The sequence below is a fragment of the Phascolarctos cinereus genome, unplaced genomic scaffold, assembly GCF_003287225.1.
Source record: "Phascolarctos cinereus isolate Bilbo 61053 unplaced genomic scaffold, phaCin_HiC Scaffold_9;HRSCAF=440, whole genome shotgun sequence".
NCBI lineage: Eukaryota > Metazoa > Chordata > Mammalia > Diprotodontia > Phascolarctidae > Phascolarctos > Phascolarctos cinereus.
This window is the reverse complement of record NW_027556402.1, coordinates 118,019,950-118,141,845: the sequence shown is the minus strand read 5'-3', so window position 1 is coordinate 118,141,845 and position 121,896 is coordinate 118,019,950. Positions and strand designations below refer to the sequence as shown.

The 121,896-nt window shown below is 40.7% G+C and overlaps 1 protein-coding gene across 1 annotated transcript; it reads right to left on the bottom strand.

The window, feature by feature from the left end:
• Positions 1-347: 347 nt before the first annotated feature.
• Positions 348-70,324, bottom strand: SETD7 (SET domain containing 7, histone lysine methyltransferase). Its single transcript, XM_020967478.2, has 8 exons — positions 69,767-70,324; positions 53,945-54,074; positions 40,128-40,329; positions 30,752-30,938; positions 18,680-18,761; positions 17,075-17,192; positions 15,865-16,022; positions 348-8,406 (listed from the first exon to the last, which is right to left on the bottom strand). The coding sequence occupies exons 1-8, from the start codon at positions 69,804-69,806 to the stop codon at positions 8,226-8,228; spliced, it is 1,098 nt and encodes a 365-aa protein (XP_020823137.1). The 5' UTR covers positions 69,807-70,324; the 3' UTR covers positions 348-8,225.
• Positions 70,325-121,896: the final 51,572 nt, after the last annotated feature.

The following is a 121,896-nucleotide window of genomic DNA, read 5'->3' as shown; positions in this document are numbered from 1 at the left end:
ATGGATTTAGAGATGGAGGGGCCTTTTTATGGTGGTGGTTAAAAAAAAAAGACAGGTCCAGAGTCATGCTGCTAGTTAATTTTGGAGATGGAATTTAGACGTAGGTCCTTATTCTCCAAACTGGTCTCTCCATTACTCCATCCCTTGCCTTTCCTTGGTATTGCTGATGATCTCCAGAGCACCTACCCTAACATTTTGTACAAACTAGGGGAATCATGAGTGTTTCACAAAGACTTAATTCAAAATGAGTTCTTGTATACTATTAAGCATTCTACTGGAAAGGATATGGATCCTTTGCACAAGCACCTATGAAGGAGGAAAAAAAAGAGAAGTATGACAAGACAGGATTGTAATTTTTTTGGTTTAATATTTGCATTGCTTCTATAGCGCAATTATAGCAATATTTAAAATTCACTTCTCATTACAAATATTTGTCAAGTTTTATTTCAGAAACATTTTTCCTACTTCCTTATACATGCACCCAGGCACACTATAAAAACTCATTCAAAACTCAGGAAGGGCAAACATCATTCATGTAAACATCTTTCATTAGTTTCCCATAGTTTTAAAAATCACAACTCTACAGATGTTGGATAAGGCTTATCAATTTTGTTTAAATGCTGTAAGAGACCAATCGAGAATGTTTGCATGGTACAGTGGGGTGGGGTTCCTGTTTTGCTGCGGTGTCTTCTGCAAACTCACCCCAGTCTTTCAACCCTTAAACATACCTCACAATCTACTAAGTGACCGCTCAGGTTAGATGAAAAAGTAGAGGAAAAATTATTGAAGCAATTTGCCCAGGTATAGAGCCATAACTAGGAATTTTTGTGCCAGTGGCAAGCTTCACAAAGCATACCCTCAAAGTATTTTTTTTTCAGATATATTCAGTTGAGGGGTGGAGGAAGGCAGAAATCTCAGGACAATGCCCCATAATGGGAAGACAGCTGCCCCCTCCCCAAGACACTGGAACCCTGAAGGTGAATGAGGCCACCACTATGATGGGGTTTCACAATGGAGGGGCTCAATTGCAGTATATTGGTTAGTGTTGGGGGAAAGATGCTGTTGCTACGCTATTCTAATTAATTGTTCTTGTTAATTAAGTGCCAAGCTCAAATTTTGTTGCCCTGGGTCAAAGCCCCTGCCACTCTACCATAGTTATGGCTCTGTGCTTGGGAATTTTCTTATGTTACAATCAAAATTATAGTAGCAAAAAATTGAATCACCTAAATCTGTATTAGGATGTGTGCACATACATTGAAAATTAATCATAACAAAATTATTCATTTTATTTTGTCCAAGAGGCACCATTAAGAAAACTCAAGTCTTGATAATCCATGGTAACAAAATTGTTCTGTCTCATTTTTGAGGGATAATTGAGAGGTATGTCCTAGAAATGCGACTGGTCTTAATATGAAAATGACTTCAAACAACTGTGAGTGCATAATGTTCCATACAGAAGGGGCAAGATTCTCCTCCTGTCTAAATAGATGTCTCTCTGGTAGTAAGTTAGGAGTTCAGGAAAATGCATTCACTCCAGAACTGAGATTAGGTTATTCGCCACTCTGTAAAATGCTGGTTGATGCTCTCTGCTTTTTCTCCAGCCCCTCCTTCTGGAGGGTGAAGATGTGTATGCAGGAGCTATCGACAGAACTTTGGGGATCTCCCCACCCTGAGAATGAGGCTTAACCTGATCTTCACTAAGAGCAACCTAACTGGGTCTGTGCCTGGGCAGTAGGGATGGAGGTTAATAGCAGCTGGAAAATGCGTCTCCAGGCTTCCAACACCCACTTGTGGATTTCAGTGATGCTGCCCCAAGAAAATGCGGCCACATTGGGTAATCACACTATTTGCACTAATGGCTCTGATTGAGTTTTAGGACCCTGTAGTGACTGAAGAGTGACTATGACTCCATCAGCCCCTAATTTACTACCCAGAGGGGACTCAGGCACTGGGGGAAATGGAGCCTTATTAGCTTCTTCAGTAGCAGATGTAACAATTGAGGAGAAGTCGCTGCTACTTAGAATATTTTTTAGGCTACTGACATCTATAAAATTGTTCTGTATTTTTTGCTAATGCACTCAGAAAATCCTCACAAAACTTTGTCTTTTTTTTTAATAGCACTGGAATAAATCAATTTCATTTAAATATATTCATTCTACCATGAAAATATCTCATACAAACATCTATTTACATACAAATGCATTAAAATTTGTGGAAAGTGTTCCCCACACCTGTGGATGTATGGCTTCAATATTTTAATTGCTTTTAATGTGTATCCTTATGTTCGGCAAAATAAAATGTGCATTAAATTTAATAATTTTCTAAAAATAAAACAAAAAAGCGAAACAGGAGATTCAAATTTATAACAGGGAAAAAGCAAGAAAGAATCTTACTGGGGAGCTTCAAATGGAAATCTTTAAAATATTGCATACCTTTGATCTGTGGAAGGTAAATATACAATTAATAGATCCTGTGACACCAGCTTTCTGTTGGTTGGTTAGCTGGCTTGTTTACTTTTGAATCATTTACTATAGAAAAAAGAAATGCCTTGGTTTGAAATCATCCCTACTTTTCAGACTGAATCTTGGGTGAATGACTGGCTTTCTAAAAACAAATGCCTACCATTTCTACCTGAATATTTTCAATATCTTCTCCCAGGGGAGTTTTAAACCTTTTCTTGGACTGGATCATCAGCACAGGAAACACCCAGTGTGCTAACTCCCTCCACCCATGCAGATCAGCAAGTTAAGGGGTTACCTGAGGTTCAAAGAGGTCAAGAGACGTAGTATAGTCATACAGCATGGCCTAGTGGGTAGAGATATGACCTTGGAGTCAGGAAGACTAGGCAGCACTTGAACCCAGGTCTTCCTGATTGCAAGGCTGTATCTCTATTCACTAGGCCATGCCATCTTTCTTTTAAAAATATTACATACTTATATATGTGAAGATACATATTTCTATATATATGAAACGTTAACTGTTACCATGTTCAACAACCTGAACAATTATAGTGAAATTAGCCTTGGTGGTATTTTCAGGTTGTTAACATTACAAAGATAAGAGTTTTTCCCTATTTCAGGTGTCTCAGAATACATCTCTGGTCCTGAACTGATTCCTAGAGGGGCTTTTAAAAACTGATTTTCTTCTTAAGTTTCTTGGTAGACCAGGGTGAAGCAAGTCACAGAGCAAGCAAACAAACATAGAAAAAAAACCCCAAAAAACAAAACAAAACAAACAAAACTCAAGTCTTAATCTGTTTCTTTCATCTGGGATCTTTCTATGAATAAAGCTCTTCCTTCCCAAATTAGCCAACTCAAATGCCATTTAGGGATAAGTTTCTATGGATTAGTTCTGACTAAATGCTTATGCAAAGCTACTGCTTCACCGAGATTTGAGAAGATGCTGAGAAAAGAGAGAAGCATGCGAAAGAGTCAGGCTGAGACCCATAGTGATAAAAGCTGCTTGAGGCTAGTCCACAACTGCGTACATACAAGCTCTCAAGTTGTTTTTGTCAACATGAAGATGTCCCTTTGGGCCTTCACCTTTAATCTTCTAAATCCTTGCCTCGATGATGCTAGGGAAGGAAGCTGATCCAGCTTTCTACCTTATCCAATCTCTTCCATGTCATCCTCACACATTCCAAGGTTCAGGCCAAGTTCTTCCCTTGCTCTCCTCCCCACCCCTCACCACATACATGCATGTGTGCCCAGATTCAGTGAGGGCATACATGGAGATGAGATAACTAAAGGAAGAAGCGAGACCTAGAACACTCATTCTTTCCTGGGAACCTCTACACCCTCCACTTCTTCACCTACATACAGAAAGCATGAAATCCAATCCAGATTGGGGCAAAAACCTACACTTTTACAGAGGCCTAGTCTCCAAGTCTAATAATGACTTAAAGAGTCCAAGTTCCTTGGATTAAAGAGCCCCAAAAGAATGTAAAAATTATATTGGAAGACAGGGAACCAGAGCTAGGCCTTGTTTGCAGAGTTTTTGCCTCCAAGGAAGACTTCACAAAAACCTCAAAAACCATTGCTTAAAATGTAAGACCATCCATGCTTACTACTAGGCTGTTGTTGAAGTTGTTTTTCTTCTGTGAGGTCCAGCCTCTAAACCAAATCCCATAGAATAGACAGGGTGCTGGGGAACCAGATCAGAAAAACAAGGCAAGAAGCTCCATCTCCTGCAACACTGAAAGAAATAGCAGGGTGAAGAGTCAGTATGGACAGACTCATCTTTAGGTAGCCATTCCACATTTGCCAATAATCAGCACCAAATGCCTTTAGCAGCAGAATGAGCAAAGCTGCTGAGATATATCAATGACATAGCCTGGCTAAAATAAAGGTCAGGAACCCCTTACATTCTATATGGCACCATCAAGACTTTGACCCCAAACATCTGTCCATTAGAAACTAGACTCATATTCTTCCAGAGTGCCCTCAGAAGGGGCCTGCTCACACAATAAATAGGGATACAGATGAACACATTTCACATAAACTTAGGTGAGGGCTGGGGGCATCTTCCTCTCTCTCCCTTCACCCACAAGGGCCACCAAAAAGCCTCCCACAGCTTATCCAAAGCAACAAAATACAATTATTGACTCACTTGTCTTAAAGAGGAAAAACAAGGAATATAAAATAGTATCCAGTAAGTCCAGGTTAGTGGAAGAGGCAACAAGGGAGAGAGAGAAAGGGAAAGGGAGACGAAAGGAAGGAAAGACATAGCAGAAAGGAATGAGGAAGCAGAGGGAAACTGATGGATGTATACTGCATGCACATACACAGAGATGGGAGTAAGGGTAGGCAAGTTAGGTGGTCACCCAGGATGTGAACATGTACAGGTTGCAACTAGGGACTTTGGGGATATCATATTTTACAAATGCACATGTGTTTTAATGCCATAAAGTTCCATTCTCCACAGCATGTAGGTTTTTATTTTTTTGGAGTTGTATTTGTTTCTGTGAAAGTTTTCCTGTCCCTTTGCGAGACAGGAAAAGCCAGGGGGGACATCTAATTTTCAGACCCTACCAAGAGCACCTAAATGCCTTGTCCCAGCTTTGTACATGTAGACACATGTAATATGATGCAAAAAAAGAGAGAGAGAATAAAGAAGAGGGGGAAAGGAGAAAGGAAGAGCCAGTGGGAGAGAGAGGCTATGTATGTAGGACAAAGTGTACAGGGGATGGAGAGAGAAGACCAAAGGTCAAAATCCTGCTTCTGCCACTTGTCTCTGGGACCTTGAGCTCTGAGACTTTGAGCAAGTCACTTTGTGTCTTGGTCCTCATCTATAATGAGGTCCTTTCCAAACCTACAAATCTATGTCTCTTAAACTGTCCTGGAAGACAGAGACAGAGGTAAGGAGAGAGAGGTAGAGAGAAGGAGATAGGGCCAGGGAGATGATCAGTTTTCAGGTGAGCATCAGATCACAATGATTGATTCAGGATATTAGCTTTGGAGTGAGGTCACCTATCAGATGTAGAGATGAAAGAGACCTTAGAGAGATCAACTAATTCAACCCCTTCGTTTAACAGATGAGGAAACTGAAGCTCATAAAAATTAAGTACCTTCCTGAGGTCACACAAATAGTAAATAGTAGGGTCAGATTTGAATCCATGTCTCTTGACTCAAGATCCAGCGCTCTTTCCATTATACTTCACACTTTTCACAGCTTGTCACTTACTCTAATGCTTTACCCTTTAGAGGCTCCATTCCAAATGGCTTAACCCAAGCAATCCACTGGGGGAGAAATTATCACTTGCAGTATCAATGACCAAGGCAATATCACCCTGAGGAATGCAACCATCAAATCAATGGCTAGAAGAACTACCCTCCCTGGCTAGAGGTTCCTTTGCCCTGACCTAGATTGTTCATAATTCTGTGATTCAAATGACTGGGATAACTAAATCCATTTTTCTTTTGCTAACTGCCCAGAAAAAAAAGATCACTCACCTTCAGAAACATTCACTGATATAAAAACCTAAGCACCATGAAGACAACCAGTGTGTAAGTCTAAGAAACACTGTCCCCTCTATCACAGTTTATGGAATGGGGTCTTTCCCCAAAGTGGTGGTCATTCTCACCCTGTTCCTTGGTGTTTGTTGATCAGAAAGATATGCAGCTTACTCATTCTTCTTCCTGGCTGATCTATGGCAGTGCAGAGGAGGATTCATTCACTATTGCCAGCTCTCCCCAGTGCAAAAGCATCATATTCACTCTCTCAATAAGTACCGGTTCATGGAACGCTCACCATCTATTAGCAGAATAGTGAGAACCACCTGGGTCTGACTGAGCTCTGGAATCATGGGGTCTTGTGTTAACAGCCCTAGCTCAGGATGAGCACCCTGGGAAGCGTGGTGGCACAGATGGTGGGGAGGGGAAAGGCTGCCTCTGCACAAGCCTTGACAGCAAAACCTGAACAGAGCAAGCTGTGTGGCCAGAGAACTGAACCAAAGGCTCAGGGCCTTCAATCAAGTCCAACAATATGTAGTGGTGTACATGATTATGAGTAACCTAAGATTTGATTTGAAATCACAAATGCTGATTTCACTTCTTTATTCACCACATACCCCTGCTATCTTCCAATCAACAAATAGCTCCCTCTCTGATACAACTCAGAAATCTTTATCTATCTAAACTAGATGCCTAAGCTGACTAGTTGGGTGTCAGTTTCCACCAATGACACTTTGCAAATTAGAAGCACCGCTGCCCTAGAGACCTATGTCAAATGAAATGCTGGCATGGCCCAAGCAGTCTGAAGCAGATATTGCTAAGCTTTAGCTGTGTTTAAGCAGTTGAAAAACAAACCAAAATCCCCCAAACCTATAAATCCATTCAGAGCAATCCAAGTCATAGTATAGACCTAAATAGCTACCTTACACAGAGGTGGTTTTTTTTTGTTTCTTTGTTTCTGCAAATTTTTTTTAGTATATATGGCTTGCAGAGTGGCTGAAATGCTATTTGCTTTGACTATAATGTATTATTTTTGATTCACAACTTGTACAATGCATTGAAACAGGTAAGTAATTTGCAAACACAATGATGAAGAGCTTTTGCCTTAAGATTCCATTCTGATCCTAGAGATCAATGTTTGTGCCATAATTAGTTTCATTAAAGTGCAAATCCTTAACCCTTTTTACATTCTACATGACGACTCAGGGTTGGTTTTTGAACATGGCATTCAATATACTATGCCCCAAACAAGACTGCTCTTTAAATGTCTCATGTTATGTATATCTAAGTTATCCTAGGGCCCATGAGGGAAGACAGCACTGTCATGGCCCCAGGTTGCTGCCCCCAGGTGTTAATTCCTCCCTCCTTTCTTTCTGAATACACATATTACAAATCTTCCATAGCTTGATGCAAGTAAATCCAACCCATTCCTCTTTCTGTCTTAAAGCAAAGAGCTCTTCATTTTCATGCAAGGATATTAATTCTATAAAATACACTGGCTCCTAGAACCAGTTATTTATATCAGGATGTAACAAGGAAACAATGAGAGAGAGAGAGAGAGAGAGAGAGAGAGAGAGAGAGAGAGAGAGAGAGAGAGAGAGAGAGAGAGAGAAATAGAGAGCGCCATAGAGATCTATACACAGCCACTCACACAAAATCCATTAGAAAGGTTTTTCCCTTGCAGGAGAGTTCTAAGAAAGGGGGAAATGACTCAAAAAAACCAGGCTTCTTCTGTACACTAGGAAAAACAAAGTCATTCTGTTGCAAAGATACAGATCAAAGGTTAAAAGGCAAATTATGCTATGTTTAGAGAAATTTAAGCGTAATAATCCTCTAACCTCCACTGTGGCATGTATGCAAAAGTGTAATCACACCATTAACATTAGCCATAGAAATAGCATCATGGAAAACCACTGACTAAAAAAAAAAAGATGAAAATACCCCATTTCCCTTTTTTTCAATCAAATCATTTGGCATCTCTGAATATGGTGCAGACTTAGATTCTAAATACCCAAAGGACATCACGCTGTTTTAGGCAAAATATTAAATAATACCTCCCAATCAGGTGTTGTTGTAACGCTAGCTAATTTTAAACCTAGCATGAGTAATAGAGTCAAAACTAGTTAGTATGCAAGAAACTCATTGCTAACACAGAGTGAGAGGATATGATATAACAGCATGAGCAGTCCCTGGTTATCCAGTTTCAGTATAAACGTAGTGCATAGATCCAAATTTCTACTCCAGGTCAATAAACCAAAGAGCCGAGTTTGTATTTCACTTCTCCTGGGCAGCCTGGAAGACCTTTAGTTCCATCCGATACCATTCTGGAGCTTCGGGCATGCTCTTTCCAGGAGGGTTATGATCATATCCGTAGGCGACAGTGAGCTCCTCATCTCTCTCCACTGCTTGTTTAGTGCGGATACATTTGATGGGCCCAAAACGTGGATGTGCAAACCTAAACACCAAGACATGTCATTGTCACTCATGGCAGTTTTTAGCATCAATAATAAACATTGTCCAAATGTCTAATTGCATTGGCTTCAACCAAGAGTTGAGGACCAAAGGATCTTCACTGGAAGCATCAAGGGTTAACACCTCCTATCAGTATCTTGACTCCTTTTTAGAGCTTGTCTTGTGCTCACTATATATACATATGTGTGTGTATGTATGTCTAAATACATACATACATATACACACACACACTCACACGGACAAACCAGTGAATATATAACCAACGAAGCCACCTTAAAAATCTATCCTGAATGATATCAGTGCTGGGAAAAGGATAGTGGACCTAGGTTCAAATCCTGGCTCTGCTGCTTATTATTTGTGTGACTTCAGGCAAGTCACTTAACTTCTCTGTTTCCTAGTTTTCCTCATTTACAAAATGAGGAGTTTTAACTAAATGATACCTCCGGTTGCTTCCAACTCTAAACCATAATGATATATCATTTTTCAGTGGTTGTGTTTGTTGTTTAGTCACTTTCAGTCATGTCTAACTCTTCTTCACCCCTTTTAGGGTTTTCTTGGCAAAGATGCTAGAATGGTTTGCCATTCCTTCTCCAGTACTTTTTACAGATCAGGAAACTGAGGCCAACAAGGTTAAGTGCTATGTCCAGGGTCACACAGTTAGTAAATGTCTGAAGTTGTATTTGAACTCAGGTCTTTCTGACTCCAGGCCTGGTGTTTTAGCCACTGTACCATCTTGCTACCCATCATAGCTAAACTATGATGATATGTCATCTTGAAGTGGTATAGCTGCATAAAACTTGAGCCCTTGGAGCTGCCACTGAGTTCTATGGAATTTGGCAGGCATTTATTAAGTACTCATCATATTCAAGGCACTGTTCTAGGACTGGGGTTACAGGTCAAAAAATGAAAGAGTTCCTCCCCTCGAGGAGATTACCTTCTGCACAGGGAAAATGACATGTACACAGGTACATATATATACAAAACATATACAGAGTGAAAACTGAGAGGAGGGGGAGGAATTGTCAATTTCCCTGCTCTTAGAGGGAATGTTAAGGAATCTGAGCATCCTGACGTACCACTTGTATTCTCAAAAGCTCAAGATGTGCTGAAGTATTTTACCTTTGTTTGCATAAAAGTAAATACAAGATCTTAGAAAAGGTATATCCCTAAGCTCTCAGATAGCCTGCCTCTCATGTCTTCCTAGACTCATGAAGGCAGCAGCATTTTCACACTATGATGCTCACTAATTAGAAGAGTAATATTGTCTCTATTATCGGGCTTCTTTCCCTTTGCTTGGTGGTACGGTGAATAGGACACCAGGTCTGGAGTCAGGAAGACTCATCTTCATGAGTTCAAATCTGGCCTCAGATTACTAACTGTGACCTTGGGCAAGTCCCTTAACCCTTGTTTGCCTCAGTTTCCTCATCTGTAAAATGAGCTGGAGAGGGAAATGGCACACCACTCCAGTATCTTCACCAAGAAAACCCCAAATGGGGTCATGAAGAGTTGGACATGACTGAAACGATTGACCAACAACTTCCCTTTGCAAAATGGGTTCGTTTCCACAAGTGGCTTATGAAATTAGTCTTTCCTTTATAATTCTACCTGAGAAATAGGATATGGAAAGGGAAACTAGGGATAATTTAGAAAGCCTTCATTTTCTAAGAACAAGATGTGATTGATGAATTGGGAAGTAATGGCTTGGTGAGCCCCCATAGAGAGGGACAGAGAGAAGGGCTGGAATTAGGGTTTCTCTGTAGTTTAATATTATGGAAAGGAGTTTCATCAGCCAACATGTCTCAGGTCATCTTCCATCTTAAAGGGAAAGCTTTCCTTGACACAGGCAAAGAAATTCAAGAATCCCTGATTATTATCTCTTAAATTTTCTCTTTAAATAAAGTTACCCATTGTTAAAATCACATGAAAAGAATGGAGCTCTGGCTGACATTTTGTTCCAAGATCCAGGTCTACAATTTTTATGTTTCCTTTTTGCTTTGTCATTTCCATACTCATTAGCAAAAAGCTTTCAGGGGGTGGGAAGAGAAAAAGGAGAAAAGAACTCCAAATCATTTATTTCAGGTGTTGGTTATTATTAACCTACCTCTCTCTCTCTCTCTCTCTCTCTCTCTCTCTCTCTCTGTGTCTCTCTCTTTCTCTCTCTCTCTCTCTGTGTCTCTCTCTCTCTCTCTCTCTCTCTCTCTCTCTCTCTCTCTCTGTGTGTGTGTGTCTCTCTCTCTCTCTCTTCTCTCTCTCTCTCTCTCTCCCTGCCGTGTTTTAAGCTTTACAAAGCACTTTCTTAACACTAACCCTTCAGGGTAGATAATTGGAATACTAATTAAGTCCATTTTAGAGATAAGGAAACAGAGGGACAGAAAGAATCTAGTATTTGCCCAGAGTCACAGAGCCTGGAAGTTTAAGAGCTAAGGCTTTAATGTGGGCTTTCTAAGTCCAAATTTCATGCTCTTTCTACTATGCCTCACTGCCTCTTCTTACGTCTATATCTCTGCACTGAATGATTTTTTGGGTCTGGACCTGTGATTTCACACGTGTATAAAACTGTCAGCATGAATTCCTCTTCCAGTCCAAGATGGAGCTCATCTCTAAGTTGTAGTCTTCAAGAGTTGCCCATATGTAAACTTAGAGTATGTAAAGGACTCACAAAGCACAGTCTCAGAGGTGGAAGAGACCACAATATTCATCCAGTTCAATCTGTGCCCAAATACCCATCACCTCTAAAAGAGATCCAGTAAGTGGCCATTCAGCCTTGGCTCAAAGATTTCTAGTAAGAGAGAGCATGCTACTTTCCAGTGTAGCCCATTCCACTTCAGGGATTTCTGTGTTAAGTTTTTCTTTCTATCAAACTGAAGATTTTCACTCTTCAATTTCCATCCACTTTTTCTAGTTCTGTCCCCAGGGGCTGAGCAGATCAAGTCAAATTCTTCTTTCACAGAACCCCTCAAATATTTTGAAGAGAACTATCATGCCCTCCTTCCTTCTTCTCTAAGCTAAACATACTTAGTTCCTTTATCCTCACATGGACCACCTTTGATGCTCTCCTGATTATCAGCATCCTTCCTAAAACATGGCAACCCAGAACAAAATAATAACCTAGGGTGGTCTTCCCAGGTTGAAGTATAGCAGCAATTCCATTCTTTCCCCCTCCATCTTCCTTGTCCTAGGCACTATGCCTCTATTTGTATTAACATGCTTGGTTACCAATAACAAACCATTGACTTGCTCTGAGCTTTAGGCAACTCAAAATCCCAGTTGTTTGTTTTTTCAGATGGTCTATCTAGCTGTATCTTCCCCCTCTTGTACTTGTGAAGTTGTTTTTTTTGAACCTGAGTCTCAGATTTCATATTTATTCTAATTAAATTTTATTCTATGACATCTGTCCCAATGTACCAGTCTACTCACTTATATTTGAATCTCGACTTGTTCACCTATCTCTCTTAATTGCTGTCATTTGAAAATTTGATAAGTGTGTGATCTATGCTTTTATTGATGCCATTGACAAAACATGATAAATAATACAGGGCCTAAGATAGATCCCTGGACACCAGAGACTTATTTCCAAATTATTGCATTGAAAGGAAAAGATGGGTTTCATATGGAGCAACAATGAACTCATATAACCTGACTTTTCCTGTGCTACACTCTTCTTCAAAACAAGATATCTATGTAGGATGCTGAGGATTCTGAAATACAATACAGTTTGATGTGGAAAAGGATTTGGGGATTAGGGGTCTCCTTCACAGGAAATTTCAGGAATTTCTCAGTAGAATATTATTAAAATGTATTTTTTCTCTCTATTGCCAATTTCCTTCCTTTCTCAACAGTACAGGATCCCCCAAAGCAATCATTTTCTAATCTTTGTCTCTGATATACTAAACGTCTTAATCTCATGTCACTATCAAAATCTCTTTTTGCAGGAAACATGTTTGCAAAAGTAAACAAAGTATGACTAAAATCAGTGCCCTATGGAAAGCAGAGAAAGAAGTTATGGACTGAGCTGGCAATCTCCAAGCTGGTCTGGACACTTTCTTATTTCTGAATTTCCTTCTTTCTTTCTTTTTTTTTTTGCTTGGCGAGGCAATTGGGGTTAAGTGACTTCCCCAAGGTCACACAGCTATTAAGTGTCAAGTGTTTGATCTGAGATAGGATTTGAATTTGGGTCCTCCTGACTCCAGAGCCAGTGCTTTATCTGTCTACTGAGTATTTCTGAATTTCAGTGTCAGCTGGAGAGATGTTACCATGATATTGGTGGTAGGAGGTGAGAGAGGGACTGGCCTTCAAAGTTTTAAACCTCAGGGGCAGCTAGGTAGTGCAGCGAAAAGAGCATTGGCCCTGGAATCAGGAGGACCTGAGTTCAGATCTGGCCTCAGATACATAACACTTACTAGTTGTGTGACTCTGGGCAAGTCACTTAACCCCAATTGCCTCATTAAAAAAAAAAAAGTTTTAAATCTCACTAATTTTAGCACTGAAATTCACCTGGAGTGAGTGGCTCTCACATCCAAATGTATGTGAGCACAGCATGCTCACAAGATAATCTTATGGCCTCTTTATTAATCTGACAAATTTTTATTCAGTCCTTTTTTCTATTTTAGTTACAGATAGCTTGGGAGACAGGGTGTCGTCAAAGTAAAAACATTGCCCCTGAAATCAGAAGATCTGGGTATAAGCCTGGGTTCTACCACTTTCTAGTGAGGCAACTATGTACTTTTTCCACTTTGGGCCTTGGTCCTCTCATCTGTGAAATGAAGGGGCTGCAATGGATGACCTCCAAGGTCCCTTCCGGCTCTAACATTCTGTAATTCTGTGAAGGAGAAATAGCAAGTCACAGCTAGTACAACATCAGGGGCAGTATTTGAACCTAGGTCTTCCTGACTCCAAAGACAGCCCTGTACCTACTAAACCACCCTCCACCCACTGAATGATTAGGGCACCAAAGCATACATTCTCATATACACACATACCTCCTTCCACCTTAATGAGCATTATGTCCTTTGACAGAGAGGGTCCAAAACACATGTGCACGTGTGTGTCCTCTGTACATGTGTACGTATTTACATATTCACTATACACACAAATCACATGCACACTATATACTCACAAATCACTCTGTGTAAACACAAGACACTATACATCAAACAGACACATAACACATGCACACTATAAACACATAGAACATACTATGCACTTACAATGCACACTGTTTATATTAAAAACATAACTCACATACCACCGTACCTATATTTGAAGTTACAAAAAGAGCTGCTTCCCTTTGCCAATCATATTCAGCTGGAATAATTTTTAAAGTATTTGAAAGAAATATTGATTCATATAATTAAACACTTATATGACAGAACCGGGTATGTTGAGGAAAACTGAGCTAAATGCCACAATGTAGAGGCAGTATGATGTAGTGAACAGAATGCTGGGCTTGAAGTCATGAAGACTTGGGTTTGAATCCCACCTTTGATACTTAACTTACTATCTGGGTGACCCCTCCAAGAGCCTCAGACGACTCCCTAGCCCAAACTTACTAAGTCATTGATGGGGTGTGATTTGCTATCAGTACTGGTGGAAGGAATTCTCAATCTGGGAGTGCCCCCCCCCCCCTTATGCCTCATGCATGCATTTCCCATGATTTTGTATGATTTGTGCAGTGGTAACCCCTTCTAAGGCATTTCCTCTTTATCTTGCATTACTGAGGATCTGACCGGTAGCTATCCTGTGGTATAAGTTGGATATCGGTGAAGAGAAAAATGCTAGCATAATTCACATTGCATTTCCTCCACCTCTGTGGGAAAACAAGTAAACAAACAAACTCTGCCCTTTCAATGGATCCCAGAATTGGTGGACCTTGGAAAGAGCTCACCATCACTAGGTGGCTCAACTTTGTTTTTGGGCTTTGTGTTGCCGGGGACAATGCTGATGCCCACACCATGTTGTATCACACATGTCCTTCACCCTCCTTCGATACTTGTCATCAGCTGCCAGGGGAGAAAGAAGCCTCGTGCCCGAGCAATGTTTATGCCCCCTCTTAGTCCCAAGAGGGACATTTCCAGGAGCTTGAAAAACCCTATTTCAGAACAGACAAGCACATTCGATCTGCCTGGAAGTCTTTTTGTTTCCTGTCTTTTGAAAATATGAATGCACCAAAAGCTTCAAGACTTCTCTGAGCCTCGGTCTCCCCATCTGTAAGATGGGGTTTAATAATAGTTGCAGCATTACAGGGTAGTCATGAGGCTAAAACTAGATATTTGTAAAGCACTTTATAAACTTTAAAGTCCTATATGAAAGCCAGGTGTTCCTATTTTTACTAGAGATGTTAAAATGGACCTCAAAGGAATGGAAACATGCATGACAGGTCCTTGGTTAAGCAGAGATGCAGGAGCAGCTTGTGGTCTGCTTTTCTTCTATTTAACACCTTTTAAAATCACAGGACCATAGATATAGAACTGGAAGATACCTCTAAGGTTACCTAGAGGTCACTCCATCATTTTTCAAAAGAACAGATTGAGGCCCAGAGCAGGCAAAGGATCTGCCCAAGACAGCGTGATGAGGAGGAAATGGAGGATTTAAATATAGCACATCCCAAGCTCTTCATGGAGTCAGAGCTATTAGGGACTTCAAAGGTCATCTAGTACAACTCTCTCATGTTGCAGATGAGAGAAACTGAGGTCTAGAGAAGACTTGCTCAGAGGTCATCACCCAGGTAGTAAGTGGCTGAGCTGGGGATCAAGCCCCAGCCTAACAGCAAAGCCAGCATTCTTTCCAATGTACCATCTCCACATTTTAGTCATCTCTATTACTTCTCAAAAGTAATTTATCACACCGCCATTTGTGTCTAATATCTCAACTCTTGTGGAACAGATAAAGACAGAGAAAATAACAACCACCCACTTCCATTTGATCTCTGACTACCACATTATTTATTTATTTATTTGTTTATTAAAAAAAATTTTTTTTCCCTGACTACCACTTTGACATGTAGTACCTCACCAAGGTCAGAGATTGGCTTGTTTATGTTAAAACAGTCATGAAGTTTAGAGCTGAGAGACCTTAGCATTCTCATCTACTCGAATACTCTCCTTATAGATAAGGATTATAAGATTTTTAAGCTGCAAGAGACCTTAAAAATCATTTAGTTCAACATCCTTCTCCCCCTCCCCCCACCAGTTGGTAAATGAGGAGAATGAAGTCAAGAGCTATAAAGTGACTTAGTCAAAGCAACCTGGGGTGAGGCAGGAGAGCCAGGATTCAAACCCAGGGCTTCTGACTCTAAATCAAGTCTTTCCAGGACCCCAAGCTGCCTGATAGAATTTGTGCTCTGCTAGCGAATGACCTGCGTGCTTCCTTTTCACCGCAAGATCTCTCATGTGATAGGGCCAAGAGGACCAGCATCTCCTCAACACCTCTAGCTTGTACTTACACGTCATAGATGCAGTTTGGAGTAAAGGAGTGATTGGCCTTGTGTCCCAGGGAGGCACAGTACTTGGATGTGTGGTTGTAGGGCTCAGGCACATCGATGACCGTTTCATCATCAAGAGACAGTGTGTTTCCATTAAGGTCCCAGTCTCTGTCATCCACCTTTCAGAAAAGCAATATCATCACCATCACAAAGCTATGACTTTTCTTCCAAGAAATGTAAAGAGCTTTGAGTGGTTTAACATATGTGTCCTTACATTTTTGTTGTGGATGAAGTGACAGAACATCTATCCCTCCACCCTCTCATTCCCAGGGGGCATATAAGTAGGGCCATAACAAGGCCAGAGTGATCATCACTTTGCCCCACGGCTTTGAAATGGAGAGGAGAGTGATAGTCTTTATATGGCTTTAGTAGGTAGAAACAAATGAACTTAACACATAGTCAGCAAAATACCTTAAAATAAGAAGCTAGAAGATAACAGTGGCCACCTTGCCAGTAGCCACCTCAAGATATCTATGTTCAGGGCTCTGGGATCTCTATATCCTCCCTTGTGTCCTGAGAGGTCTGCGGTCTCTCTCCAAGGTCTCCCATCCTTTCTCGATCACCTGCTTTAGATGTGTCTGCCCAGGTGTCAGAATTACTATTTATTTTTAATGGACACAATTTAGAAGAGAAAATAACAACTATCCTTAAAATCCCTTTGGATGGGGCAACTAGATGGTGCAGTGGATAGGGCTCCAGTCTTGGAGTCAAGAGGACCTGAGTTCAAATCCAGCCTCAGACATATAACACTTGCTAGCTGTGTGACTCTAGGCAAGTCACTTAACCCCAATTGTCTCAGCAAAAAAAAAAAAATAAAACCCCTTTGGATACTTCATGTAAATCATTTTACCACCTTGATTCTGAGTCAAGAACTTTCAAGTCAACCTGGGTAAGAGGCAGAAAAGGGGATGGGTTACTGATTTGTTCTCAGCCTAGATCCCAAATTTGGGCATAAGCTCACTTTTGATACGTGCCGACGCTTGTAAAAGAGGCAAGGGCAGGGGATGTGAGCCCATTCTACAGCTGGGAAATGGAGGCCTAGGTTGATGTTCCTTTCCCAAGAGGCGCTCAGCTTTCTTCTCTTTATCTTTTTAATGGCTGTTACTGTTGAGATTCCCAGTGGTGCTCTTGGCCCTCATCAGCTGATTGTCTCTTCCCCAGTGACACTTACTTCTTGGTGTGTGATTCGGATCCCATTATAAAATGACATAACTGTGTTAGGGCCCACTGCTACTTTAGAAAACAGCCCTTCTCCAGCATTGGGAATGTGTGATTCAGCAACATAAACCCTAAAGAGAACCAAAACAAAGGGGAAGAGGTGAGCCTACAGCAAGTTCTAGAGCTCTCTGAAGCACAATTATCCCTCTATCCACAACGTCTGCCTGTGTCATTTACATGACTGGGGCTAAGAAAGGGCCCAATAACTCTCCCCTGGCTCAGAGAGGCAATGAACAATTGAGATACAACGTGTACCCTTTGTCAGACCTGCAGATGGGCTCATTAGAAGGAAAAGTGTTATCAGGGGACAAGTCAAGTGACAAGTCAAGTTATGGGAAAGTGATAGTGATACCAAAAAAAAGGGGGTTTGTTTTTTTTTTAAGTATCAGTAAAACATTAAAGGGCAGCTAGGTGGCCCAGTGGATAGAGTGCTGGGCCTGGAGTTAGGAAGACTCATTTTGTGAGTTCACATGTGGCCTCAGACATTTACTAGCTGTGTGACCCTGAGCAAGTCACTTCACCCTGTTTGCCTTAGTTTCCTCATTTGTAAAATGAGCTGGAGAAGGAAATGGCAAACCATTCCAGTATCTTTGCCAAGAAAACCCCAAATGGGGTCACAAAGAGCTAGACACTGAAATGACTGAAAAAACAAAATTAAAGCCTAATTAAAACCTTTTTTGCCTGGCAATTGGAAAAAGCATAAGATAGGTCTCTTTTGAGAAGGAAGAGATTACCTTTAGAAAGGTCTTACAATACCACGTTGAAGTTTTTAGTTTTTGTGTTTTTTTTTAAGAATGACGTTTTTTGTATTTTTGTAAATGTAAATTTTTCACTAGTTCACTAAAGCAACTTTTCTCTCCATACTTCCCGAGGGAAACCTTTCCCAAAACTTAAGAAAGTCCTATCTTAGCTTATTAATACTTAAAAGTAAAGGTCATTTTAATTGGGAATGAAACTTTTAAATGACAATGTGAAAGGCAGAGCTGATAAAGTCAAATTCAGTAAATACTTCATATTAAAAAAGGTTGAAATAAAGAGGAAACATTTGGTAGGGTATAACCTCTGTTGATTATTTCCAATTTATTTTCTCTATCTTGTTTGTACATAGTAATTTTTAAGCTGACTTCCCCATTAAACTGTGAGCTCCTTTAGGGCAGAGATTGTCTTTTGCCTCTCTTCGTATCCCCAGAGCTCAGCTCAGTGCCTGGCATGTAGTAGGTGCTTCATAAATGATTATTATAGACTGACTGAACAATAATAATATTAAGTCACTTAACTTCTCTGAACCTCAGTTTCCTCATCCATGAAATGGGTTAATAATATTTGCATAATTATCTCCAGGGATTGTTGTGAAGACCAAATGAGATATCATAGATGAAGAACTTTGAAACTTAAAAGTGTTGTGTAAAACGGAGCCATGATTATCATTAAGTGAATAAGTAAGCTCAACCATATAGAATACCACCATATAGCTTTAGTACTAACTCCATAGCTGTTTCATATTAGATAAGTGAAATGAGAGACATTTTAAAATTCTAAAGGAAAAAACACAGCCCACCTCTCTGACTCGTAAGGATCAGGAAGAAGGGGATTTGTAGAAATGCAGGATGGAGTCGACTTATCAAAATGGTAGACAGAACCTAAAAAACAAAATCCAGGCAGAAGCACCATTAGCATACAGTGATTAAAAATACTCATCTCTCTCTCTCTCTCTAACAGTAACAATAAATGGTAAAATGTTTCAAAGAAAATTATACCAAATTATGCCCTAAAATAGAAAAAAATCCTATAAGACAGAAAACACCATAAGGCATTTAGAGACATTATGGGATATCCACTCACTCTCCTTGGGTCATTAGGATCACAGGATCATTGATTCAGAGGTGGATGAGACAAGACTGCAGAGCCTATCTACTACAGGCCCCTTATTTATAGATGAGGGGACTGAGGCCAGGTAGTAAGTGACTAAGCCAGAATTGGAACATAAATCCTCTAGATTCCAAATTGAGGATTCTTTTCAATACACCACATTATCATGTCCCAAAAGTCTTAGTGTAGTTTAAAGCTATTAAATAAGTTCTTTACTAATTTCCATTTACTTGATATTGCTTAGGGGCAGCTAGGTGTCGCAGTGCGTAGAGCACTGGCCCTGGATTCAGAAGGACCTGAGTTCAAATCAGACCAAACACTTGACACTTACTAGCTGTGTGACCCTGGGCAAGTCACTTAACCCCATTGCCTAGCCAAAACAAACAAACAAAATACAAGAATTAAAAAAAAAAGCTTAGACATTATATTTCAAGAAATAATTAAGGGAAACTACCCCAATATCTTAGATCCAGAGAGTAAAATAGAAATGGAAAGAATTCACCAATCACCTCCTGAAAGAGATTTCAAAACTAAATCTCCCAGGAATATAGCCAAATTCCAGAGCTCCCAGGTCAGGGGAAAAAATACTTTAAGCAACCAGAAGGAAACAATTCAAATACTGTAGTGCCACAGTTAGGATCACACAAGATTTAATGGCTTCTATGAGAAAGGAGTAGAGGGCTTGGAATATGATATTCTACAGGGCAAAGGAGCTAGGATTACCACCAAGAATAACCTACCCGGCAAAACTAAGTATTTATAGTATTTGTACTTATACATTTATAATATTTATACTTTGGTGGTGGGAGGGAATGGATATTTAATGAAATAAATGACTTTCAAGCATTCTTCATGACAAGACCAGAGCTGAATAGAAAATTTGACATTCGAACACAAGACTCAAGAGAAGAATAAAAAGGTAAACATGAAAAAGTAATGATAAGGGACTCAATATAGTTAAACTGTTTACATTATTATATAGGAAAATGATACATGCAACTCCTAAGAACTTTGTGATATAATGGCAGGTAAAAGAGCTTACATAGACAGAGGACATGGATGTGAGTCAGTTATGTTGGAATGATCTCAAAAAAAATGAAGAGAGGTGAGAAAGAGGGATTTACTGGGATAAGGAGAAAGAGAGAGGTAGAATGGGGAAATTTTTCTCACATAAAAGAGCGGCACAAGGAAATGCTTTTACAGTACAGGGGGAAATGGAGGGTGGCAGGCAATGCTTGAACCTCATTCTCACAGAGGGAATAGTGTATACTAATACTGAGTTGGGTATAGAAATCTATTTTATCCAATACGGACATAGAAGGGGAAGGGAATAAGAGATATGGGGGAGTGATAAAAAGAGGTACGACAGATTGGGTGAGGCAGTAGTTGGAAGCAAGATAGACTTTTGAGGAGGGGCAGGATAAAAAGAGAGAGAGAGAGAAGGATAAGCGGAGGAAAATGGGGTAGACAAAAATGCACAGTTAGTGATCATAACTGAGAATGTGAATGGGATGAACTAACCCATAGAATGGAAACAAATAACAGAATGGATTAGAAACTAGAATCCAATAATATGTTGTTCACTTGGGACAGAAAGACATACACAGAGTTCAAATGAAGGGCTGGAACAGAATCTATTATGCTTCAGCTGAAGTGAAGAGGCAGGGAGGCAATCATGATCTCAGACAAAGCAAAAGCAAAAATAAACCTAATTGTAAGAGATAATTGGGGAAACTGTATTTTGCTAAAAGGTGCCATAGACAATTAAGTAATATAAAAAAAATTTAGAGCAAATTTCTCTGATAAAGGTCTCATTTCTCAAAAATATAGAGAACTAAGCCAAATTTGTAAAAATAACAACAATTCCCCAATTAATAAATGGTCAAAAAATATGAACAAGCAGTTTTCAGAAGAAGAAATCAAAGCTGTCTATAATCATTTGAAAAAAAAGCTCTAAATCACTACTGATTAGAGAAAGGCAAATTAATATAACTCTGATGTATTACCTCACATCTGTCAGAAATGACAAATGCTGGAGAGGATGAGGGCAAAATAGGTGCATTAATAAACTGTTGGTAGAGTAGTGAATTGGTCCAACATTCTGGAGAACGTTCAGGACCTGTGCCCAATGGGGTATAAAATTGTGCATACCCTTTGATCCAACAATACCACTACTAGGTCTGTGTCCCAAAGAGATCAAAGGGAAAAAAAAGGAAAGGACCTATAGGTACATAAATACTTATAGCAGCTCTTTTTGTGGTGGCAAAGAATTGGAAATTGAGGGAATGCCCATCAATTGAGAAATGGATGAAAAAGTTGTGACATATGATTACGATGGAGTACTATTGTGCTATAAGAAATGACAAGAGGTTTGGTTTCAGAAAAAATATGGCAAGATCTATATGAACTGATACAAGGTGAAGTGAGAAGAACCCAGAGATCATTGTACACAGTAACAGCAATGTTGTAATGATGATCAGCTGTGAAAGACTTGGCTACTCTGATCAATACAGTGATCCAAGATGATTCCAAAAGACTCATAATAAAAAAAAAAATGCTAGCTACCTCCCAGAGAGAGAACTGATAAACTCTGAGTGCAAAATGAAATATAATTGTCTTGCATTATCTATTTTCTTTTGCTTTTTTTTTTTGGCAATGTGGCTAATATAGAAATATGTTTAGCATGATTTCACATGTATAATTGATATCATATTGTTTACTTTCTCAGAGGGGAGGGGAGGGGTGGGAAAGAGGAAGAGAATCTGGCACTAAAAACAAAAAAAAAAAGAAAGAATGTTAAGAATTAACAAATTTTTTAAAAAGTTAAAAAAAAAGACTTTGAGGGCACCTTGTATATATATTGCTGCAGCTGTCAGTTACTCTATCTCTTCTATCATTTTGCCTTTGAATTTGCTTTATTCAAATTATAGAAATGTACAAACGTAACATTTTGTCAAAAAGTTCTTAGTGATGCAATTTTTAGCTACCTCCAGGCCAGATGCTAGCAAGTAATCATTCTCAAACTTTCAGTCCACATACCGCATTACAGATAAAAGAGCTCTAGAGAATTCACTCTGCCAGCCATGCCCCTTTGTCACAAGCAACCAAGATGAGAACTCCACCCTCACCAGCATTAGTGAGAGGAATGGTGCTATTTTTGGCAAGATGTGAATAAGGCCACCTCTTATTGCTCCTGAATACTTCAGAGTGTCAAGGATCTGATTTCACCAGGGTGGTGACTCTGGGTACCTATGTATGCTTGTCATAGTACACCCTCACTTTAGAAAGCCATTTAGAAAGTTAAATATTAAAAGTTAATTATGAACTCATGGCAGAAACAAAAATGGAGGAGGGTTGTCATATTTCAACAATTTAAACGACAATGATCACAGATAGGATCATAGTTTCATCATAGAACATAGATGATCATGGGATCATGGAGCAGGGTGGGATCTTAGAGGCTGCCAAGTCCAACTCCCTCCATTTATAGATGAGGAAACTGAGGCACAGGGAGGGTAAGTAGAAATCAAACCCAGGGCTTTTACTTCCAAATCCAAATTAACAGCGTTTCTCTCTTTCTCTTTCTCTCTCTCCTTTCATCTCCTCTCCTTTTCCCTCCTCAGTCTCCTCTTCTGTCTTCTCCTCTCCTCTCTTTCTCTCACACTCTCTCTTTCTGTCTTTCCACTTACAGAGTTAAAGCTAACTCTACTATTGTGATTTCAAACAATAACAATGCCACCATCACCACTACAGATGTTCCGTCATTCAGTCATGTCTGACTCTTTGTAACCCCATGGACCGTAGCATGCCAGGCCCTTCTATCCTCCACTACCTTTTGAAGTCTGTCCAAGTTCATGTTTGTTGTTTCCATGACACTATCTCTCCATCTCATCCTCCGCTGTCCCCTTTTCCTTTTGCCTTCAATCTTTCCCAACATCAAGGTCTTTTCCAATGAGTCCTCTCTTCTCACTATGTGGCCAAAGTATTTAAGCTTCAGCTTCGGTATCTGACTTTCCAGTGAGTAGTCTGAATTAATTTCTTTAAGTATTGACTGATTTGATCTCCTTGCTGTCCAAGGGACTATTATTCCCATTTTACAGATGAAGGAAATGAGGCCCCAGGTTATACACTTAGTAAGTGTCTCAGGTAGGATTCAAACCTGGTCTTCCTGACTTCCAGTCTATCCCTTTTAAACTCTATCATGCTGCCTCTAGATTTCAAAGGGATCATGATGAAGATTATAGAATACTCATTTTACACTCATTTTACAGGTGAAAAAAGCTGAGCACTGGGCAATAAATAACAGAGCTGGGGTTTGAACCCATTTCCCATGACTCCAAATGCAGTTCCCTTTCCACTATACCACAAAGGGAAGGGATGACAGAATACAATGTAGAACACCCTTTTTCAGAACATTCTTTGAAAACCACTGCTCTTGGGAGACCCACTGGGTGAAACAGTCTCTGAAAGTGCTTATTCATGCAAGGTAAGTTAACTTTTTCAGGACCCTGGGATGCCCCTGAATATCCCACTGGTGCTTAACTCATTTTCCAATTAGGTAGGATATGGACCTAATTCCAAAATCAAAAGCCAGAAAACAATCCATTAAAAACTAATGTAGTTCAGGGAAAAAATAACCACCAGCACCAGCTAAACAGATTATTTCCTGTGGGACTTCTGTTTCCTTTTGACCAAACTCCCATACCTTTTCCCTAGTGGGTTCTTTCCACCTTGCATTTATTAAAACTTTTCTTCTTTCTCCTGACTGTACTTCTCCAATGCAGTGAGCAACTCTTCCCATTTCCTCTGAGGATGAGGGGACAGAGCATTTCCCATTCTGCACTCCCTCCCTCACTGCCACTTCAAGACTAATGTTCTGGGGCAGCTAGGTGGTGCAGTGGATAGAGCACCGGCCCTGAAGTCAGGAGGACCTGAGTTCAAATATGGCCTCAGACCAAACACTTGACACTTACTAGCTGTGTGACCCTGGGCAAATCACTTAACCTCAATTGCCTTAAAAAAAACAACCCTAAAAAAAAAAGAGTGATGTTCTGACATCATCACTTAGTCACTGCACCATCACCCACCTAGACCACTATCTCCCTAGCTCCAGCTATTAATCAGCATCATGGAACAGGTATCCTTTTATTTTCCTCAGTGACCTCAGCATCTAGTTCAAATGTCCTTCTCCACCTTCCCCTTGCCACCTAATATCATGGCCTCAGAGTTCCCCACTTTACCTCTACTCAGAATACCCACCAACACATCCACACCCAGGACCTCATCATCATATGAGACTGTTCCACATCCAAGACTTGGAATGTCATATTTCACTTCTCTGACCACAATCTTGCCCAATTTCTTCAGACCTTTGCCTTCATAATCACTCCATAATCAACTATTCCCAGTGTTCCCAAACTTTAAGACCACTTCTGGCTTCATTTACCAACTTATCCAGAATCCCCAACACCAGGTTAGGTGCTGGGGACATAAAGAAAAAACAAAAACCACTCCCTACCATAAAGGAACTTGCATCTTATGGGGTAGAAACAACATGTATACATGTACACAGATGAATATGAGAGAGACCACTGGCAACTAATGGGGTCAGTTGCTCTTATGATGTCCTCCTCAGAGCCTTCTTGACATTTGGTCTGCCCAGTTTATCCATTCCTAGGTTTAGAAGATCCCCATCACCTGCCTTCATTGCTCACAGTTCAAAGCTACTGAGCATTGCTGGAGAAAGTCGAGACAATTCCTCTATAAATTCCATAGTTCAGCTGTTCAGTTCTCACTGCTCTGAACTTGTTTCCTCCTGCTCTTGTGGATTCCCTCTCACATTTCTCACAGCAGTTGTTCTGGACCTTTTCTGTTCTCCCCAGCTCTCCCATGCCTTCATTGTGCAAATCCCCCTGCTTCCTACCTTGGCTGAGATGACAATCAGGGCCGTCTGACACAAACTCCCTCAACCTCATTTTCTCTGTACCTCATAATATCTCTCTTTATCCATCTTCTTTCCTCTTACTCAAATGAAGAAAGGTCTCTCATCCTTTTAAAGGCTAACTTGTATCTTCAATCCTATCCCTATTCATTCCCTTCAGAACCCTGGCTCATCAGCATGGTATCAGGTATGAAGGTCTGGACTTAAGTCCTGACTCTGCCACTGACTAGCTCAGACTCTGGACAATGACTTTGGAGGTGACCTCTAAAGTCCCTTCTGGCTCTAAATTGGTTATCCCAGGAAATCATTTCACTTCTTCAAACTAAAGTTTCCTCACCAATAAAATGAATGAAGTCAGGTTAGGTCATTTCTAGATCTAGCATTTGGTGAGTCTATGAATTTTTGCTTTTATCACCTGACCTAATTAAAAAAAAATTTCTTGGATCCTGCTACCCCCCTCAAAGTTCCACCACCTTTCATGTCTCCTTCCTTTACTACCATAACCTCAAAAAAAATGCACACTATGCTTGCTGTCTCTAGCTACTTTCTCACTAATGATTCTTTTTTAAAATTCCTTATATTCTGACTTTTATCTCCATCACTTTATTAAAACTGCTCTCTCTGGGGCAGCTAGGTGGCGCAGTGGATAGACCATTGGCCCTGAAGTCAGGAGGACCTGAGTTCTAATATGACCTCAGACCAAACACTTGACACGTACTAGCTGTGTGACCCCAGGCAAGTCACTTAACACCAATTGCAAAAAAATTAAAAAAAAATAAAACTGTTCTCTCCAAGATCACCAATCCTGTCCTAATCACCAGTCCAATGGGCTTTTGCTGGTCCTTATCCTTCTACAACTTTTCCTTCCATCTTTTCTAATGATTTTTGTTTCCTTTTATTTGTGTTCTACTTTCTCCACTCTATCCCTAGGTGATTCCATCCATTCCCTCTGCTTCAAGTACCAGCAAAATAGAGGTGATGCCTAAATCTATATTTCCAGCCATTTTTCTCAAAGCTCCAGACTGACTTTTTAAGGGTCTGATATTACACTAAATATTAGTTATCTGTGCCTGGATGTCTTGTCAGTACCTTAAAATCAACATGTTTAAAGCAGAAACTGTCATCTTGACTGCTCAAATAACTATTCCTCCCAACTTTCCTATTTTTGTTAATGGGAATGATTTTCTCCCTTTTATCTAGGCACACTTCCCTCTCCTTCATCCAATTACCAAGTCTTGCCAATTCTTCCTCTTCAATGTCTTTTACATTCATTCTTTCTGCTCTGTTCACAATGTCATCCCTCCTAGTCTAGCCCCTTATTTCCTCTCCTCTGGACCACTGCAATAGCCTACTAATTGGTCTCCATAACTCTAGTCAACCTCTATTTCAGTCTATCCCTCATTCTGCTACCAGATTAATTTCCTCATGCAAGGTTCTAATGATGTTGCTTCCTGCCACTTTCTCACTGCCTGTCCAATGAAATTCAAACTCTTTAGCCTATCATCTAAGGGCCAATACAATCTGACCTCAATTTACCATCCAGTCTTCTCTCGTCAAACATGCAGAGGTTTCCACCCCTTGGCTCATGTGATTTGTTAGTCCAGAAATGCCTCTTCTTCATTCTTTACTCATCAAAATCATCTTCCCAATCCTTCAAGGTGCAATTCAAATGCTGTGTTCTCTGTTATTCTTCTATTTCACAAGCATGCATCAAAGGATCCTGGGCCCTTTCTCTGCTTTTTGTTTTTCAGTTACTATATTGAGTTTTAAATTTGTATTACTAACCTCCATCTGAACATTAAAGGGGGAAAAGGAATGGGAGAAAACAAGGCTGATGTTGAGCACAGAAGGTTCCTTTTCTTCTGCTTCTACTTCTTATTAGCATTTCACTTAGAAGTGACTTTTTACTTCTAGTATTGATCATCCTGGCCCAACACGGCAAATAGACTAGAGGAGGTTATTTGTCATTCACATGAAAGCAGACCATACTTTTACAGTCAACAATTGATTGGAAGGTGCTCAGGCTTTAAGATCCCAGATGTGCTTAACAGTTTTATTAAAAGTCATTTGGTTGGGAAGAACAAAATGCTACCTTAAAGTCTTTCATTCAACAAAGAACACTTAGGATGCATATGTTAAATCACACAAGATTCCATGAAGGATGTAACAGTTGAGACAATTGTTGAATAACCTTCCGATACTAAGTGAGGCATAAAACGGGATGCTATGTATTGGCCAAAGGTTTTTGCTGCTGTCATAGACACTGTCCAGTGAAAAGTCCAAATGGAAAAGGGATTTTCTATGGAGAGTGAGATACTCCAGATATTTACAACTTCAGATAACATTGTGCTGATTTATCAAGCCTTAAAACAATGCAGAGCCTTTCAGATGAAATCCATGATCATGCTAGAATTTGGTCTAAGTATACATGCAGGAAAAAAGCCAGGAAAAGGCAATTTTAGTAAAGTCACTTTAAAACTCCCATGGTGTCTGTGAAAAGAAAAATTCTGAAGCTGGAAAGGACCTTAAGAGATCATCTCTTCCAGTCCCCTCATTCTACAAAAGAGAAAATTGAGGCCCAGCTAAGTTTAACGATGTCCAAGGTTCACATCTAGCAAGTGGAAGCACATTATGCAGACTGTGGTATACAGTAGGATAGACAACCCAGAGCTGGTTCTCAGTATCTTGGACAAACATACAGATGGTCAAAGGATTGAGGAGGGGACGAGAGGGTTGGACTGTATTTGGGAGATCTGGCATTACTTTAAAATACCATGAATTGAGATATCTGAATAGTTACACTTATGAAATAGCGTTAAGGTTCAAAACTTCTTTCCTTATGTTTTCTTTTGCTATGGTAGTAGCTTCTTGTTTCTAATCTTACAACCTATACCTGGTTGGTGGATATGTAAATAATTTGATCTCAATATACCAGAATGGATCACACAGTCACCACGTAGGGCACAGAAAGGCACTGCTCAAAGGAAACATGTTTTGTCTGGCTATGATGACAAGTGACTATTATTGTCTTTCTCAACACAATTGATAAAGATGATTCAGAGCAAATGTTACAATAGCACCTGTAGGCTCTCAGAAAGCTACCTTCAGATTCTAGGTGGTTTGCGGGTCAGAATCCTCTCTCAACTATACTTCCACATCCCTACCAGTATGTTCACTTTTCTTAGGTGGAGGACACATTTAGTTTAAAGCAAAGGCAAAAATGAAATAGCATAGTAACATAATCAAAACAAACAAAAATGAAATAGCATAGTAACCTAATCCCTTCCTTAAACTTGGAACTCATTCTTCCATAAACATATACAGTCACACTGAGAAGAATGAATGTACATAGGGCTCATACATGGGATACATATACGGAGGAAAACATCCATGGCCACAGCATGCACACAGAAGTGTAATTTATACCAATAAAGCTGTAGAACTACCAAAAGTCTTCCTATAATATCATCACATGTCTACCTACTGAGCTTGCTCCCTGCTAAGTTTTGTTTCCTGTTCTCTCCACTGAATGTCATACCTCCACTCCAGCTAATCTTTTGTTATCCAGTTATCCTCAGAATCACTTAATACTCTGTGGGCCATATAGTCAGGATACTGTGGTTACTAAGACTCTCCCCTGAAGGGGAGGGGTCAGAGTTCTGTCAGTCAGGTCTTTCAGTCTTCTGCTGGTCCTTAACTAATCATCCAGCTAAGTTCTATCTTGAGGTCCACCAGACATTTTGTCCACCATCTACTAAGGAACGTTGTTGCTAGATAATCATCTTTTCTTCAGGAGAGGGCTTCAGTTTTTCCATCTAAGGGCTGTAATGTTCTTCTTCTTAACCATCGTGGTCGCAGAAAGTAGGGGATGCCCAGGACAAGATTATTCATCTTGACTCAAGTCTCCACTCTTTTTTTTCCCTTCTCTTTGACAGCCACTCTCCTATCCCGGATATACTTCGAACCTGAGGCCCCACTCTCCTGACTGGTGATTGCTACTCAGACCATTATTTCAGAAGGAGCCTGAGTAATGCTTCACTTCATTCCCAACTCTCTCTTCCTCTCTACCAGCCAGTTTGCCCCCTGAATTCCACCTCTCCCTCTGCTTTTCAGCTCCCCTACATGTGTGGTCTTCCCTCATTAAGCTCCTTAAAGGTTGCTTTGCTTGCTTTTGTTTCATCAGTACTTAACGTAATGTCTGACATATGAGCACTTAATAAACGCTCACTTGATCTGTCTGTCAATTTATCAATCATCTGTGTATATTCTTTGAACTCCTCCCTCCTCTATCGTCTCCTTAGACTCCTTCAATCACAACTCTTATCCAACTTTTCCAAAATCCATTTAGTTCTTTGCTCTTATCTATACTCATCCCAGTTAGGGCAAGTATCCCCAGGGGCCTATTCTTAAATGAAATTGTGGTGACTGAGAAGTGATTTCCCCCCTATTATATTAATAACCATTTATTAAATTAGGAGTAAGGTTTTTTCCCTTTATTTCCTCATTCAGGGACCAGCCCCCATAGGTCATTTAGCTAGTCTCTGAAGGACAAGGCTGACAGATGAGGTTGCCCAAATCCTTCAGAAACATGCTCCTTAGTCCTGGGCATGACTTCATCCAACCGGAATCTAATTTAGATGCATCCCAGCCCTAAAGCATTAAGCCCCTGGCTTGCACTGTTCCATTGGGGTTTAGGCTAAAAACCAACCAGAGTGGTCTGGGTAGAAATGGATTCCTTTTTCCAGATTGCTGGAGGTGGCTGAGTCTCATGATCAAACCACATTCTTAGCAGTTGGAGCTGAAGACTTTTAGCCCACCTCCTCATTAATATGTCCACACCCATTAATTGTTCACCAATCAGGGCTGATTTTCACTGGTCAGGGGCACTTCCTTTTCCAAAGTGATTTAAGTATTCAGTGGTATCTCTGTGGTTTTGTCTCTGGTTACCCAGAGAGACCACTGACCATCAATTTATTGATTACCAGCTAGCTTAATTGATAAAATTGATTACTAATTACCCAGAATTGGTAATTAATTTTTAACAGTGCTTTCACCTTCTGAGTCCTTGCAATGCCATTGTAAGGACCATTTGCTGTAGTTCAGTCATTTTTCAGTCATGTCTGACTCTGGCCCCATTTGGAATTTTCTTGGCAAAGATACTGGAGTGGTTTGTCATTTCCTTCTCCAGCTCATTTTCCAGATGAGGAAAATGAGGCAAACAGGATTTAGTAATTTGCCCAGGGTCACACAGTTGGGTCTGAGGCTAGATTTAATCTCAGGTCTTCCTGAATGTAGGCTTGGGCTTTTAATTCATCTAATGAGGAAACTATTTTCTACCTTACCCCATAAGACAACCTCCTGGGTTGCAGTGGATGGAGCTCCAGCCTTAGAGTCAGAAGGACCTGAGTTCAAATCCAGCCTCAGACACTTGACACCTACTAGCTGTGTGACCCTGGGCAAGTCTCTTTACCCTGATTGGCTCACTGAAAAAAGTAAAAACCAAACAAACAATAACAACAAAATCTCCTTTATTTTATGCAAATCACAAAGGCTGGGCTGGCTGGAGGAAAGTGAAAAGGCTAGTTCCACTTCTCCCATCCCTCTGCTCTATCACAAACCACAGCTTAATCTCTCTACAATTTCTCCACGCAACTGCAAAAATCAATTAATTTATCCTAAATGTACCCCCTCAACTCTACTGAATTATGAAAAAAAAATTCTTCAGGTGAAATCTGATGAAAAGAAAAAATATTCAAAAAAAACCTTACCACATTGGTTTTAACTCTGAAATTAGAGTAACAAACTCAAAAGTTTACTTACTTCCTGGTACCAGTTCAAAGTAGGGTCTTCCTTCCTCAATCGACATGTTAGCCAATTTTCCTTCTATCAACTCTCCATCTATGAATTTCCCATAAACTGTGGTCCTCCCATCAGGGTAGACATAGGCTATCTTGTCGCCAGTCATTTCCCCTTCTTCATTAACTTCTCCTACCAGAGTACCTCCATCCTGGTGGCAGAAACCAAAAAATGAGAAACGTTATATATAGGCATAATAAGAACAAGATCTTTCTTCACCCGCTCCTCTGCCCAGTTTATTCCTAATTTTAATGAATCATTGTCCTTACAGAGACAGCTAGATGGCACAGTAGATACAGTGCCGGGCCTACATTCAGGAAGACCTGAGTTCAAATCCAGCCTCAGACCCAACTGTGTGATCCTGGGCAAATTACTAAATCCTGTTTGCCTCATTTTCCTCATCTGGAAAATGAGCTGGAGAAGGAAATGACAAACCACTCCAGTATCTTTGCCAAGAAAATTCCAAATGGGGCCACAGAGTCAGACATGACTGAAAAATGACTGAACTACAACAAATGGTCCTTACAATGGCATTGCAAGGAATCAGAAGGTGAAAGCACCTTTAAAAATCAAACAAACAATTCATCATCTGAAGTACATATGAATGGAGAATATTAAGTGTTAGTAGGTATAAGAATACAAGAGGGCAGAGGAATAGAAGAGAAACCTGGCAGAGAGATGGGGAGGCTCAAAGTTCTCAACTGGCTCAGGTAAAAAATTAGCTACAATTTTAGTAAAGTCACTTGCAACCTATTACAGTTTGTCTGTGAACAGGAAAAGGTAAGGTGGGGAACCTGTATGGCCTCGAGACCTAGAGCTGGAAAGGCCCTTAAGAGATCATCTCTTCCAACCCCCTCATTCTACAAAGGAGGAAAACGAAGCCCAGTGAAGTTTAGTGATGTTCAAGGTCATGTATCTATTAAGTGGAAGAGACAAGATTTTAACCCAGGACCTCTGACTCTGAATTTCAGAAGGTGAAAAAGTGACTACAATGAAAAATGTTCCCAAATTAACATATAATGTAGGTCCACAATATATGATGATAGCCATGATTTATTGTTACTTATTTTCCTCTTCTCTCCCACCTACCCCCAGTACCCTCCCCATCCTATATCTATCAAACTTTGGAGTTAAGGGCTGAGAAGATTGTAGGATTGTAGATTTAAAACTTGAAGGGATCTTAGAAGGCCGTCTAGTTCATACTCCTAATTTTACAGATGAAGAAACTAAGGCTCAAGAAGGCTATAAGAGTTGCCTAGGTGAAACAGCTAGTGGCGCAGTGGATAGAGCACAGGCCCTGGAGTCAGGAGGACCTGAGTTCAAATCTGGCCTCAGAAACATAACACTTCCTAGCTGTGTGACTCTGGGCAAGTCACTTAACTCCAATTGCCTCAGCAAAAAAAAAAAAAAAAGGAGTTGCTTGGGGTAACACAGATAGTAACAGAACCAGGATTTAAACCCAGGTCATCTGACCACAAAGTTCCACAAGATCCAACTTATCTCAATCTAATGCCATTTTGCAGAAATGTGGCTGCTTGCTTTTTATAAGGCATCTAGCATAAGAGTTTCTAGACTCATTTTCTATTTTTTTGTGAGAATGCTAACCCATAAGACATAGCCCTATTGGGAGGAAGACAAAAGAAACCCTCCATCTCCTTTTCACTCTCTTCCCTCTTGCTCTCAATTGTCCTGTTTCCTGCTCTCCACTTCTGCCTCTTCCCTCACCCTATTCCAGTGGAGGAGCAGGCTTTGTTTTGGGCCTATTTCACTTGAGTAAATATTTCGCCCCCCCAAAGATAACTGTGGGAAGGATTGGGGGAATAGGTTACTTCCGTATACTCCCTAATGTAAGTATACATACATATGGTGGTGTCCCAGGTGAACTGAGGAGATAAAAAATAAAGAGCAGTCTGGGTCAGAGGTGTCTATATTGTGTGTGTGTTTTAATCCATAATGCTCCTAGAGTGATAGTTTTGGAATAACTGCAGGAATACAGAAAAGAAGATCTTTGAAGTTTTGATATAAACAATAGTTCTGTCATGACGTCTTCCAGAAACTCGGTTATTTCCCCCAACTCAAAGCTTCTGAAAAAAAATTAAAAGGTTCTGCAGCCTGAAGAGCTTTCTGCACAGGGTTACTTTCTGAGTATTCCCACAAGTACTGGTGACGGAAGGGCGGCAAGAAGAAACAAATGGAAGGTCTGAGTTATCTGCTCAGTACCATTCAAACCAAGAGGTCTCCAAATACCCTAGAAAAAACATAACACTTCCTTGAAATGAAATACTTTTTATGTTCTGGAAATGGATCAGAAACATCTTTTATGCTCTTTCCTCCCTGCTAGCTTATTCCTAATTATACTAAAAACATTAGCACAGTACAAAAGGGGATAATAACACCTTTAGCACTGCCTCCCTTCCAGGAGAGCTGTGAGGATTACTGAGACAAGGGTTGGTAAAGTACTCACTCTCCTTAGACAAGAGATTCTCCACAAATGCATGTCATTCATGTGGTTTTTAAAGAGACATCTGCTCATGTTCTGGACATCTTTCATTTTAAACTTTCACCTGCTTCTTGTTTATGCATTTGTCCAGTTGGATGGTATCTGGAAGCTTCTGTTTTTGTGAGGGAAAATGGAAAGTTTTGACTTCTTTCTTTATTGAAAATAAGGGGGCAGCTAGGTGGCGAAGTGGATAGAGCACTGGCCCTGAAGTCAGGAGGACCTGAGTTCAAATCTGGCCTCAGACCGAACACTTGACACTTATTAGCTGCGTGACCTTGGGCAAGTCACTTAACCCCAACAGTCTAAAAAAAAACCCCCAAAACAAAAACAAGGCCAAAACTTGGGGGCAACTAGGTGGTACCGTGGATAGAGCCATCCCTGGAGTCATGAGGATTTGAATTCAAATTCAGCCTCAGACACTTACTAAACTGTGTGACCCTGGGCAAGTCACTTAACCTGACTACCTCCAAACCATGCTCCCCCCTCCAAAAAAAACCCCAAAACAACAAACAACTTGTATGACAGTTCCAAAGTTTATAATATCATCAATTTAGAACAGGAAGGTAATGTCATTAGTCATTTACTCTCTCTGTTTTACAGAAGAGGAGACTGAGGCCCAGAGAGGTTGAGTGACTTGCCTAAGGTCACACCCAAGTGAGAGAATCTAGGCTTTCTAACTCCAAATCCAGCACTCATTCCATGGCACTACATTGTCTCAAGGAAAACCCAGTGGATAAAAAGGATTCTCCAGCTTGGATCTCCTTTAGGTATACTTGGTCCAATCAAGTTGCTTTCTGTCTTTGTTTTCTTTAATGCCCTTTTTACCTTCTTTTTTTTTTTTAAGGCAATTGGGGCTAAGTGACTTGCCCAGGGTCACACAGCTAGTAAGTGTCAAGTGTTTGGTCTGAGCGCAGATTTGAACTCAGGTCCTCCTGACTTCAGGGCCATTGCTCTGTCCACTTCACCATCTAGCTGCCCCCCTTTTTACCTTCTTAACAAATACATCTGTGATGTTGCAGTCCATGTGTTGGGGCTTTATTGTCCTTGGTGGTGAAAAAGTTTCTCCTAAAGCACTTTTGCTGATCTTTCTATTTTTCTTCTTTTCGTCCTTTTAGAATTTCCATCCTTAAATGCCCTCAGGATAGCTTTGCTTAGTTAGGGTCTCACCAAGCTTTCTTTACACTGGTTTTGCTCTCTGCTGCTTCTGTTTTAATAAGTGACTTTGTTGTTGTTGTTGCTGTTATGGAGGCTTGTCTGACTCTTTGTGACCCCCATTTGGGGTTTCCCTGGCAAAGATACCGCAGTGATTTGCCATGTCCTTCTCCAGCTCATTTTACAGATGAAGAAACTGAGGCAAACAGGGTGAAGTGACTTGCCCAGGGTCACACAGCTAGTAAAGCGTCTGAGGCTAGATTTGAACTCATGAAGATGAGTCATCCTGATTCCAAGCCTAGCGCTCTATCCACTCTCTATGCACCACCTAGCTGTCCATGGTAAGTGATACCGTGCATAATTTTCCATCTTCCTCCTCTGTAAGATTTTACAAATGAATTGATATTCTAAACTAGTGTTGATTTTGGTTACTACCTTTCTCCCTTTGCAAGTGTCTGCTAAAGCACTTTTTTGGTCTTCTTGTTATGATGATGATGATGATGATGATAGTTAACATTTATATAGTGCTTATTCTTCCTGACTCCAGGCCCAGTGTCTTATCTACTGTGCCATCTAACTATTATCTATCAATCTATCTGTAATATATATATGTGTGTATACACACACATACACACACACATACTTACATTAGTTAAGCTTCAGTATGGAATTTGGTCCACAGACCATTTTTCTTTATCAATAACTTGGTTGACTACATAAATATTGAATTGTTTCAATTGCACCTGGTGACTTTTTTCTCACTTTCATTCTTTTTCTAGCTGTGTATTCATTTTGATCTTTACTCTAACAAGATGATAGTCTGAAAACATGTCTGATTGAGGAATGACCATAACCTCAAAAATAATTTGTTGCCTATTTATTAAAATACCCATTTAATTTTTTGTAATGTCATTCTGTGTTGGCCCTCACTGATGACCACTGGCTCTTTTCCTGAAGTATTCACAAGCTTAGGCTCGAGACTTCCATGTAATCTTCAAGTCTTTGGGCTCTTTCATTCCTTATTCCTAATCCATGCTTTGCAATCTATTTCTTTCCATACTCATTTAGTCTCAACTTTACATTGAAGTCATTGAGTATTGCACAGTGGAAAAGGCACTGGCTCTGGGTTCAAATTTCACCACTCTTGCTTCCCTATGTGGCCCTGTACAAGTCACTAATACTCTGTGGACCTCAGTTTATTCATCTATAAAATCTCAGTCTTTGACCATAGCAACCATGACATGAAGAAAAGTACAAGATGGCCCCAGACCCATAGGGCTCCTTTCTGTTTTTTTTTTAATTCTTTTTTTTTAGGCGATTGGGGTTAAGTGACTTGCCCAGGGTCACACAGCTAGTAAGTGTCAAGTGTTTGATCTGAGGCTGTATTTGAACTCAGGTACTCCTGAGTTCAGGGCAGGTACTCTATCCACTGCACCACCTAGCTGCCCCTCCTTTGTGTTTCTGCAGGGATGGTGACAGGAGGTGGAAAAGGGGGCAGAGGAGGGGCAGCTAGGTGGCACAGTGGATAGAGCACCGGCCCTGCAGTCAGGAGGACCTGAGTTCAAATCAGACCAAACACTTGACACTTACTAGCTGTGTGACCCTGGGCAAGTCACTTAACCCCAACTGCCTAAAAAGAAAAGAAAAGAAAAGAAAAGGGGGCAGAGGCTTCTAAGAATGATGAAGTTTATAGGCTATTTAAAAACTGTAATTTGGTTGTTGATACTCCAAATGCGAGATCCCTGTCCAATGAACAGTGAATGAATGGAGTGAGTATTGCAGGAACCAAACATATCAAATCAATCTTGACATTCTTGTTATAAATGAAATTAGCAGGAAATTGCAGCTAAATGTAAGGGTGATTGTATTAAATGGCCTCTGGGGTCCCTTCCAGCTCTACATCTGTGATCCTCTCAATAGGATCCTCCCAGGCTAATTTAATTTGGAGGGCATTATCAAGTTCTTCCTAGAATTTCTCTACATCTTCATCCTCTGCAAGAGATGTTAATGCATAAACTACAACTGTTTTCACAATGGTCCTTTTGCAAATCCTTATCACAAGAGCTGGAATATGAGATGGCCAAATGTCTCATGTGATGCTGCTTCTTGTTACCTTCAGATATACGATAAGCCCAACTCCGTGGATTCCTTTATTTACCTCTCAAAGGAGAACCTGTGAATGACCTTCCCATTTGGCTGCAACTTCCTTCTGGTTTCATTTTTATAACAAGCATATCAAGATTGGATTGATTCAGTTCTGTCAGCGTTCTGGTCACTCACTGGTCACTGGACAGGGATCTCAGTATGTTATTGTTCAGTTGTTTCAGTTGTGTCTGAATCTTCATGACCCCATTTGGGGTTTTCTTGGTAAAGATACAGGCATGTTTTGCCATTTCCTTTTCCAGCTCATTTGACAGAACTGAGGCAAACAGGATTAAGTGACTCACCCAGGATCACATAGCTAGTGTTGGAGGCCAGATTTGAACTCATGAAGATGAGTCTTCCTGACTCCAGGCCTGGCACTCTATCCACTGTGCCACCTAACACCCCATATGAAGTTTATAAACTAACTAAAAAGTGTTATTCTCATCATTCCCTGCCCCCTTTTCTATCACTTTGTCACAAAGGGGGAAGAAGAAGGGGGCCATATAGGCCATTTTGTACTTTTCTTCATGACATGGGTTGCCATGGACAAATAATTCGTCTCCAAATGACCTAGTGGGGACCTTCTTTGTACTTAGCAAGGCTGATCTTCAGAAAGCAAACTCAAAACTTTTCCAACATCTCAGAATCTATCAGAGACTACTCTCCACTGACATAACTTTTAGGACCCCAGGGTAATCTCCACCCCATAATGAGGCATCAGTATAGAACTTTGCCGAGCAAATGTGAACTATTATTAAAATGATTAAAATAGTTATTTGTGTGCATTTCTTATCTCCCCTAGCAGACAATAAGTATTATGAGGGCAAGTACTCTATGCCTTATTCTTCTTTGAAACCCCAAAGCACTTAGCTTCCACATGATTGGCTTTAACAACAGAAGGACCAGATGCATCACTGGATGCAAAACATTATAGTTTAACTTTTAAATAAAAATTGTCATCCTATTAGTTCTATTTTCTTTGCCTTAGGGATAAAAAAAATGTACCACATACATGGACATAGCTTGGTCCTTTGAGGTAGTCTTAAATTCTGGTCCTTCTAGTATTAAACAAATGTTTGTTTAATTTTTTTTTTTAAATGAATCTTAGCAGCTCTATTAGCACAATGAGTCATGACTGAGGTGATCAGTCATTGTATACCAGTGAAGATACCTTTCAAGATTTTGGCAAGCATCTCCCACACTAAGGACACTGGGCTAAAGAGTCAGAAGACTTGGATTTCAGTCCTATTTCTGATTAATCATTGTGGGCAATTCATTTAATCACATGGGGCTCAGGCTTTTTCTATCTACAAAATGAACATATAGATAGGACTAGATGAAGGCATTAAGGTGCCTTCAACTGAATCTTATGATTGAACCTATTTAGCTCACCACACATTTATTCAACATCTAATAAGTACCAGCACTGTGGCTAGGTACAGAGAAATTCTTCTCCTCCCCCCCCCCAACCTAGCAACCCACCAAACAAATAATCCAGTCCCTGCTTTGAAAGAGCTTACATTCTATGAGGTGGGATTGGAGAAGAGGAAAGAAGAAATCCCGTAAAAACACAAAATAACTTCCTAGGAGAGGGCATCAGCAATTAGGGGAATCAGGAGAGGCTCTTTTTGGAGAAGGAGGTACCTAAGTTGAGCTCTGAAGGAAGCTGAGAGGTTCTAGAAGGCAACAGTGAAAAGGGAGATCATTCTTGGCCCAGGGGAAGGCCTGTGCGCAGGCAGGGACATCAGAGGCAGGATATCGTGGGGGGGGGGAAACAGCAGGCCAGTTTAGCCAGAACGTGGAAGGTGGAGAAGAGAACAATGCTAGAATCAAATGCTAGAAGTAGCCAGGAGCCAATGGGGAAGGACTTTAAAAGCCACACAGAGAAGTCTGTATATGAATTCATGAAGCTCTGCAATTAGTAGTCTTCCAATGGCTAGGCAAGAATGTCCCATACCCAACAGTGGATGCAAGAGACAAAAGGCTGGATTTCAGTCCTGACTCTGCTTCGTCCTAGAACATGGCAAGCTATTCAGTTCTTTTGAACCTTAGCTATAAAATGGCAATAACAGTACTTACACTACCTTATCTCACTAGGTTGTTGTGAGAAGTTGTGTGAAATGATGTATATAAAGTGTTTCATAACCGAAGAGGGCTACATAAATGTCAGTTGTGATCATCTGCCTGGACAGCAATGAAAGCTACTTATTTCTTGAGAAGGCTGGATTTTTCCAGGTCCGTGTGAATGTTTTGGTTCTTTAGTTATTTAATTTTTTTTTTAACAGAGCTCCCTCACATGTCATTTTTTCTATCCCCATTTCCAGGTCTGGGAGTAAAACTTAGAGGAATGGCGGTATGTAAATAGATTTAGGAGGGGCTACCAATCTTATTACTTGTGCTTGAGTGAATGTTCTCATCAAAAAAAAATCATGAAATAACAGCCTTCGGATGAAACGAAGGCATGATTTTATTTAGATTCAAATTCTAGACAAAATAAACTTTAAGATAAATTTTTTCAAAATCTATTCACTCAAAAGGCTTTCAGGAAAGTCACCAAATACAGCTGAGGTATCAGAAAAATCCAGACAGGGCAGCTTAGAGCAGTGATTTCTTGCCTGGTTTGGCCACACCCTGGAATTATTGTCTCTAATGATCTATCTCAAGCTATGCCAAGAAATTCTCCCAAATCACTGAAGGCCAAATGAATGTTAATTCTTTGAAACACACAAGTGTCACACAGCCCTTACATAAGACCTAGGATGGGCCTTGTGAAATCAAGCAATAAGAGTGAGGCAACTTGAAAAAGAAAAATCTCAGGCTTTTTCCTGGTCCACCAGAGACAGTTACAATAATGGAATGTGTCACTCTCACTTTCTCACCCCAACAGAGGTAAATCCAGAAAGTCAACCAGGCAAGGGAATGAAAAGCCTATTTAATTTGGGCTATTATATTAGTTATGAAATGAAAGAACTAATAGTTGTTATCATAAGCCACTTATTTCTAAAATATGTGTGTGAGACAGGCACTATGACAAGGTAGAGAGAATGCTGGAGTCAGGCACTTTGCTAAGAATTTTATATTACACAGTTGAGGAAACTGGGGCAGTCAGAGGTTAAGTGACTTGCCCAGGATCACATAGCTAGTCAGTGTCTGATGCCAGATTTGAACTCTGATCCTCCTGCCTCTGGCCTCAGTGCTCAATCCACTGGGTCACTTAGCTGCCTAGTTGGAAAGACCTGGGTTTGAGTTCCACCTCCGCCACTAGTTGATTACATGTGAACATAGGCAAATCACTTAGGCAACTAATACTAAGTTACTGACTAGTTATGATCTAAAATAGGCAAAGCAAGTTCCCACCCTAATGAAATTTTTAGTCCTTGATATACTGATGTTAAAATACAGGTTAAAAGTATTAAGTAGTCAAAATTTGAAGAGTTTGGAGTAGAATCACACTATATTGGTTCATTTATTAGTTAATATTAAATTTATAAAAATCACATAAAAATGTTATTTCTTAGCAAAGTTAACAATCATAAGGCTTACTGGGTAATATATCCAGCAAATTCCATGCCGAATATTATCTTTATATTGTCCCTTGAAGATCAGTCTCCCATCTGAGTCATACTCCTGGGCAGGTCCATTCAGTTCTCCATCTGCATAGGTACCCTTATGGACTCCTCCGTCCTCATATGTGTACACTCCCTGCCCCTGCAAGGCATCATCCACATAAAATCCTTCCAGTGTGCTGAGAAAGAAAGAGAGAGAAGGGTTCAACCCTCTATAGAAATTGGCACTGCACCAATTTAACTCCAGTCTCAACTCTTCAATAACTCTGCGTATGTGTGTTCAGTGATTATGTGTGTGTATGGGAATGTATGTGTGCTTCAATTCAAAACAGGCCCCATAATTTTCCTGGATCATCAGGGAAGATACAATTGATCACATAACCAAGATTAGAAATGGAGGGCTAGACTTAACTCTTGACTTCCTGGCTTCTGCTGTAGTCATTTCTGCTTTTCCTCTGAGGTAAAGTCAAGAGAAAGGTAAAGGGGCATGGAAAATTGGAGACCATCTCTAAACTTCAAGTGTGTCAGATTCCATACCCTTCTCTACCATTGCTGACGTCAAGGCAGGGATCTCCTTAGCACTCCCCTACCACCCATCCTCAAGAATGATGGCTTCCAAAGTATGGTCCAGAGTCTGTGGATTAGCCTCTGACTATCTTTCAAATGCTGTCTATAATGCATTACAGATGGTCTCTTGTAATATAGATGCTCACCATGGGAAAATGCCCAGATTTCTAGTTTGGGCATAAATTAATAATTCTTGACTTCTGTGATTATAGGAGAGATTTGTCATGGAATCTGAGCATCACCTGTCAACACAAGTGGGAGCAGGGATGGAGGGGTATGTGGGGGGGGAGGGGAAGGAGGGATGAAGGACACTGCCCTGACCCAGGTTGAATCAGAAGGGCAGAGTTTGAAAGTCATTGCTCCAGGACAGGAGAAAGATTACCAATGGTTACCATACAGAATTCACAGCATTCTTCTCCCTTACAATAATGGCTCACATGTGTATGATTTGCAAAGCACTTTTAAATATACTATTTCATTCACAAACACACCTAGACTCCAGAAAGTCAGAGCACAGAAGTATAAGGTCCCAGAAGAAATGTTTAGTATGTACTTGTCTCTAAAAAGGCAGAAAATCTTCCCTTTAACTCAGTTGACTAAAAAAAAAAATTCTTGTCCCTAATACAAGCCAATAAATCTTCAGTGACTTGGAGTAATTGTGGGGAAGGCCAGTTTGAATGAACAAAAGCCATGCATTTTAGAACTTTGAAATATTCTTAGGGAATTGCCTGGAAAGGATCAAAGATTTGGAGTTAGAATGGTCCTTTTGAGGACAATTAGTCCTTCTACTCTCATCCTCACCCTCATCCCTGCCCTCCTTTATTTTATCCTTCATTATTTCTGATTGGTCTCCTTTCCTCAAGTCTCCCCCACTCCAGGCCATTCTCCACTCATCTGCCAAAGTGGTCTCCCCAAAGCAAAAGTCTGACCATGTCACCACCACTCAATGAAGTCCAGTGGCTCCCTATCATCCTCCAGAATCAATTACAAAGTTCTCCATTTAGCTTCAGCAAGTGGCCCTTTCCTAGCTTTCCAGTCTTCTTACCCATTGAGCTGGCCACCCTGGCCGACTTTTGCTTCCTTGCACGCCACACTCCTCTCCATTCTGGGCCTTTTCACTGTCTGTCCCTTATAACTGGAATACTCTGTCTTCTCACTTCTACCCCCTGGCTCTCTTCAAGATTCACCTTCCATAAGACTTTCCCAGTCCCTCCTCTCTCTTCAACTGTGATTATCTCCCATTTACCCTCTCTATATCTTCTGTATACATTGCTGTTTGCAGGCTCTTTCACCACTAGAATCCGAGCTTCTTGAGGGCAGCGGCCATGTTTTTGCCTCTTTTTTTTTTTTGGTAGGGCTTAGCATAATGCTTAATAAATACTTGTTGATCGCTGATTGAGAGTCAATAGACTCACTGACATTAGGTTACAAAAAAAAAGAAGTGTTGCCCTTGTAAAGGTGTGGCATTAATGAAGAGATAAGAATGATTGGTATCAATCAACGACCAACATTTAAGTGGCTACCTTGTGCCAGGCACTGTGCTAAGCAATGGGGATTAAGAGGGGTTAGGGAAGGTTTCCTGTAGACCGTAGAACTTCAGTTGGGACTTACAGGAAGCCAGGTAGGTCGGTAGCTGGAGTAGGAGAGGGAGAGCCTTCCAGGCATGGGGGCAGGCAGAGAGAATGCCCACAGCCAAGGATTACAGATTTAGAGCAGGAAGGGACCCCAGAGGCCATCCGATCTGACCCCTTCATTTTACAGATGAGGAACCAAGGGTCTAGAGAGTTCAATAAGCTTGCTCAGGTAAGTAGGTCATTAACCTGGTGCTAACACATCAAGAAAGCAGCCTAACCAATGTCAGGCCTCTGTTCCCTGTTTGTATTTGTATGCTCAAGTATGTGAAAATCCCCCTTTCAAGCTTGTTTTCACTCTCAGTGAAAGGCCTGGCTTCTTTCGTAGAGCTCAGCTTCTGTCTGAAGGACAATAAATCTGGATTTGGGAAGTACTCATTAATGAAGCTTCCCTTGGATTTCTCCACAAAAAAAAAAAGGAAAAAAAGAAAAAAGTCTCTTGGGAAAGAGGCATCAAGAATCATCTGATTATACGATTAGGCCCCAAGTTATGCGAATTTCATGTATTTTTCACTTTAGATTTCAGTAACATTTAAAATTACTCTTCAAACAATCCTCAGAGCCCTTGGGGGTAACTTGGGATAATTTCTCACATTTTCACCTAACTAGAGAACTTTCACTGTCTTTTCCCACCCCATTTCACCAATGACGACTTCATTCTCTCTCTCTTTTTTTTTTTGGCTAGGCAATGGGGTTAAGTGACTTGCCCAGGGTCACACAGCTATTAAATGTTATGCGTCTGAGTCCGGATTTGAACTCAGGTCCTCCTGACTCCAGGGCCAGTGCTCTATCCACTGCACCACCTAGCTGCCCTGACTTCATTCTCTTTTAACAAATGTCAAAAGAGGCATATCTTGGAGCCAGGAAGACACAGGTTCAAATCTTGCCTCTGATGCCTACCACCCATGTGACCTAGAGTAAGTGATATACAACAACCTTCCCTGGGCTCCAAGTGTACTCACATGTAGAATGAGGGGATTGGACAAGACCACCCCTGAGGTTTTATCCAGCCCTATCTGTAATACTAGAATCTTACCAGTTGTTTGATCTGCAGTTGTGAAGAAAGTTTTCAACTAGGAGCCACACACACACACACACACACACACACACACACACACACACACACACACGCACACACGCACACACGCACACACACATACATAGTCCCAAAAGTCATGGTGCAGTTTTAAGCTTTGGAGACAGAATGCTGGGCTTGGAGTCAGGAAGACTTGAAAGTTCAAATCTGGCCTCAGACAGTGATCCTGGGCAAGTCACTTTAACCTCAGTTTCCCCATCTATAAAATGGAAATAATAATAATACCTACCATTATCAACAGAAATGAAGAAACTGGAAGAAGGGGTGGGTTTAGGGGGAAGATAACAAACTCAATTTTAGCTATTTTTAGTTTGAGGTGCCAGTAAGATACTCTGGTAGAAATAGGATGATATATAAAATAAGGTCTTGAGATAGGGGAAATAATACACAATAACATTATGATGTAATCTTTTGTTTATCCAAATACGTGAATGATGGACAAGTGTTTGTTTTGCCTTGTAGAGATTTATGTAGGAGTTGTGTATAGATGAGTGCTACAACCTTAAAGCAAACCCTCAATCTGAGTTTGAGATCACTGGGTTAGTTGCTTGAAACCCCATGAGAGAGTCCCTGGAATGCTGAGAGACCACAGCGGGGTCTGAATGATCTGATTTTCCAGCATCAAGAGCTGAACCAAACAAACTGTTTCTGAGCATGACAAGATGTTTCTTGGAAAACTGAAAGTGAAATTAAGCTTCATGTTATCCAGGCAAATGGAGCATCAGAATTCTTTTACATCTACTGATAATACTAAGAAACAGATCTTTTTTGTATTGTACATTGCGATTTTTCTTTTAACTTTTATCAGAGGTTGTGTGATTTTGTAGAAACTGACCTTCATAAAAGAACTAAACCTTGGATACAGCATCTGGAGGCCCATGTCTGACAATCTTCACACACCTGTTCATTCTGAAATCTTGATTTGTGAAAGCTCTTCTAATAATGAGGACCATCAGTTTCTTAGAATGCAACTTTTGTGTGCTGAACCCTCTGAAAGTCCAGTTAATCAATCTACCCAAATCGAGACAATGGATTTTAACTAATCAAACAAAAAACTATAGCAGAATTAACCCTACCATTCCTTTAACTTATCCAAAGTTCAGCCAGCAATTGAAATAAAAATGAAAATAAGGAGGGAATCACTGACTTCTCTCTCTACATAAAGGCTCCTGCCTGCTTTTATCAGAAGTTAAATATAAGAAAATATATTTCCTTTGACTAGGTCATAGCAAAGGTTGAATGCCTATTAGGGATAACATAGAAAAGATTTCCGTACTATATGGAAGCTTGAGCTAGGTGGTCTTGAGAATTCCTTCAACCCTGACTTAGACCCTGACTATGCTCATCACATAAAGCACCTTCCCTACTTTTGAGTAAGTCAGTCACTGCTACCCTTCAAGATATTAGGACAAAAATGACTGAACACAACACAATTCTCCCCAGTGGCTGTCTCTGCCTAGCAGAAGAATCACAGATTTAGAGCTGGGAAAGACCTTATATGTGAATTTTATAGATGAGGAAATGAGGCTTGGAAAGGTTAAGGGACTTGACTTCCTGGAGGGTACACAGGTTGTGGAAGAACCATGATCTGAACTTGGTCCTTGGTCTCCAAACCTAATGTTTTTGTCAATGTACCATAACGCACCACCAAAGGTGAGTGCCTAGGAGGATATTCACCCCAGGTTATTTTACCTGTGTAATATGCTAGAAAGTACCCTCCTGTCCTGAAGAAGTAAGGTATTCAATTTAACTTCAAGAAAAAACAACAATAATAATTTTGTTACTGATGGAATGGGGAATAATTCGAGTTGGTAAAGTATCAGATAATGCTTAGAAAATGTATTAGCATTAAAAAAAATTAATATTAAAAACTCATAAATAAATAAATGTTTCCAGATCCCTATTTAATTTTGAGGCAAAATATCATGTTGAATCTCCAAAAGCAAGGTTAGTCCACATCTTATCATAGATATAGAACTGGAAGAGACCTTCATATGGGGCCATTAAGTGGCTCATTTTATAGATGAGGAAACTGAGACACAGAGAATGACATTAAGTGACTTGCTTAGGGTTTCGCAACCAGTAAGAGTCTGAGGGAAGAGTTTAGCTCCAGCAGGTCTTCTTGGCTTCCAGTCCAATGCTCTATTTTCTATACCACCTTTCAACCATCTCATTATCATATTAGATTTGACCAAAAAGTTACCAAATTATTGTTGTTCCTACAAAGTCTTGGTCAAAATGTCTTTATATAAAAATCAATATCTGCATTTGAACTTGTAGTAAGTAGAACTGTGGCTCCTAAAGTGTTTTGACTTCCTATTCATTTTCACAATACCCCACTGGGATAAGTTTTGCAAGTAGGGAAGACCAGAGCTGAAGTTAGCTTACCTTTAAATGAATGGATTTGGGACCAGTATCAAACTCCTGGTCCATGTCAGACAAGTCCTTCCCTGGTTGCTGTTAAATTGAATAAATGTGTGGATGGTGTAATGGTAAGAGTGCTGAACTTCGGGGTCAAGAGAGACTTAGGTTCATATGCTGCCTATGACATTTGCTAGTCACCTAATAATGACAGCCAGCATTCATACAGTGCAGAAAGGGTTGTAAAGTATTTTACAAATGTTATTTCATTTCATCCTCACAAAATCCCTCGGAGGTGGATGCTAGGATTATAACCATTAGCTTAAACTCTCAAAGTCTCAGCTTCTTCTTATGTAAAATGGAAGGGGAAAAAAACTTAGAGTATTTACCTTATAGGGATATTGTCAAATGAACTAACCTATGGAAAGCACTTAATAAAACTGAAAATACTATACAAAACTCAGTTATTGTTATTCTTACAATATGCTTCCTCCCTGTCTATAAATACTGACGTTAAAGGAGGGATTTCAATTTAGGATTACACTGAAGAAACTGGATTATAAGAAGATCAGTATTACCTGGCCCTTAAGACAATGTTTTTAATTTCTTTGGGGAGAATACAAAAAGGGTGGCAGAAGGGAGAAAAAGAAGAGGTTATTAGTTCAGGAAATAGTACTATCCAGAACTTTATTTGTAGGACAATCCAATATGGCAAAGCACAAAGGCTATGACATTCCCTCAGATTTCTAATAATTAATCTGCCATTGACTTGTTTGTCTATTGATAATCCTCATTGGCTCATAGGATTTGCTAAGCTTAACTTTCTTTGGATGTTGCCAGTGTCTCTCTCTTTGTAAGGTTTTATAAATGCTTATTGATCCGAATTGGATTGTGTAACCTGCGGTAAATCATTTTATATCTTAGGACTTGATCTTCAAAATAAGGGGCAATCAGGTGCCAGGCCTGGGACTCATTTTCCTGAATTCAAGCCCAACCTCAGACTTGGTAGCTGTGTGACCCTGGGAAAGTCATTTAGCCCTGTTGGACTTAGTTTCCCCATCTGTAAAAAGAGCTCAAGTGTAAATGGCAAACCACTTCAGGATCTTTGTCAACCCCAACTAGAGTCAGATATGATCAACAGGATCAAAATGATTGAACAACAAGGAGTGAATAGATGATGACTAAGGGCAATTCTAGCTCTAAATCTGTGATCCTACATAAACACAATAGAAAGCATTCTGAAATAGAGGCAGGGCAACTTAATGAGTAATGAATATTCTGATTTTGCAGAACTAAATTCTAGAGATCTTTATTTAAATTTGCCTTTATTTTTAATCTAGAAGTGTGAATTCATTAGTACCGTAATCTTAACCCTATCCCACCCAACTCCCTCTATTATGACAACTGGTGGTAGCTCACAATCTTAGAAAATGGCCTGAAGTATGGAGAGTTAAGCTGGGAGCCCACAGCCAATATGTAAGAGAGGTTATGGAACCCACCTCTTCCCACTGGTCCTCTATCCACCATGCCAAGCTGTCCCTCAGGCTCTCATCTAACTGCTTCCTTTGAATCTATACAATTAAGACTTTTCAAGACTGGTTTCCAGGAATTCATCCAGTTAAAAATTCAATAGAGCTATTTCTTCTTCCAGAAATCCTTGTGGAGGAAATTCCTGCTATTAAACTCTACCATTAAATCACACACCACTTAAAGAAAAATTTTGCCTCCCAAAGTTATCAGAATACTTAATGGGATTTCTCCTCCCTTCCTTCTAATTCAAGGGTGTAACCCTTCACCCAAAGTCATCAGACCAAGAAAGGGATTTTCATGACTTTATAACAAAGATACAGACATTTCTATTTCCTATTTCCTCTACCACTTCCCCATAGTTCTTTCTACATTTGTTTTGTTTTGAAGCCAAACTCTTGGTGAGGAAATTCCTTCCATCAAAGCAATTTAGATTGTTCAACAACTTAAGAGTTTCAGCAAGTTGCTTGGGGACTACTAGGAGGTAAAGGTCAAGGTCACACAGAGAATATGTAAGAGGTGGAATTAGTACCCAAATCTTCAGGCCTCCAAAGTGGCTCTCTATCCACTTTGCTATGCTTACTCTTTTCTTCTAATTTTTAAAATATGAATCTGACAGGGTGCTTGTGTTTGGGTGCTTGTACTTGGACCCCAACTTCTCTCTAGCCTCAGATACACTGTCCCTGACAGTTTCTCCCCAGCCCAAGGACCCTGTGCTTAGCAATTACTCATGAGTGGGCCCCAGCAAGACCCTTATCTCTCTCCCTGGTGCAGTTCCAAACAGCACCTGAAGGATTTATTAGTTTAAACTGGCTTTGCACTGGGTCATAAAGACATTCTTACCCACTACTATACCATCCTACCACCCTACCTTATTATCTACCTCCTGGGCTCCTCATTAACTGTATTCTAGACTTAAGACATATCTATACTCCCTACATCTATCTTGTCAAACAAGACATTGATTGGTGGCAGACTGGACAACTCCCAGTTACCCTGAACTCTAGTTGACTTAGTGACGTAGCAGGCCTAAAACCACACCTCCATGTGGCCCCCCTTGTGGGCTTTTCCTAGTGAACTCTGGGTAAAACGCCTGCCAGTAGGTACAAGAAGTACATGTTCTTTTAAGAGCTGACCACTCCTTAACCACTCCGTAATCCCACCCTGAATCCCCCAGTTAGCATAGTTGGCATATGTTTTATTGTATTTTATCCTATATAAACTTTAACTGCACCTCTCTAAGGTTGCAGGATCCTTTAAGAATCCTTGCCCCCTGAAAAGCGTAACAATAAACTTTGCCACCTTGGCTTACAGAATGCTTGAGTCTGTGAATTCATTCCAGATGACCCATGTACTTCAGTCTTTGAGGAGTCACAACCTCTCAACCTCTCACACCTCAACAGATCCGCCCACTGGTACAAAAAAACCCCAAACCATCAGGAAATAAACCGGTGTTTTGGTACTCAGCAACACAGACCAATCTCAAACTGTTGTTTTGTTTGTTTTGTTTTTTACCTTCATTTCAAAGTACTTGTTTCTGTCTTATTGAGATAAGATTTTTAGAACAAAACCCCAAGGCAATTCAGATCCTTATCCTGACTTTCATAAGATCACAGAATCATAGTAGGAAGGGCCACCTAGTAGTACTAGTATCCTACTGTGGCATATTCCCAACATGTGGTCATGCAGCCTCCCCCAAGCAGAGGTTCTTAACCTTTTTGTGTATCCTGGACCCCTTCTCAGAATAACATTTTTAAATATGTAGAATAAAATACATAGGAGTACAAAGTATAATAGGACTTTGGACCCTTCCCTGATCACCTAAGATGGAGGCATCCCTAGTAGTCACTGTGCCAAAAGGAATTCAATTATATTGGAATACAGTTATCAAATTAAAAAAAAAGTTCCCAGACTCCAGCCTAAGTATCCCTATCAGAAGTCTTCTACCCCATGAGATACCTAGTGAAGGGGAGCGTAAGGCAGTCTAGCCATATTAGAGGAAGGCAGGATAGACTTTCCGACATAAACCCTCAAAGTTTGGACAGTAACACTTTGAGGTCTCCAGTTCCCTTTATTAACCTATTATGTCTCTTCCATCCCTATATTTAACTAAACCATTTGAGAAGCTGTTTTCAGGTGGTAGCATCTGCTGAGATAAGTTCCAAGGTAAGTGACTACCTGATACAGGTCCACAACTTCCCTTTAGCTCCCAACAATGGAGTGGGGCAGGGGAGAATACACACATTTTGGAACAAATCTAAGGACATTCTTGTTTATTGCAGAGCCAACCTAAGTTCTCTTTTCTTAATGTGATGAAAAGATTTGTGGCATTTTATACTCGGAAGGAATGTTATGTCATCTAGTCCAAGCTTCTCCTTTGGCCTTCCTAACTCCCTGACTAAACTCCCCCTCCCTGATGAGATCTGCCTGGTTAATTAATTCCTACAAATACTCTTTAATAGAAACTTGATAAACTGGCAGGCTACAAGTTAGAGAGGACTGAGGTTCAACTACTGGTTCTGCCATTTACTAGATCTCTGGCCTTGGGCCTTCTCTGGGCCAGAAATTCCTCATCTGTAAAATAAAGATGTGGGTTTAGATAGATGTTCACTAAGTTCTCTTCCAACTCAAAATCAATGCCCTAAAGATGATAATGACCCTTTCAGGGACATCTTTCAGTGGCTGTCTTTTGTAGTTGAATCCTTCAAGCACAAAGATAATGATCTTTTTTTTTCTTTCTTCAGTTTAAGATCACTGGCCATTAGTCCTAACTTAAGATATATAATCTCTTGACACCCATTCTAGCTCTATGATTCTGTGGGAGGGTCTGTGACTACACAAAAGAGGTAAATAAACAGAGAACTCCCAGCTTGCACGTGATAACTATGGCTGGTACTTTGGCCTGAATTCTCAGAAGTTGGCCACACAGGGCTATAATTAGGCATTCTGGCACCCAGGGAAAATTCAGTTAAGGCAGAGTGGGATGCAGGGGAGAGCCCACCCAATTTGACATAGTGACATTAGGCAAGGGAGTGGCTCATGCCCTGGAGACTTCAGATGGGTTAAAACAATGGAGAGAGGGGTAAGACCCTGAGCATATAAGGAGTGGTTACAATGTGTAGGGAAAGGGCAGCAGAGGGTCTTAATATATGAAGCTTGACAGACCACTATAAGGAAGAAGTTCCTTCCCACTTTGGCCCCCAAGAACAAAAAACCTAATTGCCTTGTCCTATTTCTGACTCTGGGTGTACCTAGCATGTAATGGCACTGCATTCCTTAAACTTGGACATGCCTTTTTTCCACCCCCTCACTCTCTGATCTTCAATATTAATCTATATCTATTTGAGTTCTTCTCAGCAACCTACAAAAACACTCTGGATCTTCCCCATCACTCACAAGAGCCTCTAAGACTTATTTGCAATAACCTTGTCTCTCCTCTAACTAAACTCCATGAAAAAACCATGAGTATTTGGTACTCTACTGTCTCCTCACTCTCTTCTCAGTCCTCTGGATTATGTTCTCATTCAAATGAGAATGCCCTCTCCAGAGCACCAATGATCTTGTCCTTTTCTCAACCTTCTGGACCTGTCTGCAGCATTTGTCCCTGGTGGTCATCTTCTCTTCCTGAATAATCTCTCCTGTTTCTTTGTGACATTGTTCTTTCTTGGTTCTCTTGTCTGAGCAATCTTCAGTCTTCTTTGCTGGGTCTTCATCCATAGTGTGCCCACTAATTTTTCTTCTTCTTTCTCTTGGTTTCTCTGTGTTTCTGTGTGTGTTGTGTGTCTCTGTCTCTCTCTGTTTCTCTGTGTGTTCCTCTGTTTTTGGCTGTCTCTCTCTCTCCCCTGAGCCTGGAGTCAAGAAGACCTGAGTTCAAATCTAGCCTCAGATACTTACCAGCTGTGTGACCCTGCAAGTCACTTAACCCTGTTTGCCTCAGTTTCCTCATGTGTAAAATGAGCTGGAGAAGGAAATAGCAAACCACTCCAGTATCTTTGCCAAGAAAATGTCAAGTGGGGTCACAAATAATCAGGCATGACTGAAATGACTCACAGTTTTTGAGCATGTGGCCACTAAGCCTGAGTGGCTATTTGTTGGGAAATGGGAAATGTGGTGTTGTCCATGTTGTTTAATGTGGGAGTGAAAAAGAAGAGAAAGTACTTGGTTCAAGTTGAAGTTATATTTAGTGGGGGGGGGGGAAGACAGTTTCCTTGGACACACCCCAGCAGTCTGTCTCTAAAAGCCTAGTGAGGAGCAAGAAAATGAAATTGAGATGCCCTGGTTTTCACTGGAATTATCCCCCCTGTCTCTCTCCCTCCCTCCCCCTTTGAAACATTGTTGCCACTTGCTACAAGAAACAATACTTCCTTTTGTCTCCCAATTTCTCTATCTAATTTCCAGCAAGGGGCTGCTGCCTTGTGTCCAGGGGAACAACCTCACTGGAGGGGTCCTTAGTTTACAGCTTCTTTTTTTCCCCTTCTTTCATCTAAAGTATCTTGCTATTTTGGACAAGAGGGCACTGGGCTTGTTCAAAATAATATCTCATCCTGCAGAGGACTCACTAGGTGAAATTTAACCTTTATTCTTCAGGCAAGAGCTGATGTTTACATGGCAAGACCAACAATTTGGGAAGTCAGGAGGAAGCCCAGCCCAATCAATCCCACCCATTGAAGTCAATGCTAAATTATTCATTGAAGGATTAATCAGGGCCTTTGCTTTCTCCCTCTCCACATTATTGCCTAGTGATTGTTTCCCTGTTCTTCAGCATCTTTGCCAGGGACAATTCTTCAAGGGAAAAGAATGGAATAAAAATGAAAACCAGCCACTGTGCTCTTTGTTTGTAGCTCCCCCTCTTGAAATTACTTTGCATCTAATTGATATTTACTTATTTCTGAACATGTTACAGTCTCCCTAATAGAATATAAGCTCCTTGAGGACAGGAATCATTTTGATTTTTTTGTCTTTGTTTCCCAAGTGCCTTCCACATAGTAAGTGTTTAATAAATGTCTGTTGGATCTACCTGATTTGAATTGCAAAAAGCCTCGGTGGGGGAGAGGGTTAGAGGGACTGATTAGAGGCAGTGTGTTTGTAAAGTTATAACTTAGAGATAGATTTCGATTATGTATACTCTCTTAACCTCCTACCATTGTCATGAATAATTATGAATCTCATGCACAAGAAAAACCTTCTTCAAAATCAAACTGTTTATATTAGTGAAGTGATGGAACGAATGTTACAGAATACGGTAAACACAGCAATATGGCGCCCCCGCTGTGTCTGTAGCAAAAGATTTTAGTTCACTGTTACTAAATGACAGGAATCAGTCCCCGTCATTCACGAAGAGACACTTTAAGCTAAGAGCCCCAGGACTTTGTCTACCTGATTCTTTTAGGATGGATCAAAGTTTAGGAGGTTGCCACCCTCCCCCCCCAAAAAAAAACCCCTTAAGAATTATAAGCTATGTGGTGAAGTATAACTAACATTAGTTTAACCTATTAAGTATTGGGGGTGGTGAAGATAGGGTTAAGTGACTTTCCCAGGGTCACACAGCTAGTAAGTGTCAGGTGTCTGAGGCAGGATTTGAACTCAGGTCCTCCTGACTCCAAGGCCAAAGCTCTATTCACTGTACCACCTAGTTGCCCCAACCCATTTAAGTGTTAACCCCTAATTCTCAGTCTCTTTGATTGAAGGAAAGTCATGGGAAAAGTCACGGGGGCAATTCCCTGAAGTTCTAATTGTGATATTGAAAAACTTTGAGACCTAATTTCTGGGTAATTCGTCATTTTATTAATAATGCTAGCATTTTTATAAAAGGTCAGTGGTGCTCTTGAATGCCAAAGACAATCATGGTGGCAGGCCTACGGCTTATATGCCCTTAGAAGAGGGGTGTTCCAGAGGGTGGCAATTGACCCTGATTGATTAACAATTAAGGAGAGAATGAATATTACAATGAGGGGCTGGACCTATTCTAATGAACTTTGATTATTTACTTCTAAATTATCCTCAGCCTTGGGCAATCTATTCAAAGAATTTATATCCCCTACCCCAGCCAGAGCTAATTAAGTGGAGTAGCAATACCCAGAATGAGGAGAATGTTAATCCTATCTTCCATGAGCCCAGTCCTTAAGAGATTAGAGGAGGAAATATGACAGGGGGAAAAAGCTGAGGTCCTCTCAATTTAAATAATTGGGCTATTAATATGAGAAATAATCATCTCTCTCAAAACTAATGTGACTCATTCGCTGTGTGATTCTGGGCAAGTCACTTAACCCCAATTGCCTCACCAAAAGAAAAAAAAAGATTGGATCAAAACTAATGTGATTTAGGAGACTGGTCACCTCCTTGTATGAGGCAGGGTCTATTACTGTGAACAGAGTTCTTGCTGTCATTCCCACCATCACCCACATTCACAAGAGATAAGAAGCTGCTCATTCACTATCCCCTCATGCAGTAAAGGTAAGCAAAGCAAAATGATCAGAAAAAAGAGAGAGCCTTTAACTGGAGGTACAAATTAGGGCTGAGGGGAAGGAATATCAGTTATGAGATTAACACAAAAATCAACATGGAGACAAATTCTCCAAAAAAAGAAGATGAACACAAATTGTCAAATGCTACCTTCCATCAAAGAAGAAAAATTTTCCCCGTCCATTCTTTTCTCCATGGACAAAGTGCCCCTCGAATCTGTCTGTGGAGGAGTAGGTGACTGTGCAGAGGCCATGTGGTAAGCCATCATCATCCAGATGTCCTTGGAAAAATGGAAAAGCAAAGGAATCCATAAAACTGGGGTTGCTCCAACCATTAACCAATGAGTAATGTGACTAAAACTTAACCAGATGTCCTGAGGTTAGGCAGATGACTATCCATCCCAAGGTAGTTTTAAAAAAATGTTATTTTTGCTTTTTAAACATCATAATTATTATGGGATATAACCCCTCTCTTTCATCCCCTCCCTCTATCCCCTTCCATGAACCCTTCCTTGTAACAAAGAAAAACAGTACAAACTAGCCAAACTTGTCTGTTGGTGTCTGCAACTTTCTGTACTACCAAATGGAGAGCTTCTCAGAAGGTACTTCACTCACCTGGGTCCCCTGAGCAACAATGACAGGGAGGCACATTCTCCAAAAAGTTTTTTTTTAAGTTACGAGTGCTCAGTAGACTTACACACATTAGGGAAACAACTTGCTTTAAAGGGGTACAAAGATTAGGAGAGTTTTTTTAAATTTCTGTTATGTGAACAAAGAACAGAAAAGAAGTTCCTCTTTAGCTGGAGATTCCAGAGTTCTACAATTCATCAATTACCTAACAAGTGCCCAATCTTGCATCTTTATGTTAAGGACAGTAGGCACAACAGTTATTTAGTACTTGGCCAGACATATTATGATTCAATTCTTTCAATCCATCCATTTATTATCATAATAATAGCTTACATTTACATAGTCCTTTAAGGTTTACAAAGTTAATTACATATATGCTCTCATTTGATACAACAACCCTGAGAAGATGTTGCTGGTATCATAATCCCCCAAACTCATGTTATTATAACATGAAGAACTAAATATTGCAATGGTTCTGATATATCAGCAGTGTGGATGTTCCCCTCCACTATGCAGACTTTAAAGAAGGTTTTATTAATGTGCTTTGTTTTTACATTACAAATATTTATAGATTGGGGCAACTAGGTGGCTCAGAACATAGAGTGCCTGGCCTACAGTCAGAAAACTCATCTTCCTTAGTTCAGATGCTTATTAGCTGTGTGACCCTGGGAAAGTCACTTCACCCTGTTTGCCTCAGTTTCCTCATCTGTAAAATGAACTGGAGAAGGAAATGGCTTCACTCCACTATCTTTCCCAAGAAAGCCCCAAATCGGGTCATGAAGAATCACACATTACTGAAACGACTCGACAATTTATAGATTGCTCCCACTTTGTAAGAGGTCTCTTGAAACAAAGTAAAGCAGTTAAGCAAAACATAAGATACAGTTACCTACTCTTCAAGTGTAGGACATACTTCTGTATGTGCATCCTGCCCCCTCAATTTAAAAAACAGAAATCTACTTTTGTCTCCATCCCGTTTACCTCGTTGGGGGAAAAAAAAAAAAATAAAAAGTAATTTCTTATGACAAAAATACATTGTCAAGCAAAACAAATTCCCTCAATGGCTATGTAAAAAAAAAATGTCTCATGCCGCACCCTAAATCCATCATCATTCTGAAATGGGAAGCCCTTTTTATAGTCAATTCTTTGGAACTGTGAATGTTCATTATATGGATCAGAATTGTCACAGCTTTCAAAGTTGTTCCTTTTTACAGGATTGTTGTTGTTGTATAAATGGTTCTGTTCATTTCATTCTTTACCAGTTTATAGAAGTCCTCAAAATCATTCATTTGGATGATATTGATGTTTCAGGATAAATTGTTCTTCTGGGTCTGCTTACTCACTCTGCATCAGTTCACGGAAGTCCATGTCTTTTTGAAATCATCTATTTTCTCGTTTCATACAGCATAACATACTCTTGTCACCTTCATATACCACAACATATTCAGTTATTTCTCAATTGATAGATTGCCTGTTAGGTTCCAGGGCTGGTTTTTTTGGTTGTTTGTTTATTTATTTGCCACTTCACACACATAAAAAGCATCTATAAGTATTTCTATATATAACCCATATATAACTATATGACTGTCCTGTGGTTCTCTTGCCAGTGCCCTCTCAAGTTCAGCACAGGTTAACACAATATGCTCTTTGTCTTGACATTATAAAGATTCCAGTGGAAGATTTCATATAAACAAACTGAAGGCAAGATACTTTGAACTCTACTTAACCAACCCTCTAGCTCTGGCTAATACTGCAATGTCAGTAATATCACTGGGTGTCCCCTATGGCAGATATTCAGGATATGAACAGGAGTTGCACACGTCATTTCCAGCTTAATAAACTCTAATAGTTCCATATTACATCTAGAATCAAAGACAAATGCCTCTCTGGCATTTAAGGCCCTTCACAAACTGGCTCCGTGCTGATTACATTCCACTCTGTGCATTCACCAGTCCAGGCAATGGGCTCCTGTACCCACCTCTTTGTCCAGGTTGACCCCTATGCCTGGAATGCAATCCCTTCTCATTTCTGTCTCTTAGAATCCCTCCTTTACTTCAAAGTTCAGCTTGACTACCACCTGGATATAAGAACTTTCCTTATTCTTGCAATAGCTATCACCTCTCTCCCTCCCCCCAATTTACTTCATATTTTTTTTTCTTCCTTGCCTTGTGATTTCATTTCTATACAGAATACATGCTAAGGAAGCTGTACCAGTACAGGTTGGCATCTTCTCTGCCACTCACAGTGTTACAGTTTCCTGAAGCATTTGCTCAAGATCACATCACCAGGGTACATCAGAGTCAAGATTCAAACTCTCTGAGGCCATAACCCCATCCACAATGCTATGCTGTCTCTGGAATATTTGTACATATTTTGTAGATACTTTAATTGTCAGGTGGTTTTCTCTTAAAGAAAGTTCCTTGAGAAACCGTACTGTTTCATTTTTACCCCTAGTGCCTGGAACATAGTAAGTTCTTAGTAAATGCTTGTTGATAAAATGACAGGATGGGGAGGAAGGGATAGGTTGTCATCTCCATCATTGGAAATCATACATAGCATTTCAATGGCATGATGGATAGAATGCTGGGCCTGGAGTTGGGAAGACTTGAGTTCAAATCCAGTCTCAGACACTTATTAAGTATGTGACCCTGGCTAAGTTATTTAATCTTTATTTGCCTCAACTATAAAACAGATACAACAATAGTACCTACCTTGCAGGGCTGTTTAAGGATTAGGTGATATCATATTTGTAAAAAGCATTAGCAATGCTTGACATATAGTAAGTGTCACCCCCCACACACACCCCCAACTGTAGTCTGCTGCTATTGCAAAGGATCATCAATGCCACTAGGTTCATATGCTTTTATTTTGAATAACTGCAGCCTGAACAGCAACAATAATGATAATGTTCTGGTCTGAAACAACATCAGTCATTGCTAGAGTGAGGTTTTAAACCACTGGAGATCCCTATAAAGATCCTTCAGGAAGTCTATCACTATTTTACAGTATTAATACTTTGTAGTATGAATTTGTTGTTAAAAAAAAAGAAAAGAAATACTAATAGAGCACCAGCCCTGACGTCAGGAGGACCTGAGTTCAAATCTGGCGTCAGACCAAACACTTGACACTTACTAGCTGTGTGACCCTAGGCAAGTCACTTAACTCCAATTGCCTTTAAAAAAAAAAGAAAAATATTAATTTGTTGTTGTTCAGTCATGTCCAGCTCTTTGTGATCCCATTTGTGGTCTTCTTGGGAAAGATATTGGAATGGTTTGCCATTTCCACCTTGAGCTCATTTTGCAGATGGGGAAACTGAGGCAAACAGAGTTAAGTGATTTGCCCAGTGTCACACAGCTAGTAAGTGCTGGAGGCCAGATTTGAACTCAGGTCTCCTAGACTCCAGGCCACTATCTACCTACTTGGCCACCTAGCTGTCCTGTGGTATTAATAATAACTATATATTACTGTTTGTGCTGCCAAAGTCTATGTTATTAGTTGTTTTTTAATTTTAAAAAATATTTTAATTATTAGTGTTTTTTTTACTGATTAAAACTAAACCTACTATTTCATTGGCATAGGGGGCCCCTCACTAAGGAACTTTCTCTACCCCAATGCAGATCAGCCTCTTCTCTAAAACTTAGACTTACAGAGTTTCCAGTGGGCCCTGAGCTAGGTAGTGAAGTGGATGAATAGGAGTCAAGAAGACCTCATCTTGAATGTTACCTTCAGATATCTATTAACTGTATGACCCTGGTCAAGACCCTTAAATCTCACTATGCTTCTGTTTCCTCATTTGCAAAATAGAGATTAAAATAGAATTTACCTGAGTTAATGTGAAGTTTAAATGATATAATATAGAAAGTGCTTTATAAACTTTAAGCACTATACAAGTTAGCTGTTATTATTATTATAATTACTATGAGGTAAAGTGATTTTTCAAGGGTCACAAACTCATTGTGTTTCAGAGGTGGAATATGAATCCATATCTTCCTTCTCTCTAGTACATCACACTGCTTCCCTCGGTTTTTACTGATAATGAACAAAATTCCTTAGTGTTTTCTCAATAGCATTGAGGAAAGAATGGATAGGTTTTTTTTAAAATTTATTTTTTGGATGAAACTGGTAGAAATGGGTGGGATAGGTAGACCAACCTGTCTTCTGCCCTGCTGAAACCATTCTTGGACTGAAACACCTGTGTACTATTGAACACGATCTCTAAGAGAATATCTAAAATGTAACGCTCAGATGTCACATACCACCCCAAAGAAGAGATTGAAAAGAGGATACTAATAAGAATGATGTTTTGACTTCCTATAATTTTTTAAAAATCTCATTCAAAATACAAAATGCATTTTTTTTCAAAAGAGAACAACATTGTTCTTTAGAAGTCAGAAAGTAGGAATTTTATGATAATTTTTCAAAAAAGGTAACAAAAACTGTTACTTTTATTACTTAAATATATATATATACAAATAAGCAAACAAGCTCCTATTGCTACATTTAAAAGATTGGTCATGCAGAAGAGGTGTTGGTGAACATCGTTACTTTAGTGGCTTGTGAAAGACCTGGTTCTACTCTTACATATGAGTCTTTCCTTCTGGGGCCAAAGAGACACAGAAGCCAGGAGAGAATTGGGCTGTGGTTGTTTTCCTATTGCACAACTACATTTGACTGCCCAAGAGAGCAAGCATTCAGTGATTCTTCAGTCACATGAAACATCCTCTGGATAAATGGCTTTCCTAGAGTAACAACACCAATTGCCTTCTTGGGGCTCAACTAAAAAGAGCTTTCTCTTTCTTCTTGCAGAAACACAAAAGTCACAAGTGAATGTGGACACCCCCCCCTGCCCCTCCCACTTCCTGTAATGCTGTAGAGCATGACAGGAGCTCTGCAAGGCATCTGGGAGCTAACAACAGCCCTATGGATTTAGTGCTTCCTACTTCTAATTTGAAGTATAAAAATAGAAGTCTCGATTTTGATTTTTCCATTACACCATCTAATTATTCAGCTTGAAAATGAATCTCTTGTAGAAAACAGTACCCACCATTCAGGTAACAAGTTAAGGTTTTGTTAAAAATGAACAGTAACAACAACTGAGTGTCAGTGGAAAGATTTTAGTAGAAGATGAGGGGGTGGGGAGAGAAGAGGAAGTGATTAGGGGAATTCCAATGAAAAAATTTCCTTCCTTGGTCAAAGTATTTCCATCACAATTGTCAAAGAAAAACAAAAAGCATTACCTCGTTAATGAAATCCAGGCACTTGAGTAAGGAAGATTGAAAGAGACCTATGTTGACCCCTTAAGGGACCAGCTTCATGATTTAAGCTGAGATTAATGCAAAAGGCATGTCACTAAGTTATCAGTACAGCACCTGTCTCATAGTTTCCTTCATAAGATAGATGAGGTGAAGTCATGCTTTAGCATAATGTAGCACCTGAGAAGTCAGATCTGGATTCTGATCCCAGCTCTGCTATTAACTAGCTATGTGACCATGGGAATCCACTTCAACTCTGTAGGCCTCAGTTTCCTCATCTGTAAAACCAGGAGATTGAATTAGACAATCTCTAGCCCACAAAGTCCTCCATCTTCTCAGGTCATTCCCTGTTGAGATTTCTGAGAGGGAAACTCAATCAGATTCACTCGGTAGAGACCTAACCCCTTCTCATAAAACCCTCAGCCTGCTTCTAGACTCCTCGGTTGACCCACACATGAAATGAGAATGGATCTAAGATTCTTACCCAAGAGTTTGGCATAATACTTTGCTAAGTCACAGAATCACAGGAGAAAGGAGTTAGTGCCAGAAGGGACTTTATAGTCCAAACCTCTGAATAAGGAAACTGAGTGGAAAGAGGTTAACTTACTTGCCCAAGGATCACACAACTAATAAAGTACAGAGGCAGGATTGAAGTCCAGGTGCTATGATCTCAACTCTAATGCTCTTTCCATTGTACTGTGCTCCTGGGGGACTCTCATGGGTTCCCTCCCCTTGCCATTGTCTAAAGATTTTTATGTCCCTGTTCCTGTCTCTTCCCTAGATGTCCTGCTTTGGAGGAGTTGCCTTCCTGCCATCTGCTGGGTGGGGTGAGGCATGGATGCTGCCTTAATTTTCTTTGTTCTTTTTAAATTGCTTAATTGATGTCTTTTGTCTTTACAATCAGTCATTTTTGGAAGGGAGGAAAAAAAATCTCACCTCCGACTCCCCCAAATAACAAAGAAAAACAATTAAGCAGTCACCCTTCTTCACCTGACAATGTATACAATATTCAGCTTTAGTAGTTTCCCACCTCTCTGCCAAGTGGATGGGAAGAATGCCTCAATTTTCTTTCCTCTGTAGTCCATCCCACTGTATGCTTCTCGCCTTGGGTCCTAAATTAAAACATATTGTATACTCTTTCTTCTTTTGAGTTACAATGTCCTCACGGAAGAACTACTATTTAGCATTAACTAGGTCTGTCTGGCTCTTCTCTGACAGTCCCTTTTAAATCCCAGAAACTTGTATTGCACCAGGATCATCTTAATTATCCTTTTTCACCCCCAGCTCTAAGTCCTATGAAGCTACTTTGCCAACCCGCAGCATACACAAAAGTAGAGAAGGGGAGAGCCACCTGAAAGAAGAATGGGGCTAGGGGCAGCTAGGTGGTGCAGTGGATAGAGCACTGACCCTAAAGTCAGGATTACCTGAATTCAAATCTGACCTCAGACACTTGACACTTACTAGCTGTGTGACCCTGGGCAAGTCACTTAACCCCAATTGCCTCACCAAACATAAAAAAAAGAATGGGGCTCAGGTGGCACACATCTTATTTTATGCCATTGTTCTAGAGTTTTCTGGATTTTAATTTCTGTATAGTATAACAAGCACCTAGCAGGTGCTTTGCTTCTTGAACTGAAATACCAATAATATAAAATGGGCACAAACTCTCATCCTCTCAAATTTATCTAAAGTAAGGATCTTCTTTTTTTTTCTTCCTTTTTTTTGGGGGGTGAGACAATTGGGGTTAAGTGATTTGCCCAAGGTCACATAGCTAGTAAGCATCAAGTGTTTGGTCTGAGGCTGGATTCGAACTCAGGTCCCGTGCTGTAGCCACTGTGCCACCTAGCTGCCCCAAGAGTTCTCCTTCTAAGGATTATATTCAGCTTAGAAAGTACCCTGAGTTCCCCAAAAGGTTCTGTGCCCATGTCTAACAGGTAATATAATATCTACCAGGAAGTCAACTACCATCCTTGTTCTCCAAACTATAGCTGGCCCGGTAGAGGCAGAGTGAAAATATAAATTGAGCTAATGAGTCACTATATTGCTTTCATAAGGCATTTCAACTAAACTGTCAACAAACAAAATCCATCCACTGTATCCTACACCAAGGCCAGAGGTATTTATAGGCATCAGGGATGGAAAAGATGCAGCATTCATCAATCCCATCTCTGAACTATGTCCCAGAGATGAGGATCTGTGGCACAACTGAAAAATTAATTTCTATTCTATTACAGGTGAGTTGCTCCTGATCCAATGACCCCCCCCCCCCCCCGGTTGGCTTCAACTCATCTGTTCTCTCAGAATCCTTGTCTTCCTTGAAGGTTCATCTTAGATGTCATGCTTCTATACAGCTTTCCACAGCATCCCTCACCTTCATTGACTGTTCTAAGCCTCCTCAATTTCCTTGGCACTTTGTAAACATGTTGCCACCACCCAGCAGAATGCAAGCTCGGGGACAGCAAGCACCTTTGTTACAGGATTAACAAGATACAGAGAGAATGCCAGATTTAGGGTCACAAAAATCCTGGTTCAGACCTCTCTTCCCTGCCCCCCCCCACAGTGCTGAGCAGAGGGCCTGGCACACAGTAGAATCATTTGTTGGACTGAATTGAACTTGGTATGAGAGCATGGCCAGAAGCCTGTGTTCCTATGAGAGTGTCACTGAGAAGCAGAAATTCCCTCTGGATCCGTGATCACAGCTGCCATTGTGACTGATCTACCCCACGCTCAATGATAGGAGATTTGGCATAGAGAGCTGCATTTTCCTCTCTAGAGCTCAGGTCTTTACAACACAATTGGTTTTCTATCCCAGAAGACTCCTCATTTTTCTCTATAACAAGGAAGGGATTTATTGGTGATGGGAAAAGTAGTGGGAAGTGACAACGATGTCAACGATTACACACCATAAAAGGATAAATAAAAGTCCTTAACTGGAGGGAGAGGAAGCACACCCTTTTCTTTTTTAAGGCCAAGTCACACAACACAAATTCATGCCATTGAGTTTAGTTTCTTAATATGTAGCTTGGTTTGCAGGTTTAATATTTCCTAGCTTTATAGGATTTGGAGTTGGACAAGAGCTTAGAGATCAGCAGCATCAATGTACTCACTTTATAGATGTTCAGAAAGAAGGAACTATTTGCTCAAGGTCAAGGGAGGAGTAGTGCTGGGATTTGAACCTAGATCCTCTGAGGGCAAACAGAGATCTTTAATATAGGTCAGCTACTGCTTTGTTCCAGTCATTATTTTTTATATATAATGAAGCAGTGTCATGTAGTGGATACACGGTGTACTTGGAGCAGGGAAGATCTTAGTTCAAATCCTATGTCTGACACTCAGTTATTGTAGGATTATGGACATAACAGGTAACCTCTCTGAGCCTTGGGCAACTCTCTAACTTAGTAGATAAATTATAGACGGGTCATTATCTATGTTGCTGGAAGGAATTCCCACACCTATGAAATCACAGATCCTTGGACATTTCAACCAACATTTTGTCTCTCTCTCTGCATACAATACATATATGTATATATACATAGATATATGTACACACATATATACACACATACTTTATTCCATTCAACAAATATTCATTAAATACCTACTTCACACAAGAAAAAGTAGGTTTCTTATTAAACAAAGATTAATAATAAACACTTCATTCCCAAGGAGTTTATAATCTAGTGGAGGACATAAGACAAGTAACCAGGCAATAAAATGTATTAAGTAACACCCCATTCTCTTCCTTAAGTTTTTGAAAGTTTTTTGAAAATCGATACTATTTTTTGTCTTTATTATTTTTGTAAGCCTCATTTAGTTTATTTTTAAAAATTTATTTTTCTGAACTTAAGAAATAAGCATTTCCATAACATAGTAGAATAAGGGAAAAAATGATTATACATAAAACTGCAAATCTATTATGTATGACAACAGTGTTTTAAAAAGCAACTTTGAGTGAATAAGTCTTTTTGACTATTATATTTGGGTATCATAAATACCCAACATTATTTGAGATTCATGTTCATAGGGTTACAGAATTAGAAAGGATATTTGTAGTGATCCAGTTCAATCCCTTCATTTTATTTCACTTTAAAAGACATTTTACTGATGCTCTTTTTTCCCCCTTAAATTCTCACTGTCACCTCCCATTGACTCATTGCCTTCCACCCCAGTTCCCTCCCTTGTAAATAAGTATAGGCAGCCAAAATAAATTAAAACATTGGCCAAGTCTGAAATCATATGCCTTGTTCTGCACCAACAGTTGACCACCTTTATGCAAGTTGACTGTCAGTTTTTAAAAGCCACAATTGGTTCTTAGGTCTGTCTTCCTTTAAATGACTGGGATCATTGTGTAAATGCTTCTTCTGTTTCTGCTTATTTGGCTCTACATTAGCTCATAAAAGTATTCCCAAGTTTTTCTGAGGGAAGAAGGGAATATGCATTCATATAGTGCCTACTATGTGCTGGGCACTGTGCTAAGTGCTTTTTACAAGTATTATCTCATTTGACTACACCCTGTAACTGTTCTCTCTGACCCCACTGACTTCCGATTCTAATTTACTCTCCACTCTGCTGTCACATTAAATTTTATCAGGCAAGCTCTGATCACAACTCACAAAAGCTTTCAACGGTTCCCCATTGCCTGCAGAATAAATTACTTAGCCTGAAATTATACGAGCACAGTCTCACCCCACACTACCTAGCCAGTGTTATCTCATACTGTTCACTTTTTCTGGCCCCAGGTTCCAAGCAAACTAGGTGACTTGTCATTAACACTCCTTTCACTTTTCTTCTTTCATGTACTTAATCACACCATTATCTATCTCTTCCTCTCCCACCCATCTAATTCCCACTCAGGCATCAAGAGTCAGACCAAATTCCACCTCCTCCATGAAGCCTTCCCTGATTTATTTTCCTGGCTATCTGTGACCTCTTCATCCTCCCAACTTCTTTTGTGCTTTTAACACTTAGCACATTTTAAAACCATTAAACTTTTTTAAAATTTATTTTTAACATTCATTTAAAAATTTTTTTGAGTTCCAAATTCTCTCCCTCCCTCCTGCCTCTCCTCCACCCATTAAGAAGGCAAGAAATGTGATCTCAATTATACATGTGAAATCATGCAAAACACATTTCCACATTAGCCATCTAGCAATAAAAAAAAAAGGCAACAAAATTAAAGTGAAAAAAATTATGCTTCAATCTGTACTCAGGCCCTCTCACTTCTCTCTCTGGAGGTGAATAGCACTTTTCATCACAAGTCCTTAGCACATTTTAGCTTGGGGTTACTTAGGTAGAGAGCACTGGATTGGGGTCAAAGGATGTGATCAAATTCTGTCTCTATTATTTACTGTGTGGTCTTTTAAGCAAGTTACAGCTCCTTAGTTTCCTAATCTGAAAAATGGAGGGGGGAGGGTGTTTCAATGAGATGACTGACCTTTTAGGTTCCTTTCACCTACAAATCAGTGATCCTATGATGTTCTTTGGGCCTCTCTCCTCATGTACAAAATGAGGGGGTTGAACCTCTCACTTTGAATTCTAGGATCCTATGACCTTCTTTACCATCTAATAAACTTCTTGAAGACCTGAATGGTTTCTTGTTTCTATTTATACCCTCCACAGATCCCCAGATAATACCAAGATGCAATAATTTATTTGTTGCATAAGTGGACTTTGTGTTCCCATGGGCCCCAATTAATTACAGGTTTACCTTCATTACAGAAAAATGATACAGTGGGGGGTGGGGGGAATGCTAGGTTGGGAGGCAAGAGGCTGGATTTAAATCCTGACTTTGACACATTAACTGTGACCTCAGACAAAAGGTAACCTCTGGGGGAAAAAATTAAACAATTTTTAAGAGGTTTTACATGACTATACATGTATAATCTAAATCAAATTCTTTGCCTTCTCAAGGGAAGGGAGGGAGAGAGGGAAGGAGAGAATTTGGAACTCAAAATTTAAATTATTTTTTAAAGACCAAATGTTAAAAATTGCTTTCATATGTAATTGAAGAAAAATTGGAATATTAAAAAAAAACCCAAGAGGCAACTTTTGAACCATTGTTTCTCATCCATAAAATAAGAGTGGGGGCAGGAACTAGATGAACTCCAAGTTCCATTCCAGCTGTCACTGCATGAAACTCTGACCCTTCCTGGATCCTACCTTAAAACAGCCACTACAGCGGTGTAATATAAGCTAGAATTTATATTAAGCTTTAAGCCTGGGGTGGGGAACCTGTGGTCTCGAGGTTCTCTGCTTTAAACTTTGCAGTCTTTTACTTACATTCTCATTCAAATATTTCAACTGGCCAGTAAGTTAAGTACTGCAGCTACTATTACATTCATTTTAAAGATTAGGAAGCTGAGGGTCACAAAGCTGACAAGTATCAGAGGCAAAAGGACTTGAATCCACATGTAGGACTTTAGCCACTACCCTTTAGTATTGTGCGCTGTCTTCGTTGGTCCCCAAAGAGCCATGAACATAACAAGTGTCCTCATAATTTCACCCTCTACTGCCTACCCGTGGGAAATAGCTGTGCTGCAGTGGTTGGAGTACTGGATTTGAGATGGAGGGCCTGGCTTTACCACTTCCTGTTTATGACCTTGGACAAATCACTTCTCTGAGCCTTAATTTCCTCCTGAACAAAATGAGCAAGTTGAACCAGGTGATATGTAAGGTCTCTCATAAATAACTCTAAATCTATGACCCAGTGATCCTTCCTCAAATTAGAAACTAAGATATTGCCTTGTGATGGAGGGAAAATAAATGTACAAGAGCATGAAAGGGCATTTTATCTCAAGTTCGGAAAAGATAGAAAAACACCACTGTGAAACAAATTCCTATTAAAAAAAGATAAGTACATTGACTGCCGAGTTTTATCGGTTACTCTAAGAGTCTTAACCATCTCTCCTACTAAAAGAAATGATCCACAATAACCCTTTAAAAAAATGCTGATAGTTGAAAAAAGTCACATATTAATAGATTACACATAGAGAAATGTCAGGCCAGCTATTCTAAAGGCAGACCTGCTTAACACATCAATAAGAAAGTCTATCCAGCTAGCATCTGTACAGGAAGAGAGAAATGCTGTTTCATTAGATGCTCTGTTATATATATTTATCAGTCTAAGAGGTGGCCCCTCTAAGACTGGACATGGACAAGAGGTGATAGAAAGGGAGGATCCATATCAATGAGATCAGAGATATAGAGCTAAAGCATCTAGGCTAATCCCTCATTTTGCAAATGAGGAAACTGAGGCTTAGAGAGGGTAAGTGACTTGTCCAAGCTCACAGAGGTAGTAAGCAATAAAATAGGAATTTGAATCCAGGTCTTTTTGACTCCAAATACAATGCTTAACCCATATAAGTATTAAAAAGAAAGAAGTTATTGTAAACATTTAACCTCAACTGTACTTTCAAATGTAAGTCAACTCCATAAAACTGAAGGGGAGGGGGAACTGTAGCAACGAGTCTTTGGAGAATGGAAGATCCCATTTTAGGGGATAGGGTGGTATACAGGAGTCATAAAGTTACTCAATAGTTTGTCTTCTATAATCTATAGGAAGAGAATATTAGTCAATACCATGCCTCCCAACCCCCCCCCCAAAGTCACGGCCCCCGTAGAGCTTTTTAATGTACAGAAGTAAAGCACACAAAACAAAAAGGCCAATTAATACTGTGGGTGGGTATGATAATATTATAGAATGATTTAAGGTTATCAAAACATTTTGAATAATTATCTTGCTTGATATACAGCAGATATGTGTGCATATCATAATAGACTTGCTCATGTACACAAGCATTACCTGGGCAATTGACCCATCTCCAGAGAGTTTAAAGCCTAGAAGGTTCTAACTGTCCTATATATCAGTACAGGCTTGCCTAAGACCCATGCAGCTTCTGTGATTAAGTTATTCTAGTATGCAATCTTAACACAACACCATCTCCACCTTTAAGCTGATTTTTAGACTATTAGGAAGACAGCCAAGGTCAGAATCTTGGGGGGTGGGGATGGAGAGAGGGAAGAGGGTTAAATACAACATAGCTTTACAATTCTAATGTTTCTAAGATGAAGATGTCCTAATGTGGATTTCAGTCCTCAGAATTAAGATCACAGTTGCCTTTGAAAAGTAAAATTTAATTTTTTAATATTGAAATATTAGGCCTCTTACTTTAGTGATATTTTGCTGGTTTTTTTTTTTAAAGATTCTTATTCATTTTCATTCCAGCAGTGCAAGAACTCACCATTTCATCACAATTACTATATGTGAATATGTGTACACATATGTACATATATACATAAGTGCTGTACATATTGTACACAGGTGTATAAAATTTTAGTGGCACATGGCTCTAAAATCCCAAAATTGGTTTTTATTGGTAGCCGTAGGGTAGTACTGAAAGGAACACCAGAAGACCCGAGTTTTAAATGGGTTTTGTTACAGATTTATCAGAGCAAAACACAGTTCATCTGGGCCCAATTTCCTCATATTTATAATGTGCTACACCAATACGGACTGCTCACATCGGACATGAATAGTGAAGACTTTAGATCTGTAGTGTTTCTGGAAAAAGTTCTGGCACTTACAAAACCACATGTTTTTTGAGAGGTATGGAAAGTTACAATACAAGTCCAATATAAAACAGTATTTTTATGATCAGGTTGGGCTAAGTTTTAGAAAACTTCTAATCCATCTAATCTCTTCTAAAGGTCTCTGGTGAGCCACAATAGTTTAAAAAGAAAGAAAAGAAATTCAAGAATTATCTAGTCTTAAACATTGACGCTCTCCTGACTGATTTATTCTTAGAATTGTTTATATTGACACCAAAGACTTCACTAACATATGAATATTATTTCCCCCTTAGTGCAGACTTAAAAAATACCGTGAAATAATTTCCCCTAAGTATGAGTGGGTTATACGAACAGGCCCAGTAAAATCGTGGTGTTTAAAGACTATTTGCTAATTCTCGACATTGTAAAAGTTCTAAAAGCTTCCATCAGAAAGTACTGAATTGAATGATTTTTTTTAATGGCAAAAGGGGAGTGGGGAGGAGCCAACAAATGGAAGAAATTGAATGACCAGAGAGAGCGAGAGCGCTATTGAGCTTGGGAGGAGGAAGCTGCCAGTTATGCCCTGTGATATCCCGGACAACCAAAGGTATGCAATTCAGAAAGTTGTCACCCAGCAGCCGCTGCAGTAGCAGCACTGGCGGTCGGGGTCCGGCGCACGTGTCCAGAGGGGGCAATGGCTCAGTGCTGGGAGGGGAGGCCGACAGGTTGAGCTGAGTTTCCGCTGGTGTTCTGGGTAAAGCAGAGGGAAGGTGAGGAGAAACGAGAGGTCCTGGGCCCGGCTCGCCCCTCGGGCAGCAATGACCCGCTCTGCGCTTCCGCGCGCTCCTCCAAGACCCAGCTGCCCTCCTCCTCCCACTCCTCCAGCAGCTGCTGCTGCTGCTGCTTCCCCCGCAGTGCTTCCGAATCTCTCCGGGGGGAGCGGTGGCGGCGGCGGCGGCCACGTGCCGGCTCCTACATCTTGCATCACAGCGGAGCCCAAGAGCCTCGGGGTGCCCAGCAGGAGGGAGAGCCGGACGGGGCAGGCTCAGGCACTGGCGAGGTGCGGGACAAAACAGCTTCCCAGATGGAGCTGGGGAAAGAGGCGCTCGCTAGGGCTGCTAACTCCTGCCTCCCTTCCCCCTCCCAAAAATCACAGGGAGGAGGGGGGGGAAGAGGGAGAGGTGGCAGCCAGTCGCAGGTTTCGCAACTCTGAAGGCACGAGAAGGCGGCCGACCAGCCAGGCTATAGGGTAGAGGAGGGGTGCCCCTTGTCGGTTCTCCTCTCTGTCAGCCTGTGGGCTGTCTGGGGTCCCCCGCGTCCCCGGACAGGGCAGTGCCCAGTGCCGGCTCCTAAATGCAAGGCGGCCGCAGTTCGCTCTTTCTACCTGCTTTAGTTGAACAGGCCAGTTCAGCCCCGGGCTGGTGGCGGGGAGGTGGAGATGGAAAAAACTCTTGTATGACCTGGGGTCTCCGAGTTCCCCACTTCGTCCTTCCCACCCCGTGCCCGATCCCCCACCCCCACCAGCCCCGGAAAAACACTGGTACCTTCCACCGCCTCCTCCACCATCTCGTCGTCGCTATCCATGGCGGCGGAGAGCGCAGCCCAGCCCACCACAGGCTCTCCCCCGGGCTGGGGGTCGGGGGCCGGGGACTGAGAGCGGCCGCGCGGCTGCTGCTGCTGCTTGTCTTCTTCCCTTCTCCTCTTTTTCCTACTGCTCCTTAGGGAGCCCGGAGCCGCGGCGGCTGCTCAGCGAGAGCTTGGGTTCAGCCCAGCGAGTTTGGAGGAGGAGGAGGAGGAAGAGGAGGAGCAGTTGGCCGGCCGTCCCCTTCCAGTCTTTTTCCCAATGTCTTTTCCTTCTTTCGCAGCTATGGGCTCCTCCAAGGGCAGCTCAGCCCTCTGCATCCACTTTCCCTTGACCGCTGCCGAGCTCCGGGAGTCTCGCTGTAGCCGCCCTCGGTGCTGCTGCAACTTTGTCCTGTAAATATCCCCTTCTTTGTTAACGAGCAGCTGATCCGCTGACATCACCCGGTGCTGGTGCGCTCGCTCCCTCGCTGATTGACAGCTCCCTGTCCCTTCCCAGAAGTCTGGTCCCTCTCGCAGCGAGAGGCAGCTCCACTCCCCTCTTACTTGCTTCCATCTCCCAGTTAAATCCTGTCCCGTCATCATCAGGCTTGCTCTTTTGCTGAGCAGTTCACAGTGCAATAGGTTAGAAGCAATTCCTGCCCTCAAAGAGCTTACAGTCTCAGGGAGATGGATCCTGGACGCCACACTAAGAGAGATGTGTGCCAGACCGGGTTGGTGTGTGTTTCTATGTGTGTGTGTGTGTAGGACAGGATGGCGAGTTTCTGGATGAACCCCGAGCAGGAGATAGAAAGGAAGCATTAGTCAAGAGCCTCATTTCCTCCTTCCCTCGATGCCCACCTCCTCCAGTTCCAAAGCGATTGCCACTAGGAGTCTGCACCAGGGCGCAGATGTTCACGCTGTGAGACAGCATCAGGACTGGCCTCTAGGGTCCTGGCACGAGGGTATTGTAATTCAGACCCAATTCAACCCATCCACGGTAGCCCCGCCCTTCCCCTCTCTTTACCTCCCCCCTCCCATAGCAACGCAGGCCTTCATCAAATCCTAAAGGCATTTCTGCACCCTGGTGAAGCAATGAAACAAACAGCATTCCCTAATGGGGTTTCTCCTCGTGGCTACTGATAGTGAAAAAAGCACAATGGAGCAGAGCTAATAAGGACCCCTCTATCTACCTTCTCTTCCCCTCTCTCTCACCCTAATAGCCATTTCCTATTTACTGCATATTGGAGGTCACTGAATTCTGAACCTTCATAAAGAAGAGAATGCTATCCATTTCCTATCCAACAGCTCCCGAACCATTATTAGGGCACTTCCTATTGCAGGTGGCGGTAAACAGTGCTGTAAATAGCTGGCTAAATAGATGCAAATTTATACAATGCATGGTGCTGCCTCTTGGAATTACAGGGTGCCACTTTAGCCCGAGGGTCTTTCGGGCATGAGTACTGGGGACGGAAGAGCAGTCTTTCTGTTTCATTCTCTGAAAGATAAATAACTCGCACAAACTTAAAAGTACAAGGAGAATCCCGTCAGGGAAGGCCTTTGCTTTCTACATTGGTGTGTCATTTTTTGCCCAATTATGTGTTTCTTAAACACGCTTTCTTCTTACAGAAGATTAACAAAAGCCCAGTGCTATCAGGTAAGGGGGTCCCACTCTCTGGCTAAGGTTTTTAATTTTCTTTAGCTTCTGTAAGAAGCAGCTTATGGGAGCCAGAAAGGTACCATAGAGTATGTATTTCTTCAAGAAGTGTTGATTCAAACAATGAGCTTTGAGGAATTATCTCATTAAAAAAAATACAATCACCAACTATACAGGACATGGCTTGAGTCTTAGTGCAGTTTTAAGCTTTAGTGCCTCAATTTCCTCAACTGTGAATGAAAATAATAATAGCACCTCCCTCCCAGGGTTATTGTTAGGATCACATTGTAAAGTGTCTTACACATAGTAGGTGCTTAACAGGTGTTTCCTAAGCTTTAGTGATTTAAAACTGCTCTAAGACTTTTGAAAACACTCTATATTTCGAAGGAAGCGATTTTGTCCAACAAAAGTGTTTTCTCTGGTGTCCTCCAACTCCGTATAATCTTCCTGGATGCTCCATGTAATTCCCCTTTCTGGATGCTTCATTCTATTTAAACTGTCTTGTATACAACATTCTATCCCCTGATTTCATGCCTGTGCACAAGGAAGTTGTCCTTGTGTCAGTAAAGCAATCCGTCCTCCCCCTGTCCTCTCATAAAATCTCTAGCTTTTTTTCCAAATACGATTCATTTGCTTCCTCCTCTCAAAGACCTTTCCTGATCATCCTAATTATTAGTATGCTTTCTCTTTTGAAGTTACTTTCTCCCTACTTTTTTGTGTACATATTCTATATCCTCCCTCCCCAGGAGAATGTAAACTTTTAGAAGGTAAGGACTGTTTCTTTTTTGTCTTTGATTCCCAGAATGGGAAAGTGCTTTGGAATTAGCAGGTGTTTAATAAATGCTTGTTCAATTTAAATAGAAATGCAAATAGAAAAGAGATTCCTAGTTGCTGGTCAAGTTCTATAGCTGTTCCTGCTAGTAGGTTTACCTAGATCACTACTGGATCTCCTTAGTGAGTGAGGTCCATAGCTACTCAAAAGAGATCAGTTTAGTAATCCACACAGGAAAAACAGGATGAGTAAAGGGTGTGTGCCTTGAGTACATTATGACATACAATTAGATAGGCAATGCATCGAGTCAACTCATCAGTAGATTCTTTCAAAAAGGGGTTGCAATTGGATGATTAGGAGGAGGAAGAAGGTTCAGATCACATTTTGGGCATTGCTTGGTACTTTCAAGGATTACAAGTTGTTACCTACGATAAAAGCCCAACTTTCTTTACACCAACATTTTTCTGGTCCTATTATATAGCTGCAAATAATGGAATAACACAATCTCAAAATAACTTTGGTTGCAGATGAACTAAAGGACAGTAGGAAGATTTGGGCAGACGTAAACTGGAGCACACTGCATTACTAATGAGTGCGGCATAAGAAGTGGTACTTTGTGATCAAGGGGTGAGCACAAGGTAGATGCTCAATAAAGAAGGAAACATTTATTGAGCATCTACAATGTGTCAGGTGCTTTGCAAATATAATTTCATTTGATCCTCACAATATCTCTGGGAGGGAGACACTATTATTATTCTCATTTTAGAGTTAAGGAAATTGAGACAGGTAATAATTAAGTGACTTGCCCAGGGTCACACAGATAGTAAGTGTCTGGGAATGGATTTGGACTCAGATCTTTAGGACAAGCACTCAATCCACTGTACCACCTACATACTTCTTGACTGACTGAAGAAATATCATATGTAAGACCCAAAAAGGAGGTAGGGCAATTATTAGCAGAAGTCAAGGATGATAGATGAACAAACCAAGTGCTGAGCTGGTCTCCACAGAATATTAAAAGAACCAAAGGCTTCAGTGAATTGGTTAGATTCTCTATGAAGGATTTGTGCAAAAACATGGACAAGAAATATAAGAAGATATGGATGCATTGCAACTTGTCCTTGTGGGGTGAATACCCTCACTGATGAGATTACAGATTCATCTAAAGATATAAGTATTTCTATATGAGATTATAATGAGAGGCTCATGACTTGATTCACCTTGTTATGATGGACTTTACAGCAACTGCAACTCACAAAGTCTTTGTTAAGACATAATTGATTTATAAGCCTTCATAGTGGATGAAATCATATAATCATATAATTTTGAAATGTAATGTTTTCCCTCATATTTGACTCCCAACTCTGTGAACCAGTTTTTATAAATCTTTTCTCTTTGCAGAGGCAGATGGAAATCTAACCCCTTGCCGTTTGCCTGTTCATTTCCAAAGGCAAAGAGAATTTAGGAGGATCAAATTTGACCTGTATCATCACTTGTAACTATGCTACCTCCATGAGTCTAAACTCAGAAATGTCTTTCTCCTCTCTAATCATAATCTACTGTCCTTTCCTACTTCCATCTGCTTTCCTTTTCCTTTGTCCTCACAACTTTCAAGCCCTACATCCATCTCTGTTCTATCAACCACTCCTTCTCTGACCTCTCCTTCCTTCACAGTTTTAACCACAGAGTTAACTAATTCACCTTTACATCATCATCCACACTTGACAGTATTGTTCATGTGTTCTTTTTCTATTCACGCCCTGGCTTACTCTCACCATTCACCTTGTTTGCTTTTACTTCTGCATCACTGAACACTACTGGAGTCAATCCCACTATTACTCTGACCAGATCCATTGTAAATTCATGATGCAATTGAGCCCTCTCTGCTATGTGGTAATTCTTTTATTACTAAGTAACTTTTAAGGTAGGGCCTGGATCCTCACCTGACTCTCTAGATACTTTTGTTGTGGGTAGCATGTTAAATTTTGGAGAATCATCTGAGATTTTAAAAATCTTTTTCCTTTTTGTCCTGAGACAGACCTTCGTGGGCTGCCAGGTGGTGCGGTGGAGAGAGCACTGGGCCTGAAGACTCATTTTCCTGAGTTCAAATCTGGCCTCAAATTCTTGCTGGCTGTATGACCTTGGCCAAGTCACTTAACCCTGTTTGCCTCCATTCCTTATTTGTAAAATGAGCTGGAGAAGGAAATGGCAAACTATTCCAGCATCTTTGCCAAGAAAACCCCAAATGGGTTCATGAAGAGTCTGACATAACTGAACAACAACAACAAAAGTAGACCTCCATGGGTATGGGCTGTCTGTTTCAGCACGATTCAATATAGACAAACACTAAAACAGATATAAACTTTGAGGTGTACTAAAGAAGTCATGTGCTAAGCGTGTTTTAGTACCAAATCAGGAATAAACTGGGGTGGGGTGGGGGTGGGGCACTGTCATATGCTGGGGGTGAGTGGCTGCAGTGGCTGCCAAATAATTGGAAAAATTCTGCACAATGATGACTCTAGTCTTTCACCAAGAGCTACTAATTTGGGTATGCTTATAGGCTGTGATGACAGTACCACTGAGGTAGGTGACAATTGTTTGCTGACTCAGAACAGTATGCTGCATTTGAGGCATGATGGCACACAAATAATAATATATTGCTTTCACCTACTATATGTAGTGGGTTCATCCTCCAAAGCTTGAATGGAGTCCTTTTCTTTTCTTTGTTAATATCATCACTCTTGGGATAACTAGGTGGTGCAGTGGATAGAGCACTGGCCCTAGAGTCAGGGCGACCTGAGTTCAAATCCAGCTTCAGACACACAACACTTACTAGCTGTGTGACTCTGGGCAAGTCACTTAACCCCTCACAAAAAAAGAAATCATCACTCTTATGTCTAGAATGCGCTCCTTTCTCACTTCTGTCTCATTGAGCTCCTACTGTTCCTCCAAAGAAGCCTCCTAAACAAGGCCTTTCCTGATTTCTCCTATTACTAGCATTATCTTCCTTTTGAAATACTTCGTATTATTTGTATATACTTTGAATCTCTTACTTGTGTATATATATTGTATCCCCCAATAGGATGTAGGTTCTTGGATTTCGATGACCATTTATTTCATTTTTATGTTGTATCCGTAATACCTAGCATACAGGTACCTTAAATTTAGTGGGCAATTAATAAATGTGTTGAATTGAATATAATAGATAATCCAGGAATGTTATATAATATTATATGACTTCATGTGGCCTCTTTAGTGCCTGTCTATTATATGTGACATATGGATCATGTGAAATGTGAAGGCCGATGAGGTAGAAAAGAGTGCTTGAGGCAGATGGAACAAGTGGGTCATGACATAGGAGATAAGATGCAAGATGTGACCAGCCAGAAAAGTAGTCAAAGAACACTACGCATTGAAGCCCCCACCTTGGACTTAACTGTGTGCTTTCACAAAGCCCCCTCAATTCCAGAACAACTCTTCCCCTCCCCTTTTCTGTTCTCTTTGCTTATCACTTCCTGAGAACCTGATATCCCCTGATATTGGAGCCATGCTTGCTCCTCCCATTCTCTTGCCCCCTTTCCCCTATTCCATAAAATTGTATTTAAACCACACTTTTGACCTGGCTAACTACTTTTGCCTCCTACAGGAAGCAACAGCTGCTCTTCTCCCTTAGGGGAGCAGGGCCTGCAGCCTATGCTCTGCTTCCCATGTGGAATAGAGCCCACAGAGGCTCTGCCTCATGGAGAGCAGTCCTGCTTGGGTATATCACCTCAATACATGCCTTTCTTTAACTTGAAGACTGTCTGAGTGAATTATTTCAGGACACTAGGACCCACATGTCTATTCTTCATTTCATATAGCAACTCAACATTCTTGGGGTCCACCCTGAACTCACCACCAATGGCTACTGAGAAGGCCTAAGTGAATTCTTTCACACCTGAATCCCAACTCTAACCTCGAGTATATACTGGCAGAATTTGTAGGGACTTCAGATTTTTTATTTGGGTGGAGTGTAACCAGGCTTTGAGCCTTTGTTCTTATAGCAGTTCCCAGTAATGGCTGCCAGTTTTGATTCCCTTCCTTACCCCTTTTCTAGTGCTTTTTTTTTTTTTTAGGCTAGGCAGTTGGGTTAAGTGACTTGCCCAGGGGTCACACAGCTGGTAAGTGTCAAGTGTCTGAGGTCGGATTTGAACTCAGGTCCTCCTGATTCCAGGGCCAGTGCTCCATCCACTGCGCCACCTAGCCGCCCCATTTCTAGTGCTTTCTTGAAACATTCTGAGCTTCAGAATAATTTGCATAGCGCCAGGCTAGTCACTGAAGGGATAATGGGAAATAGAAAGGTCTTTCCCCTCGACATCCTCAGTGTAAGATATTGAACTTGAGAGGAGAGTTGGAGAAATGGATAATATCAGATAGGAAAAAGGAGATTAGAATCTAGAATCCTTAATTTGACTAAAGGTGGGGAGTAGAGGCCTTCATTTGGACTGAGGAAAAAGTCTGCAGGCTTTCAGAGAGGTCTGCACTGTTGCTTGAAGGTCTTTTTAATGTACCTTTTGTGAAAACTGGGGGACCTAACAAAAAAGCTAGTAGGATGTTGAGTAACCTCAGGGCAAGTAGGCATGGATTTTGATCTCAGTTTTAATGATAAGGAAACTGAGGCTGAGGGGTTAAGTGATTTTCCCATGGCCACACACATTCTGGTTGAGCAAGGTTTAGAGCCTAGGTCCTCTGACTCCCAATCTAACACTTTTGTTAGAGAAACTTTCTTGAGGCCATGGTTGGTAGGATATCACTGGTAGAATGCTTTCACCAGCTCTGGGGCATGCACATTTTACATGAGTTCGTTCTATATGAACATTATGAAAAATATTTCCATGTTGTTCTCCTACATGGTCTCAATCCTAGGGTAGCTCTTAAAGTTAGGAGTGACAATATAGATACCTATAGAATGGTGGGAGCTACCAGAGGGAAAGTTTTCTTGCCTGTCTTTGGAGTCAGGTATGAGTCTTTCTTGTATTTTTTTTATTGTGTATTTCTATTTTATGTCTTTTCAGTTTTGTTTGCTTCCAGAAAAAAAGGAAATACTTTTAAAACAGACAAAAATAAACTATGTTCAAAAGTTCTTAGGGGGAAAGTGACAAGAAGATAATGATTATGGGAATTCTGCTATGATATGAATTTGGGACCAGGAGAGTTCAACTATTTGAGCCACATTTGATTGATTATTGATCTCTCTAAAGTTACAAATATTCTCTCTTCAAGCCTCCAGATAGATGCACCTCCCCTTCAGCAAATATCCTTGCTCCCTAATTTACTGAAGAAAAAAAAATGGAGACCATTCACCTCGAGCTCCTTTGTTTCTCCTATTCCACTCCTCCAAATCTCTCTATATTTTCACCATAACTTTTACTGCAGTCTCTGAGTTCTTACCAAGGCTCATCCCTGTACTTGTTTCTTCTGCTTCCAATGTGATCTTGGCCTAGCAATCATGCTCTCTTGTGTTCTCTCTCTCTGTCTCTCTCTCTCTGTGTCTCTCTCTGTCTCTCTCTTTCTCTGTCTCTCTGTCTCTCTGTCTCTGTCTCTCTGTCTTTCTCTCTGTCTCTCTCTCTCTGTCTCTATCTCTCTCTTTCTCTGTCTTTCTCTCTCTGTCTCTCTCTTTCTCTGTCTTTCTCTCTGTCTGTCTCTGCCTCTCTCTTTCTCTGTCTCTCTCTGTCTTTCTCTCTGTGTCTCTGTCTCTGTCTCTCTGTCTTTCTGTCTCTCTCTTTCTCTGTCTCTCTCTGTCTCTCTGTCTCTCTCTGTCTCTCTTTGTCTTCTCTCTGTCTCTGTCTCTGTCTCTCTTTCTCTGTCTGTATCTCTGTCTCTGTCTCTGTCTCTCTAGTCTTGTTTCCTACTGGTTCCTCACAGCTGCCTACAAGCATGCTCAGATTTACCCCATCCTTAAAAGACTTTCACTTTAGTCTGCTGCCCCCTCAAGCTGCCATCCTATATTTCTTCTCCATTTCACTGCCTAGAAAGAATAGTCTATACTTGTGGTCTCCATTTCCTCAACACCTACTCACATCTCAACCTCTTGCAAACTGGCTTCCAACCCCATCGTACTGAAGCTGCTCTCTCCAAAGTTACCAACAATAATAGTAACAGCTAACGTTTATATAGCATTTTAAGGTTTCTGAAGTGCTTTCCTCACAACAGCCTCATGATGTAGGCAGTATGAGCTTTACTCTCTATTTTGCAAATAGGAGAATTAAGGCTCAGAAAGGTTGAGAGACTTGACTATGATCATACAATCATTGTGTCTGAGACAGGATTCAAACCCAGGTCCTTGATTTTATGTCTAAAGTTCCTTCCACTATGTCATGCTAACAAAAATTTATTGCTAAATTGAAGGGCTTTATCTTAGTCTTCATGTTTTAAAATTACTGTTATTATTATTATTTTACTTCTGCAGCTTTATTAACTTTGATCACCCTCCTCCTCCTCCTGAGTGCTCTCATCTCTTGACTTCCATGACAATACTGTTTCCTATCCCTTCTCCTATTTATCTGACTACTCTAGTCTTTTCTGAATCAACATCTATTTCCTGCTGCTTTAATAAAGTACCTCCCTTTCCTCCTGTCCTCCCTTCCATCCAAAGCTCTGGCCTGGGCTCTTTCTTGTATTTATTCTCTCTATAACTTTCAGAAAGGTGATTTCATCCCTTCCCATGGGTTCAGGTATCATCACTATGCAGATGATTCACAAATCCACCTGACCAGTTCTATTCTCTCTCCTGAGTTATACTTCTGAAACCCTGCTGAATGTCTAAAACTCAACATGTTGAAAATGGAGCTCATTATCTTTCCTTCTCAATCAAAATTAAGTATTCACTATGTGCCAGGCACTGTACAAAGGGCAGGGAAAACAAATAGAACTGAAAAGAGAGACATTCCTTGCCCTCAAGAAGCTTATATTCTAGTGCGGAAGGGGAAGGAAATAAGTATTTATATGGTGCCTAGTCCATGCCAGGCACTTTGCTAAGTACTTTTGTTTGTGCAAATATTATCTCATTTGATCCTCATAACAACCTGTCTAGGTAGGTACTATAATTATCCCCATTTTGCTGTTGAGGAAACTGAGGCAATCAGCGGTCAAGTTATTTGCTCAGGTTCATACAACTAGTAAGTATCTGAGGCCAGATTTGACCTTAGGTCTTCCTGACTTCAGGCCCAGTGTTCTATCCACTGTCCCACCAGCTACTCACACTAGCAGAAAAAGGGAGTTGAAAGTGAGGGGAGAGGGTCCCAGAGAAGGTGGAGAGGTTGTCCAGGGAGTCATCAGCTATTCCAGGGTTAAACTAAGCATGCCTGGCATGGATACTTTCTCAAATGGAGGTTCCAGGAAAGAATTTATCAATCAGAAAAGGAGACTTTCAGGATAAAGACACTGCCAATTTGTGAAGACAAGTGGTGCAGAAGTGAACCCCTCTTCAAAATATCATTTTTTTTCCTATTGAGAGCATTACTAATCCTTACACTCACTTAGGTTCTTAAACTCAAAGTTTATAACCTCTTCCTTCCTCACCTCCCCATTTCTAATCATTGATTCTACTTCTGCAACATTTCTTGAAACCGTCCCCTTTTTCTCCATTCATGAGTACTGCCCTAATTCAGGCCCCTATCAGCTCTGGCCTAGACTATTATAGAAGTCTCCTAATTGATCTTATTACTTTCAGTTTCTCTCCTCTCTTCTCCAATCCATTCTCTACACAACTGCCAAAATAATCTTAGGGCACTAGTCTGACCAGGTCACTACACTGGTCAAATACCTCTAGTGGTTCCTCATTAATTCTAGGATAAAGACAAAATTCCTCAGCCAGCTATTTGGGTCTTTTCCCACACTAATCCCCTTCCTGAACTATATCTTCCAGCCAAATGAGGCTGCTAAACTCAACATGCCATTCTCTCTCCAAATATAGCACTCTTTGCATAAAACTACACATTTGCCTCACAGAGAGGTATATTAATTGCTGGGGATGTGAGCTGGGTGGGGTGTGATGCCACAAGTATACTATGACCAGGATCCAGAGGACAGTCTCTGAATAGTCAGCGTAGTGTTGAATGTCTGTCTACCCAATACTTGACCACTTGCCTGAACCCAGTCTTCAGGAACAATAATTTTTGAATGATTTAAAGGTTTTTTTTAATATAAAAACATTCATGTAAATGTATGTTTATTTATTGACATATTTGTAGCATATATGTGTGTATGTATACAAGGATAAATATACATACTCTCTTCCTATCTAAACTTTCTTTGAGGGCAGAGATTCTTATACTTCTTTGTATCTGACACCTAACAGCATTTCCCAAAGTTGTGTTTAATAAAGCATCAATATTTGTTGAAAATTAAAATGACAATTTTAAAATCAGAGTGTTGCTTTTTTTAAAATACAAATGAGGTATCACTGAGTCTTTTTCATAGACTCTCTTTAGAAAATTGCTTTTTTTAAAAAAAAATATTAAGTCTGAGGTGTCATTTTGTTCAGCCACACCTCCATATTCCCAATGAATCAGAATCTTTGTTCTTTCAATTCTTTCCTCCAGCATTCCTCATTCAAAGTTCCTCTAAGAAGTCCTCTCTTTCCACCTGGCTTTTTACCATTTAAGTCCATCTTATTTAGTCCCCACCTGTGTTGTCCTGCACCTGAAAATCAACAAAGTTGTACAGTAGTGTAGGAGCACCATATGTCTCCTGTGCTGGATAGATTGTATTTTGCCAGACAGAGTATAGCCAGGAAGGAGAGGGCTTATGCAAAACAGTCATCAATTCAGTGTCTCTCCATCCCTGCCTAGAAGAGTGAATTCTCTCAGTGTCTCACCCCACAGAGTCAGCACTGTCTAAGCTTGCCCCAGTTCCAAGGACGTGATCCCTCTCTTTGTAGCCATTTTGGTAAACAGACACAGTCAGTCAGTAGCAGTGATGAATGCTGCATTGATTTTGTTCATTTTGCCACCTGTGTACCTCTCAGAGGGAGGTTAAAGACATACTTGTGCAACTGTAGTATTGTGACTCCCACCAGGGATATGTTTTGATTAACTGTTGTTACCACACAGTCTTTATTATATTTATAAGAAAGAATTCTGTCAAGTCTCCATTATCTAAGGTAAGGGAATAACAGCAGTAAGAACAGCTGATCTGAATGTTTATACGGCAACCCCACAAAGGGCTTCAAATACTTTATGTCATTGATCCTTAGTCCTACCCTGAGGCGTATGCAGTGTAAGTATTATTTCTATTTTGCCGATAGGGAAACTGGACCGGTGAAGTGACTTCTTTAAGTCTATGTAGCAACTAAGTGGCAGAGGCAGATTCAAATCTAAGCTTTCCAGCGTGAAATATCTGGTTTCTTTATAATATTAAGTAGGTAATTCAGCACTTTGTGCCAGGCACTGTGCTAAGTGCTAGTGATATATGGAAAAGCAAAAACTGACCACCAGCATGCAAATAATTACATACACTTCTGGAATTTGGGAGCTCAGTGACTACAGACTTCAGTATCAGTAGCCTTGGGGATGCATTTCTGTCTGGTATAACTGAACTGGTTTGCACTGTTCGTCTCTGCTTCTCAAATGGGATGTAGTGTGACAAGGCAAAAGGAATTCTAGAGACGATTCCTCAGTTTCACCTTAGCTTATAGCAACCTCCTCCATCTCCACATTTCTCACCACAGCAATTGACTCTGCTTACCTTCTGGAAGATGATGCTAATTAAGGGAGGGAGGCCTAAAATTTGGCACCAGGAGAAAGGAGGAAGAACAGAGAGTTCTTGAGATAACCATCCTTTGAGTAACCAAGACCTGCTGGCCCACAGATGATAGGACGGTATTGCAACTGAAGAACCCTAGAGCCTATGTATATATATATATATATATTTTTTTTTTCCTTCAAGGGGAAGAGGCCCACTAATTAGGCAAGGCATGGTCCCTAGCAGCCAGAAACACTCATGCAGCATTTTACTGCAATATCTAAGCATGCAAAAGCCAGTGAGGCAGTTAGGAGAACTGAATGAAAAGCTAAGAGATAAAGGGAGAGAATTAAAAGATGGTGAATCCTGAGATGAGCCCACTATATAAAGGGGAGGTAAAGCAGTGGGGTGGTGGAAGAAAGAGCCAGATAAAACTTGATTTCCAACAGGGTGATCTGTCAGTCAATGGGATAAAGAGGATGCATCATTTCAGGGTGACCTGATTCAGACATTAGGAAGGAGAGAGGGAGAGAGAGAGAGAGAGAGAGAGAGAGAGAGAGAGAGAGAGAGAGAGAGAGAGAGAGAGCGCGCAGAATGACCTAACTTGAGAAGAGAGGTGAAATCACCTAGAAGTCGTCATCGTTAGGATGGTATGAAGCTGTTTTATCATTTCGCTGGCTACTCCTCCTAACAAGATGTTAATGTTTCTGTGGCATTGTAGCCTATTTCTCTGTAGTTTAACGAGACTAGCTACAAAAGTAGCCTTCTGATTGGAAGTAGAAAGGAGTCAGCCCCTTCTCATTCTCCATCAAAATGTAATGGAAAGAGTGCTGGATTTGGGTACAGGATGTCTGAGTCAAAATCTTAGCTCTGCTCCTTTCTGTCTGTGTGACCTTGGGCCACTTGCTTCATTTCTGTCTGCCTGTTTCCTCCCCTGTAAAATGGGGGTGAGAGGGCTAGGGATGCTGGGACTAGATGACTATAACTTTTTCTACCCTTCCTCCATGCTTTGGGATATATGGGGTCATCATTAACCATTGGTCTGGGTCCTAAAGTCATGCCTAGACTCTCTCTTTAGAGTCCTCCTCAAATGCTACCTTGGCATCCTGGACAAGCTTCTGCCCTGAGGCCTTCCTCCCCATTGGTGCCTCCTTCCCCAGAATTGCCATTTTGGGAAGCACCCCAGCCATGCTTCGCTTCATTTATGGCTATACTCTCCAGCTTCCTCCTCATCTTCGCCTGCCACCTTCCATCCCACCTGCACGTCCTCCCTTTCCTCCCCTCCCCCACTTTCCAGCTCACCTTTTTGTATTGTTTTTCTCCATTAGAATTTAATCTCCTTTGAGGGCAGGGGCTGTCTTGCTGGCTTGTATTCTTATCCCTAGACCTTAGCACAGTACCTAGCATGTAGCAAGGGTTTAATAAATGCTTTATCTATTTCTATCTTTATGAATGTACTCACAAAAGAACGAATATGCTGTCCATGTTGTGTTAGAAAGTGATGGAAATTGTGAAAACGGTGTGCTGCAAGTTAACTCCAAGGGGATGTTAGTGGAGTTGTGCCCTGGCAGATTCAGGAATCTAGGCCTGGAAGGGACCTTAGAGGTCGCTTATTCTAATCTCACTGATTAGGAAACTGAAGATCTGAATGGCTTTATCTTTCCCAAGGTTACACAGGTAACAAGCATGAAAGATGGGAATCTCTCATTCTCAATGGGAACCCATGTCCCTGGACTCCAGAGCCATGGCTGTTTCCATTGTACTAACAAGCCAATAAACATTCATTAAGTACCTACTGTGTACTAAGTACTACTATATAACACTGTTCTGAGCACTGTACCATCAGGTCCTATCAAGGTAGGAAGGCTCTGATTATGGCCTACTAATGGATTGTATACCTTTCACTTGAGGGTCAGCCTGATGAAGCCTGATTAAATTCATTACCAGGTTGGAAATGATTTTTTTGGGGGGTCCCAACAATTCTTGAAAGCTATCTACTAGGTCACTGAGAATTGGCAGCATGACCTCATAGCTAAGGGCCAGCTAGCTTAGGGATGGGTGGGAGAGTGTGGTTCAAGTCCTGCTTATTAGGGGGCAGCTAGGTGGCTCCGTGGATAGCGTACTGGCCCCTGGATTCAGGAGGATCTGAGTTCAGATCCAGCCTCAGACACATAACACTTACTAGCTGTGTGGCCCTGGGCAAGTCACTTAACCTCCATTGCCCAACCAAAAAACAAAACAAAAACAAGTCCTGCCTATTACACTTTCTTGCTGTGTTACCATGGGAATTTCTTCTCTTCTGGAGTGCAATGTAATAGAGTGAAAAGACTGCTAGGGTTGGAATTAGGAAGATCTAAGTTCATATCTTGCCCGTGGTCCCCACTAGCTCTGTGTCCATGGGCAGTTCAATTAATTAGAGTCTCAGTTTCCTTCTCTATAAAATGAAGCTAATAATAACAGCTAAAGTACCCCAGAAAAGTTATTTTTAAAAAATCACTAGTAGAATGTAGACTTGTTGAGAGCAGGGACTGCGTCTTTCTTGTTTCTATATCCCCAGTGCCCAACACTATGCCCAACACCAACAAAGCCTTTAATAAATACTTGCTGAATTTTAATTAGGTAGTCAAGTCGTTCCATGATAATAACAATAGCTAGCATTTTTGTAATGCTTTCTCTTGCAAAACACTTTACGAGTAGTATTTCATTTGGTCTTAGTAACAACCCCAGGAAGTAGGTACTATTATTATCTTCATTTCACAGTTGAGAAAACAGAAGTAGAGAGAAGTTAAGGGACCTACCCAGGGTCATACAGCTAGTAAGTGTCTAAGGCTGGATTCAAACTCAGGTCTTCCTGATTTCAGTTCCAGCACTCTATGCACCGTACCACCTAGATAGAGTGCTACTAGACAACTTTCTAAATCCATAAATTAGAATCTCTGATCTGCCTCTAGAAATTTCTATTGGAGACATTCCCCATACCAATGGATTTACAGACCTGTGAAGTAACAAAGTTCTCTAACCATTATTTTAATTGCCCAGTTCCCTTTGATTATGCTTGGCTATAATTGAGATTTCTTTCTCTGTGTCCTTATATCATTTAATCTTACATTAAGTCAGATATAAATTCTAATGTCTACATTGTAGTGATTTGTTGTTCAGTCTTTTTTGTCATGTCTGATTCTTCATGATCCCATTTGGAATTTTCTTGGCAAAGATGCTGGAGTGATTTGTCATTTCCTTCTCCAGCTCATTTTACAGATGAGGAAACTGAGGCAAACGGGATTAAGAGACTTGCCAAGAGTCACACAACTAATAAGTATCTGAGGTCAAATTTGAACTCAGGTCTTCCTGACTCCAGGCCCAGAACTCTATCCACTGTGCCACCTAGCTGCCCCATAGTAGAAATATATAGCACTTATTTTCTAATACTACAGCATATCCCATTTAACTTCTCTCTGGACAGTGAAGAATGTGGAAGACTAGGGTCAAGAATATTCTAGAACTAATATCCTGTACTATGCTTGACAACCTCATGTTGCTATTTCTCATATGTGGCAAATTCAAGGCCAAGGTTCTCTTCAGTGGGATGATGGGGAAGCTTGCTCTTTTCCTATGATAATTCAGATAGCCTCAGCCCTGAGTAATAATAAGTACTGTATTATAACTAACATCTATTCAGCACTTTTAGGTGTACAAAGTTCTTTAAATACATTCCTTATTTCATTCTCATAAGTCAGGAGAAGGTAATGCAAGTATTATTATCATCCCCATTTTACTGATAAAAAAAATGGAGACCAAGAAAAGATTAATGACAGAACTCGGATCAATTCCAAGAGTAGTGCGCTTTTCTGCTTGCATCCACACTGTTTGCCCCGCTGGTCCCCAGCAATTGATTCCCCCAACACAATAGTAGGAATTCAGAATTTCTCATTTAGATAAGCGATATAGATCCAAATCTGATTAACTTTCTCTTATCACTGTTCTTCCCCTGCTGGTATACTTTATAGCTTCTTGAACAGATTACCAGGATTTAGGTCACCATGTTTTTCCTGTACACAATCCCTCTCAGAAAACAACTGCAGATTCTACATTTGCCCTACTATTCATGGTCTTACCCTCAGGTTCTCTTGCTTTCTTTTGCACTGAATTTTCTCCTCACTTTCTACTCAGTCCTTTCCAGTCCTCATAATAAATCTCTTTCTATGCTACTCATAGACTTACTCTTCCTTCACCCATGGATTCACTCCATACCTACTTGAAAACTCCCAACATGCAACACAAACATTAGCTCTCTGTCCATACTCATGTTTTCCTTCTCCCTAGAAGAGTTCCCAGTCTTCAAAATGACCTGTTCTATCTCTGAGGCTCCTTCCTGACATCCTTTCAATGGCCCAGAGAATCAGAAGGGGCTGCCTTCTCCTGCTACCTCATATTATACAGCTATACTTCCCCCCCCCCACAATGATCCCTATAACATCCTGAAATCCTGACAATGTGAACAAGAAGAAAGCATCCGAATGAAAGAAAAATATTTATCAATGATGTGACAGCATTGGCTAGTCCAAATGTTAATGTGATATTGGGATGCATTAAAAGCAGATTAATAGATGGCTGCATTAATGGAACAGAATGTTACAATGGCTGAGGGGCTAAAACTAGCCAACGACTGGGATGAAAAGAGTCTGAGCAAGAAGTGGGCTTAGGCTCAGAATTTGATGGAGATGCATTGGTAGATTAAACTATTGGTTTGCCAAATCCCCAATATTTATCGCTTAGATTCTACTACTGGAGTGTTTGTTACATTAAATACTCAGTTTATCCTGTAGGGGAATTCTAACGAGGTGTTTCTTTTCAAACCCATTTGAGTGGTCTGGCCCTAGCATCAGGAAATCACTTACAGTGGGCGCATTTTTACAATACCAACAATGTTCTAATACCACAAGGCCAGCATATTTGTTGTTTTATGAGTATATATGTGTGTAAATATAGATAAATAGATAAAGTTTTCTTAAATATTAACTATGTGCCAGGCACTGTGCTAAGTGCTGGGGCTACAAATACAAGCAAACAAGATGTCCCTGACCTCAAAAGAGATTAAATTCTCCCCCCCCCATTTTAGTGAGGCAATTGGGGTTAAGTGACTTGCCCAGCGTCACACAGCTAGTTAAGTGTCAAGTGTCTGAGGCCAGATTTGAACTCAGGTCCTTCTGACTCCAAAGCTGGAGCTCTATGTACTGTGCTGCCCTAAAAGAGATTAAATTCTAATGGGGAGGTGCGGGTGGGTGGTTATATGACCCTGGGCAAGTCATTTAACCCCAATTGCCTACCTAAAAAATTCTGCTGGGGAAAGAACCCAAAAAGGTAAGCTAGAAAGTGGGGAGGTGGGAAAGGGGAAGGGCATCCAGATGGGATGGAAGGTGGCAGGTGAAAAGAAGGAGGAATTTGGAAAGTCTTGGGCATAAGTGAGGTTCTTTCTAAAATAGTCATCTTGGGAAGGAAGTCACCAATCACGGACAAAGGCTGTAGGGTGGAGGTTTCCCATAGGGGTGGCAAAGTGGCATTTGATCTAAAGAAAGAGTCTAGACATGAGTTTAGATCCCTAGTACATGTTTTTGGGCTTTAAAGCCATGTCTTCTTGTTATTTCAATAGCAGAAACCTAAATAAGAGTTAATGAAGTAATGAAGTGAGATATTCAACCAAAGCAGCTCTCTCCTAATTTATTAATGATCCCTTAATTGCCAAATCTAATGGCCTTTTCTCAATCATCATCCTTCCTCAACTTTCTGCAACCTTTGACCCTGCAAATCTCCTTTCTCTCCTTGATAATCTCTTCTCTCCAGGTTATTAAATGAGGTATTTGGAAAGTACTTTGCACAGTACCTCGTACATAGTAGGCACTTAATAAGTGCTCATTCCCTTCCTCTTCCCACTTTCCCTGATCTTGTTCTCTCCTGCTTTCCTGCTCTCTGACTGCCCTTTCTCTGTCTTCTTTGCTGGATCTTCATCCATGTTATACCCACTCTCTGTGGGTGTCCCCCAAGGCTCTGTCCTGGGCTTTCTTCTCTTCTTCCTCTATATGTTTTAACATGGTGATTTCATCAGTCCCCATGGATTTAACTATGATTTTAATGTAGATTATTCTCAGATCTATTTGTCCATCCCTAAACTCTCTCCTGACCTCCAGTCTCCCATCTGGAACTACTTACTGGGCAACTCAGACATGTAGAAATCTTAAATTCAACATGTCCAAAACTGAACTCGTTACTTTCCCCAAAAACTCTCCCCTCTTCTTAATTTTCCTTTTACTATCAAAAGTACCACTATCTTCCCAGTCACCTAAGGCTCACAACCTGGCCTCCTCAACTCTCCTCACACTCCTGGACTCCTCACTTTCTCTCTTCTCCCTGACTCCTGCCAATGGCTAATCATTTGACAAATCCTATCATTTCTACCTTCAGGACATCTCTTGTATATGCCTCCTTTTCTTCTTTGACACTGCCACCCCTCTGGTGAAGGCCTTCATCACTTGGACTATTGAAATAACCTGCTGATTGTCTTCCTTGCCTTAAGTCTCTCCCCACTCCAATCCATCCTGATTCAGCTATCAATTTGATCTTCCTAAAGTATGGGTCTAACCATGTTACCTCCCTTCACCTCCATTCAATAAACTCCAGTGGCTCCCCATTACCTCCGTGGCCAAATATAAAATGCTCTGTTTGGCTTTTAAAGCTTTTCATAACTTGGCCCCTTTCTACCTTTTCAGGCTTCTTACTTCCCTTCATGTCGTCTGTGGTCCAGTGACACTGGTCTCTTTCTTATTTCCCTCCTCCCTTCTTAGGGCAGTATAGCACAGTGGAAAGAGCACTGACTCTGGAGTCAGAAGACTTGGGTTCAAGTGCTGCCTCTGACACTGTGAGACATTAAACTTTGATTTCCTTGGACTTAGTTTCTTCCTGAAATTTTTTAAAATTAAATTTCTTTTTTTTTCAATTCTCAAGCATTTACTTTTGACATCTTTAAAAAGTTTTATTGATGCTTTTTAAAAACACTTATCACTTTCAGATGACGCTCTCTTTTGTAACCAAGCAAAACAAACCAATACATTGGCCGTGCCTGACAACAGATGCCTCATTCCTTGCCCCTATTCCACTACTTCTTTGTGAGGGAGATCAACTCATTGAGGATGTTATAGAGAAAGGTCATTCTTCATGGCAGAGTTAGATTAGCTGTTCTCTAAGATCTCTTCCAACTCAGAGGTCCTGTGATTCTGTGATTCCATGATTCCATCCTGTCTGGACTTTGTTTAAAAACAACAGTGGCATGTTCCAAGCAGGACTCTTCATCTGAGTATTATTCATTGCCCAGAATATATCCAGAGAATCTGCTAATATAGTCAGTCCTCTTGGCTCACATGCCAACTGAAGCTAGTTTGATGAAGCATTTCTGATGTCCTGTAGCACTGAAATCACTCTCAGTGATGTAACCTGACCTCCAGGGCAGGGGAACTATAGACCATGTTGACAATTCATTACCACTTGCAGCTCCTCCTCTATCTCCCAGCATGTTTCAATTTGAAATGACCTGGATTCCTTTACCAACCTCTATTGATTTCTTTCTGTCAACCCCACGCGTCAGTTCTTGTGAATGATGCTGCCCCCAGCCTCTTGATACTACTTGCTCAGCAGAGAGTAAGGACCCCAGCCAAACCACACTGAAGACCAAGAAACCATCAGAGGACCTCATATCTTATGATATGGGTCTCAAGTGAGAAATTCATTTGCATGGTAAGAGAGCCAGAGCCATCTCAGTTCACTGAGTCTTGTTATGGGGACCTGAATTAGGGGAGTGGCAGTGTGAAAGAACCAGGACCTTCCGAAAGCTCTAAATAGGACTTGAGTGAATTGTAGCCCTCAGGGCATTAGGGCAGCCAGAGAGTGTCCTCCCACCTCTTCAATGAAAAGCAGGAAGCTGGCAATCGGGTGCCTCTTATCCTAATCTCATTTCTACTGTTATCTTATACCTGAGATGAGTGTTTATTTAACAAAGTGGAATGATTTGCCTGTTCACTGACTGGAATGATAGACCTGCTAATACTGGTTATTCTCTAGCCCAAGGGTGGGGAACCTAAGGCCTCGAGGACACCTGTGGTCCTCTAGGACCTTGGGTGCTGCCTTTTGACTGAGCCCAAGTTTTACTGAACAAATCCTTTTATTAAGGGATGTTCTGAAGTTTTGATTCAGTCGAAGGGCTGCAGTTGAGGATCTAGAGGGCCACATGTGGCCTCAAGGCTGAAGGTTCCCCACCCCTGCCTTAGTCCAATCTCAAGCCCATAGCTGACCAAGCTTTATGGCCATAGCAGAGCATTGTGGTCAGGAGGGTCTGATCTTTGCAAACCTTAAAGTGCTATGTAAGTAATGTTAAGTAAATTTGTCCCCAAGGGCCACAGCTAGGACTGGCCCTGCTTTTCATTAAAGAGGAGGGAGGACACTGGCCTGCCTTCCTCTCTGGCTGCCCCAATGCCCTCAGGGCTACAGCTCCCTCCAGTTCTATTCAGACCTGGCAGGAAGCCACTTGTCTCCATTCACACAGCTACTCCCCTAATTCAGGTCCCTATCACCTCTTGCCCAGACTATTGCAATAGACTTCTAATTGGACTGTCTGCCATAAGTCTTTCCCTTCTCCAGTTCATCTTCCACTTAGTGTCTTCAGTGATTTATTTCCCAAAGTGTAGGTCTGATCAGGTCATCCCCATATTCAATAAACTACCTCAAGTCAGATAATTTGAATTTGTCATTTGACAGAGTTGAAGCTGTCATTTGAAGTGCGTCATGGCCTGGCCCCTTCCCATAGTTCGAATTGTTGTACCAAGAAATCAGTGAGCGAGACCCAGACATAATTTAAAATGTGGATTTATTAGTGCGTGGCTGCAAGGGGTATGCACATCCAAATCAAGCAGCCCTGATCAGGGGTCAAGCTAGGGTTTATATGGAAAAGAGCACGGGAAAGAAATGCCAGAAACACTGATGAGGTAATTCAAAGGTGCAGGTGTCTTTGGGGGCTATGGATGGGAAAGTACAGGGAGTATACCGGACAGGGAGGGAGATGGATCTTTGGAGTCTGGCAGTTGGAAGAGTTCTTGGGCTGGCCAAGGACACCCCTGTCCCTCTGTCTTGATGAAAGAATGCTCTGCAACAAGGGAAAGCTTTCTCACAACACAGGAACTTACTAAGGAATTGGGAGGCTTCCAGAGACATGATCTGAGGGCTGGGCCCTGAGCAGCCCAGCTCTGTGTAGCTGTACCAGGGAGAGAGATAAGGGTCATGCTGAGGCCCAGTGTCCTTGGGCTGGGGAGTGGTTGTCAGAGACAGTGTTTCTGAGACTAGGGAGAAATTGGGGCACAAGTACAAGCACAAGCACCCGAGCACCCCATCATTACGGGTCAGAGATCACACAAACCAGACCAGGTGTCCTGGTCTCTGGTATAAACATAACTATCTAAAGCAATTATAGTGCAGGCTTTCTTATCCATTTGTGTTGGAGGTACGGCTATGCTGAGCTATGCAAGAGTACATTTCACTATTGTTTAGATTTAGGAGGAAAGAGGTCTGGGGCAAGATTAAGCACCAACTTTTGCTTTCCATGGCTTAAAGGGCCCTACTACCTAAATGGTAAAATAATGTTCTGCATTACAATCTTCTAACACATTATTGCCCTCCATGTACTCTATAGCCCAGCCACATGGCCCATGTGATGCTCCCTCTCTCATCTCTGTGCCCTGGCTGCTCCCCATGCATGGAAGACTCTCCCACCTCCTGCCTCTTGGTTTTCTTCACTTCTTTCAAGAATCAGCTCAAACCCTGTCTCTCGAAGGAAATTCTCATGGCTGCAGGTGCCTTCCCCTATTAAATTACTTTTCACCTACATTATGTATCTTGCAGGTACTGATTTATGTATATGTCACCTCCCCATTAAAATGTAAGCTCTCTGAGGGCAGGTATTATTTTTGCTTTTTACTTTTTAAATTCAGGGTTTAGCATAGTGACTGTTGCATAACATAGTTAAATGCTTATTGATTAAATGAATGGAAGCATTTTTTTTTGGCAATTGGGGTTAAATGACTTGCCCAAGGTCACACAGCTAGTTAAGTGTCAAGTGTTTGGTCTGAGGCCGAATTTGAACTCAGGTCCTCCTGACTTCAGGACTGGTGCTCTATCCACTGTGCCATCTAGCTGCCCCTGGAAGCATTTATTAAACACTTCCTATGTATGTACTGAACATTGTGCTAAGATCTGAGGATACAAATATATAAGAGCAGACAGTCCCTGCCCTCAGGGAACTTTTATTCAAATTGGCCAAACAGAACATCTAGTGGAGGGGGTGACTGGGGAAGAAAGTTATAGTCTGGGAGACTACAAGTCTCAGACATGGTGAGGAGGGGACTCATTGAGCAGCCTGTTAACATACCCTTTCCTTTTCTCCCCCTTAATAGTATTTTTTCCCAATTACATGTAAAGATAGTTTTCAATATTCATTTTTGTAAAATTTTGAGTTCCAAATTTTTTTCCCTTCTTCCTTCCCCGACCCCCTCCCCCTCCCCCCTCCCTGCCCCGAGATAGCAAGCAATAAGTAACATAGCTTTTTCAAAGGCAACAGGGAATGGTGATTTAATTACAGTTCTCTAAGAAAGAGATAGAAGGTTGGGGGGAGGGGTGTGGAGAGAGAAGAGGGTTCAGGAGAGGTCACAGGGCAGGAATTGGCTAGGATGAAGATGAGAATGCATGGCCCCAGGGATTGATTGATTGGCTATTAATTTTAAATGGTAAACAATCTCAGTTTCAGTTCTGGGATGTAGATAGAGAAACATTTAAATAATCTTCATACCCTTTTAGCCCCAGCTGCAGCTTCTTGCTTCTTTCAAGTTTTAGACACAATTGCAAATTGCTTTGCTCTAAGTTTCAAAGCCTACCACTGAAAATGCTTTCAGGAGATGGATGAGTCACACAGTGGATATTCTGGGTTATGAGCTCATTTGCACCCAAATCACTGCACCTATTGCTACCCTCCTCTTCCCTCACCAGCTGGATGTTTGGAGAACTTTGTGTAGTTGTTTCTAGTTGTTAAACAAAAGCTGGTGGCTTATTTTTGTACACTTTTGGAGACTCTCCAGTGTGTCAACTCCAGTGTGTCAATGTAGGTAAACGCTGGATGTTGGGAACTTTCATGAACCTGGTCTAGGGTACCACCAAGCCAGAGAGGGGTATGATTGGGATGACAAAGCTCAAGGTAGATCATTGCAGAAAGATAATTTTCTGGAGAAGTCTAAATATTTATTTGGAGAACTTAAGGAAAAGTGAAATATCTAGAAAGAAGAATCTTAAGAAACTTTAATAGCAATTTTAATGGAGTATAACTCCTCAGCACAGTTATGTAGGTGGATTAAATAGAACCCAGTGCAGATTTAGATCTAGAAGGGACCAGCTACTTCAAACCCTTCAATTTACAGCTGAGAAAATGGAGGCCATTTGTGGTAAGTAGCAGAACCAAGATTCGAACCCTAGTCTTCTGAGTGCACATTCACTGTGCCTTCCACTAGATAATGCTGACCTCAGAAGGAAGCTGAGGTTTCAGGAGCTGTCTCTAGGGACACCTTAAGATGGGAGATTAGGAAAAACAATACTACCTTGTTTAGAATTAGCTGTTGGACATTTCCATCTGTGATTTTTTTTGTGACTTATTTTCTGAGTTTTAGCCAGTTCCTCATGACTCAATGAGAAGACTGAAGTACCGGGCCTGCGCCTAATACTTCTTCCTCATCACACATGACTGAGCATCCTTTTTGCTACTTTGAGTGTTGATGGATCTGTGATCTAATCTGTGTGGATACTTCCTCCCATGAGGAAGTGCAGATCCCAAACCATTCACTGCCTGTCCATCCTATGGGACCCTTACTCATATCCCCTGTAAATCCTCCACAAGAGACCACGAACCATTTATTGCTTGTCCATTCTGGGCAAACTTTACACAATATCCTTCTGATGCTGAGTGAGTACCAATAGAGCATGTTACCTGTTTGTCCATCCGCCCTTGATCTCATTAACAGACTATGGCCCTCTTCCTTTTCTGGTTATAGACTTCTTTGTATATATGCGCATTTTTTTTCTTGAAAAGTTTTTTTTGTTTGTTTGTTTATTTTGGTAACATATTGTAGTCTACTCATGGTAAGAAATAACTTTGACCTTCCATAAAAATCAAGTAAGGCATTCAGACAGAGATAAATGTACCCATCTAAGGCATTCATCACTGTTATGGAGAGGGCCCAGTATAGAATCCAAGTATGAAAGAGTTTCCCTGTATGTTATGAGTCCTTCAGACACAGCTGTTTATGGATGGGATTGTTCTAATTACATGAAACCCCTGAATATTATAGATCCTCCCAAAGGAGATTTGTACTCACTCAAATGGTAGCTAGATGGTGCAATGGATAGAGTGCCAGACCTGAGAGTTTCAATCCAGCTTGAGACACTTACTAGCAGTGTGACCCTGGGCAAGTCACTTCATCCTGTTTGCCTCAGTTTCCTCATCTGTAAAATGAGCTGGAGAAGGAAATGGCAAAACACTCCAGTATCTCTGCCAAGAAAACCCCAAATGAGGTCATAAAGAAATGGACATGACTGAAACAACTGAAAATCAAGTGAGTGGAGAATGCTGAGCACATTTCCTACTCAATCAATCCTTCACCATTGATTTGTGGATTGATTGGAGGTGGCTGATATCACTGAGTGATGAGTCGCATGCATCCTATTTGCAAAGATTTCTTAAATCATGAGTAGATTCTTCAGTAAACCCTTTGAGAAACAATTTAAATCTATTTTTTCCCCCTATTTGTACTGGTGAGCAGGAAAAAGTACAAAAATTGATTGTTTTTTAGGGTGATATGAAAAAAACCCACCACAATAATATCTTCCATAATCTTAGCCAATCTTCTATTTGCTGTAATCTTAACTATTTGTTATGATACACATAAATAATTGGAATAGTATTGGGTTTTGAGTAAGGAATCCTGGTTGTGAATCCTGGCTTTGCTGTTAAATACTTATGTGACTGTGGATAAATCACTTTCCTTCTTTGAGCCTCAGTTACCTTAACTGTAAAAGGAAGGGGTTGGAGTAGATGATGTCAAAGGTACCTCCCAGCCCTATTTGTAGGATTCTATGACCTAGACTAGTCATTTCCTACTCTGAATTCATGATTCTATACAGGACAGGAATCCTGTCATGTACACATGGATCTATCTGTGCCTTTGGGAATTCAAAGATATTCCTGCTTGAAATTGCCTGTGGTCTTTTCCTTTACTCCTGATTTCCTGAGCTGCACACATTTCCCTCCTCTTTGGGTTAAGGAGAATAAAGTTGGCTCAGCTTTTGGAGTCATGCAACACTACTTCTTGAGGGCTAGGAGGAGTCTCTGTGATCGAATTTCTTCTGTTTACAGTATTCTGGGCAGTGCCTGTTACTGATCTCACTTTGCTGGCTACCAGTATAATTGAAAAGATGCTAAAGGAAAAGAGTCTAAACAATTTGTTTCTCTAGAATCATTCTGGAGTGTTTGAACAAGTTGCTCCCAAATCCAGATTAGGATTTTCTTTTTTGGTTGCTTATTTTAAAAAGATCCTATCTTGGCTCATGAGAAGAGTAAACTTTGCAAATTTTCAGTATTATGATGGGAAGGCATGGGGCAGTCTCCAAGCAGAAATAGTCTGTGTACCAAAAGTTTCTCTTTGAGTTGGTTATCTGGGAACAGAATGCATTTTCTCATAGGAACACTATTATAAGTGATGATTAAGTTCCCAGACTAGTCCATGAGGCCAACTGAATACAAACACAACGTAGATGGAATCTGATACAACTGTCAGGAAAAAAAAAGTAGAAAACAGTACTGTGGTAATTTAAGATATTGCACAAAACAAAAAAACAGTATGCCTGAATAAGAAGTATTTTTTAAAAAATACCATGAATGCTGGTGCTTGAGGAAAAGCATAGATTTAATTAGAAAAAAAATGAGAACATAGAATTGTTTGTAGAGATTCTTAAAAAAAATTTCTAGGCACTTTCAAAGGATTCAGATGTTGATGCCAGTGGTTCTAAGAAAAATTATTTTAAATTTCACTTCCAACTTATGACTTTCCTTTTCTTTAACATAAGTACATCTCTAGCTTTTTTCATGCTTATCAACCATGAAGGGTCATTTTCTTTTGTTTTGGCTTACAGATGGATGGAAGAAAGGAAAGGGGGAGAGGAGAGATACTTCTTTGCTGTAGCTGAGCAAGAGCTGGATAAGAGAGCCAGGACAAAGAGGGCTAAGATGTGAGCATCTATAAGAGAATGAGATTAGGATCAACTGGGCTGTATATGAAGGATGGGGGCAGCTAGGTGGCACAGTGAATAGAGTGCTGGACCTGACGTCAGAAAAACCCGAGTTCAAATCCAGCTTCATACACTTCCTAGCTGTGTGACCCTGGGCAAGTCACTTAACCCTGTTTGCCTCAGTTCCTCATCCGGAAAATGAGCTGGAGAAGGAGATGGCAAGCCATTCCAGTATCTTTGCCAAGAAAACCTCAAATGGAGTGACAAAAAGTTGGACATGACTGAAACAACTGCACTCACATATGTGAGTGATGGAGGAATGAATAGGGAGGTAGAGCATCGCCTCTGTGTGATTTTCCAAACTGTGTGCAGCCCATTGATGGCTATGATCTGAAGTCTGAATTTCTGCTGTTAAACTAAGGTTAAACGATGAATTAAGCTACAGTGTGGGACTGTATTTATTTGTTTACTAATATATTCTGAAGCTACCAGAGTGCAGCCTACATTCTGGGGAGAGTCCCTTTTAAAGTAACACTTATAAGAAACACTTATACAAAGGATAATGTATTGTAACCCTTTTTTGCTAATGTATGGACTCAATGTTTTTCTTTGAAGTATATCATAGCCACTTGGAACCCCTTACTCACCCTGCTTGTCAAGAGCTCAGTGACAAAATTTGAGAATTGTGAGAAACCTTCTTTTTCCTAGAAATTATGCCTCTTTAACACCGTACAAGGTTACGTTAACTTTTTTGACTACTGCATCTTGCTACTGAGTCACATTGAGCTTGCAGTCCACTAAAACCCTCAACTCTTTTTCAGAAAATTGTTGCCTAATCATGCCTCTCTTGCATAACACTTGTGAGGCTGATTTTTATACTAAAAATTCAAGACTATTAAAATTTATCTTAGAACTCAATGCTTTAGTCTATCACAATTATTTTGTTTCCTGACTCTGGCATCCAGTATGCTGACTCATTACTATTTTTTTTTCTGTTTGCAGCTTATATGAGAAGCCTTACTGTGTGGGCTCCCTCCAGCCCTCATTCTTAATGTGTGATTCTAAGATAATAGTAACTTTCTCAAAATTGTACTGGGGATAGTTATGAAAAACTGTGCCATACCATCCTGCCATCAAGATAAAAGCTACCTGTGTCAAAGATGTCTGAGGGTACTGAATATGACTTGGCAAGGCCAAGCTGACCAAAAGACCAGTCATGAGACCAAAAGACCAGAAAAATCCTCCCTAAGTATAGTCTTCAGTACCATGACGAGTCAGTGATCTAAAATGTCTAAGGACAGAAAAACTGGAACTTTGTTGACAATTATGTCAGAAGTAAGGCTTTTTGTCTCTGTATTCAAGTATAATCCAACCAAAGATTCACACTTTTATCCTTCTATGCATGCTGGTACTTTTAATGGTATGTTGATGGCTGGTATGAGACTATGAAACCTACAGGTCTGGAATAATATTTCCTACATTGTAAGCTCTTTGAGGACAGGGACTGTCTTTTAAAAAAAAATTGTATCTCTAGTGCTTAGCACAGTACTTGGCTCATAATAGTTGCTTAATAAGTGTTTATTGGCTGAGGCATTTAAAAGCAACTAGGGGGTACCCTAGCAGTAGTTGTATACTCTGAACCCACAGCTTATCTAAGATCTGGTTAGTTTCAACACATCTTTGATAAACTCTACTTGAATGTTTATAAGTTTTGCATCGCACTCTGATTTTTAGTAGCCTACTGGTAATGCTTACCACATAACTATTCTTTTGAAGAGCATTTGATATTAAATGTTGGAAGATAAGTGGGAGAGAAAGATCCCTTTACATCCTCTTAAATTAGCCCTTTGAACCTATGATAGTCCCTGAAAAGAAAGGAAGTGGTAGGGAAGTGGTGGGGCACGCATATTGCCTACGTGGTACCCGTAGCCTAGGACAGCGTGGTTGCCATTAGGATTTGGGGTATGGAGAGAGAGAGGTACATCAGCTTAGGAGCAGGTCAGGAGTCAGTGTGCAGATGGCAAGTAGCACGCACAGGATGTGTCCACAAGTCAGTTGCTTGTAACTCAGAGAATGACTCAATAGCATGAAAATAACTTTTCTAGAATTTTAAAATGTGAGCCTTCTGGTCTAATTGTTCCATTTCATGACAGAAACATTTGTAGTTGTTTTTGACTTTGGAGGGCTAAGCTTGTCTTCACTCCTATATCTACTGGTTATCTGAGAATGAGCAACAGCTGTTCTGTTCTAGGGGGTCCTCAAGAGCAAGCGTTGAACATTTAGAGCCTAGGTCAGGAGAAATCTGTGGACTCTCACTATGGACCTTGTTAATTGAAGCAGCCTTGTAGTAGATAGATGATGGGCTCTTGGAACTCCCTTAAAGAACTTTTTTTTAAATTAAATTAAATTTTGTTAATTATCAAGCATTTATTTTCTCCCCCCGCCAAGAAATACAGAACCCTTGTACCATGTGCATAGTCAAGCAAATTCTCATATTAGCCATATCTAAAAATGTATCTCATTCTGCATCTTATGTCCATTACCTCTTTGTCAGGTGGTGAGTAATGTTCTTTATCATTCATCCTCTGGAGTCAGAGTTGATCATTTTGTTGGTCAGAGTTCTTAAGTCTTTCAAAATTGTTTTCCTGCTTCTGTTCATTTTACTTCAAATCAATTCATACAAGTCTTCCTAGGTTTCTCTAATAATAAGAGCTAGCATTTATATAGTATATTAAGGTACGTGAAGCACTTTATAACATTATCTCATTTGATACTCAAGACAACCTTTGTTGGTAGGTGCTATAATTATTTCCATTTACAGATGAGGAAACTGGGGCACAAAGAGGTAAAATGACTTACCTAGGGTCACAAAGCTAGTACATGTCTGAAGTAGGACATAACTCTAGGTCCAGCACCCTATCTCCTGTACCACTTGGTTGGTTTCTCTAAACCCTGTAGTAAAGATGGTATTCCATTACATTCATTTGCCATAATTTATTCACCCTAATTGATGGGTACCTCTTTAGCTCTCAGTTCTTTTCTACCACAAAAAGGGCAGCCATAAATACTTTTGTACATATGGGTCTTTTCCCACTTTCTTTGTCCTCTTTTCCCTCTAAAGAGCCTAAAACTTGATGAGGGTATTTTGAGATACCTTACTCTCAGTCTTGCCATGCCTTTGGATAGGGTTGTTCCTAAAAGAGTATAGACCTATAGCAGATCATGCTGTGTACTCTTCTGGAATATTTTTGTACAAGTGAAATAAAGCAGGTTGGTACTGTGGAAAGACATTTGTTTGGATTCAGGAGTCCTGGGTTGAAATCCCAGCTCTTCTGCTTACTATGTGTGTGACCTGAAGAAAGTCAGCAAACATGACTGGTCCTCATCTTCTTCAACTGGAAAATGAGGGGACTAGCTTAGATGATCTATTAGGCCCTCTCTGGGTCTAGAGCCTCAGGTCCTATGAGTCAAGTTAAAATGGATATTAATCTTAGCTTTGAAGGGCAAAAGAAGACACAGAAGGCAATAACGAAGCCTGAGGGCTTTGTGTGGAAAGAAGGAATTTGTGTCCAGAGTGGCCACTCAAGAGAAAGTAGCATGAAATATACTGGACTTGGAGTCAGGAGACCTGAGTGGTAATCTAAGCTCTCACACTTAATCACCTATATGACTATGGACAAGTCACTTCCTTCTCTGAGCCTCCATTTTCTCATCTGCAAAATGTGTGAGCACTATCTACTTCACAAGTTTCTGGTGAGGATGGCAATTTGTCAGCACTAAGGACTATTTAAATGTGCATTGTTAGTATTAACTTTTTTCTCCTGGACCCTTGGTATTTGAATCTCACCTTTGGTCAATTTCTAGGAATGTCTCAACAAAGTCATTCTGATGATTGACATTTGATCTGGGGGAAATGTATTGTAATGAAAATACTTTTTACAGTTTCAAAGAAGCCGGGAAAGGCTTGGAGGAACTGATGCAGAGAGAAGAGAGCAGAACCAGGAGAATAATTTATACTATAATAATGACATTTAAAGACAAAACTTTAAATGACAAGAATCAACACAGTGACCAACCATGATTCCAGATGACTGATGATGAAGCATGCTTTCCACTTCTGAGAGGTGATAGACTAAATATACGGAATGAGACATATTTTTGGACATGGCCAGTGTGGCAATTTGTTTTGTTTGACTATACCTACTTGTTACAGTTTTTTTTAAATTTCCTTTTTTTTTCCCAATCAAAGAAGATATGGGAGAGAAAGAAAACATATGCTTATTAATTGAAAAAAATTAATTCAAAAATTATTCATGTGCTATAGAATCACAGGTCTTAAGAGATTCACCAAAACAAAGAGGTAAGAAGTATGAAGTAGGTGCTGTCCATCAGAAGCTAGCTTTTACTCTGCTATTCTTCCCCACAGTCCCTTAAAAGGGCATATTCTGCTTGGAGGAGGACCCTGTCAAGTATGTGCTACCACTGACCAAAGAAAGGGGGGAGTGGTGAGAGCTCTAGTAAAGAGTTCCAGTATGTCATTCTCCACCCACAGGCACAAATGCTGAGCTCATCTTTCTGGGAGCAGCAACCCTGTAACTGAAGCCCACACCCAGCCTCTATTTCAAAGGAGTCATCACAAATCATTCCAAAGCCTCCTCACAAGGGGAGGGTGATGAGAGCCCTGTTTCAGGTTACATTTGCTAAGCATAAATCAGTGTCCTGGACCTGAGGAGGCTGGGAGGGTGTCTGAGCTGCAGGTTATCACTCAAGCTAGGGGGAAATCATGGGTTTGGAACATTTCCCACCTTTATGGAGAAATGGTGTTTTGGGACGCTGCATTCTCTAGTGGTGACAGTGCTGGACCAGGCTTCAAATCCTGCCTTTGCCGTTTCTCACCCATGGGACCTAGGGCAAGTCACATCATATTTCTGGGCTTCAGTTTCCTCATCTCTAAAGTAATATTTCATCTCCTGTTCCCATTCCCCCGCCACAGGCTGAGCCCCATGCCTTGGAATGTTCTTTCTCCCTCTCTGCCTCTGTCTCTTGGAATCCTAGCTCATATCCAGGCTTATTTCAAGTTCCATTTCCTTCAAGGTCACTCCTGATTTCCCCCATTGTGAGGGCCCCCCAGTAAATCACTTTGTATTTGTCTTGTATTTGTTTATCTGTGTATCCTATCCTCTTTCTTCTCCCCCTCCCACCAATAGAATATAAGCCTCTTCAGAACCGAGATCCAGGAAAACAAACAGGTTAAGAAGAGCATAGTGCTAAGTAGGTGCTGGTAATTAACTTGGAAGTTAGCTTTTCCTCGATTGTTCTTATGCAGTCCTTGCATCCCTAGCACCTTACATGTGCCTATTATTGGCAGCTAGGTGGTACCGTGGGTAGGGTGATGGCCCAAGAGTCAGAAAGACCTGAGTTCAAATCAAGCCTTGGACACTTAGTAGCTGTGTGACTCTAGGCAAGTCACTTAACCTCTGCCTCAATTTCCTCATCTGTGAAATGGGGATAATGATTGTACTTACCTCACAAGATTTTTGTGAGGCTAAAATTAGGTGCTTTTTGCATCTAATATTTTTGTATTTAATTTTGTTTGTAAAGCACTTCGCAAATCTTAAAATGCTATGTAAATTCTAGCTATTATTATTTACTATTCCTCTGTGAAATCCTGTCAGAAGTATTTCTGCAGGTTTCTGACCTGCTTGTCATGTCCTCTAAGAATGTCCATCAATTCTCTTCTTCCTCTTTGGTGTGAAAGTGTTCATTTTTCTTTAACTGCCATAGGCTAATGAATGCTCTGTTTTACAGATATTGAGTTTTTTTTTAAGGATGCTTTCCAAATAAGTTCTGGTAAACTTTAACTGCCATAGGCTAATGAATGCTCTGTTTTACAGATATTGAGTGTTTTTTTTTAAGGATGCTTTCCAAATAAGTTCTGGTAAACTTTACTGTGCCAAAAGTGTACATTAAGTCCGATATTGTTTGGTGGTGCAGTAGCGTGCCAGGCTTGAAGTCAGGAAGATCTGAGTTCAAACGTGTCCTCAGACATTTACTAGTTGAGTGGTCACAACCTCTGTCTGCCTCAATTTCCTCAAATGTAAAACGGAGATAATAATAACATTTACCTCCCACAGTTGTTGTGAGGATCAAAGAGGATAAAAATTGTAAAGTGCTTAGCACAGTACCTGACACATAATAAATTCTATGCAAATTTCAGCTATTATTATTTATTAATTGATTTATATATGTTATTCCCATTCAATTTTTATTATTTATTGTTATTACTTACTATCAATGGAGAATAGTCATGGGCAACAATACCCTTGCTACACTTTTGACCAGACCAATAGAAATTTGCCTGGTAGGACCTGGGATATGAGGAACTTTCCTGGTTCCTAGAAGAATAACAAATGATATTTTAAAAATGTTTTAAGGTTTGCAAAATGTTTCACATATAATCATTTGAAGTACTCACAACTACTCTCCATGATGAGTGAGGATAGAGACTAGACTTGTGAATTCATTGGTATAGGGGACTATTTGTTTTACAAAGTATTTTATTTTTTTCCAATCATATGTAAAGACAGTTTTTAGCATTCATTTTTACAAAATTTTGAGTTTCAAACTTTTCTCCCTTCCTCCCTTTCCTCCCCTCGTCCCTAAAATGGTAAGGAATTTGATATAGGTTATATATGTGCAATCATGTAAAACATATTTCCATATTAGTCATAGTGGTTGAAAGAAGAAACAGACTAAAAGGAAAAAAAAACATGAAAAAAAAATGAAGAAAGCGAAGTAGAGGACAATTAAGGAGGGATATTCAACTGCCAATTTCAGGTTAGTACCTTCTCTTGACTTAGAGTCTTGAAGATTGCCCAGAGCAATGAGAGCTTAAGTGATTTGTCCAGAGTCATACAGGATGTGTTAGTTATAGAAGGGACTCCAAGTGCAGGACCCAGGAACTCCTGACTCTAAGTTCAACTGTCTATCCACAAAGTCATGTTACCTCTTGCAATTACTAGAAGTGTCTCATAAGGGACAAGAAAATGGGGCGTCGTTTCTTTTTGTGGGGCAATTGGGGTTGAGTGACTCGCCCAGAGTCACACAGCTAGGGAGTGTTATGTGTCTGAGGCCAGATTCGAACTCAGGTCCTTCTGACTTCAGGGCCAGTGCTCTATGCACTGTGCTACCTTGCTGCCCCAAAATGGGGCATTTCTGCTTGCCTTTCTCTGCCTTGGGTCTTGTAAGTTCTATGGAGGGTCAATTTCATCCTTCCAAGATCATCCTATGGAACACTGATGGTCAATCACCCCTTCTCTGGTGCTTGCTGTGAATGGGTCCAGGCCCCAGGACTGGGAAGATGAGGAAGCTGTTTGAGTTTCCATAGTCCCACAATGGGGTCTCTGGATTATGAGCAAAGAGAGTCTACAGCCTAGGCAAGGAGAAACCCAGGATAATTACTCCACTTTAATTCTACCGACTTGGAGGGCTCCTAGACCTTCAGACCGTTAGGACTATACCTAGTTGTCCTGTTGAATAACCTGTCACCAGAGACCAAAAAGATGATTAAAAGAATCACCAATATCTCCAGTATCTGCGATTTGTCTGGGAAATACTGAGAGGTACTCACAGGTGGGCTGTTCTTATTGCTGTAGGGTCATAGATCTAGAGTTGTGAGCTGGGTCATCTAATCCAACCTCATTTGACAGATGAGGAAACTGAGGCCAACTCTATGAGCCTAGGAAAGAGCTCAGACCATTACAATCCCTACTCTATGTGGTGGGCCATGTGTGGGGAAGAAGAACTGGGTGCTGAAAAGAGAGAACATCCAAGAAGGGATGAAAACCCAAGAAAACCATGGTCTACTTTGCCATTATGCCTAGGGCTGGACCCTGCCTAATATCCATCTTCACAAGCAAAGGCATTCATATACGTTCCCTATTTGGAGTCACCCAACTATCTAGCTGGCAGGTTGTAGACCAGGTATTCTTAGCCACATTTTGCAGACAAGGAAACTGGAGCTCAAGCGGGTTAAGTGAGACAGAAAGAAGGACTCATCATTGCCTTCTGATTCCAAGTTCAATGTTCTTTCCCTTCTTCCACAGGGCCCAGCAGGGGTAGGCTCACTGTGGGAGCTTTGGGTTCTAGGCCTAACTGGTTCATCTGTCTGACTTCTTTGACAAGACACTTTTCATAAGCTCTCATATATCCCATCTGCTAAATTTGAAACCACAGGGACAAGCTCCCCTTCCCAAGTATAGAATGAGAAATAAGCAGTGGATCCAAAGGGATTACTAAAATAAGTCTTCTTTTTATCATATTTCATCAAGGTCACATTTTCTGTCTGAAGGTACATTTTTTCTTGCTAAGAGATAATTTAAAATATAGCTAACATTTATATAGGCTTTAAGGTTTACAAAGTGCTTTATCTCATTTGATAGCCCTAGGTAACCAACCAGACCCCAGCTGACCCCTTAACTGAACTAGCCAGCTCCTAGAATAAAAAGAACTTCCATTTATATTTTACTTTAAGACTTACAAAACACTTTATATATACCTTCCCCTTTGAGCCTAACAATAGCCAGGTCAGGCAGGTGCAATTTTTGTCTCCATTTTACAGATGAAGAAACTGAGGCTCAGAAAGGTTAAGTGACTTGCTTAGTGTCCAACAGCTATATCAATCAATCAATATTTATTAAGCACCTACTATGTGCTGGGCACTGTGCTATGCAATGGGGTTATAAAAGAGGCAAAAGACAGTTCCTACCCTCAAGGAATTTACAATATAATGGGGGAGAAAATATACGAACAAATGTTACCAGGACAGAACCCTATGGTTAGAGGCAGTGATATGGAAAGGGATCTGGTAAAGGAGGCAGAGAAGGAGTAGTCAGATAGGTAAGAGGAAAACCAGGAGACAGTGGTGTCCAGAAAATCTAGAGAGAAAAGAGTACCAAGGAGGAGAGAGTGATCAAAAGTGTCAAAAGCTGCAGAGAGGTCAAGAGAATGAGGACAGAGAAAAGGCCATTGGATATGGCAGTGAGGAAATCACTGGTAACTTTGGAGAGAACTGTTTCAGTGGAAAGATAAAATCAAAAGCCAGATTGTAAAGGGGTAAGAAGAGAGTGGGAGGAGAGAAAGTGGAGACTTCTACTGTAGACGACCTTTCTGAGGAGTTTATCTACAAAGGGTGAAAGAGATCTATTATGATGATAGTTATGAGGACAGAAGGACCAAGTAGGGGTTTTTATTCAGGATGGAGAGACAAGGGCATGTTTGTAGGCAGCAGGCAATGAGACAGTAAACGGAGAGAGTGGAAATAAGTAAAAAAGTGGGGATGAGAAACGAGCGATCTTTTGGAGAAGATGGGAAGAGAAAGAGATCGCTTGAGCAGGTAGAGGAGTTAGCATTGGTAAGGAGAAGATAGTGGCAGAAGGCACCTGAGTGATAGGAGATCACAGTGAATAGCCCCCCCCCCTTTTTTTTTCTGTAAAGTATGAAGTGAGGTTCTCAGCTGAGAGAGCAAGTGTATGGAGAGGTTTGAAGGAAGAATGAAAAGGTTTGGAAGGGCCACCATGGAGATTGGGATAGTGAGTTGGTAAGGGAGGTATGACAGGATTACCTAGCAGCAGTGAGGGCCCAGCTGAGGTTGTGTAACACAAATTTGTAGCCAACTCAATCAGAATGGCGATTTTCTCCATCTTTGTGTGTCAGAGCATGTGCATAGGAGAGAGTGAAGAATGGTGGCAGTGATCCAAGGCTGAGCCTTGGCTGAGGATTGTCAGTAATATTCCAGACAGAAAGGACAGAACTCAGAGTGGGACATTGCAAGATGTAGGCTCCTAGAGCTGGAATTGACTTCTGGAGGCCATCTAATCCAATCTCCTCATTTTACAGATGGGGAAACAATTCAAGTGACTTGTCCAAGGTCACACAGGTTGTAAGACAGCTGAGATTTGAACTCAGGTCCTCTGACTAAGAAGTCCATAACTCTTTATAACAGATTGGGGGAGATAGCAGGATGTAGAGTTGGAAGAGATCTAGTCATCTAGTCCAATTCCTTCATTTGACAGTTAAAGAAACTGAGGTTTGAAGGAAGGAAGTGATTTGCCCAAGGTCATTGATGTAAGTAGAACTCAGATCTGGCCTCAGGTCCTCTGACCCCAAATCCAAGTGCTATTTCCACTATGTTACACTGGGGCAAAGAGAGTAGGTCATTTTTCCCAGTAAGGGCCTGATTGTAGAGAGCCTTGAATGTCAGACTAAGGAGTTAGAGGCAACTCAGTGTGCTCACCTACTCCAACCTCCCCTAACATATTTACTCAAGTAAAATTATATTAAAATGAACAACAAGGACAGTTTAGAAGGATAAGGAAAATAAATGACAAAAGGGCAAGAGAAAAGCTGGGGGGTATTTAGGGAAGAGGGTGGAGGAGTAGAGAAGAGGGCTACAGCATTCTATTTGTGTGCTAGGACAATGTAAGAGATTATCAAATGAGAAAACTGAGACTAAGAGGCTAAGTGACTTGCCAGAGGCCACACAGCTGCTCTAGGACAGTTACCTAGTTTGCTTTGTTGATTGATAGGGGCCCAGGAGGCAGGGCAGTTAGATGGCAAGTGGATAGGGCTCTAGCTCTAGAATCTGGAAGATTTATCTTCCTGAGTTCAAATCAGACAGTTCATTACTGTATGACCCTGGGAAAGTCACTGAACTTTATTCACTTCAGTTTCCTCATTCATAAAATTTGTGCCAAGAAAACCCCAGATGGGGTCACAAAGAGTCAGACCAATGAAAAAATGATTGAACAGCAAGGGGATCAGTAAGTCCTTCTTACTGTGTGTTTTCTTTGCGTGTGGAATTCAGGGGCTTTTCCTTAATACTCCTCCATTTCTTTCCCAAATATCTAATAGTGGGTTGAGGACGAGCTTCTGGGGTCTAAGATCTGCTCCCTGGTCTCTGTGCACTAAGAGGTTTAATGGAATAAGGTGGGGGAGGGGAACAAATAAATACTTTGTACTTTACCCCCAAAAGCCAGGTCTGTTTTTCCAACACTATCTCCTGAATCCCCCAATCAGCCTGTAATCAAGGGAGGAGCAGCTATTACTCCATACACAGGGAAAAGAAGGGATTGAGAGATTAAGCAACTCCCAAGGTCATGTGGCAGATTAGTGGGGGAGACCAGAATAGGTTTAGATTTCTTATCTTTCCAATTTAGTCTAGTGGCTGCACTTATCCTCTGGAGTGGGCGGGAGGCTGCTGCTCCAGCTAGTCTCAGTGGTGAGAGAAAGTGGCAAATGAATGCTCATTAACTAATGATTTGCCTAACTTATTAAAAGAGACAGGTAACCCCTGCTTCCTCCTTAGCCGCTCAAACAGGTTCTCAAGCTTTTGGGATCTCTTTGCACTCTTAAAAATTATTGAGGACCCTCTCTCCAAGAACTCTTGCTTGTGTAGGTTAAACATATCAATTGATATATACCTTCTTAGAAATTAGATGTTAGTACCATGATGAAAATAGTTTTGGCCTCTTGGACCACTTGGAAGAGTCATGGGGACCCCTACAGGTCCTGAGACTGCACTTTGAGAATCACTGAGTTTTCTTGTAACAATTCATTTACAGTCAAATTTTTTTAAAGTCTAAAAGTTTATTTAATCTCCTGCTTCATACCCAAGAATATTCCTTATTCTGTGTGGGAGTTGGAGTCAGAAAGACACGAATTTGAATCCTGCCTCAGATCTTTAATATCAATCAATAAATATCTATCAAGTGCCTACTATGTGCCAGGCACTGTGCTAAGCACTGGGCAGAGAAATACAAAAAAAGACAGTTCCTGCCCTCAAGGAGTTTATAATCTAATGGGCGAAGGCGACACAAAAGGAGGCTGAAAAGGAAGGTGGAGTAGGGAGAAGGAAAGGCACCACTTCTGAGTCATAGTGGAAAAGTCAGAGCAATCCCAATAATTCATATCAACAGCTTCCCAAGGTTGTTGATAGGATCAAATGAGAGTATATTTATAAAGCACTTTGCAAAAGCTAAAGTGTCACATGGATTATTATATTATTCTTCATACAATTGGTATCCAGTAACCCCAGCTTGCTAACCAATGACTACCTTTCACAAGAATGGAACTGATGTGACAGCCACCTGCAAGCTAGTGCTAAGTGTTTTTAGGGCAGCTTGGGATGGGTAGTGGACAGTGGGGAAGTTGCAAAGGAATGGGATCTTTTTTTTCCCTTTACAAATATTTCTGATACACCTACACAGAATGAGCCCTAAGAGATGGCAATAAAAATAATAGCTTGCATGGACATGAGGCTTGTAAAGTACTTTATAAGAATTACCTCCTTGGAGCCTCAGAACAATAGTGTGAGTAAGTGCTATTATTATTACCCCATTTTGCAGATGAGGAAAGTGAGGCTTAGAGAATTTGTGATTTGTCCAGAATCACATAACTAATGAGTATATGAGGCTGGACTCAAACCCATATCTTCCTGCTTCCAAGTCCAACATTCTGTCCACAATGACACTCTAAGACTCCATGAATGAAGTCTGCTCCTTATTATGTACATCACGTAGGAAGCGGCATGGTTTCTAGTGAACAAAACCAGCTCAGTGTACTAACGTGAATTCTAGAACCACAGCATCTCAGAGTTGGAAGGGTCCTCAGAGGCCATCTGGTATTGGACTAGGTAGCCTCTGAGGACAAATTGGACCGGAGCAGGAATTCCCTCTATAACGTCCCTGATAAACAGTCATCCAGTCTCTGCCTAAAGAATGATAGAGGGGTGGGGGGAGAGTGGAGAGGTGATGCATTGTTAACCACAAGCAACGAGATACAGGAATTTATCTGGCTCTGTGCAATAGAGAGGAATATAAGTAATAAGCTTGGATGAGGGAGATCATTGGGATGATGTCTTTGAGAGAAGCATCAGGTACTCTACCTTGATCTAGCAGGTACTTAGACCAACTCTGTACTTCCTTTAGGTTGTGTATACTAAGCAAACCAGCACACTCTTTTGAGTTTCATTGTGGTAAAGGTTGTTCTTGTTGGTCCTTTGCTTTCAAAGAGGACCAATAACATCATGGTGATGTCTTGACTTGCTCGTGAATTGGATTTAAGTGAGGCAGAATTGCACAGTCATCAGCCTTACCCTTTCTTCCTGAGTCCTCGAAGTCCAGTGGCAGGACAAAAGTCAGAATGACGGGCAGTGGTGTGGGATGCAGTGAATGACCTTGGGGACTTTGATGTCTGACTAAGCTCTAAGCACTCCACAGCACCTGCTTCAGTCACCTTCACGGATATAGGAACAAATTGTTCTCATCTGCCCATTCTGCCAGGGGAAGTCTTCACATAGTCGGGGTAGACATCCCCCCAATGGGTTTGAAGCCTGTTGGTTACCCTCAACCTGATTTAGCCTGTCTGCTGAGATGGTTTGAGCACACTACAGCTTCTTGGAGCCACAAGTGAGAGTTGGATGAAGGTGGACACCAAAGAAGGATGAGCAGCCCTCAACACCAAGGAGCTAGACCTCCCTGAACAGCCCATAAAACCCCTGTGTATGTGGGTAGGTAGATGGTAGGTAAAACCCTGAATAGCTTACACTTGCTCAGTTTGGGTGGTCCAAGGTTTTTCCTTCTTGTCTTCTTAGTGGTGTTGTATATGGCCCTGGCTGCTGTACCATTCAGTCATTCAGCAGACCTATCTGACAGGAACAATGAGTGCTATCTATGCTCTGGGGATGCAAAAATAGTCCTTACCCTCAAGGAGCTTAAATTCTACTGGGGGGGGGTTGACAACACACACACAAATAATTAAATGCACAATATATACAAAATAAAATACAAAATAATATAGGAGGGAGGCTGTAACAACTGGGTATGGGAATCAGGGAGGTACTTGAGCTGAGCCTTGGAGGAGGCTAGGAAAGGAGTTTGAGATCAGGAGTGGGAACATTCCAGACAAGTGGGACAGCCCACACAAAGGCATTGAGATAGGAAGAGAGCCAATCAAAATCTTATGTAGTGGTTCTGTGTTTCCTTGGAGAATGGTGGGAGATCTTGTGTGGTCCATTGGACAGGTACTGTATTGTCTGGGAGCTAGGAGCCTGAGTACGTCTAAGAAGGAATTTACATAGAGATTTGTTATCAGATCTGTGTAGCGTTCAGGACTGAATATAATCTCCCACCAGGGACAACTGTCCAGCAGTGGGCATCTTTGCCAGAGATTAGGATGTGTGTTCACCAGCTTTACCAGAGTCCCATTCTCTTTTCCTACAAAAACTGGAAGGGCTCATGCAGCTGGTGAGCAAAATAGGGGAGCAGTTACTAGAAATGCATTTGAGCTAGCAAGAATCACGATAATGGTTGATACTTATCTAGTGCTTTAAGACTTACCAATTACTTTATGTATAGCGTCACATTTATGCTCCCAACAATCCTGATGTTGGTACTATAGGCATTAGTATCTCCATTTTACTCATGAGGAAACTAAAGCCCAGACAGATAGCGGGTTCTCTCTCTCTCTGGAGATCTTTAAGCAAAGGGTGGGTGACAATTTGTTGAGGATGTTGAAGGGGGATTCTTATTCAGGTCTGGGTTAGACTCAGCCTTAGATGTCCCTTCAGACTCTTGAGATTCTGTGATCATATGGTCTTGTGACTTACCTAGGGCCATGTAGCTCCTAAGTGTCAGAGACAATATTCAATCCCAGCCCTTTTCTCAAGGCAAGTTCACGGCTCTCCTCACTACGTGATGCTATCTATCTCAACTGTAAGAGAAGCTCTTGCAGGTACCTGTGACTATAAAGGTCCTCCAATAGTTAGGGCTCCAGCTTCTGCCAGAACCTACTCCACAATGCCACTGACAGTTTCCCAAGGTCAGAGGGAGGAAACATTGACTTTCCCTGGTCAGTGTAGTTGTTTTTTAAGACGTAGCCCTGTACTTTTTCTACTGATCAAACCAAGGTAACATTTATATGGGGAGACAAATCTTGCTTGATCTACTGGGACTTGATCCTACTGCAAACAGAGAAGAAAAGCTCAGGCTAAATTTAAACTCCAAAGTGAAGTCTCAACACTCTTTGGGTAGATGCAGAGGAGGGATGCCTATGAAAGCATTTGTTTGCATTAATGACATTCAGCACTAGGGCCATCCTCATTACAAGTTGAGAATGTGGCAGCTAGGTGGTTCAGTGGATAGAATGTGAGGCCTGGAGTCAGGAAGACACATCTTTCTGAGTTCAAATGTGGCCTCAGAGACTGCCTAACTGTGTGACCCTGGGCAGGTCATTTAACTCTGCCTTGGTTTCCTTATCTGGAAAATGAGCTGGAAAAGGAAATGGCAAAGCACTCCAGTATCTGTGCCAAGAAAACCCCAAATGCGGTCACAAAGAGTCAGAGACTACTGAATAACAACATCTCAAAGATGGAGCAGTTGTCTGCCTGGGCAACATGGGAATGGAATTTCTAGGAAGGACTCTCAGCAACCCAGTAGGCCTTGCTCTTTTTACTGTAGAACCTGACAGCAAGGGAAACTGTTACTGAGTAGATCCACCTCTGCTGGAGATCAGGTCTGGCTAGTTTATAGATCCTTCTCAGTAGATACCACAGTTAGAGATGTTCAATGGGGGTGAGTCTTAGCAATGAGAAACTCAGTTTAGGATACTCACCATTTAGTAAGTAGTTAAACTTGTTCAACCTCTTCAGTTATTTGTAGGAAGGGCTGGTAAATGTCTAGCAACTGGATCTCTGAAAAAAAAGTACACATAAAACATTTTTAAGTTTTATCTATATTATTAGAATTTTATCCATCAGTTTCTTAAGCCTAGACAATCAACAAAATATAAGTCAAGTCCTGATTTATAAAAGTTGTTGATTTCTGAAGCATAAAAAGTCACTCAAAAACTTTAACAATTAGCACGCTGGAGCCATTTTTAGCAAACTGATTATTTGGGATCCTTCACCATCACTTGATCCTTGAATCTTGTACCTTATGTATTATGCCTAACCATGGACTGAAATATTCAGTTTGTATTTTCCCTCTTTTACTTCAGAATTCCTGAAACAACAGCAGGAGCAACCAGCCCACCCTGGTTCCCATTGTGTCACAGGAAGATAGGGAGATGTTACCTGTAAATGACAAAAAGGCAGTCACTAGTCTGAACTGCCAGCAGGAAAGGGTATGATCTTGTGGACCAGACATGGAAGAAGATGGATCATGTAGGTTATGTGGTGGGTAGAGCTCTGGAAATGGAATTAGGAAGGGCTGAGTCCAAATCTTGCCTGAGACATTTACTAGTTGTGTGACTCTGGGCAAATCACTTCACTTCCAATTTACCTCAGCTTCCTCATCTATAAAATGAGGAGCTTGGATTTGATGACCTGTAAGGAGCCCCCCAGCTCTGAATCTATGTCTAATTGTTGGTCAGAACCTTTCACCAAGAGCACCTGGAAAGTCTTTGACAGTATTTCCTTGGGGAATATATTGGAGACAGGTCTTTGTATGCTCTGGGGGGCAGCAGTAATATTAGTAATAAGCATGGGTCAGAATCCAGAAAGAGTGCCTTTCGGAAGAGTTTTGAGCTATGTTGATACATATTCTCCTGATTCCATCTCTGAGTCTTCAGAGGTGATCCTTCTCAACTGAGCTCAATCTCTGCGGAAAATGGCTCAGTAGTGGCCATGACTTTCACCATTTAATAGGGTTTATTTCCCTTTTATTATATTGGAGACGTTGGATATTCCTCTGTCTTTATTTCCCTTTCTCTCTTACTCCCTGCCTTGCTCTCCTCCCCTTCTTTCTCTTCTCTTCCCTTCTCCTCTTCTTTCTCTTTTCTTCCCCTCTCTTCTTTTCTCCCCCCTTCCCTTTCCCTTCCCCTTCACGGTAAAAAAAAAATTTGTTCAGTTTACCTCATCATAGAAGATGAGCTGACAAAGCCCTATTAGATCACTGAATTCTAACTTTCAGGTAGGAAAAAAAGAACAACAGCAGCAAAACAGGCCCAAGACAAAAAAATGAGGAAATTGATCTGAGTTTGAGAGCCAAGGGGAAAAAAAGCAATTAGGTCATCAAAGGAACTGAAGAATGTCAGCTAATTTGCTGAGCAAAGTGAAGACTGGTCCTGATCTCTATCACTAGATGGCCGAGGAGATAGAGCACTAGACCTGGAGTTAAGAAGACCTGGGTTCAAATGTGGCCTCAGCCACTTACTGTGTCACTCTGGGCAAGTCACTTAACTCTGACTGCCTCAGTTTCCTGTAAAAGGGCATAATAATAGTGATGTGGTGTGGGGTTTGGGAACCCCAAAATGTCAGGTTACAGGGGGATCTGCCTGGAAAGAATTCAGGCGCTTGAGCCTTCTTTCAGTCAAAGTAGCAGGGTTTGTTGTACCACCAGATGAGCAGGCTAGATTTCTAATGAATCTGTTCCTCGATAGGGGTGAGACTGATATTTACATACAAAAGAGGACCGTGAGAAGATTTGAATAGGATTAAGGATGGTAAATAGCCTGGGGAGGCCCAGGTGTGACAGTGAAAGGAGTTAAGTGGTCTGGGATGGGTCAGAGAGTCACAGTGAAAGGACTATTGAGTATCTAAGTGGGCTGGGCTAGGATCTGGGCTGCTTTCAGGGGAACAGGTCCCATTTCAACAGCACCTACCTCCCTAGGATTGTTGTGAGAATCAAATGAGACACTATTTGTAAAGCCTTAATATAATATCTGGTACATAATAGTGGCTTAATAAATACTCATTCCTTCCCCCTTCCCTTATCTCCTCAGTTTTCTGCTATAAGGGCAAAGCGCCTTGGTCTGAGAATCAGGGGACCGGTGTTCTAGAACCTCTGACCACAGACAAGACAATTCATCTCTCAGGGTTCTTGGTTTCTTTCTCTTTAATATGAGGTGATTAGACTAGATGATCTCTAAGGTCCCTTTAAGCAGCAATAATCTGTGGATCTACTCTTAAATAAGAGACTTGGGAAGAAAGAGGGAACCAGGGAAACAGCACTAGAATTGGAGACAGAAGACCTGAGTTTGAATCCTGACTTTGACATTAACTACCTGTGAGAACTTGGGCAAGCCATAACCTCTCTGTGCCTGAATTTTCTTATATGTAAAATAAAGGGGTCAAACTAGAGAGGTTTTTAAGGACCTTTCCAGTTCTAAACATTGTGAGCCTGCTAGTTAACTGGCAGATTAAAAAAAAAACCCAATTACATGTAAAAACAGTTCCAGATTCTTTTCCTTCCTCCCTCACCTCCCCCCTCCCTGAGACAGTAAGCAATTTGATATCAATTCTATATATGCAGTCATGTTAAACATATTTCCATATTAGTCATGTTGTGAAATAAAACAGACCAACCCCCCAAAAAAAAAGAAAAAGAAAGTAAAAAAGTATGCTTCAATCTGCTTTCAGATTCCATCAGTTCTTTTTCTTGAGGTGGACAGCAATTTTCATCGTAAGTCTTTGGGAATTGTCTTGGATCATTGTATTGTTGAGAATAGCTCAGTCATTCACAGCTGATCATTGTACAATATTACTGTTACTGTATGCACTGTTCTCTTAGTTCCACTCATTTCACTCTGCATCAGTTCACATAAGCCTTTCCAGATTTTTTTGAAGTCTCCCTGTTTATCATTTCTTACAGCACAATAGTATTCCATGACAGCATTGCTCAACTGGAACTGGCCAGTTGGGTTCCCAGTGGGGCAGCTACTATTATTCACAGATTGTTGTTTGTCCTTCGTTCTTGAAGAAGACCAATGGCATCTGGAAGGTGATGTCTTGATTTGCAAGTGAATTGGATTTAAGTGAGGCAGGGCTGTGCTCCTTCTTTCCTTCCTTTCTTTTTCCCTTTCTCCCTCCCTTCCTCCCTCCCTCCCTCCCCTCCTCTCCCTCTTTTCCCTCTTCTTCCTCTGTCTACATAGATAATCATACTCTTACCTGTGCATGCTCTGCCCAGAGGAATATAAATTATGATCACTGAAACCTCACAAGATATCTGGGGGCTCATGGGCTAGATTTTTTTCCTCATCCCTACTTATTTATTCTATCATAAAAAAAAAAAACCTGGAACAATTAACTCTTGCCCCATGTAGTTTCATTTATGATTTGTTGAAATATAGCAATGGAAAATCAAGCTAGATAAAGCCCATTGGGATTCAGTTGGAGGTATCTGACCTTGCCTTAAACCCAAATCACTCTGGCTCTCCCTGATTGGCTAATGATAGGTCCCAGCCCAAGCTTCACTTGGTCATTTTGGGGGGTTTTGATGGCTCAGAGTGGGTGTCAACACCGAATGTTTCTGTTCTGACCAGAGGGTCTTCCCCTCCCAGACTGATTTTTTTCTTTTTTTCTTGAGTAGGTAAAAGAGGCCATTTTTTGCCTCATTTCACACCTAGCTTTAACATTGAATGTGTGTTGCCTCAGACAAACTGAAACCTGGGAAAGACCTTAGCTTAAAAAGCTAAGCTTTGAAGAGGCCAAGGTCTTCTGTTGCATCCAGGGCTATCTCTGGTCATCCTGATTCATATCTTGCTACTGGACCCAGATGGCTCCAGAAGAGAGAGTAAGGCTGGTGACTATACATTCCTGCCTCACTTAAATTCAGTTCACTTGAAAGTCAAGACATCACCCTCCTGATGTCATTGGCCCTCTTTGAGAAGGAAGGACAAACAACAAACATTGCATCACAATAATATATAACTTGGTCAGCCATTCCCCAATTGATGGGCATTCTCTCAATTTCCAATTCTTTGGTAGATTTTTCAAGACCTAGATTTGTGGTATGATGGGATAAGGAAGATAGAGCCCAGAGGAGGCATCTTTAGACTGGCTCTCTCATCTGTCCCTACATCTTAGCCTGACTTTAGATTTGGGTTCACATCACCTTTCCAATCCATCCTGTCCACTAAAGCCCAGGACTCTCCCCCTTCCCCTCCCCAATTGAGTTGGACTTTGGACTTTCCCACACAAGACTCTGATTCCCACTTTTCATTTCCCAAATCATTTCACATTATCCCACATATTCCTCTTATTGGTCCACATTCCAGTCAAAAAGACCTATTTTCTGTCTCCCATCCACAGTATTTTGTCTCTGATCTTTGTACCTTTGTACAGGCTGATCCTGAACTGAAAATACTCTCCCTCCTCAATTTTCTTAGAGTTCCTAACTCCATTAAAGGATCTGCTCAAGTACCATCTTCTAGATGAGCCCTTTCCTGATCCCTGCCATCTACTTCTAGTTGTTAACATTTTCCTTCTTTGGAAATTATTTTCTATTAATTTATATATTTCATATTATCTTTACACATGTAATTTCCCTCCAGAAGACTGTAAGTTTGGGTAACTAATGGAAACTCATTGAAGGCAGAAACCAGTATTTAATAAATACTTATTTGTTGAACTATATCTTTACACCAGTCAAGTTTCAAGACTAATTGGGAAAGCTCCTGAGAAAGTGACTTTCCTGGCACTGCAGGCCAGTTAATGCATTTACTACAAGCCCCTCTGGATTAATGTTTGATTACCCACCAACAAAGAGCCAGAGGAGGCTGCTGCCAGGGAAGGGGCATTTAAATATGGACTGAATTATCCCATAGGGTAATCTGACATTTGCTTGGACATCTGTGGAGGAGTCTCAGCGGTGTTTAGCAGCTAGCTCAGTGAAGGAAAAAAATACATATATGTACATGAGTTTATTATAAATTTTAGGGACATAAAGGATATGTAGCACACAATTTACAAATAATAGTAAGATCTATAATATTCCCTATGGTAAATACCATCTACTCAATTGATTCTCATAAAATGTTTTTGTTTATTTTTGCCTAACTCTTATATGATTGTAATTCAACCATGATTTGACAAATGGAGATGCATTTTGATCCCCTGATTCTTTTCCCCCCAAAAAATTATTGTCATTAAATCCAATGTGTGATCTACTATTAAACTCTTTCTTAACTTTCATACAAATTATATTAATTAAACTGAAATCTCTTCCCCTTTCAGCATGCCTAGTTGCACTAGTGCTTAGCTATCTTTTTAGAGTTTTGCATAGTTGCAGGATTTGGAAAATTGTTTGGTCTACATAATTGTCCACACAATCCTCAAAAATCATTCAAATGAATTTCATGTTTTAAAATTTCACTTGAATGCTGCAATTTTCTTTCCCCAGATATCTAAGGTGAGGTTGGTCCTTTACACAGCCAAGTAGATGGTTCTAAAAATCAAAATCATTAAAAATGCTTTCATCACTGTTTCTGACAATTTAAAATATAAGTCCAGATGTTGAATTATATTTTCTAATAATATCATCCTAAAAAAAGCATTAAGTTTATTATTTTTATTAAATGAAGTATCTTTAAATTTATCTGAAAATCAAATCTTTAGCTTGAGATTCATGCTTTCCAGGACTAATCTTTACATTTTCCAAAGCTCATATGGTTGACTTTGATTAATATTTGCACTTTCTGATTGTTAGTTGCTCTTGACTATATTGCAGTTGAAAGTGATGGAAATTTTTTAAGAATGTCAATTATTAAAGCAAGGTCTTGTAATAAATTAATGTTAGCTAATCTTTTTGTCAAACCAGAAGAATGAGAAAATCATCCATATGTAACACAGGCTATGCATGCCACATAGCAATAGGAGTTCTTAAACTTCCTGCTACCCAACTGGGTCTTCCCATTTAACCAATTATAATGACTTCAATTTCCAGTTCTTTAGCCTCAGCTTCTAGCTTGGTTAGAGTTTTATTAGATTGCCAATAAATTTCAACAAAAAATATTTTAAAACAACTAACTTGTTTTAGTTCAGAAGTTTAATTGTCAAGTGACAATTGATTTAATGATTTAAACAGTGCCCAATGATTTTAGGAAAATTTTCTAAGAACTGCGTATTTGTGCCAGACTTTCTTCCCTGCATTGTATTTATTAGCACCACAGAACAAAATGTAATCAAGTTTGCTTTTAAATATTCATTAATTTAATAATAATTTAAATAATAATTTAAAATTTGTCCACAATAATTTAAAAGTGGACAATCCTGTATTACCTGAAATATTTTCTTATTGATATATTTTGACATTTTTGTTGTAGTCTTGCATTTGTAGATAATTACCTATATCTACTTTTTTTTTCTTTTGGGCAGCTAGGTGGTGCAGTGAATACAGTGCTAGGCCTGAAGTCAAGAAGATTCCTCTTCCTGAGGACTGTGGTCTCAGATGCTTAGAAGTTGTGTGACCTTGGGTAAGTCACTTCACCCTGTTTGCCTCAGTTTCCTCATCTGTCAAATGAGCTGGAGAAGGAAATAGCAAACCACTCCAGTATGTCTGCCAAGAAAACCTCCAATGGGCTCACGGAGTTGGAAACTACTAAAGGACAACTGCATTTTTCTTTTGTAATTCAATTGCCCTCTCAATATCAGATAAAAGCCTATTATACACTAAACTGTAAACAGTATTGAAAACTTACGGTAACATTAATATCCTTATTACTTAGTTTACATACTGAATTGGAAACTAAGTCATTAGGTGGCTTTTAAAAAACAAATCTGGAATTTTAGAATGAGCGTTAGAAACACTGTTTCCTAAATTTTTTTTTTAAAGGGAAACTTGCCTAGGAATTTTAATAATGCCATTTAGTGTTACTAAATATCCACTCCATTGCTTGGACACATACACATGCTTTTCTGCTATTATTCATAAATGCTGAACTAATTTACCTTCTTTTATTTGAAGCCATTGTACTGTTCTATATATTTAAATGTTTGCTTTTCATTCCAAAAATCTGAAATCATAAGATAATTTATTTTTTCCCTTTGACAAACATCATCATTTTTCTTCATCTATTGATTGTTCAACAGATTCAAAATTTGGTTCCATTGGCTTTGATGCACCACAATGATTTTCATTCCTATCATTTTCTTTGTCTGTTTGCACCTACAAATTTTTTTTTGGGTTAGGCAATGGGGTTAAGTGACTTGCCCAGGGTCACACAGCTAGTAAGTGTCAAGTGTCTGAGGTTGGATTTGAACTGAGGTCCTCCTGACTCCAGGGCCGGGTGCTCTATCACTGTGCAACCTAGCTGCCCCAGCACCTTCAAATAAAAAAAAAATAGATCTCTCTGCTTTGGCATTTTAGGAGCAGAAATTGAAAAATAATTTTATGTTACCTTAGTAAAATTAATGATACTATTTGAATGTTAAAGTAAAAATATCTGTTAGTAATTTCTTTATGTAATTTCAGAAATAACATAAACTTAAAAGTACTATATTTACCTTGTTTTTTAGTTTATACCTATAATGTCAGTGTGACTTGCTGTTTCTTGCAAAATCCACTATTAGCTTTAAGAATTCTTTCAACAACAGTGTCACAAAACCAGACTACAAATATATTGATTTGTGTAATTTCAAATAATTTGATTACTTTCTGATTCAGCAAAAAAGTTGTTCATTGAGGGCGGAGCCAAGATGGTGGAGTGACTTGCTTAAGCTCTCCCCCAAACCCCTCCAAATACTCATAAAAAATGGCTCTAAACAAATTCTGAAGCAGCAGAACCCACAAAAAGACAGAGTGAAACAAATTTCCAGCCCACGACAACCTGGATGATTGATCAGAAAGGTGTATTGCCCCGGGCTGGGAGTGAGCGCAGTGCAGTGCAGCATGGCAGCGCAGGCCGCACAGCAGCAAACCTGGAGCAGGCCTCAGAGGAGTGAATCACGTTTCCAGACTCCTCAACCCACTAATGCCAAAGACAACTTAGAAGGTCAGTGGGAAAAGTCTGTTTCTGTTGGTGCTGAGAAAGGAAGGCGGGGTCTCAGCTTCATTCCCCAAGAGCGTGGTCCTGGGGATGGGGGGGCAGCTGCTTCCCAAGCTTCCGGCCCACTGACTGAGGGGGAATCCAGTGGCTGATCAGAGAGGGATTGCAGGGATCTCTTTGCCAGTGAGGAGGCAGGAATCTCTTGCTTTTCCTGTGTTTGGATCTGGGTCACAGTTCTAGGCAGCAGTACTGGGGTGAGGAGGAGTGCTGGCGTGGTGGAGCTTGTAGTGGCTGTGGATAGGAACCCCTCCTCACAGCTACAGGACAGAAAGGAATACTTGTGGTCACAGGCCAAGAAAGGAGTAAACACCTCACCCCTTATCATACCACCTTGTGAGAACTGAAAATTTACAGGTACCTACAAGTATCTCTGAAAACAGCTACACAAACCCCTGAAGCTTGGGACAGTACATTCTCCACATTGGAAGCAGACTCTTACCTTAACAAAGAGTTTAAAACTCAAGTAATTGGCCGGGATCATGAGCAAGCAGTGCAAAAAGAGTCAGACTATATTATCTTACTTTGGTGACAAAGAAAAATCAAAATATGCAACCAGAAGAAGACAACAAAGTCAAAGCTCCTACATCCAAAGCCTCCAAGAAAAATATGAATCAGTCCCAGGCCTTGGAAGAGCTCAAAAGGGATTTTGAGAAGCAAGTAAGGGAAGCAGAGGAAAAACTGGGAAGAGAAATGAGAGTGATGCAAGAAAATCATGAAAAACAAGTCAACAGCTTGCTAAAGGAGACCCAAAAAAATACTGAAGAAAATAACACCTTAAAAAATAGCCTAACCCAAATGGCAAAAGAGGTCCAAAAAGCCAATGAGGAGAAAAATGCCCTAAAAAGAAAAATTGGCCAAATGGAAAAGGAAGTCCAAAAGACTACTGAAGAAAATACTTCCTTAAAAATTAGAATAGAGCAATTGGAAGCTAGTGACTTTATGAGAAATCAAGACTGTAAAACAAATCCAAAAGAATGAAAAATTAGAAAACAATGTGAAATATCTCATTGGAAAAACAACTGACCTGGAAAATAGATCCAGGAGAGAGAATTTAAAAATTATTGGACTATCTGAAAGCCATGATCAAAAAAAGCCTAGACATCATCTTTCAAGAAATTATCAAGGAAAACTGCCCTGATATATTAGAACCAGAGGGCAAAATAGAAATTGAAAGAATCCACAGATCTCCTCCTGAAAGAGATCCCCAAAGGAAAACTCCTAGGAATATTATAGCCAAATTCCAGAGTTCCCAGGTCAAGGAGAAAATATTACGAGCTGCCAGAAGGAAACAATTTAAGTACTGTGGAAACACAATCAGAACAACACAAGATTTAGCAGCTTCTACATTAAAGGACCGCAGGGCATGGAATATAATATTCTGGAGGGCAAAGGAGATAGGATTACAACCAAGAATCATGTACCCAGCAAAACTGAGTATAATCCTTCAGGGGAAAAAATGGTCATTCAGTGAAATAGAGGACTTTCAAGCATTCCTGATGAAAAGACCAGAGCTGAATAGAAAATTTGACTTTCAAATACAGGACTCAGTGGAACATGAAGAGGTAAACAGGAAAGAGAAATCATAAGAGACTTATTAAGATTGAACTGTTTACATTCCTGCATGGAAAGATGATATTTATAACTCATGAGACCTTTGTCAGTATTAGGGTAGTTGGAGGAAAAAAATTATATGTATGTATATAGATAGATAGATAGATAGATAGATAGATAGATAGATAGATAGATAGAAGGCACAGGGTGAGTTGAAGATTAAGGGG

What these genes read in the sequence shown, in the direction of transcription:
- SETD7 (XM_020967478.2), bottom strand. Translation starts at nt 69,806, where the DNA reads ATGGATAGCGACGACGAGATGGTGGAGGAGGCGGTGGAAG. An exon ending in GATCCTTACGAGTCAGAGAG is followed by an intron (nt 17,193 to 18,679) that starts GTGGGCTGTGTT and finishes GGTTCTCTTTAG; the next exon opens with GGTTTATGTTGCTGAATCAC. An exon ending in TCCGAATCACACACCAAGAA is followed by an intron (nt 16,023 to 17,074) that starts GTAAGTGTCACT and finishes CTTTTCTGAAAG; the next exon opens with GTGGATGACAGAGACTGGGA.